Source organism: Argopecten irradians, chromosome 8 (assembly GCF_041381155.1).
Source record: "Argopecten irradians isolate NY chromosome 8, Ai_NY, whole genome shotgun sequence".
In the NCBI taxonomy this organism is placed as follows: Eukaryota; Metazoa; Mollusca; class Bivalvia; order Pectinida; family Pectinidae; genus Argopecten; species Argopecten irradians.
The window spans coordinates 16,722,688-16,841,209 of record NC_091141.1 but is presented as its reverse complement, the minus strand read 5'-3'; the positions used below and the strand labels follow the sequence as shown (position 1 = coordinate 16,841,209).

The window sequence follows — 118,522 nt, the reverse complement described above, 5'->3', positions numbered from 1 at the left end:
TTTGGCTTTTATTTAAAAAAAAAAAATGTCAAAAAGTTTGAGTAAAGTGTAAAGTAGATCTATTTTATTGTCATCTTTAATACCCCAGGGGTTACTTTCACTGAAACTATCTTATGGTAAAACTGAAGACAGTCAAGGAGAAGAAGAAAAACTGATCAATTAGGCCTGCAGGAGACTTCTTTTGAAAAATACAGAGAGAGCGATACCGAACTAAAAGTCACACAATGTACTGTTATTAGATTATATTGATGCACGTGTACATTACAGGACCAAACTACCTGCTCATCAATATTGTCATACAGCCCGTCTAATGACAGTGGTATTTAATCCCGGGAATACAGAGGGTGTTTTCAATCCCGAATAAGGATAAATGTTAATTCACTGCTGGCATGGAATTCCAAGTCATTTCTTATCCAATCATGTACATGCATCGACATCCTCCTGTAACGGTTCATTGGAATCGGACTTGGCGCCTGTGTAGCCTACACCGCGCGGTACATGAGGTAATCGATATAGTATCCGGCAAGTGATCGGATGTCCCGTGTTCGAATTGGCCGTGCATTTTACAGCATCTGATGATTGTTTCAAATTAGATGAATACACGGGAAGAGGATACAAAAATCGAGGCAAAGACTTGAGGGCATATAATCGGGTTGATCAGCGGCAACGAGGTACAGCTCATTTTATTTCCGAACATCCAGCTAGTCTTCGAAGTGTCGGGTTAGAAGCCCGGTATGCCCTTGTACTACACTTATGTACTAGTGTCGTCTTTAAACTATAACGTACCGAAGTCGGGTCCGAACTAAGGGAGTGGTGCACCACAACTTTCCTTTCTTCCTCGTGACAAGAAACGCATATATTCATGATCACCAACTGGTACCGTGCACATTGTGCTTCTCGTGCTGTCAAGGGCACCTTAATATGATGCCAGATTTGGGATCCGTTCCCTACCTTCAAAGCCTCTCGTCGACAGTCTTCGTCCCAACTCGTCACACGTTCTTTCCCGCGACAAGAAACGCACATAGTCACCAACTGGTACCAGGAACTTTGTGCTTCCCATGCTGTTCGAGGGCACACTGAAGGATGTCAGATTTGAGATCTGTTCGCTACCACCAAATGTAACCAAATGCCGAGAAAGAACCTGAACCAACGGCACGCTGACCAGTCACCATTCCAAGCTGTACTCGACGTTAACTTCGGTCAAGAGCAGGCTGTGCTCGACGTTGTATCCACAAAGCTACAAAAGCTATCTGTAGGACATCCTTATGTGTGTACTTCCCGATTATACAGTTATTTTCTTTTACATTTTATATTAGCTTTCGGTCAGATTGGCGGGTCGCCTGCGAAAAGCTTTCCGCGTGAGTATTGTAGTTAGTTCTTTGCATGTCTAGGTCGCCATGGTCGAAATTAGCTACAGTGTGTACCTGCCTTACCTTACCAGATTTCGTCACTCTCTGATTATGGTACTGCTGTTCTACAATTTTGCATATAGGTCATACATTTTAAGAACATAGCAATAAAAGATGGTCAACAAGAATAGTTATGCTTGGGGAAAGTTCCTACTATCATCAAAGGTGAAAACAAGACTACCATTGAACTTTACCCTTGACAAAACACATGCCTATTGTAGTACTAGGATAGAGAACCTGTACGATACACACGAGATACTCTAAAGCTTCAGACTTTTCGTCAAATCCTTCTATGACTTAATCGGCTGGGTCTGACTATAGGATGTTCCTGGCAGGTCCTTTTAATTAGTGTTTACCTTGATAAAACAAAGGCGTTTCTGAATCTATAGATGGGTATGACAAGTGATCAAGATTGGCTGTGACCAGTCTGATGACCAATTCTGGGTTTTAGTATCCCCGATACTCCAGGGTTACTACTACTGACGTTATATCCACCCCTGGACTATTTCATAGTAAAACTGGGTGCGGTTCAGGAGAAAGAAAAACTGACCGATCACAGGTCTTCAGAGACTTCCTTTGAAGATCACAGGGAGAGCGACGCCCAACTTCAACGCAAAACAGTCAACCACACAATTCCTTTGGTGTGCATCAAAGGTACTATGAGATAGTCCGGGAGTGGATATAACGTCAATGATAGTAACCTCTGGAGTAACGAGGATGTTATAACATCTATGATAGTAACCCCTGGAGTATCGAGGATGGGGTATCAGTCAATGAGATTAAGGTCCTTGCTGTATATTATAGGCTCTTTCGTAACGATTGCTCTTTTAGGACGTATTGTCCTTTTTCGTTGTAAAGTCATGTCATCTCCATTGTAATGGACTGTTTTCCCTGGATCCTATGGTGACGGTACATTCTGTACGATTTCTAACCGTGAACAGTCGATCGTTTGCTCAATTACATTACAAGTACATATATGACCCATCGTTTTCTCAAATAATAGCCAAACCTTGATATTTCGATAGTCCTAGAAATGAGTTATTTTTTATCGAGACCATTCCTTCGCATACACAAATAATGTTTTCTGTGCTTTTGTAAAATTTACAATACCTGGAGCATATTTATTATATAATGGATTCACAGTAGGCCTACTATAGGTATATTTGTGCATAATAAAGTCTGCGATGTTCACATACAATTTACAAGTATTTTACGGTAAAAGAATGCCAAATGATGTTGTTGCTTCGATTTTCTTTTGCACTTTGAAACGAAAATGTTATACTGTAAGCATAGCATCGTAACTGTCTAAGCGAAACAACCTTTGTCCTCAGGGCTGTAAAAAACCGAGTCAATTACAAATCTCAACACAATATTCATTGCCATTATGTGGTTCTAAATACTTGAAACATATATCAAACCTATCTTCTTGCAATTATTGTCCATTGTCTTGGATTAAGTGACAGTAACCTGGAATAACAACTAACTATTATTGCAGACACATTGGCGATATTTTTTTTTTTGATAACTGGTGCGTCACTCTATGTATTTATACAGAGATTTTGAAATACTTATCTAAATTCTGATATAAATGAAGATAATTCATTTTAATTTTAATGTATATTAAAATCTAAATGGTAATATTAAGTAGTTTCATAAGAATCAAATTTGTCTAACAATGGGAAAGAAACCAGGACGTGATGTTTGCCTCTAACAATCACTGGCCGCCAGCAGGTATATCAGCCTACGCAGTATAGTTCGTTTCGTTTTGTGCCGGTACAGTTTGGATCTGTAATTTCAACGTAACCAATCTGATGTACAGTGCACTGATTACAAGCAGTGAAAAGTTGTAAACATTGGGAACGTACATGGATGTTTTTACTGTGAAATGAGAGCCTGTGTGTTTTTAAGATGCGAAAATGAAGATTTTGGTGGCAGTGGTATTACTATGCACCACTTTTAAAGGTAAGTGTCTCAAAGACTCTTGAGTTTCTCCGCATGCAGACTTTATTTTCAGAATACACACGATGGAAAGTATCAGAGAGTTCAATGCACGATAAGTTTTGAGGCCACCGATTTCTTGAATTAGACAAAGCCGCCGGTACCTACCAGACATATATGCCTTCATGAGTGTTATGACATCTAGATATATAACAGTAATAAGCAGTTGCTGACAAATTAATGAATTAATAATTTGCAAAATTAGAAAATGGTAATGCTTCATCTACAACAGTACAATACACAACTTTGGGTATTGCACATCTAGAGAGGTTATTCCATGTTGAGATGCTAATGCCAATATCTACATGAAATTGGTATTCAAAGGAAATTTGTGCTTTTTGATGAGGATAATTTTATTCGCAGTATAAGACAATATTTGATAATTAAAGAGTATATAAAAATAATCTTGGTAACTGAATGTTAATTTAAATTAATGCAATATTTACAGCATGCTAATTAAGAAGTTACTTAATAGATCAATATAACAAATTTGAATTAAAAAGTGTGTGATATTTTTTTTCCATTTCAACAAGCTTAATATTAACTATTATATAAAGGAAATTTATTTCAAATTAAAAAAATATATCATGCAAGAATAGTTATTGTACCATTATATAAGTATTTTAGATAGGAAAGAGACACAAATTCAATTAAGTGACAACTCTTTTTAAACACTTGGGTCACAGATTTGCTATTGTGCGACCTTATTATAAGAATTAATTCACTATCTTAGTTCAATTTTTAATTTCGATGTTACTAATTTTATTTCCTTCATGTCTGAATGTCATGTAATTGAAATGCTCTAAAACTAATCAATATTTGAGTATGTCGTTTGCAGTCATATAATTAAAAATTCAGATGTCATAATACCATATATATGAGTATTTTTCTGACATGCTTAAGTGTACTCAATAATATGTCACAATTCATATCCTAAGTATATTTTGGTAAACAGATTTAAGTTATAAGAGCTGTATAATCCCTGTGTGTATGCTCGGTGATGTCACTCATCCAAAAATGACACGCTCTATCAGTTTACTCAAGAGTATTGACCAATATGGAACTAGGCTTTGTGTTTATAAGGCTTAGTTATTACCGTGACTTACATGACACGAGTCAATATCCACCGAATCTCATGTGGAATCAATTTGAAGTACAGATACACGAGAGCCTTAATGTGTGATATGCATTTTACAACTTTACATTCAATGTCCCAGAGGTACATCATTATCAATGATATAATAGTGTTCAGTCTTCTGAAATGGTAATCAGAATAAAATGCAACAAATTCCAGCATAATATATATCTTAAATTAAACAATACTTTTTATAAGTGGATACCGTATTCGACCCAATAAGCGCCCAGGGCGCTTAAAAAAATGATAAGAATGAAAAGGTGCTAATAAGTCGAAATTAATGCAAATCTATACCGTTTTATGTAATTTTGGTCCTTATTTATGCATGGTCAATTGAAATTGAGGCCTCAAAAAGGGGGAGGGGCGCTTATAGGGACATGGGCGCTTATTGGGTCGAATACGGTAATTCATTTATTGTACATTGTATGAATAGAAACGACACAATACCAACATAATTGTATCATGATATTTTGATGGTTTGTAAATATGCTGTGCAATTTGATGTTTAAAATTTTAATTCTGCAATGCATCTGTACGCTATATAGCTCATTTGTTATAATAGTATAGAGTCATCCATTGAATTATATTCCTTTTTTCATGATGACTTTATTTGCTCAATATGCAAATAATTTTGATGCTACAAAACTAATAATTTAAATAAGAGGAAGTCATAGATTTACGTATGATAAAGGTGTATAGAGTTGAATAAGATCGCTTCTCTCGTATATAACAATAATGTCAAAATTTTATTGTACTTAATATGTGGAACAGATTCTTGTATAGATAGAGGGGAGAAGCTTCATGTATCATATTCAGATCTTTATAAAGTTTACCAGGGGTTCAACCAGTGCATCTGTATTGAAGCATACCAAAGTTGAAGCCATAGACCATGTGCTTTTCCTGGTCAGGATGACAAGAGTGTTTTGTTAATAGCTGGGCCGAATGCATGTGACCATGCAATGACCAGAATACATGTGGAGATGTATGGTACTTTATCAATAGTGTTTCTTGTAAATCAATGTTGGAAATTATAGAAATTGGTTTGTTGTCATGAAACAGACAAGACTTAGAAGCATATTGTCTATGATTTAATTACTAGTAAAATCGTGTGTGTAATAGCTGTGTTATTTGTGAGTTATTGTACTGTTTGATATATATTGTGAGTTATTGTACTGTTTGATATATCCCCCTGATACACAAGGATAGCTTAGCTTTATAATTGTTCATACATCATAGTCCCTTTAATAGGTATATATATATAGCTAATGTATCATATGTTTTCTGCAACCGTGTACTTCAACAGTTTTTGTTATTATTTCTCAAATGCTGCAAATTAATCTGTTTTATTACAAAAAAAGACACAAGGCATCAAAACAAATGGTCATTTATACAATATAAACTATCCTTATAAAAATAATTTATGTGAGGGTGCAAATAATTATTAATTATCTCATGCAATTTTCTGTTAGTTATATTTATATAGTATATATAATTATTAAGCAATGTGTTATCAGAGTTTTGATTTATTGAAATAGTTAAACTTTTCATTTGAAGAGCTGAATTGAAAAACATTAATTTTTTTTTTCTCTTTAAATTTGACTGATCATTAAGATCATTTAATGAATACTGGCAATGGTACATAGAAGTATATATGTTTTCTCTCTGGCAGTGTGTCACAAATCAAATTGAGGTTCTCGTGTCTCAATCATATCTATTTCAAACTACCTCTGTTTTTTTTTTGCTGACTCTCTCTGACTCAGGAAAAAACTGAATTTATTAGATATTACTTTCAGTAATTTGGAATGCTAGAATTTACTATATATTGAACCAAGCCTTTAAATTCACTGTTATAATTGTTGCCAGCCCATTTAGATCTACAGGTTGTACTTTTTAAATCTTATCTGATGAATGGTTGGTGCGTAGTGAACACTACCAGTTACACTCCCCCATTTAGATAATGAGGGGGGCATGCCACGATTCAAGTTACAACTTTCACCTTGTGGATGGCATTCTCAATTTGTTGTGGGGGACAAAATGTTGATAGCTTGTCAGTGTCAAATTTTTGTGTATCTGATTCCCTCGACCAGAGCAATCCTGATTAGGGGGAGTTGTCAGTTATGGCCGAGCTCAGTGATTAAAGATTTAGGGTAAGGCCTGCCTGTTGGGATCTTGACAGAATGTAAACTAAAGTATTGACCTTGGTTTAAATTGGTCATATTTCTTTTCCTCTTCTCATTGTCAACTTGAATACCCTGTGAATTTTGATAATGAATTCATGAATATATATATTGATATTTGTCAAAACAGAAATGCTGTGTAAACAGGAATACTGCCTTAACAGAAGTTTGTGCTATAGGTTGTTCCTTATCTATAACTGCATGTAGATGCAACACTTGTATTATACTTTCCTAGCGAATAACTTCTGAAAATATTTCTCGTCTAGAGCTATTGATAGACTAAAGAGTTTTACACAGATCAAATTTTATCAGAAACTCTGATCCCTTCAATAGATAAAGCACATACTGGTACACACATGCATGCTGTTGTACCCTCTGTTCAGTATTCCAAAATTAGCCAGCTTTAATTCAAAGACATTATTCTTGCCTCCTGTTGATTTCAAATTTAAACAATATGGGGGATATGTCAAGTTGTTGAATCTTTTTCAAAACATGCAAGTATGTGTACATCAAAAGTCGGTGGTTAGATAGAGGGGTTGATAGACAAGGAGCGCTGCAGGAATTTCATCTTGAGTGAAACATACATGTAAAAAACATAAAGATCATGCACCTGCTTGATTTCATTGTCTTCTGCTGGTGTTTCAGTTTCGATCACCTAAACACAAGTGTTAAAAATGAAGTGAAGAAAAAAATTTACAAAAAGGTTTCAGCAATGAAAGAAAACATGCTTGTACACATTAATTTATTTATAGTTCAACCTCGTTAATTGAAGATTCTATTTAAATCAAAGTTTTTAGTTGGTCATAACCAATATTTTCATTGTACTTTAAAAATAACCAGAATTACTTGTGTAACTCTAGTGTCCTTCTGCCTGCCAGTTTAAACAAAGTTTGACTTTATTGGTAATTGTCATATTTTATATTCTATTATTCTATAAAATGAACATAAATTGTATTGTTGTTATCAGAGAAACAGTTAGCTTCAATAACCAATGCAATGAATTAAGTGAAGACTAGCTCGTGTGAAGAATTACTGTTCTTTTCCACACAGCATTGCTCTTTACAAATTTTGTAAGAGCGACATGGTCACAAACACGTTCCTAGTGAGGTGTGTGTACTTTTTAGGCGCAGTAAATCAACAAAATTTAAACTGACACACTGGGGAAAATGTCCACCCATATTAAAAGATAAGATTCCTATGTAACCAAATTTATGTAATTAATTACTATCATTAAACATTATCACGGTAGATACAAGGTACAGTTATCGTATATGGTATATTATTAGCTGAGAACTGATTTAATGCACGATAGAGGCAATAAAACCTGTGTACAGTAATAATATGCATAAGAAATGATGAAAAATACATCAAAATTAACTCGTTACACTGGGTAAACATATGTAGATTGTAAGGACAGATTAACATTCTCACTAGTCAGTAGAGGGTTCTACCATCAGGGACATAACATCAATTGGATGCTTCTATCAAGGACAGGTTCTAACAGTCAGTAGAGGGTTCTACCATCAGGATAACATTATATTGGATGCTTCTATCAAGGACAGGTTCTCACTTGTCAGTAGAGGGTTATACCATCAGGGATATAACATTATATTGGATGTTCTATCAAGACAGGTTCTAACTAGTCAGTAGAGGGTTGATCTACCATCATCAGACAGGTCAATCAGTGAGGTTCTACCATCAGATATAACATTATATTGGATGCTTCTATCAAAGACAGGTTCCACTGTCAGTAGAGGGTTCTACCATCAGGGATATAACATTATATGATGCTTCTATCATAAACAGGTTCATCATTTCAGTCAATAGAGGGTTTACCATCAACCATTCTGACTGATCATGACATAGAGGATCTCACATATCAGACACAGTCATAGAGGTTCTACCATCAAACATCATATCTGACATGATCATAGAGGATCTACAACAAGACACGAGTCAATAGAGGATTCACCATCAAACATCATATCTGACATGATCATGACTCAATAGAGGATTCTACCATCAAACATCATATCAGACACGACTCAATAGAGGATTCTACCATCAAACTTCATATCTGACACAACTCAATAGAGGATTCTACCATCAAACATCATATCTGACATGACTCAATAGAGGATTCTACCATCAAACTTCATATATCTGACACATGACTCAATAGAGGATTCTACCATCAAACATCATATCTGACACGACTCAATAGAGGATTCTACCATCAAACATCATATCTGACACGACTCAATAGAGGATTCTACCATCAAACTTCATATCTGACACGACTCAATAGAGGATTCTACCATCAAACATCATATCTGACATGATCATATCAGACACGAGTCAATAGAGGATTCTACCATCAAACATCATATCAGACACGAGTCAATAGAGGATTCTACCATCAAACATCATATATCTGACATGATCATGACTCAATAGAGGATTCTACCATCAAACATCATATCAGACACGAGTCAATAGAGGATTCTACCATCAAACATCATATATCTGACATGATCATGACTCAATAGAGGATTCTACCATCAAACTTCATATCTGACACGACTCAATAGAGGATTCTACCATCAAACATCATATCTGACACGACTCAATAGAGGATTCTACCATCAAACATCATATCTGACACGACTCAATAGAGGATTCTACCATCAAACATCATATCTGACACGACTCAATAGAGGGTTCTACCACCAAACATCATATCTGACACGACTCAATAGAGGATTCTACCATCAAACTTCATATCTGACACGACTCAATAGAGGATTCTACCATCAAACATCATATCAGACACGACTCAGTTGAAGGTTTTTGGTAACCATCAAATATCCTATCGAACAATGAATTGTTGAAAAGAAGAATATAACCCCATCTTTCTATTAAGGAGAGATAATTGAGTATGAAATATATGTTCTACACATATATTTCTTGTTAAAATCTCCAGCGTAGTTGTGTTGGTTTTGTTATGAAATACAAAAGTACAAAAACTGGCAAGGATAAACACATGGTTATCAGAAGTGTTAATGCTTGAATGACCGTTGTACCAATAAAAGTTAGGAGCATCGAAACACTGATCAGTTACCCATGGTATACACAGGCTATAATACCCTATTACTGTCCATCAGGGCTCCAGGGGTACCATCTGTTACTGTAATACCATAGAGATTAGGCTACTTGTAGACTGGCCACCAGCTAAAACATTATGGGGTAAAAATTCCCAATGGATTCTAATATTAGGTTATCTCCCCTTGATGGAAACATTCTCTCTCAAAATCGGTGGGATGAATTATATTGCATTTCTATAATGTTGATATTTTAGTACTTTCAGTACTTTGATATTTACTGCTAGTGTTATTTAGTAATGTTCACAGTTTTTGAGAATGAGGAAAGTTATAGCAGTACCCACTATCCACAGAAGACAACTGACCTGAAAGTATCTGGCAACTTCTCTCTTGCTTTTGCAACCTAGAAATGGATGGCTATAGCTATAGTCTAGTGAGGACCTATCAGTACATTGTGACCAGTAAACTGGAACTAAACATTGGTTGACTGGTTAACTGTTGAATTCATCGGTGAAGCAGAAGTAAAACCACTCAAACAAACAAATAAACAAACCTGATTAGTGCTAATTATTCCAGGAGCTGTTGTACTATGCTGTGGGTGGGTGTGGGCAAGGCATGATTAGTGTTTAGTGTAGACTGGCCAGCCAAAACCCAGAGATTCTAATACTAGGTTATCTCCCCTAGTTTGAAAACTTAAATCAGACATATAACTATATTGAAGAGACAAAAACTATTTGTGATGATTTAATATTTTAGAGACTGGCGGCGAGTCTGTGTATTGCTATACAGAGCATAGCTGTCCTTGTTACGATATATATATCACTGAACAAATCTTCCTACATTATAATATGCTATTTAATCTTACTTACTGTTTGAATTATGATTAATTGGTTATACATACATTATCAAGTTTTAATTTCAAAATGTTTTGTCTGTTTAAAATGCAGATTTGCTGAGTCAGAAGGTCTCACTCAGACATCAAGGAATCTTAATGAAATAGATACATCACTTTCTTGATCATAGTAATCAGTGTTCACAGTCAATTGTGACACTAGTACTCATCTGCACTTTTCAATGAGGCGCTGTTGTGTCTGTATGCAAATTCACTATCATCCAATTAAACAAGAGTCTTGTCATGGCAAGAAGACGTAAACTTTATCTGTTTCTCACTTGTATTGATCCCTTGATATTTATTTTAGCCATACCATACTTGACACAACAAGCACATGTACAGTGCCCCTGTCCCCTTCACCCTTTATGAGGGTTCATTTTCACTTCCCTTGAATTAGATTTAGACTGAAACTATGAATGCTGTAGGTCTCTGTAATTTCTTTTACACACTGATAAATGGCTTAATTACTCTGTGGAATAATTTTGTGGAATATTAGTCCAAATATGGTCTTATTTTTAGCACCATGTGCACTTATTGGATCAAATACTGTAAGAAAAAAGTCCATTTGAAGTCACAAAAATGGTCAGAGCTTATAGAGTTATGTATTTATTTTCAATTTCGCAGGAAGCAGAATCTCATTGAAATAATTGATAAATTACATCTTTTTTGCTTCTTCTTACATAAGCAATGCATTTATGCCAGCTGTTATTATTATAATGTAAGAAATGTGTGTAAAACATATAAGTAACTGTGCCCTTGTCTCCATACGAAACCAGGAAAGGATGGGAAGGATGATACAAGATAGATAAGACTATCTTTAAACCCTTCTCCATTCCAAGGCAAATGCATATAAAAATGTAAATTGTGACAATAGTTCTGCAAGGTATTACGGTATATAATGCTATGTGCATTGTCTGCATTATGTCAGATACACTAAGTGTAGTTAGTACTATATATAACGGGATGTATCCTTTCTAATTTAACCCTCAGACCATATAATTCCCTTTAGAGTACAGTAACAATGTCCATTAAGGTTGATAAGGTTATTATCCAGAGGAGTTGCACCATGTAAAACTTTATATAAATTGAGTCTACATCACATCCTGACTCTATGCAGTTATTCCTATCTCATATGGGGCAGCGGTGGCCGAGTTTATGTCCTGACATATTGCCACAAGTCCTCCACCTTTGGTTTATAATTACGAGTTTGAATCATATGTGGAGCAGTTGCCATGTACTACCTGCTGGTCAGTGCTTTTTCTCTGGGTACTCTGGCTTTCCTCTACCATCTAAACCTGGCACGTCCTTAAATGACCCTGGATATTAAACTAATAAAAGATTTTAACCTATATATCTGAAGGTACATAAATCAAGAAGATATTGGCATATTCCTCAGACCTACAGGTATCCCTTCCTACATTATGTCGTTAAAAAAATAGTTATTAGCTAGGCCTATAGGTTTTATAACTATATGGAGTTAATCAACCATCTATCTGAATGGAATGGCTAATAAATTAAGCTCAAGAATTTTTCAAAGTTGCTTTCTGAATTTAAGCCTTTTCTACATTTGTCTGATCATACAAGTAATTCTGAAGAACATTGTAAGCTAACTTCATTACCAAAGTAGCTTGAGTTACATTTGTTCAATAAGTGACCAGTCGTTGTATGCTAGAAATGTGATAGTAAAAAGAAAGACTCCTGTTTTACAATCCAAGAACCCTTTTTTGCAACCCAAAAACATAAAGGAAACATTTCACTTAAAACCTGCTTGTTCACAAAAAAAGTTTTCCTAATGTTATAGTGAGCAAGATGGAAGCCATTAAATTATAACAAGAAGGGCATAAAATTATATGAAATATGGTTGATCTTCAGATCCCATTTCGCATTTAAACTATGTCTGCAATTCTGCCCCTATGAAGGCGAAATGAACTCACACTGGTCATTGATCTGGCCTAGTTTATGTTTGTATGAGGGGGGTATGAGGATGATGTATGTGACCTTGTGACTGCAGTGTACTAGGTGTAGTAGAAGGAATGCCAGACACAGAACATCTGGTCTGTACATCTGGTCCTGAGGATGTGATGTTACTTTTCATTATGTATCCCTGTCAGTTAAAAGAGTACTTCATATTGTATAGCTCTCTAACTATGTGTTTGAGGTGCAATTCCTAACACTCTCTGATTGTCCATGAGGGTCTTTAGTTTGGACAAATGGGGTTCTGCCTGATGGGTGAGGGGTCTAGGTTAACTTCATATACACCTTCACCTTCTGATTTCATTCATAAACCATGGCCAGAAGACTTTAGGATGGTATGGCATACCTTTATACATTAGCCCATGCTTTACATTTGATTGGGTTTCTAGTTTAAATGTGGAGGAGTATGGGACAAATGTGAAATTCTGAATATATAGGTTGATGTCTATTCTCCATCTCATAAAACTTGTATGTCCTAATTAAAATGACCCTACAATTCATTGTGACTTTGTCTATCGATATCTTCTAATTAAATGTGCTTGACTTGATTTTGATTCAAGATAAGATTTTTTATATTTTCAACTTCAGTTCACAAATGTGCACAACAAAAGTTCATTACAGAATTGCAATAATTCTGTACATATACATGCAGTGGTAGTATCAGCAAGTATAACCAATTAGTATAGTAAAGAAGTCTTCCCTTTCACTTTCTGATTCATTCATCAGCCAGCATGACCAAAGTACTATTGTAGCGTAACTGGTACTGTGTAGCGTAATTGGTACAGTATATTTTTCTGATCATTATTTTGTTTCTTGTAAACAAATCTTCGCCCTCACTTTCTGATTTCATTTAAACACAAAATGTGACTTAGATTTTTTTTACATTACATTCAAGCAAATTGTAAATAGGTTGCTTTTCAAACTAGAGTCCATTTGATGAAACCTGGGTAATCTATTGCCTGTCAGTTTATTTAAGTTAGCCTTGTGATGGCAAATTTAAATGGAGTCTTTTTTTTTTTTTTATTTCAGACCTCCGTTTCAAATTGGGCCTAATTCCTATACATTTGTACTGATTGTGCCAGAACTCAGGGTCTCTATGCTTTTACGATACGTTGTTACATTAGAGTGATTCAATTCTGATTAAAGTTGCAGGAGACATTTCACTGTAGATTTACAGGGAAATTATCTTGTTACGTTGAACAAATTTGTGTCCATGAAGCAAAATGACGACAAATTTTATGTAATTGTTGCTGATAAGGGTGAAAAATTAACTTAAAAGGGTCTGAAAGTATCCGTGAGGGCTGACAGAGATGATTTTGTTAACCTTCTGATAAGACCTCAAGGTGAATTTCTTAAGTGAATAGAGAAACTAAAGAAGAACAATTTAAATCCCTGTCATAGAATAATGGAACTGGCCATTCTTTGATCTGGATGGATTTAAAATGTCTTGAAGGGGGTGACAATTGTAAACTATTTGTAGAAAAATTCCACACCATTATTAAAAAATGCTATTTATTTTAATCTTGTTAGGGATATGACAGTAGGAGGTATACAATTACCTGGTAAATGAACCAATTAAGAGCTCTTGGATAAAATCTAAGTATTTTAATTGAAGTTTTATGGTAAACGTATAGGTAAGTCTGCACTTAATTGACACTGTATTTAGAATATTAAATTAACTTAATTATCTTAATTATGATATGGGATAAAGCCCTTTCTTATTCATGAAAATACTGCAAGAATGTGCAGTGAAAGGCACTTTATATGGTTTATATGTGAGACTTCCAGGTGAAGTTGTATCCTTGAGGGTATATAGCACTTTAAAATTTGTGGAACAGTCTCCTGAGAAAAACTAATTTATAACGACATTATCTTTTACTACAGTAAAATATTAACTAGTTTACCTACAGTTTGTATAAGATGACTTGAATCGATGGTTCAGTGAGGTATCACTATAAAGCCGACATTCTGGGACAAATATTTCTTCAGAAAATCAAAACCTGGAATCATCTCTTTTGATATTTGACATTGAGAGCATACAATTTGGACGATAAATACCAGTCTGACAATCGAGAAGAAAAAAATTACTTGTCCATCATGTGATCAAATTGCATGATAGAGTATGTTTTGTTTATAATTGAAGGAAACGTACATCTGTGTGAGAGAGCGATTGTTACAGGGTAATCCTAGCTACATTGTCAGGCATCTCAGCTGAGGTGGCATTCTTGGAATGATTCCATGCATACAAAACACGGGTAAACATTGATTCCTCTGGTGGAGTTCACCAAAAGTAGCAGACTGTAATGGTAAAGGCAGAGGATCCATACACCAACTGGTACAGCTGTACAAATTCTCATGTAACAATCTTCAGGGTTAAATCTGCAATTCAGATATAGACACATAAACATGTAAGAATTATAAAAAGAATGTACATTATGACAGGTGCATATGCTTCTCATCAAAAATGACTGATTTGTCTATCTAAATGATTTATGTGGACAGAAATTGAGGAATATTTTTTATTCTATTTTTATCAAAAGATATATCTATCAGGTAATTGCTTTATGTCATCATATATCTTTTTTATAAAAACAATCTGCTCAGAGAATTTAACCAATTCTTCTCACGGGGCCAAGGACACTGAGGTACTGAACGTTAGTCAGTTGTTTTTCTCCAGGTACTCCAGCTTCCATTCCGCTATAAACCTGGCACGTCGTTAAGTGACCCTGCCAAACCAAATTAACAAATTCTGTACCACCTCACAATTATAACTTTTCCTGAAATAGACAATCCCTCATGACAGAAATTAGATTTAGTAATATCAGATGGTGGAGCAAGGTTCAAAAATCTGATTTGACGTCCTTTGGATACAGTAAAAGTTTAGTGATTTCCCATGCGGCATTCATCAGAACATATATGCCACAAAAGTTAATTGTTATTTTATTTGACAACTTCTGGACACAGGCAATGAAATGTGACCATTCGTGTTAACACTCCTGAATAAGTATGTGGAATTTACAGCAAGTTTAGTAGAATGGAGGTAATTTAGAGTTCCTTGATAGTATTCAAAATCACAAAGTTATTTTTATAAGCTGTAATTATACTGCATATATTCTCCTTGCCATGGGAACTGGTCCATTGGCCTTGACATTCTAATCGGAAAATAACGACAGAATTTTATATGTTTCCTATCTCTCATTCAGTCCCGATTCTATATAAAACTTGCCAAGAGTATATTTACAAAAAAATAATGTCAATGTATAGTATAGTATGATATAGAAGTATATGTTTGGACCTTGGAATTTGTTGTGATGCCAATATCCAAAACATTTCTGTACAGCTGTATAGAGCTGTTAATGTCCAATTAATGCTGATATTTCTACCTTTCATTTTCAATATATTCTTTTAGAAGTCTTTTTGATACATGCCCCAATGAAAAGTTTACATTTCTTCTTTTGATTTTCAAGATGTTCTCTTAAATTCTTCTAAGTATGTCTCAAGCCATCAAAAGTAAAGACTGTTTGAAAGCTGTCTCCAAAGACATATAAAAACCGTGTAAAAGTTGAGCTCGATTTAACACAGGAGATGAAAACGGTGTAAAGTTTAGCTGGATTTATCACAGGACTTCTGTGAATCCCCATTGATATTTGTTTGTGTTTGTTAATGTTGTTTACTGTATCATATAGACCTGACCCACAATCATTACCCCCCAGGTAAGTCTATTGTACTTTTTGGTGACCTCACCTGCCCATCAACATTCCTTGCCATTCCTAACCTTATGTCATATTTTATTATATAAATGTCCTATATATTTGACAAAATGTTCCATCATCAGAAATGTGTGGTATATCTAGATTTGGATTGTCACTGATTGCTCATGTTGTGCTGACTGAACGTGAAGCAAAGATTTTTTGCCAACTGGATGGCAATATTTGATCTTTAAAATAATTGAATTTGATAACTTTCAATCAAACCGCATGTGACTTTGCATTTTGTATTGTGTATGTTACAACATAATTCCCAACATTGCATGGAAGCGTGCATTTGTGCGTGTGCAAGCACAAGTCGTGACTACATGCATACATATTACTGCCTGGTGATCAGTCAATGATTTCAAAAGTGCTTTATTGAATTCAAAACACATAAAAGGAGACATGCATGTGTACATACAGTTTAAGATTCCTTTACAAAAATCCTGTATCATACATAGAATATCTATATATTAATCGTCTACCACTCATGTGTTACACAGAACTATCAGCTAGCTTTCACACTGAAATATATAAATAGTACCTGCATGTCAAAGTATTCTGACACCTGTGCTATGAAATATTTGCACAGTAGATTAAATCATCAAATGTGGTTTTATCAGAAGATTGCATAGCTTACTATAAATACTATATCTCTGCTATCTTTCATATATCTGATAAAGTCTTTGATTGCATTTTGATATGTCCATCAAATGATTCAAATCTGTCACAATTTAGATGTAAGGTATTTGTACCAGGAATTTCTGGCAGGATTTAATTGATCATCTTAAAGCACTCAAATTTAAAACATGTGAATATATGTTATCTAAACCCTGATTATACCACAGGCTCTCAAAAATGTATTTGCTCATCATTATCATGCACCCACCTGTTTTACAGACAAATGACATTTTGTGTTGGAGGAACAGTCTTTATGAAATAAATATTAATCATTGATTGTTTTATAAATGCATCAAGCAGTAAAAAGCATTACACCTATGCATTTTACAGCACATTTTCTGGAGTTCTGGTCTCCTTTTTATAATCATTGCAAGAGAGTCGGCTTTATTTAATTTCATCTTGGATGCATAGCTACATCTCTAAATTTCAACACAATTTGACCTAGTGCATAAATTCCACTTGCCTAAAAAAGGCCACTGGGTGGTCTTCATTGTCAAGTTTGACTGTAATGTGACTAGCGATGTATTGCTATACACACATTTATCTTAAAGCACTGTTGGCGTGGGGGGCGTGTGCTTATGAAAAAAACTGTTATTACAGCATGACCTCTCAAATAATCTTACATATATCACCCGTACCACTATGGCCATATCATGAGCGTTATGTGGAAAGACAAGTTTTATTTCTTCACTATCGGCTCGTGTTTGTAGTCGTTCTAGCCCAAAAATGTTTGACTGTCCTTTCTCGTGCGGTGTGTTGTGATAGCTAAAAAAAACTTCACAAATTATCAACAACATCTTACACTTGTTAGATGACTTTTTAGTTATTGAACCTACTACACCACCAATGCTATACAGCAACTATGGAACGCTTTATGTCTGTTTTTCAAGAATCTTAATATTCCTATCGCGGCGCACAAGACAGTAGGTCCGTGCACGTCACTTGAATACCTTGGTGTCTACTTAGACTCCATCGTTCTTGTGAAAATCACGCCTTCCGTACGAAAAAATTCAACGTATCATCGAATTTGTTGATGATTTCAAACACAAGAAATCTTGTACTAAACGTGAAACTTTTTAAGTCTTTTAGGTCACATGAATTTTGCGTGTCGTCGTTGTATCAACCCCGCACGCCCACCTCCGCCCGGTCGAATCATTCGTTTCTCTCATCTCATTACTGCTTTCTACAACTGTGCGTGAATTACACTTCCGTGTGAAACTTAACATTGATATGTCGATCCGATTTACACATGTGGTCTCAATTTCTTCTCAAAGGATGGAATGGCGTATCCTTTCTTTCTGGACGATCATATCACTACAGCCGCCGATCTTCATCTGTATACAGACGCTACTCCGTGAGGCATTTGGTGGGATTTATGTAAATAAGTGGTTTTCAGGGTATTTTCCCGTGACCGAGCTAAAAGCAGGGGACACGTCTATGGGCCACTTTTCGAAACTTTACCCTATTGTAATGGCATGTGTGTTATGGGGTCATCATGGGGTCAAAAGCGCATTCTCTTTCATTGTGATAATGAGGCTACTGTAGAAATTATCACCAAAGGGAGGTCTAAAGTGTGTAGCATCATGAGACTTGTTCGTAAACTTACTTTCCATGCTGCTTTACATAACTTTGTGCTTCATGCTGTTCATATACCTGGTAAAAGTAATAATATCGCGGATGCTATCTCTCGCTTCCAGATGTCCAGATTCCGGAGGCTGGCTCCACAGGCAGATATACTTCCGGTTCCATGTCTACCAGCTACGTCCCTGATGATGAACTAATCGGTGCAGTGGATTGTCTGTGGGAGGCTGCTCTAAGTGACAAGACTCAGGCTACGTATAAGTCTGGTTTAAACTGTTTTTTAACATTCGTGTTGATGCGAGGTATTCAGTGTGCCTCGAATTCCCTACCTGATATCAACGAAGATCTCCTTATCTTATTCGTGACTCACTGTCATCAGGCCTTGCAGTTAAAGTTTGACACTATTAAAGCTTATCTTGCAGGCATTCGGTATCACTATATCAAGAACAATCTCGGTGATCCACTTGGTAATACGCTTAGATTACATTACATTTTGCGAGGGATCAAGAAAACACAGGCTACTGTAACTATTAAGAGACTACCTATCACTTTTAAACTGCTGCAGCACATGTGTTTTACCCTTACCAGTCCTCTAGGAGTCTTTACTCCCATGTTAGATTTAATGTTAAGTTCTATTTTTCTTACCGCTTTTTACGGTTTTCTGCGATGTGGAGAGTTCACCTGTAGACAGACTAGCGATTCACATTTTATACGTTTGTGTGACATTAATGTGTTCAAAGATTTGTCTCAATTTACGTTGTTTTTACGTATATCTAAAACAGATCCATTTGGTAAGGGTGTGTATATAAACATTTTTGCGAACAACTTGCTATACCCTGTGAGAACTATGGTTCAATATTTAGAAATGCGTCGCTCTCAAGGGGCTACTTCTATGTCCCCCTTATTTGTTAATGATTTTGTTTCTTACAAACCTTTGATGCGTCACACTTTTATTGGTTTTCTTAAAGACCTCTTGTCTCGCATAGGTTTGAATAATCTAGACTACAATGGTCATTCTTTCAGGATTGGAGCGGCGACTTCAGCAGCGGCTGCTGGTGTTCAAGACCATGTGATTCAAACTTTGGGTCGATGGTCTTCTGACTGTTTTACTAGATATATACATACTGATCCTAAAACCATTCATACGGCACAATTAGACATGTCCGTTTAAATTTATCTATATATATATCTTGCTATATCTTTTTATATTGGGGGCACTCACTCGCAATAATCTTACTCATTCCTTTTTGGCTTTAAATTCTCGGGGAATTTTCCCCCAATAGAATTTTTATTCTCTTATATATACTTTTTTATATGATTTATACTGAAAAAACAAATTTTAGTTTGTTTTGTATATATATGTAGCTTTATAAGAGGTTAAACTTCTCCTGCACAAGTCAAAGCGCTTCTCATGAGTGACTGTCATTTTAACTCAGAGTCAAGGGCTTTCTTTAGCTGCTTTTGGGAGTCAAGTTTGTCCTGGTCAAACTTCTTCATGTTGAGTCAAGTCGCTTCTCATGATTCGCTTCGATTCAGAGTCAAGGGTCTTCTCAGCAACTTACAGAAGTCAAGTTTGCTCCAAAAATTTAGCCACCAGCTACTAAATTCTTAAGGCTTGTCTGCTTCTCTTTCCTACTGAGTCAAGCGGTTCTTGTATGTCGTTCTGCTTCTCTTTTCCTACAGAGTCAAGCAGTTTTGTGTATATTGTTAGTTGTGAGTGAGTAGCCCCTGTTACGCCAAAGATTTGTTTTATGGTTTCTGATAACCATTCAATCCATCAATAAACAGTCAACATCCTTTCCTGTTTTGAGTTATGTATAAAATGATAATTTAATGTGTAAGATTAAATTTTGGTTTATACATAACGTTTGTTTAGCTCTGTCATCTACAATATATAATCTTTTAAGTATGTGTGCATGTATCTATGCGTGTATTTCGTTTTATATTTAGTTTTTGTACGTTCGGTATGAAGAGCGATCAGGTCTTTGTTTTGATTTATTTATATGCTAATGAGTCTAGAGTATTTATGTTGACCAATCAGCATTAGGCTCTAGAGGGGGATGTGAGTATTGGATGACGTCATTCAGATTTTTGCCTCCAGCTCTTGTGGTCAGTCTGATCTATCGTCGTACCCACCCTCCGTCCCCAGCTACACCTGTTGTTTTTATTTGTACTAGTTTATTATTTTGTTTGTTTTAGTTTGATCTGTATATATGTTGCTTTAATATAGTGTTAATTGCTATTATTGTTTTCTTTTCAGTTTAATTGGGCTACTCACTTACTGATTAGGTATACTCATCACTAGGCTTAAGGCTTTAAATTCTCGGGGAATTTTCCCCCAATAGAATTTTTATTCTCTTATATATACTTTTTTATATGATTTATACTGAAAAAACAAATTTTAGTTTGTTTTGTATATATATGTAGCTTTATAAGAGGTTAAACTTCTCCTGCACAAGTCAAAGCGCTTCTCATGAGTGACTGTCATTTTAACTCAGAGTCAAGGGCTTTCTTTAGCTGCTTTTGGGAGTCAAGTTTGTCCTGGTCAAACTTCTTCATGTTGAGTCAAGTCGCTTCTCATGATTCGCTTCGATTCAGAGTCAAGGGTCTTCTCAGCAACTTACAGAAGTCAAGTTTGCTCCAAAAATTTAGCCACCAGCTACTAAATTCTTAAGGCTTGTCTGCTTCTCTTTCCTACTGAGTCAAGCGGTTCTTGTATGTCGTTCTGCTTCTCTTTTCCTACAGAGTCAAGCAGTTTTGTGTATATTGTTAGTTGTGAGTGAGTAGCCCCTGTTACGCCAAAGATTTGTTTTATGGTTTCTGATAACCATTCAATCCATCAATAAACAGTCAACATCCTTTCCTGTTTTGAGTTATGTATAAACTGTATATAAGAGTTAGGTAAAGTTAATTGGATAAGGCTTACATTTATTTAATTACTACACAGAACCATGACAATCACTTAACAGCCTAACTGTACATCTACAGGCAGGGTACAATTAACCTTTTCTGATCTAAAGTTTGGACATAAATTCAAATGTAAGCAGACATTCATTTTGCCCAAAGGACAGTCAGTAAGTGCTCTGAATGTGTGGGGTATGAGAATCTGTCTTACCGTCAACATAGCCGAGGCCGTCCTTTTCCTTCAGAAACTCTTCCTTGTTCTGTCCTCGTAAGTCAGATCTATAAATAGCACTTGGTCCCTCCCTATTACTCCAGTACACGATCTGCAAATTAAGGGAAAAAAACCACCTCTATTAAGTATCAATGGCGATTAAAGAGCGCTGATGGAAGGTCTCCGTTTTTTTAATTGTTCATTGCTAAAAGTGAAGCAATCACATCTGTTTTTTATCTATCATTTTATAGTTATATCCACATATTTACATCCACTTGTCACTATATGAACTAATCAAGTCAATGTGATGTCTGTAGTGATATAATTAACATCCAAAACATGACCATTACCATGCCATCAACGTCAACTGATCACTGTCAAAATCACTATTCCATCTTAAGTAATAACTCGTTGTTGACAATAAGAGCCCCCCCCCCCCCCCCCCTCTCTAAATGAGTAAATATTAGCAATACACTATCAATGGTAAATAATATAGATGCCAGAATTTGGAAGACAATCAATTCATAATATGTGTGCCAGTTACCTGGTGAGTTAAAGCTTCAATACTCTATATGTCATCTGATGAGGACCCAGAGAACTACTTAAAAGGTCAGTCCTTTTTCTTACCAGGATTTACTCAATTATAATGTATTTGAAAATAGATTAAACGTCGCAACAAAAAATTCAGAATAAAACTTTGTAACTGTGCCTTCATACAATAGTTTTACCTTTAATGCTTCAAATAGCAATGCCATTAAATTTCCCACCACAAATCAACACTATATCAATAGGGGATCCAATTTTATAGAGGATACGGGTCACCAAGGAAACTACCAGCATCACTGTAGGTCTACATTAGCAGGGAAAAAAGGCAATTTCTATGGTTGCCATAGCAACATTAACACATTTAAGATTACTAAAGTACTAATAACAAAAGTATGTCTGTTTCATTGTTTAAATTCCCAGTAAAATTTGTAATGGACTGTCTGTGATTATATCAATTCATGTTTACAAATGGTGTATTATATGATAGCTATGATGGCGCTTCATTATTGACAAAAACTCCTGGTAACACGAAATGAATTATAGAATTTGGTTTGTACTTCCTGGTCTGGGCATTATAATGCTATACTGATCAAGAATTTGATGTTTTTAAAAAACATCTATGGTGCAACCTTGGCAACATTAAGAAAGAGTTAATAATTCTAAGAATGTAATATTAGAGCTTTAATGTCAAAAATATTTACATGTTACTGCAGTAAAACCTGCCTTAGTGACCACCTCTGTATAAAGACCACCTGGCTATAAGGCCACTTTTTCTCTGTCCCCTGGGTGGTCTTTGTAGACAGTTTTAAATGTATTATCATACATTTTTTGCAACACATGTAAATAGAAGTGTAACTATTATTTATCCTTTTTGACTTTACTCTGGCCCCGGACATGTATACACACGTATATTCTACCCGAGGGTCACAAAATGTAGTAAACCCCTAGGTTTGCCGAGGGTTTTGCAACATTTTGTGATCCCGAGGGTAGAATATCCCTATCCTTCATATCCACTTATGAAAGAGTATTTTTCTTTCATACCTCGACATTTTATTGCAATTTTACAACTATAATATCCCGCCATTTTGAAATAAACTCGAAGAAATCCACGGCTGAAAGTCAATTTTTCATACATGAAAATTTACGTGATATTTTCAACAAAAATTTCGTTGTTTGCATCTTTTATTGTAAAACCAGTTAAGTTTGTGAAAAAAAATGTTAAATTTTTACTGAGGAAATAGAAATTTTGTTGATGCCGTGACGTCACGAGGCTTTATTGCATGGGTAGCCATGCAATACAGCCTCAGGCGGCATGAGTGTATTGCCCTAGACCAGCCAGTATTACACCCGTAGGTATGAAAGAAAACAGAGTTCGGACTGTGACTCTGGCCCCAAACATGTATACACACCTGTTGTAGAGGGTCATATGTAACAGAGTTTGGACCGTGACTCTGGCTCCAAACATGTATACACACCTGTTGTAGAGGGTCATATGGGGTCATATGTGACGGAGTTCGGACTGTGACTCTGGCCCCAAACATGTATACACACCTGTTGTAGAGGGTCGTATGTCACAGAGTTTGGACCGTGACTCTGGCCCCAAACATGTATACACACCTGTTGTAGAGGGTCATATGTAACAGAGTTTGGACCGTGACTCTGGCCCCAAACATGTATACACACCTGTTGTAGAGGGTCATATGTAACAGAGTTTGGACCGTGACTCTGGCCCCAAACATGTATACACACCTGTTGTAGAGGGTCATATGTAACAGAGTTAGGACTGTGACTCTGGCCCAGAATGTTCGTCTGTGGAATGTCGGAGATGGCTGGGTTAATAAATCCTATGTCCCCCAAAGCTTGGAATGTATACAACAACAATTCATCTGGTTCTGGAAATAAAAGTGAAGTTCTTTTTTTAACACAAACTCAAACTGTTTCCATGTGCCAAAAGAATGGCCAAGAGGCCAAGAATTATTGAACAGAAACAGCCAAAAATGCTGTTTTTCGTTATTCAAAGGGCCATAACTCAGCCAAATAGGGTATAATCAAAGTCCCGTTGGAATTTGACCAAAACCCAGAGACATTAAACCATGTTACCAAGTTTCGAGAAAATTCAGAATATTTGCGAGAGGTTTTGAACTGAAACAGACAAAATAGTGTTTTTCGTTAATTAAAGGGACATAACTCCCAACAAATAGGGTCCGATGAAAGTGACAAGCGAACTCATATGAGCACTTGCCACATCAAACCATGTGACCAAATTACAAAAACATCACTTAAGATTTGTGGCAGTTATTGCATGGAAACCAAGCACTACAGATGGATGGACAGACAGACGGACAAACACAAGTTAACATCCCCCTTCTTGGTGAGAGCGGGGGATGATAAAAAGTATACCAAAAGTTTTATGATTATTACATACAATACTCAAAACTTAAAATTCTCAATATTAATATATAATGCTTTCCTATGGAAAATTTTAAATTATAAGGGATTCCTTGAATTTAAGTAATGTTCATGAAACTGTGCCCTGAACACCTACCAGAGCATGAAGCTTTGTCCAAATCGAGGGCGAGTCCAGAGAAGGATGGACAGCTACAGTCGTAGGCGGTGCCCCATCCTGATGGTAGACAGAGGTGGGAACACCCGCCTCGATCTCTGTGACCACAGGGTGGTGGTTATCTACAACACATTGGCAAAACCTTATTACTGTCTACAGTTACAATTATACTGTTACTCAATGTCTCAGATGTGAAGGGTACTCCCTGCAAAGAAGGAGAATGAGACACACCAAGTCTATAAAAATAGTTCTGTAGTCGCCGAGAGCGCTTAAATAATTGTAATAATGGGGGAGCATATTAATGAAACAAAATGTGGTAGGATCCTAATATACAATGTTGATATAATAAAAGTCCAAGTTGTCGGGGAAACATTTCTTATGTAAAAGACCAAAGGGCCAGTTGTAAGGGGAGACAATTCTAGTAAGCAGTTAAAAATCAGATATTCTGAATAGCATACAATATGCAGCTGAGCCGTAAAATAGTCTGAAGTGATACCCCTCCTTTGATGTGGAAATACAAACAATAACTGAGAAAAACTTGATCAAGCCCACTCACAGGGACCTGGCACGATTTTTTTAAACTAACAGTATACATATATATATATTATAGTATCAAGGGTATGAACTCGGCGATCGAGAAAAACGGACCTATTTTTTTAAAACCGTGATTATTTTAATAAATGGGTTATATACAACATTGACGGATATCTTGCCTTAAAGAGAAATAATTTATCTTTCCATTGAGTGCTTGATGAACAACATTGGCCAAGTATTGACAAAGTTATGACTTGATGAATCGGGAAATTTACGAAAAATATGCTAGGTAGACATTTCCCTGTCCGGTCAAAATTTCGTCTCGGCTCTAATGGGCACCTCAAAAACCAAGCCAAAATCACAAACTCTACGCTTGTGGTGGTAAACAGTACCCATAATTGTGTTCTTCTACAATCTCCGTTGGAGGTGTCATAACCCGTACTTTGTAGAAACTCCATTTAAACATCGTGTAGCTCACTTACTTTAACCGTCACCGCTATGCTATTTGTTCTTCGGAACGCTTCTCGAGTTTACACATAAGCACAACATAACATAATTTGCATAATGTAGGCACGATATATATGTAAAGTCGAGAAGCGTTCCGAGAGAGAAAAATGAACATGGCGGTGACGGTTAAAGTAAGTGAGCTACACGATGTTTAAATGGAGTTTCTACAAAGTACGGGTCATGACACCTCCAACGGAGATTGTGGATGAACAAAGTTATGGGTACTGTTTACCACCACAAGCGTAGATTTTGTAGTTTTGGCGTGGTTTTTGAGGTACCCATTAGAGCCGAGACGACATTTCGTCAGGACAGGGAAATGTCTACCTAGCATATTTTTCGTAAATTTCTCCATTCATCAAGCCATAACTTCGTCAGGACAGGGAAATGTCTACCTAGCATATTTTTCGTAAATTTCTCCATTCATCAAGCCATAACTTCGTCAATACTTGGCCAATTTTGTTCCTCAAGCACTCAATGGAAAGATAAATTATTTCTCTTTAAGTTAAGATATCCGTCAATGTCGTATAGAACCCATTTATTAAAATAATCACGGTTTTAAAAAAAATAGGTCCGTTTTTCTCGACCGCCGAGTTCATACCCTTGATACTATAATATATATCACTGGTAACCCAAAATGTGTTAATTCTTGCCGAAACTTGTTAGAATAACGGCAGAATACTTAATTTTTAACAAGTTTCGGCAGGATTAGCATATGTGCTTTTTTTATTCAGTATTAACCCTTTATATTAAGACTTTTCCTCAGAATTCCAATTCGATTAATAAAATTAAGTATTTCTGCCGTAAAATTAAGTATTTTTCTGTCCGCCGTGGGTCGTGACGGCTGACGGCCGAATAACAGAGGTTATCAGTCACAATTACCCAACTTCGTTACGTGCACGGCTATTTATTGCTACATTGTCGGAGGTTGGGAATCGCCAAACTTTTCCGATGCGACGGTGAAATTAACAGATTCGGCGATAGAATTAAGAGTTTCTGCGTTTATATTCAGTGTTTCTGCGTTTATATTCAATGTTTCTTCGCTAATATTAACACATTTCGTCGCTTACATCGAGCGGGGCGCGCCGAGCCGTGACGGCCGAGCACACGGCTTACACAGGTAAACTTTACCTTGTGAAACGAGACTTACAGCCGTCAGCCGATTGTACCTGTAAAATAATTATGTTTACAATTCTCTTTTCCCCTTTAAAAATACATATATCCTCATTATTCTATTCTCCTATCTTGTGTTGTTTTCTTTCCCGCGTCTCGTCATTTGAGCTATGCATTTTGCACCTTTTTTCGGAAGAGTTCCGATACGAGCAGTAACAAATGAATAACTGTCAAACGGTAACAAATGAATAACTGTCTAGGTTATGTGTAAAATATGTGTATATACACAGGGATTAACTATGACAAACAAATTATGTGTTTGATTATGTGCAATTACATGTATGTATATTTCTTCTCACAAATTTGAATTGTTGACGATATCAAAATAAGATCGTTTTCCATAAAATAAATAAATATTTGTTATTTACAGACGTTTTGAAAGCTATTTTGCTGTTGCCTTTAATTGTAAAATGCTGATTAAGTGTTATATATAATGATCTGCTTTTCAGTTTTGCTGAATTGATTTTATATACATAAAACGACTGATATCATATTCTGGTAATATTTGATGTACTTTGTTGCATGTAAATTCCAGTATTTATTTATTTCTGCGTTTATATTCAATGTTTCTCCGTTTATATTCAATGTTTCTGCGTTTATATTAACACATTTCGTCGCTTACATCGAGCGGGCGCGCCCGAGCCGTGACGCAAGGTAAGCCTAGTACTATACATGTATACAGCATATATAGGTATACGTAAGATCTACAATTTGAGTTTTTCGAGTAAATGGTTATTCTAGCTTTATGATGTAGATATTTTCAGTTTCAAAACATTCCATTTACACCACTTCAAAAATTCAAACAAGCATATATTTAACTTTAGATTAGATAATCAGTCCAATTTGATAGCGATATCAAAATGATGTTCGGATCAGTCTGGACTGAGATTTAGATAGCATATGATGTAAAGTTCAGTGTAATAAAAAACAGTATAATGTAACACTATCTTTTTACGAGTAAAATCCCAAAATTTAGCATGAATATATCTAGAATCCGTGTTTTTATTTCATTCAAACTTCTGCTATAACGATATGATGCAAACACGGCACCGTTTTTGAGTAAAAATAGAATGTGGACGGTTATCAGTTATGTGATATTGGAGTTACAGTACCGAACTTATACCGAAAATAATATGTATATCTATATTGTTGCCTTTGAAACTTTATCCATAACGTTTACTAAAAAGCAGAAATACATCAATGGTATTTCTGATATATGTTCCTATATTACAGTTTAAGTGTAGATTTAAATTCATTATTTCAAAATTATACTAAATCCTTAATAGTATACTCATTGTCGACCGTTTTGTATATCATACCGAGATTTAATAGTATGATATATGAACATTTATCGTATAATCCAAAAAGTAACCACATACAGTGTTCAAATGAAAATTGAAATTATTCGTATACAGGCATTAAAAATAGATATAATATCTTGTACCTTTTTAAAAATATACTAAGTGATATTTAAATAAGTATATTTAGTGTGATAATGTTGTAACCCTTCTTGTATGACTATACATGTACATTAAGATTCGAAACGGTGAAAATACATGCTTAGAATTTTTACTAATACCTTAGAAATTACTGGAGATTGCTATATGCCACAATTCCGTAATTACAGTCTAGACTGGAATGATTTTTAAGGTTAAACCTTTAGTTGAACTAGTTCTTAGAACCATTTTTGTTTCTGAATAAGTCACCTTCCATTTTTGTTTTACCTGCGTACGACATATATATATGTGTGTATGTAATATGTATTCCTAGGTATGATCAAGTATATTTTATTTCCATTTGCTTTTACATCTTCATTCTAAAAATGGAGGTGACAATAAAAAAACCTAGAGCATAGATGTACGGGGTTTCCATAATTCAAAAATCGCAATCCAATTAACGGATGTCATAACCTGATTGACAGTAAGACAATAGCAAATACCCGATATAGTCCACCGAATAGCAAATTGCCCGCGGCCAGGTAATTACAGGTGAGTTCGATGAACGGCGTTGTGTACAGGTAAATAACATCCTGGTCAAGGTATTACATAACCATCAAACCAAAGGCATGGCTAATTATATATCTATAATGTCGGTGTATCTACTAGTATATCGATTAAAACTTGAAAGCGACCGCACGGTCTGAAAAAATAGTTTGTTTTGCTTAATATCTCAATATTTAGATCTTTTATAATATCGAAAGTAAATTCTTTCTACCACATGTTGAAACGTTTTTTACGGTATTGTAATAAATGTATCTTGATTTATTCGGTTAGCAACACACAACGCAATGTTTGTAATGATAAATCATCGGTGTGTACGTATGTCAAGCGTCATATCCTTGATGCATTAATCAAGAATTTCTTCAATTGTTACGTACAATTTCATTCTACAGTCACAAACTTTGCAATTCACAATGTATCAAAGATACAGACTACAGGAAAATATTATTTAATTAAAGCGTATTCGTTGCTGAACTCCTCGACAAAAAATCGGAAACTTTTATTTCTGTGTGGATACCTGCTATTAGAGCACAAATTAGAGTATTTGAAACATGGAATTTCACTCTTTTAGTTATTTATATTCGAGACAAAGTTATTGTACGATTAACTTCACTCAAAAGTAATCATAAAAAAAATCTTTGATCTGCTTTTCCTGTGACCGTCGATGTAAGTGATAGCACATCAGTTAAAGTACAGCAATAAGCCACGGACTATTGTGACGTCACACGGTTTAGGGCTAGAAAATATGCATAATCGGGCGGGTCAGAAAATTTGACCTCGATATCGGCGGTTTACAGGTTATTCCGGTCGCGCGCGGCACGGAGAGGTTTCTACACGGTCTAATAAAGCCATTTCCAGCATAAACTGAAATTATCATTTTTGACTGCACAAATCCTTTAAATATATCATGGAATTATAAATGCTTATAAATCCTTATAAATCCTTGTATATATGTAATCGTGTTTCGTATTTTATGAACACTTTTTTAACTTGATTTAGGCCTAATAGTTATCGGACTAACGCACCATTTTATCATAATAAAAATGTAAATGTGTACAGATTACCGAGTACCCGGATGTACTGTTACGTGAATCTCCTAAAATTGCTGACTTGCAATATGGCGTGTGTGTCAATGAATATATATATAAAGTCAAGTGAATGTATTATATATGCCAATTCATAAATACTTGGTACTGAAACCACCCCCATTTTGTATCCCAACATCGTCAAGGATTTATAAGTAAGTAGAACTGTCTCTTTACCCTACTAAACACCACGCATAACGCTAGACGAACCGGGAAATCGAGTCCAACGAAACACCAATGTAAAGTTAATAAAATTTCACAACGTTTAGTACTTGCTTTAAGGACGGAAGATTTAGAAGATATGTCTTAAATTTTTGTTAAAAAATACGACAACTCACGAAATGACGCTTCAGAAAGTAAGACGGTAACCCTCGCACCCACAAGCTACATCAAAGGCTGCGCCGGCGGATATCAACGGAAAATCAGTCGTCGCCCAACGTCACGGTCAGTACACAAACGCAAAAGCTCCTACGTCGTACTTGTCCAAAACCCAGCGTGACTTATTCACCTCACATACGTCCTTGGTATCATCAAGGATGTATTTTAGACAAAAATCCTTAGTATCATATTATCATCTTATTACAAGGATTTATAAGTATACGTCCTTGTCTTATTATAAGCGACCGCGGTGTGAAAAAGTGCTCACAGAAATTAGACATACACTACATATGAAACTATATATTGCTATGGTCTCATTAAATTATTAGGTAGCTGTATGACTGTGTTTCTGGTGTTAAAAATCATACACATATGATCGCATTGAAAAAGTGTATACAACTATCGTCGGCCATTTTTCTCACTTCGAGCTCCCCAAAATTCATACGCATCCCCTTCGTAACCCGCGCAGGGTACCGCTAGCTAGCTCCTACCCGTGGTGTCCAGGATGGCCCCAATAGGGCAAGCAATATAGCTAAATTTGTCCACGGCGTCCGTTTTCTGTGGAGTTAATTAGTCGGATGACACGTGTGCGGTACACAGTACACCTGAGAGGTGTATATATGGCGACAACATATAAGTAAATGTACAGGTAATATAATTCACCTGACAGAGAGAGAAGAACATATACTGGCAATAAGTTTTTGCTTGTAAAAGACTTAATATCTTGCGCATGCTTAAACACAAAATTGACAGGAAATCGTTGGAATCTTTATATCTCTCTTTCATCCGCCCCATCTTAGAATATGCCTCTTCTGTGTGGGATAACTGTAATATTGGAGACGAAAAACTTCTTGAATCTGTCCAAATTGATGCAATAAAAATTATTACTGGCCTCAGAAGTGGAACGTCTCATCAAATATTATATTATGAATCTGGGTTTGAAAAATTAAAAGAGAGACGTAATAGACATAAACTCATTTTAATGTACAAAATAATAAATCACTTAACGGCTGACTATCTATATCACACTATTGAACCCTATATTAATAATAATGTTACTCACCGACTTCGCACTAATAGATTCTTTAATATTCCTCCATCCAGAACATGCACCTATGACCGTAGTTTCTTTCCCGATACAATGCGCCTATGGAATAATCTTGACCATTCTATTACCTCATCCCCTACTCTTAGTACTTTTAAAAAAGAATTTAAATAAAACTCAAACACACTCTAATAGTAATGCTGTTAACTTCACCTCCTGTAATCCAAGAAAACTTAATATAATACTATGTCAATTACGTAATAATGCGAGCAATCTAAACTTTGACAAATATAAAGACCACCTTATTGATGACCCTGCTTGTTCCTGTGGCGCTGCTTGTGAAAAATGCTGATCACTATTTTTTCTTCTGTCCTCTTTTTACTGACTCCAGACACTTTATTACTAACATTGCTAATCATTTCAATCATATCTCTTCTAAACTATTAACATCTGGTGATATCCAATTATCTATTGAAGAGAAACAATTCATCCTTTCTAATGTGACTAATTATATCTCTGCCACTAACAGATTCAATTAATCCTAGCTATCCTGTTAAATTTGTTATTTAGTCATATACTTACTATAAATATACTTATTTATGAATATCATATGCTAATCTTCTTGATGTAAGTTTAATCTTATATCTTTAATCGATGAATCTGAGTAAAGCTACACTATGTGTGTATGTGTGTGAGAGAGGGGTATGTATGTGATTGTTTATATGTATATATTCACTTACATTAATCCTGTAATATTGTCTATTTATGTATGTAAATATGTATGCAATGTAACCTCCGGGACGGGAGATGACTTATATAGGCTTGCCTGTTGTCAGATCCCTTTAATATTTGTTATTAATAAAATATGTTGAAATGAAGAGCTCCCCAAAATGCATACGCATCCCCTTCGTAACCCCGCAGGGTACCGCTAGCTAGCTCCTACCCGTGGTGTCAGGATGGCCCCAATAGGGCAAGCAATATAGCTAAATTTGTCCACGGCGTCCGTTATCTGTGGAGTTAATTAGTCGGATGACACGTGTGCGGTACACAGTACACCTGAGAGGTGTATCTATGGTGACAACATATAAGTAAATGTACAGGTAATATAATTCACCTGACAGAGAGAGCAGAACATATACTGGCAATAAATTGTTTTTTTTTTGTAAAGTTCATTCTTTGTAAACCCCCATTAAAGTGTACTGGGTTAAAAGGGTCTTCCCGAACTTCACTGACAATCTAGTCTCTGTCTTTCGTTGATTAGCATTTTGAGTATATAATTTTTAACAAATGTATAGCACAGTGATCGTTCATATGATATTTTATGTTTATCATAGTGACGTTGTGTATCGATTACGTCACGCACTAAATATAGCCTTGAAAAAATTGCTAGCCGTTGGTCGGTTTGTGTTGACACAATATTCCATGTTAATGTGTATTTTATGGTGTAATAAATAACATGCCAGCTATGATAACTCCCAGTAACTGGGTTTCGAAAGGTGTGCTCTTAAACTGAAAATTGTATGAAAATTCTGTTATTATGTGACCTTCTTATTAGTGCTTTATTCGATTCGTGCCATGACGGTTCATCAGGATATTTATTCAAACCAATATTATTTTCACTTTTGTGTCTCTTTTTTAGAAATAAGATATGATGATTAATACAGACACCGGTATATCCCGATGTCATTTCCTATAACGAGTTGTACATAGATCTAACAAATATCCCCAGCTAACCAGTTGCTTTTAAAGACGTTTTTAATATTGTCCAGTGATAGTAATATTAGGAAAAAACCCTTTTAAAGATATTTTTAGGTGTAACGACGTCACGAGTATAAAAAATGCATACTGAATCAGAAACGTATAAAAAATTAATGTATGTCGTTAAGTTTCAGATTCAATAAGTTAATCGACAAAGAAATAATAATTTTAAAAAATTCGTTGAAACCTCACTACCATTATGTGTAAACTGGAATATGAAGAAATATACACGTTTTATCATTTAACCAATCGATGTATACAGCTCCCTTTACTACTCTCCTTATGGTCGTATCCAGAGTACCTCTCTTTGACGACACAAAAGAAATCATACATGACCAAGCTAAGTTCGCTTCGTTGTAATAACATAGGCCTGGGCATGGCCTCGTAATTAGGGTAGTAGTAAAAACCTTTACCATAACACTGACTAATTAGCAAAGACAGTATATCACCATTGTTTATTTAAGTCAAACATGTAATTTTATTAAAATTATGTAATATCAAATAAAAAAAACAATTGTGAGAAAGAGTGATCTTTTTAATGCACCAATCTAATTATTTTCCTATAAAGCTATTGCCAAGATAGTCAGATGACCGTTAAGGCCCTTGGGCCTCTTGTTAATTCCGTCTTTGTACTAGGCCTAAATTGTGGATACAAAACCTGTTGTTGTTTTTTTTAAAAGATGCTACAATGAGGAATTCCACATTAAAATATTTTTAGATATTTCAATGTGAATACAGATTTTATAGAAGATTGTTAAAAAATTAGAAAAAAAATAATGTGCTTTTGAAGAAAACCTTGTAAGCAGTATGTAATCAGCTGAATAGAAGAGATATATGTGTGGTGGTGATCTAGGTTCGTGAGTATAAAATGTGTTACAACAACTCTATGATATACTGGATGGGTATATCCTTCTATAAATCACAGCACAAATTGTAGGGAATGTGAAATAAACAACCAAGTGAATCGTTCAATTAGTGGCATAAGTTATCCTCTATTACTAAAACATGTGCATTACATGATAAACCTATGAGAAAAATAATGCAAAGACTGGTCATTAACGTTCTTATCTATAAGTAATAGACTTGGAAATGCACTCCCTTTCCCTGTGTTAGAGTCATAGATTCAGATAACGTTGGAATTTCTATGTTAAGGATATGTATAAAATCCATTTATCAACAAGAATATAACAAATTCTTTTCTGTGATTAACCAGCCTTTTAGTAATCTATGATGTGATGATTCAATTTGATGGTAGATGCAAATCCTTATTTGTGTCGTGGAAGAATTTAAATTTGATGGACGACCTCGTAATGGACGGGTGCCATGGTATGATAGACTTAAAACAGCAGCTTGATCTAATTACAGTAGATTGCTCTATAGGAAATACCCAACAAAGATTGCCTGGATATTCAGATGTATGGATACAATGTGATTATGATACATTCTTTTTGTATATTAAAAAATGAACTAGAAATCATACATACATGGTTTAAAATGCCAGCATAATAGAAGTCTTGAAAATTATCTCATATATTTGATACTTACTAAACAAAGTTTTGTTTCTTAGAATCTCTATCAAGACAAAAAAGTCTGATCATTAATTGCTATCATGCCATGTAAATTGACCTATATCTGTCTCTGTCCATCTGTCTGTCTGTCTGTCCGTCTGGCTGTCTTGCTCTGAGCATTGATTGGGCAATTTGTTCATTATATGTATGCACTCTGTTGATTATGATAATCAATGTGTGTATAAGTATTGTCAGTGGTTTGTTCGATCAGTTGTGCTCTTGCATTTGGTACCAATTACATGTACACGGTAGTCACTTCGAGAGCATTTCATTGTGTTGAAAGATGTGGAGAACAAAATAGAATATGCAAGTGTTGTTTATACATACAATGCTCCAACAACGGCACAGATTGTGTAATAAATGGCCAAACGACAATACAGTGTCAATTATCCAGTTATGTGTGGAACAATGCAACACAAAACGATAATTAGAAGTAACGCTACAAGTTGAGCTAATCTCTAAACAAATTAGTCGGACAAACTTCGTCAGTCGCAATGCTGTCTACATCTAAGGGGAATAACTCATCATCATTAACACTGTCTACATCTAAGGGGAATAAAGGGGAATAACTCATCATGATTCATATGTTTATGAGACCCAGTAGATCCTAAGGAATACTTTAGGTCCTTTATTGCTCAGACTCCCCTCTCCATGCTGCTGAGAATCCCACCTGTGTGTCAGCACATGATGGTACAGCTGTATTGTTTTCACAGATTCATGTTGTCGATCTTTGCCCATGAGAATTAACCCTTTTCTGATAATGTACATGGGAGAAGAAAGAAGCTGGGACCAGTGATAATATTTCCATACAATAACATGGAATATTGATTCATGGCATTGATTTCTGTTGTTACACTCTTGATTTTTGGACTCCAGAGCTTACTAGAAAATCAATGGCATGTTTTCATGTATTACTTAAAACCATGTGTTAATTGAATGGAGTGACTTTGGCTATGGCCATAAATAAGAAGGAAATTGAGGGAAAGGGAAGCTTTTTAGCTGTCTTTGTGAGAATCGCCATGTTAAAAAAACCAACTTTGTCTAAAAGAGTTTCCATTAGCTTCAATTCAAAACAATTAGTTTTAATTGCATAAGAAAGCAATGCTATCTCTACATTTACATTCACAGCTTGGCAAACTATATATAGACCAAAATGTGTATTCATGCAATCAGATGATTGGTTACAGTGTTTAACCATATTACCTCTATAGCCCTGGTCTTATTCATTGTAGTGACTGCAAACCCATGTGGGGTAATGTACATTAGGAACTGATGGTAAGTTAGTGGTTTTTCTCTGGGTACTCCTGCTGTTCTCTATCTTAACCTGGCATATATTATCCTGGCTGTTAATTCTGTATTTGCATATTACGGACTTATCTTCCCTTGCTGAATAATATGCAAAGATGGATTAGAATGTGAAACTTGAATTAAAATAAACAACTTATCAGGAGTTTACGTTCAATTGAGGATCCTTTCCAGGGCTTCCGTTTCAAACACTACATACACGCTTATACACATCACATACAATTGGGAGGCCGTCCTTACATGACCCTGGCTGTTAATAGGACGTTAATATAATCAAACAAACAAAGAAGCTTCTGTTGCGAGGTTAATACAGTTGTTTTGACACGATTAGTTTTAATTCCAATTTTTGTTGCACCCTCAAAGAGTTTGTTCTTGTATATGATAGGGTAGTAGATTGGTTAATCAATACCAATGCTGAAATCTTTTTTAAATAGACACATAGCTTTGCTTTTATTAGCCCACTTTTCATTATTTTATTCAAATTAAAAAGAAATAAAATCTAACATTGAAGGTCTAATGGTACCATAATGTGCCAAAATAAAAAGTCTGACGCAATCTTGTCTGCCAATTCACTACCAGTTTGATATGGTTACATCGACACAGCAGGAAACTCTAAATCAACTGTTAGCCCAAAAAGTAATTTTAATGCAGAAAAGCCTCAGCAACATATGACAATGTGATAACATATACATCAGCATTCAGTTCCTTGTAAATGGGAGGGAAAAATAGGTCAAAATGGCAACTAAGGGTGTTAAACTCTGATATTTGAAATTTAAAGTTCATCTATACTTTTACAGCAGTTATGAATAATCATTGCCAAAGTCATGATCTGAAGGAGAAAGGAAAAGTGGATTCAAAACCTTAACAACCAATATAATTCTGTTCACTCTAAAATTGTATGTATTGTGGAAAGTCATAGTCCTAAAACCTGTATGAATCTGGTCTTAAACTCAAGTTTCTCCCTAGAGATTTGTCAGATCAATGTTCTACTGGAAGCATTATAACACTCAAGTCATTCATTGCTATACAAATTTTCTGAATGTTCCAAGGGCTGAGGTTACAGAAAAAAAGTTTATCACCCACATCTGATTTCTCATTCCTATCAGACAAATATAATGTTCCCTGTAGCCAAGCTCAAGTGAAAACATGACTTCTATCTTGTCGTTTCTATTTATTTTCTAGTTAAAGCAAATCCAGGGGATTTATGTAGGAATAAACATATCTTTCTGGAGAATTGGTTAGGCTAATTATAATTCCTGTTTTTATCCATTCAATAACAGGGTGAAAAAATGCGACTTGTATAGCCATAGTGATTTATAGTGTTCTTGTATCCCCTCCCTCATCAAATGTACCGATCCAATGTTCTATTAGAGTACTAGTTCTATTCATGTTATTCTGGATTCAAAGGTGAGACTCCAAAGATTGTAATAAAATGGGTATAAAAGAAAAGTCCTCCTGTTGAGCGTGGCATGATCTCCCAGGGAATGGACCAGCGAGTTTGGGGAGGGATTCAGAAAATATAATTAGATTTTCATATGAGACAGAGGTTGGTATTTAAGACAGTGATTTATTTGGAAAGGAGTAGCTTTATGGAACTATTAGTCAGATTCATGGTTGTTTTTTCCATAAAGACTTACATTTGTTGGAGTTGGATTTACGTGGGATGATATCACCTTGAATGGTGTATGAATGTTTTCCAGTTCTATACGAAAACACACCCACTGTTTTCATCTAGTATATCATTTTACATCCATTTCTAAAATTGGATGAACCTTTTAATCGAGAGAAAAACAACAAGGGCCATTAGAAAAGATCTAAAACTTGGCAGGTTTTCATATTATCCTAAGAAATGATGTAGTTATTTTTAAAGAACATTCTCAAATTTCATTGGTCCTCAGTATACTCGACTACAATATTAATGTTCTTCAATAGTAAGTCATTTTGACCTCTTAGATAGCTTTGGCATGCATATGCTGCAAAGTCTTATTAAATTTTCAGTTGAATTTTGCCTCAAAATGATCAAAAGGAAAGCACTACAGTTTAAATGAAATAGCATTGTATTAATTGCTACTGTTCGTGATAAACAGGTACTCTCAAACTCACAATTTGTTTATACTATAGCTTGATAACCATCAATTGTCCACCACCATAATCGTTCATGAAAATCTCATTTTAAAGGATTTCTGTTTCTCTAAAGTACATCAAAGTAAATATTTTAGTCTTTTTCCAATTAATGGAGTTTTTGAGGTATATAGAGTCTAACCTGTGTTCTTAATATAGAGGTGTAGGGTTGTTTTAGTCAGATGTTGGAATACAAGTTTAGCGTTTGAGGTAAAAGACCTCACAGAATCCATCATTAGTCTGTCTCATAGCACATTATGGCAGCTTAAGTAGTGGTCATTATCATAGAAAGACAACCTCAAGTACAAATTACAACATTCTATAGTCTGTGTATATGTTTTGCATTCAACCTTTAAATTTTATGGAGCAGATAATGTTCAGTTATTTGAAATATAAGACATGTTTTTAGTTGAACATGATACAGCTTTGATGTTTTGAGGCTCGTAGGGAGATAATACTGCTCCTTGGAATACCTCAACCTCACCTAGGCTTATCAAGTATCACAGCACAGGGACCTGGCGACCACCTCAACCTCACCTAGGGTGATCAAGTATCACAGCACAGGGACTTGGTAACCATCTCAACCTCACCTAGGGTGATCAAGTATCACAGCACAGGGACTTGGTAACCATCTCAACCTCACCTAGGGTGATCAAGTATCACAGCACAGGGACTTGGTAACCATCTCAACCTCACCTAGGCTGATCAAGTATCACAGCACAGGGTCTTGGTAACCATCTCAACCTCACCTAGGCTGATCAAATATCAAAGTACATGGACTTGAAAACCATTTTAACCCTATCTAGGCAAATCAAATATCACAGCACTGAGGGACCTGGAAAACCTCTTAACCTCATACAGGGACCTGAGTACCATCTCAACCTTATCTAGGCCAATCAAGTATCACATCACAGGGACATGGAAACCACCTCAATCTCACCTAGGCTTATTAAGTATCCAAGCACAGGGACCTGGACACCATACAAAAGGAATACCTCAACCTCACTTAGGCTTATAAAGTATCAACGCACAGGGACCTTGAAACCTTCTCAACCTCACCTATGCTAATCAAGTATCACAGCACAGGGACCTAAAAAAACCATCCCAAAGGAATCCCTCAACCTCACCCTAGAGAAGATAACCAGAGAAGATTGAATGAAGCTTTTGAAATCATAAGACATTACCACAGGTATATACAACTGTAAGAACTAGCAATGCTGATTCAATATAATCCCCATCTTAAGTGTGTATTACCTGTATAAGATAATGTTTGAGTGACAAGGTCAAGTGGAACCTGTGGTCTGTTGGCTAACTATTGATCATTCTATGTATTTGTACAAGGTAAATATTTTAACAGAGGCTGAAAACTAAGTGTGTATGTGGACAGATCGTTCTGTAAGGTCTATAAGATAATCCTCTATATATATTGTTATGGATTTGTAGGGGACGTCTAGATCTGCTTTTACACCGATGGCCCATTAGTTTCTATTTTGAAGAAAATACCAGTCTGAAACTCTTATCACAGCATTAGGAAACCTCACTTAGGAAGGAAAGATCATCTAAAAGAATATCTTGTCTAGCAGAGTTCTTTGCTAGGATTACATTGAGATACTTTGAGTAGAGTGCAATACCTTGTTCTATGTATACATATATTGTCTGCAGTTGCAAATAACTACTTCAATTTACATTTGTAATGCACGATGTGCCTATAGTTGTAGTGTTACATTTATATTTGGAAGTACATGTACCACTATATTTGGAAGTACCACCATACATATGCAATTCAAACTCCTACAACAGAAGCTGTGGTATTAATCTGGTACAAAATCTTATGGATAACGGTAAAACTGAAACGAAAATAGAATAATTTGATTATTTGCTTCAAGTACACATGAAAATGATGATAGTGAAACAACATTTAATATATTGATAAACAAGGTCAAGGAAGGAGGTTCAACTGTATCACCTTTAGAAAACTGTAGAATTGACTCTTACATGTTCTGACTTCCTCATTCGTACGTCTGACGAAGTCTTTGGATACATTTATTCTTCACCAAAATGTTACGATCAACAGAAAACACATTGCCTTTTCTTGTTGACAGGTTATTTTATGAAAACTGACATGATACTAATATCTCTCGACATTTTTGAAACATATTTTTTGCCACATAATGCATTTTAATGAAGTTTTTACATTTACTCTGACTGACTATAGTAGTAGAAATCCCAAACAAGATATAGCTGGCTTGTTGCCCAGAGGACAAACCTGGTAAACAATCTGTATGTTTTTAATCTGGGGTGTATTATCTGTAACCCCCAGCCATTAACTAAACAAAGTCTATTGGAAAAGGATTTGTAAACATGAACAAGCTTTCAAAGTGTGAGATGGAAATGACATATGACTTAAATAATACATTTATATGTTATGGCTTATCTCCCTTTAAGATAAGCAATACGTTAGAGGCTAAATTGGGACAAGGAAAGGACTTTTGGATTGGATGGATTTTATCTAAAGTTGTTTTTAAAAAGCTGAAATAAACTGTGGATATTTGCTAAACATATTGGTAATCAAGTGATAATAGCAAATTTTCAGGATATTTGTAAATTTTGATATATTATGTACATTTTTTGAACACTTGATAACTAGGACTAAAAGCCTTTAAAGGTGTTTAAGTTGATAGAAACAATGGTGGCCAACAATTGATATAGAATAGACATATGTTATATACTTGGTAATTTTGCTGGAAGATCGTTTAATGAGCACTTTTAAACAGCTGATCCGCCCATATCATGCAACAGAGTCGCTCCAGCTATGACAACATCAACAAGTTGTATCTTAAAAGACTGTGACTTGCTGCTTTATATTCATGTTGAGGGTTGTAAATTCAACAAGAAAACATTTCATTTCAATTTTTTTTTTCGTAGATGAAAATCACATTTTATTTCATTTTTTTTTTATAATAAATGAAAACCATTAATAAGTTCAATCTGATCTAAGCAGACCTATTATGATCAAAAACTTAATGGTATAATAATTACCTCGGACTACGCAAACAGTCAATTCCATTTTTAAATATCCGTAGTTATTAATGTCAGCAATTTTTTCAAATGAACAGTTGATCAAAGCCAGCAGCTAATGGCTTCTTAATGAAAACATGAAAGTGAGTTTGTCGCATGTAAATATTTGTTATTTACATTTTAGAACACTTTTCATCATATATATACACTTAATTACTAAATTCTAGAAACCTATTTGTGCTTGAACATAGAGAAAAAATGATACCAGAAAATTCGTTCTGAAATGTGCTGTTGTGTGCTGTGGTTAAACCACCCATATCTAAAGGAGACACATTAAACTTATGTCTATAAAACACGGATGTTAGTGTTGATGTATTTGATCAAATAATATAAAAGCCAAATATGATCCTGGTTAAATTGAAGTTCTCTGATACCCATTGATGGAATAGGTGCCAGAGTAGTTGAATATATCACAACACTAATCAACACCTCTGGGTGTGAGATCGAATCCCATGTAAAGCATGTGCAGTTGTCAGGTACTGACTGCTTGTCATGGCTTTTCTTCCTATGTACTCGTGCTTACTTCCTCCACCTAAATTAAAGATGGCCTTAAATGTCCATGGCTGTTAATAGGACAGTAAAACAAACCAGAATCCATTTTCTATTTACCCAGTTTTCATTATGATGGCAGTGGATGCATGGCTGCATCGGTTGAAGAAGTGTCTACACAAGCAAATATGGATGTTTTGGTGCATGTTTGATATTGTGTCTACACAAACAAATATGGATGTTTGGATGCATGTTTGATATTGTGTCTACACAAACAAATATGGATGTTTGGATGCATGTTTGATATTGTGTCTACACAAACAAATATGGATGTTTGGATGCATGTTTGATATTGTGTCTACACAAACAAGTATGGATACGTTAGGTGTCTACAAACAAATGAGTTGGTGCATGTTTGATATTGTGTCTACACAAACAAATATGGATGCGTATGCATGTTTGATATTGTGTCTACACAAACAAATGTATGCGTGGGTGCATGTTTGATATTGTGTCTACACAAACAAATATGTATGTTTGGGTGCATGTTTGATATTGTGTCTACACAAACAAATATGGATGTTTGGGTGCATGTTTGATATTGTGTCTACACAAACAAATATGGATGTTTGGGTGCATGTTTGATATTGTGTCTACACAAACAAATATGGATGCGTGGGTGCATGTTTGATATTGTGTCTACACAAACAAATATGGATGCGTGGGTGCATGTTTGATATTGTGTCTACACAAACAAATATGGATGCGTGGGTGCATGTTTGATATTGTGTCTACACAAACAAATATGGATGTGTGGATGCATGGTGCATGTTTGATATTGTGTCTACACAAACAAATATGGATTTGTGGATGCATGTTTGTTATTGTGTCTACACAAACAAATATGGATACGTGGGTGCATGTTTGATATTGCGTCTACACAAACAAATATGGATGCGTGAGAGCATGTTTGATATTGTGTCTACACAAACAAGTATGGATATATTGGTGATATTGTGTCTACACAAACAAGTATGGATACGTTAGTGATATTGTGTCTACACAAACATGTATGGATAAGTTGGTTATATTGTGTCTACACAAACAAGTATGGATGCGTGGGTGCATGTTTGATGAGTGTTTAAGTCAGGGTGTTATAATGACTGCTGCTAGGCACTCTCAGTTCTGATTATGATTGGCTGACAGGTGACAAATAACAAATGATGCCAAATATGGTAACGACAGAATTATTACCATTGCTGTCAAAGACAGCGATCAATAACCTTTTGGGCTTGGTATTCGTAATCAATTACTCACAAAATACAAAGTCATCGTCTACTTTCGCTACAAAAGGGTTATAATTTTCAGTTTAGATTAAATTTCAGATGGATGAGAAAGAACAGAAAAGATTGATTATAAGGTAATGATAGAAAGACATTTGAATCATTGGAATTTCGTAGTTATGCAATGATATCTTCTATCTTTGTGTTGAACAGCCTCTCTATCGCCACAACAAATTCATCAGATTTATTATAATCGTGAGTGAAAATTTGATACTTTAATTTGAATTCACACAAGGTTGTGTAAATGATTCTGATTTTTGGAGTCAATTGGAAGATTGTCTAGTGTGAAGGTTTATCATTGTAATGGGAAGTGTGGACTAGCCGACGGTACTGATCATGATCAGTGATACATCGTCACAGAATTACTGTCTATTACCTTGTCTGTACTGTGTGAAACTGGGACAGTTCCATTTGACCGGGTGTGGTAAATGACCTTGAATGTAACATTCTTTTAAAGGGCCAGCATTGCTATGTTATAACGAGGAGTTATGAAGTAGATTCAGTTTTGAAATTTTCTCTTTGAAATCAATACCTGTGTCTAAAATGTCCCTTTAACACAATATATGGAATTTGCCTATATACTGTTAAGACTTGGTTATATAGATGTTGGAGGGATAGTGGTAAAATGTCGGAGATATCTTAATGGATTTAAATTTAAGTGAGTTGAATATTTAATTAGGAGTTTGACCTAGCTAAAGCATAAAGTGAAATATTTTAAAAGAGGTTTTACTTGTAAACAATATCAAATTGCAGACCTTTTTGCTTAGGGAATGATATTTCAAATTCTCAAACAATACAATATTCTTTTGGAAATTCACTTCTGAAGTACTAATTTTCTTCCCAAATGAAGTAATTGAAAACTTATAAGAAATTTTCTAATGAATTTAAAGTGAGTTGACAATCTCTGGAAACAATTATGTACAGGTATATAAATTAGAGGATATCGATACTGGCAGCTATCCACTTTTTGATTTTATACATCATAGTCAACCATCTGATGCAATATTCATTCTTGTTAGCAAAAAAAAAGATAAAAGAAAAATCTGTCAATATAATCATTAAGGCTATTTGTATGTGAGCTGCATGTGTATGGTATGAAGACAGGGAAAGCTTAAAGCATTTGTAATGTTAAATATCTCAGGTCACCAAGCTGCTAGGGTCATGTTTATTTTCATTTTGGAGACTAAATGTGTGTAAACACCTGAGATAAAGTTCACTGAAATTGAAGAATGTTTACTTTCCCCTAGAATGACATAAGCTGTTACGTCAATGTATCAACAGGTGCCCCTTTAGAAGATCCAGCTCCCAAATGTCTTTTGTAATGCTATACGACTGGTGTAGTAATATGTCCACCTGATGCTGTAAGCCACAGACTGTGGAGGAATGTTCCTGATAACCCCACTACTCCCCACTCATACCTCTCTACCATATATTGTGAGGTAACAGGATTATCCGAGGGTCATAGTTCAACAAGAGGTCGTGACCTTACCTAGATAATCTGTTAGTGTTATGCTGTGTTAGGCCTCTTTGCTTGTTTAGATTGACCTTAATTTATTTTTAATCTCACCTGTTTACCCATATCATCCCCAATTTGACTTCCATTCACAAGTTTAAACTTCTTGTCATTTCTAAATTTCTGAAATCCTTTCACCGTGCTTCATGCCTTTGATGATTTACATGATAAAATCTAATAAGAATATTATCAAAGTGTATGTATTTTTTGAGTTTATTGCCTTATTAGAAGCTGGTGTGATAACAATACAGCATTTCCATAACACTAGATTGGTGGCTAATAAACCTATAACTTGGTCTATCCATGCAGAGCAATAAGGGAAATATCTTACTTAGATAAATACAACATTCCAATGAGACAACTTAGACAAATATGACAGTGAAGACTGTTTCTTGGTTTCAATTTTTCAATATAGAAAATTTAAAACATGATGTCTTTTCAGGATTACTGAAACAGCTGATAGATTTCGCTTTCAGTAAGGTGTGACCTTGCATGGTAACATACCATGTAGTTTTTTGTTACAATTTCATGCAATAGAGCACACTGCAATGCTTGTTATGTATACATGTACACCTTGTGATGTTGACATGTCGTTAGGCATTGTATATTGTAGTAAAGCCGTTAGATTACAGTAGAAAATGAGAATAATGCTTCCAATTAGTAGAAGGACATGTGTATTGACAAAAATACTTGCACATGTATACCAGGCATGCCATGTACATATAGACTGCATGTATAGGAGGCATAGCTGTGGTGATAAGTACAGGGTGTACGTAAACTCTACCAGTCAAGGTTGAAAGTAACTCAGCTCATCACAATAAACCGTTATTCTATTAGTATTATTTGTCAAATAGATTAAGGTATAAAAGAACAAAATGGCTAAACTGCAGGAATACGAAAATCTGAAAGGCCTGAGGATTTTGAAATGTTGGCAATAATCGAATATTAACTGTTAGGAAGGACTTAACATTTTATTATAGGAAGCTTAAGGGAAGCAATCTGAAGAATTAAGAATGTTTGCAAAAAACTAAAAGTAAAAGGGAAGCAATCTGAGGAGTTTGAAATGCTGGCACTAGGTTAGTAAGACTAGGGACTAGAAATGTTGGCACTAGGTTAGTAAGACTACGGACTAGAAATGTTGGCACTAGGTTAGTAAGACAACGGACTAGAAACGTTGGCACTAGGTTAGTAAGACTATGGACTAGAAATGTTGGCACTAGGTTAGTTAGACTAGGGACTAGAAATGTTGGCACTAGGTTAGTAAGACTAAGGACTAGAAATGTTGGCACTAGGTTAGTAAGACAAGGGACTAGAAATGTTGGCACTAGGTTAGTAAGACTAGGGACTAGAAATGTTGGCACTAGGTTAGTAAGACTAGGGACTAGAAATGTTGGCACTAGGTTAGTAAGACTAGGGACTAGAAATGTTGGCACTAGGTTAGTAAGACTAGGGAATAGAAACGTTGGCACAAGGTTAGTAAGACAAGGGACTAGAAAAGTTGGCACTAGGTAAGTAAGACTACGGACTAGAAATGTTGGCACTAGGTTAGTAAGACAAGGGACTAAACATGTTAGCACTAGGTTAGTAAGACTTAGGGACTATATAGAAATGTTGGCACTAGGTTAGTAACACTAGGGACTGAAACAAAAAGTATAACACAGGTCTGGAAGAATAAACAATGTGTTCTTGGTATTTATGTGATGTTTGACATTAATACTGATTGAGGCCTGGTGATGTATGAACCAAGTAAAACTTTCAATCCTACCCTTGTTATGTCTAGCTATTTCTGGGTCTTTTTGTAGCTTTTTTGATTTATGTTCCTAGTTTTGTAATAATGTGTACATGTACTTTAGAATGCATTATATCAATTCTAAAAAATTCTATCTCCGATGCTTTTCTTTATGGAGATTCTAAGGAACCATTACAGAAGTTCTTCATTACGAAATGTGAATTGCTGCAATAACCTTCTAAGACTAGAATGTTTTTCTCCCCTTATGCAGAGTTATCTACCCTGTTTTGCATGGAAGGTAGCATAAGCAGGGGTTTCAATATCAGGCAGTACCCAGTACTTTTTGCCGGTTAAACCTAGTTGACCTGTGGTATGACCCGGGTATTATTTTACCAGGTTCTAATATTTTGGGTGTGTGGAAATATTCAGAATTATGACCAAGTTTTCTAAATCTGATTTCACTTCTTACTTTCATTCCATATGTAGGATCAGGGTTAATGTTTGTCTTATCAAAAAGGTGGACTTTTAAAATTATTTGCTGAACTGAATGGGGTAAAGAATGATCACAGGTGTAAATTAGTCCTAATGTACATCTTTATGTTGTGTAAGAAAACAACATTTTTCTCAAAATTCATTTATTTTCTTTTGTAAACAAATGATCATGACATCGTTACTATCATTACTCTCAAAAGAGAATATTAGCTTTGGACAACAAATGATTCTGTGATTGCACTCAAGCAATTGGGCATTAAACTAGAATAAAACACTGACAATAATGATATCCAAGTTGTAGGCAGATCGAGAGATTCAATGCCAGAATCAGGGTAAAAATGAAGGGTTTTATCTTGGCAATTTTAATCTTACTGAGTATCCCACAGTGAAAAGTACATAATCGTTTCAGCTATGTAGTTGATTTATAAAGGTAAAGATGATGACAGCTATAAAATTAGTCCTAAGTGTGATACATTAGAGTACTGAAAGTGTTAACAATAAATTTTGTCTGTCACTTCGGAGATATCCTGCTGTCATTTTGTTTGTCGAGTTAACGATGCGTATCCTCTAATGAGATATGACATTAGTTACTACCTTGTGTGGCTGTTTACTTGTTTACATGACCATTCCTGTTGATGTTATAAAAGTATATAATTATTAATCAACACCCAACATTACAACGTTTTTGTAACATTAAGAATTTTCTTTTTATATAAATGCAAATCATTTTTCTCTAGAGGTCAGAGGTGTAGTTTACATGATGTTGTCTTTATTACTTGCCAAATTGGAATAAAAAATTTACAGGTTTTTCAAGACTTTAAAAAACTTTTGATGATTTTTAGATGGTCTGAGGTCACTGATGGATAGCCTCCCCTGTATGCCACAGTCTCCCAAAATAAACAGAAATGGATTGATATATCATATAGCTCACACAAATAAAATTGTAAAAAAAAACAATTGTGAAAAAATAACTCTATTTGTTAATTGAAATGAATCCTTAAAAGAGAATAATTATAATACAGATAGAAAGGTATGAAGTACTGTCAGATTTGAATATGTCAAGTGTGATGTTATTGTCATGATCTGATAGAAATATACCCAAAGAAGATTATAGCACTAAATTAAGTCATAATCTACCCAAATACAAGTCATTTATACAGCAAGTTCTTATTTACACCTAACAAAACAGTTATTAGTTCTCATAAATGATAATTGAAGTAAGATGTCAAATTTAAAATCCATCATTCATATAGACCATCGGTATGTTTATAATAACGTTCATAGAGAGATCACTTAATGTCAGATGGTAGAGCTATACTCACATTAGAAATTATCCATTTGTAATGAGCTGTCAATTTCAAAGTGAAGTTACTGAAGAAAAGTTAATATATAGGTGAGAAATTGAGGGTAATATGTACATAAAGCGTAACAGCTCTCTCACTGTTGTTAAATGTCTTTACTTGTTTCTCCTAGGCCATGTGTCAGCAATAATTGAATAAAAGCTCCTTCCAAAGTGGTGGCAAGGTGACTCTCACTTAGATGTTGTGTAGGTGTTTAATCGGACTTGTTTTTTGTCTTTTCACTTAAAACAATTGGTCCAACCTTGTCAGGTTTAGAGTATGGTTGGTATTCATTGAGGAAGACAAAAAAGTATATTTAATTATTCTCGTAAATCAACTGGAGTTAATTATATAATGCATTCAGTCAATATACCCTTCCCAGAGCCACGTGTTACACAGAATGTTGATTGCAAAAAATTGTAATTAGTTAATTCTTACATAGAGTTATTGTCCACATCAGCTGTCATAACTTATTGTTAATATCCAGTTGAACAACAAACAGTTGAACAACATTAAAAACAACAACAGCAAAAAGCATCATCTAAACCGATCAAATTACTTTGAAACAAAAAAACAGTGTTTAGTCTGATCTATTTTATGATCTATAAGTTTGTATTGGAAAAATATGTGCAGGTTCTGGAGCTGCTGAGAGCCAATGTGTGATATCCGTGTGCTTTAAAACTTGAGAAAACTTGGAAACTGAGAAGTAAGGCAGATATATTTGCTTGTTACATATAGATCAAGTGCAGGTGTCCTGGTAATATGATTTATGGAACTTACAAATAAATTTTGTACACTGATCTAATGCAGATCAGTGCAAAATACAAGTATATATGAATTTGAATAAATTATTTTAAAAGTCTAAAAAAAAAAATCAGCAATTTCATTTTTATGCTAAATCACAACTGGAGGAATATGTGCAGTCATTTTAAGAATTTTTGTGAATAATTACAATTCAAATAGAATTGTCACAGGTAGTGCTGGTAATATTATAAATTGTATAAAGTTGGCTTGTTATACCTTATTTATGGTTATGTTTGGATTGACAAATTGACTTTAACAAAAGGAACACTCCATTTTTGGGTTTTTTGCAAGATAATAATATAATTAGACTACAATTTGGAGTTCCCTGTTCTAATTTCATGACATCTTTTGTTATAAAATGTATAGTAATTTCCTTCTCAGACTCAAATAAGTTCAAGAGATAATTGTGTCTTGCGTGATACGTTCATTAACACTAGATGATATATCAAATGTTAGCCACATTACACATTGTGTTTAATAACAGGCCAGGTGCATCATTCTTAATTAGGTTAATTATATAGATAATATTTAATTTCTCCTGACAGCCTAACAAGGTAATATCACTCATTAAATGTCTTATTTCATCATCCTTATAATAGATTTTAAAGTTGATCATGTTTACGTTCGTGGAAAATTGCATTTGCGGAAAATCGTCATGCTACACATTCATTCTTTGGTGGCAATCGTCGATCCAGTTAGTGGAAATTAAAATATTAACCCTTGAGTATAAAAACTACCAGTAATTTCTATTTGTGATTTATGTTATGATATGGGGGGAACCTTATAGTTAAAGAGTTTCATCAAGATATCACTAGCTTCTTTATCCTTATTATTTCTTCAATTATTCAAGATATATGTACTAGTTATTTTCAGCAATGCTGGCTTTGGCAAAAAATAATATTTTTCATGATATGTATACATGTATATTTGTTTCATTTTAGAAAATCATGTAATTCTATCATATACTTGAATGAATTGACAAACACTGCCTCAAGTCAAGACAAATTGATTTTTCCAGGGCAGAGCTTTGTTGATTTAACATGAACATGCAAAAGCGTCATGATTTATAAACGCTTGCCATTTTATGAATATCCCTGATGGATTTTAGTAGAATTAAAAGTCATGCTGACTTGTAGTACATGTGAATAAGCTGTCCAATAAATTCCAAAAATCAGGCCATTAATTTGAATTGATAATAACCCCAAAGTTACATCTTTATAAAAATAAAAAGAAACTAGCACATATGCAACATCCTTATTAGTTGGAATCAGTAATTTCTTTCCATTTTTTCATTACATTCCTTATGTATTTTATCCACCTATAACATCTTGTTGCCACAAATTGCAACAAAACAAGTTGTAAGACACACAGGTGAAAAGCTGATGAAATTTTGTCAAAATTAAATTATAATTTTGTGCCATCTTTCTGATCTTATTGCTGTCTAGTAATAGGGATAAAATGGAAATGAGGTCTTGCTTGCATATCAAAGTCTATGGATAGGAAAATAAGTTGAAGATTTTATCATGTTTTATGTGTGAGCTAGGTTGCAGGCAGATGTGTGCTGGTCTCTATACATAGTAAAACTACAATGTCAGATTTATAAGATCTATGCAAAACATTCTTGTCAATGAAAGAATAAAAAACAGTCACCTTATTGGAATATGTATAAAAAAACTCGGCAATATACCTTTACATGTAGGTGAGAAATTGAGTTGAGGTATTCAATTCATGGTACAGGTGTGTCGATAGGTCATCGTTAACTCTCTGATCCACGAACACCTGCGATTGCATTGATTTTTCTGTCATTCACCTGTACACTTACAGTACAAAAGTTCAAATTGGATGTTTGATTCAAATTTTTCAGCGACTTGTACTGTTCCCTTTGTTACCTGTTAAAGGGGCTAAGAGCAATTTCACTAAAACACCTGTCGGAATCAAAGAGCGAGATCAGGGGAGGTCTAAAAGTGTGTTAATAAAAACTGGGTATTTGGTCCCGTTCTGTTGATATTAAGTCTTTCTTATTGAATAACGGTCTCTAGATTTATGGTAGTGCCTGTCATTAATTGATCAATCAGCTCAGAATACATGTATACAGATGTGTAAGGACTTCTATATGATATACACAGGTAAATTGAGTATTTGATTAAAAAATTTCCGACAGGTATATATGCACAAGGATAATGGTCATTAAGAATTTTCTCCTGTGCTAATTAAGATGATATAAACTGAGTGCGTGCATGCAAGGCCTTTATTTTAATTGCTACCTGTAAACTGAGGATTATTATTTCCTCGCCGGGAAATATTTATGACCCAATTATCAAAATATTTCTTATTTATAATGCTTCTATTTTGGTCTATAATGAGATTTCTGTCAAAACTTTGTATTAAATAGCTTGATCTATGGCAAAATGGGGAATAAAACTCAAGACAATTTCATGTAAGGAAGTACCCTAATGTAATTATACTTATGTGTAAAGCAGGTAACAGAGAAATATTAGACTACATATATAGTGTAGATGTACATATTAATTACTAGTGGTATAATCATATTCCAGTGCTTTTCGTGAAAGAAATACTGCATTAAAATATAGTTGCACTAAATTGTATTTTCTGTATAGTCATTATGGTGATTGGATGGGCAAATTCATCATTACGCTACCTGTTCAAGATCCTGTTCAAGCTATTTTTTTATTATTCAATAATGATTACATTACGTTATGTCCTGTAAAACATAAAAGTCTTTGTACAACAAAAATAAGCTTTCAATAAAAACCAGCTGCAATAATTGAGTCTTCACTGACTGAAATTCTCCATGGATTGAAATAGATTACAATAATGCATATGGTTAATTATCTGTCCTGTCCATGCATGGAGTGCCCCATCCTGCCCAATTTCATCTCGGAGATACACCTACTTTCTACATACATCATATTTTATTTTATTTGTATAATGCTTGTGTATATCCTTGATAATTGCTATGTATCTGCATAATAACTAAATTGAAACACAAACTAACGTTTAATTAAGAGAGACAAATATAGATATGAAAAATGTTAAGTTTTACAGAGACTACATAAAAAGTCAGAAAGAGGACCAGGGGCTCCAGAAGTGAAAGCTTCTGTTAAAGTACTTTCCATACAAATCTAGGTAAAATAAAAGATTACCATGTAGTTCACAATCAATGATAATGACAGATCTAAAAGAGCCTCAGAATTAACTCATTGACAATATATGGTACTTAAACCTTTCTTTAAAAGTTTCCTTACAGCTACATGTACTCTGTAAGGCTGATTCATTTATAGATCAGAAGAATCCATGATTTGATGTTTCCATCAGGATAATACTTGTTAAAAGAAATCTGCTTAATATCTGAAAATAATACCTAGATACATGCATAAGATGCTTTTAAAGGATTAATCCTGACCATGTATTATTAAACTTCTTTGGTAGTAAAACATGGTTGAGAAAATGCTGAATATCATATTACAGGATCATGCTAAATAGCTTTACACATAAAGAGTATTTTACAGAAAACTATCATCCATGAGTCACTTCATAGTTGGGAAATTTAAATTAGGACATTTTATGTAAAAAAACATCCATAATATTATAGTTATGTAAAGATAATGATGTGGGCTGCAGCCACATGCATCCATATTTATCTGGGGGCAGGTGCTCCATCTCTGTAATGGCCAGTGGTATTATATAAAGCTGAAGGGTTACCATTGTGGACAGAGGCTGGTGTTATCCTGTGTACATCTCCAGACTCATCTGTCATCCATCCCTGTCTCCGACTTATCGATGCTATTCCCTGGGAATTCCAATAATCTCCAATCGGTTGGTCAGCTCTGTATAACAAACTAAACAATGGTTTTATCACAGCCATGCCGATCTTCACTGTGCATTGTCCCCATAGAAATTTCATGGATGAATAAATATTGCTACCAGCATTATATGTGTTTTTCCAAGAACAACAAAATTAACAATAAAAAACAAAGACATTTTATTGGGACATCAAAAGTATAATTTACTTAATCAAATGGAAAGAGTAATTGAAAAACAGCATTGCAAGACAAATGATATAATCGGCATTAGTAATTAATGTTAAAGATTGATGATTTTGATTTCATCCTGTGAACATAAAAAGGTGACAATGCATTGTTTCAGCTATTAATGCAGTCCAATGATTTGAAAGGGGTCAATTTATCATTTTCTCAGATTATATGGTAATGCTGGGATCTGAAATCTGGGAAATAAAAAGTTGTATTGATACAGTACTTCAAATTAAAAGGAAGTGCTAGTAAATTTCATTAAATTTGCTGTTGTCCAGTTGGAATTCATCCTGCCATAATTGCCAACTGAATGCAGCTCAATGCTTAAGTGAAATATTACTTTGAATGTCTTGTCCATTCCTGTTGCTGACTCGAAACTCCTTGTGGTACATGTATGAGGGGGTGTTTTTACAGATAGCTGTCTCCCCCTCCTTCACACCGTCCCTAGGTTTATGTTCTGTTAATCATTTGATTAGGTGATTTGAGTTGTACAGCTCCAGTTAGCTGGGGTTATACAGTGTGATATATGTGATCTTTAAGGAGTCTCGTGATCCCAGCCACATTAAGATGTTTTCTGACACCTACACTCATGATCAGATTCCAAAGTTTTCATGGAGCTGAGTGATACAATGAAGTTAAATTGCTAATGATCTTTTGTTGGTAGTGACAGTACAGTGATACAAACAAACTTTTTACAACTTTAGTTACTCAGTGGATCTTGTGATTTAGCAGTACGTACCTGATAAACATTTTATAGAGTTATTTGGATGTTGAAGGATATGCATGTTTTAAGAATATTTCTTCATCGGTCATATTTATGTTATGGAATTCTTTACAAAGCAGTATTTAATTATGATGATTATGTCACTAGGTAAAGCTAGATTGATGAATAATAATGGAGGCACAGCTGAGTGCCTACCTCCTAAGTAAGCTGGTCAAAATGATTTGACATTAAAAGATCATTGGTTTTCAGTTTTTCGACTTGATGAAATCCGCAATTTGACAGTAAACGGGGACTCGGAGATCCTACAGGGTATAATACAGGCCACTTGTGGATTACTTTACAATAATGGTTTGACACTAAGTAACAGCACAAGTCCCACCGTGTGGTCCGGTCAAGTTGTCAGGCAGCTGACCAATGTCATTCAAAGTTAGGATTACAGGTTGGATCGTGTCATTTTAGTCAATTTCACCTGACTGGGATCGATTGTGGAGGGGAAGTACATGTACATCTGTGTGTTCAATAAGAAAATCTCCGATCATCAATCAAGTGTTACTGTAACAAGGTCACGAACCCAGTTGGGGCTTATCCACAGAACCAAATGTCCATTGCAACAGGCACCTTAACTTTAATAGTAAGGGCACGTTCCATTTGAATTGACTTTGATTTGGGAAACATTACCAGGTATATTAAACTATGACATAACTATGTATGGAATTAAATGCAAAATCAGTATCCTATATTATAAATCTGAAACAAAAATTTAATATATGGTTTATTAATTATATAAACATACCTGCTATAAAGGACACCTGTCTATAAAGGACAGATTCATCAACCTGATCTGGTACAATTGACTTTATCTTTAACTCTATATAATAAAGGACACCTGTCTATAAAGGACAGATTCATCAACCTGATCTGGTACAATTTCCTATATCTTTACCTCTATATTAAGGACATCTGTCTATAAAGGACAGACTCATCAAACTGATCTGGTACCATTGACTTTATTTTTTACCTCTTTATAAAGGACACCTGTCTATAAAGGACAGATTCATCAACCTGATCTGGTACAATTGACTTTATCTTTACCTCGAAGGACACCTGTCTATAAAGGACAGATTCATCAACCTGATCTGGTACAATTTCCTATATCTTTACCTCTATATAAAGGACACCTGTCTATAAAGGACAGATTCATCAACCTGATCTGGTACAATTTCCTATATCTTTACCTCTATATAAAGGACACCTGTCTATAAAGGACAGATTCATCAACCTGATCTGGTACAATTTCCTATATCTTTACCTCTATATAAAGGACACCTGTCTATAAAGGACAGATTCATCAACCTGATCTGGTACAATTTCCTATATCTTTACCTCTATATAAAGGACACCTGTCTATAAAGGACAGATTCATCAACCTGATCTGGTACAATTTCCTATATCTTTACCTCTATATAAAGGACACCTGTCTATAAAGGACAGATTCATCAACCTGATCTGGTACAATTTCCTATATCTTTACCTCTATATTAAGGACACCTGTCTATAAAGGACAGATTCATCAACCTGATCTGGTACAATTTCCTATATCTTTACCTCTATATAAAGGACACCTGTCTATAAAGGACAGATTCATCAACCTGATCTGGTACAATTGCCTTTAGCTTTACCTCGAAGGACACCTGTCTATAAAGGACAGATTCATCAACCTGATCTGGTACAATTTCCTATATCTTTACCTCTATATAAAGGACACCTGTCTATAAAGGACAGATTCATCAACCTGATCTGGTACAATTGCCTTTATCTTTACCTCTATATAATAAAGGACACCTGTCTATAAAGGACAGATTCATCAACCTGATCTGGTACAATTGCCTTTATTTTTACCTCTATATTAAGGACATCTGTCTATAAAGGACAGACTCATCAAACTGATCTGGTACAATTGACTTTATTTTTACCTCTATATTAAGGACATCTGTCTATAAAGGACAGACTCATCAAACTGATCTGGTACAATTGACTTTATTTTTTACCTCTTTATAAAGGACATCTGTCTATAAAGGACAGACTCATCAAACTGATCTGGTACAATTGACTTTATTTTTTACCTCTTTATAAAGGACACCTGTCTATAAAGGACAGATTCATCAACCTAATTTGATACAATTGCCTTTATCTTTACCTCGAAGGACACCTGTCTATAAAGGACAGATTCATCAACCTGATCTGGTACAATTGACTTTGTCTTTACCTCGAAGGACACCTGTCTATAAAGGACAGATTCATCAACCTGATCTGGTACAATTGCCTTTATCTTTACCTCTATATAATAAAGGACACCTGTCTATAAAGGACAGATTCATCAACCTGATCTGGTACAATTAACTTTATCTTTACCTCGAAGGACACCTGTCTATAAAGGACAGATTCATCAACATGATCTGGTACAATTGACTTTGTCTTTACCTCGAAGGACACCTGTCTATAAAGGACAGATTCATCAACCTGATCTGGTACAATTGCCTTTATCTTTACCTCGAAGGACACCTGTCTATAAAGGACAGATTCATCAACCTGATCTGGTACAATTGCCTTTATTTTTACCTCTATATTAAGGACATCTGTCTATAAAGGACAGATTCATCAACCTAATTTGGTACAATTGCCTTTATCTTTACCTCTATATTAAGGACACCTGTCTATAAAGGACAGATTCATCAACCTGATCTGGTACAATTGCCTTTATCTTTACCTCGAAGGACACCTGTCTATAAAGGACAGATTCATCAACCTGATCTGGTACAATTGCCTTTATCTTTACCTCGAAGGACACCTGTCTATAAAGGACAGATTCATCAACCTGATCTGGTACAATTGCCTTTATTTTTACCTCTATATTAAGGACATCTGTCTATAAAGGACAGATTCATCAACCTGATTTGGTACCATTGCCTTTATCTTTACCTCTATATTAAGGACACCTGTCTATAAAGGACAGATTCATCAACCTGATCTGGTACAATTGACTTTGTCTTTACCTCGAAGGACACCTGTCTATAAAGGACAGATTCATCAACCTGATCTGGTACAATTGCCTTTATCTTTACCTCTATATTAAGGACATCTGTCTATAAAGGACAGATTCATCAACCTAATTTGGTACAATTGCCTTTATCTTTACCTCTATATTAAGGACACCTGTCTATAAAGGACAGATTCATCAGCCTGATTTGGTACAATTGCCTTTATTTTTACCTCTATATTAAGGACACCTGTCTATAAAGGACAGATTCATCAACCTAATCTGGTACACATGCCTTTATCTTTACCTCTATATTAAGGACACCTGTCTATAAAGGACAGATTCATCAACCTGATCTGGTACAAATGCCTTTATCTTTACCTCTATATTAAGGACACCTGTCTATAAAGGACAGATTCATCAACCTGATCTGGTACAATTGCCTTTATCTTTACCTCTATATTAAGGACACCTGTCTATAAAGGACAGATTCATCAACCTGATCTGGTACAATTGCCTTTATCTTTACCTCGAAGGACACCTGTCTATAAAGGACAGATTCATCAACCTGATCTGGTACAATTGCCTTTAGCTTTACCTCGAAGGACACCTGTCTATAAAGGACAGATTCATCAGCCTAATTTGGTACAATTGACTTTATCTTTACCTCTATATTAAGGACACCTGTCTATAAAGAACAGATTCATCAACCTGATCTGGTACAATTGACTTTGTCTTTACCTCGAAGGACACCTGTCTATAAAGGACAGATTCATCATCCTGATCTGGTACAATTGCCTTTATTTTAACCTCTATATTAAGGACATCTGTCTATAAAGGACAGATTCATCAACCTGATCTGGTACAATTGCCTTTATCTTTACCTCTATATAATAAAGGGACACCTGTCTATAAAGGACAGACTCATCAACCTGATCTGGTACAATTGCCTTTATCTTTACCTCTATATTAAGGACACCTGTCTATAAAGGACAGATTCATCAACCTGATTTGGTACAATTGCCTTTATCTTTACCTCTATATTAAGGACACCTGTCTATAAAGGACAGACTCATCAACCTGATCTGGTACAATTTCCTATATCTTTACCTCTATATTAAGGACACCTGTCTATAAAGGACAGATTCATCAACCTGATCTGGTACAATTGCCTTTATCTTTACCTCTATATTAAGGACACCTGTCTATAAAGGACAGATTCATCAACCTGATCTGGTACAATTGACTTTGTCTTTACCTCGAAGGACACCTGTCTATAAAGGACAGATTCATCAACCTGATCTGGTACAATTGCCTTTATCTTTACCTCGAAGGACACCTGTCTATAAAGGACAGATTCATCAACCTGATCTGGTACAATTGCCTTTATTTTTACCTCTATATTAAGGACATCTGTCTATAAAGGACAGATTCATCAACCTGATTTGGTACAATTGCCTTTATTTTTACCTCTATATTAAGAACATCTGTCTATAAAGGACAGATTCATCAACCTGATCTGGTACAATTGCCTTTATCTTTACCTCTATATAAAGGACACCTGTTTTTAAAGGACAGATTCATCAACCTGATCTGGTACAATTGCCTTTAGCTTTACCTCGAAGGACACCTGTCTATAAAGGACAGATTCATCAACCTGATCTGGTACAATTGCCTTTATTTTTACCTCTATATTAAGGACATCTGTCTATAAAGGACAGATTCATCAACCTGATTTGGTACAATTGCCTTTATTTTTACCTCTATATTAAGGACATCTGTCTATAAAGGACAGATTCATCAACCTGATCTGGTACAATTGACTTTGTCTTTACCTCGAAGAACACCTGTCTATAAAGGACAGATTCATCAACCTGATCTGGTACAATTGCCTTTATCTTTACCTCTATATAATAAAGGACACCTGTCTATAAAGGACAGATTCATCAACCTGATCTGGTACAATTGACTTTGTCTTTACCTCGAAGGACACCTGTCTATAAAGGACAGATTCATCAACCTGATCTGGTACAATTGCCTTTATTTTTACCTCTATATTAAGGACATCTGTCTATAAAGGACAGATTCATCAACCTGATCTGGTACAATTGACTTTGTCTTTACCTCGAAGGACACCTGTCTATAAAGGACAGATTCATCAACATGATCTGGTACAATTGCCTTTATCTTTACCTCTATATAATAAAGGACACCTGTCTATAAAGGACAGATTCATCAACCTGATCTGGTACAATTGACTTATCTTTAACTCTATATACCAAAGGACACCTGTCTATAAAGGACAGATTCATCAACCTGATCTGGTACAATTGCCTTTATTTTTACCTCTATATTAAGGACACCTGTCTATAAAGGACAGATTCATCAACCTGATCTGGTACAATTGACTTTATCTTTACCTCTATATTAAGGACACCTGTCTATAAAGGACAGATTCATCAACCTGATCTGGTACAATTGCCTTTATTTTTACCTCTATATTAAGGACATCTGTCTATAAAGGACAGATTCATCAACCTGATCTGGTACAATTGACTTTATCTTTACCTCTATATTAAGGACATCTGTCTATAAAGGACAGATTCATCAACCTGATCTGGTACAATTGCCTTTATCTTTACCTCGAAGGACACCTGTCTATAAAGGACAGATTCATCAACCTAATTTGGTGCAAATTAATATCAGTATATCTCCCATTCCCATCAGATTTTAAATAGAAGCTATAGGACATTTATGTCTAAAATTATGTATATTTTAGGACAAAGATAAAAAAGGTTCTTTTTAATGCAGATTTATAGAGGATCTTACATGAGTGGCTATTCAATATGAATTTTCAAACAAATTTAATAATTTGCCATGAGCCTTAAGGCTTATTGTGGCATATCAAATCATTGAACAAGTTATATGAACTTTATATTACAAATATAGGAGTGCAAGATTCCATTAATCACATAACTTTTGGCAGTAGAAATGTCAGTAAAACTTTTAATTTTGTCTCAAAAAGATCCAAATCTGGCACGGATGTGACATTTCTATCTACTGAGACAATCATCCAACGTCTTATATAGATTATGCCATCAAAACTACCTGTGACATCATAATAGTGCTGTTACATGTATGTCTTGCAATATTCATGACATGGCCAATGACATGGTTGGACAGTCCCGTTATGTGATAAATATATTTTAGCAATGTTTGGATTGAATTGCATTCAGCAGACTTTAGATAGGGACAATTGGCTAAATAGATCAACTCAAAGATTTAAAACTCTGAATCAATGACTTGAGAATCCTATATAGTCTCACTATAGTCTCGATCATTATAGTCTCATTAAAAAGGTGTTTTGAAGTTGAGAAGAAATGCAAACACTAATTAGGTCACTCTGTATTGGTGTGATAATTAGCTGACTACTGTGCGTCAGGCGACATAATTATATGTAAACTATTAGGAATTCCTCTGATATCAGTTATAAAGGTGTTTTAGATGTGTAGACATGACAGTGTGGGTCCCCTGTAACACACACTACCAGGTACCTCCAGTTGTTTTAATCGTTTGGGGTGGTCCAGGTGTGATTTACTCTCTCTTTGTTACATTGTGTCTGATTACAATTAGCTACAATTATTTATGCCCTCCCACTGGACATTAAGTAGGGGGAAATTGTGCTAATGTTGAGTATATATACCTGTGTATGTATCAAGTAAGGGGTAGGATATACACATAACTTGTGATGTAAACACTTAAACACCTGGTCTCCTCATACATCATCTACCTGTATTACAGTAAATGTTCTATATACAACATCACATTCCTGTATTACCGTAAATGTTCTACAGATACAATATCACATTCCTGTATTACCGTAAATGTTCTGCAGATACAACATCACATACCTATATTTATTATTAACGCAAATGTTATACAGATACAACATCACCTAGCTGTATTACCGCAAATGCTCTAGTTATATTACAGCACCACATACCTGTATCACCTGTGGTTCCATAAATGTGTTAGATACAGCATCATATACTAATGTTACCGTAAATGTTCTACAAATTTGACATCATGTACAGACCTGTATTACCTTAAATGTTCTACAGATTCGACATCATGTACAGACCTTATTACCATAAATGTTCTACAGGTACAAATTGGTTTGGCTAAAATGACATCATGAACATACCATTTATTAAATAATCTAAATAAATTTCCATGTAGTAGTTGATAGCTACTTCACTAACATTGAAAGGTCATCTGGTGTCTCATGCAATCCATGAAAATTAAGAGATAATCAAATGTATTTGATGAATGAGTCTTCCACATCAGTGTAGACCGTTCTGTTTCTCAGCTTGTGACAATGAACAAATGACCATAATAGTGCAGATCAATCAATTACCATTTTCAAAATAAAAAACCTATGAAAATGATAGTAATTGTCCATCAAATTTAATTGAGTCATGATGCTTACGATACTGACACCCACTGATCTGTATGTTTTGCAGTTTTCCCGTAATTAGGTGTGCATGGTTTGATTGTAACTGATCCCAGATGTATCATGTAGTATCCTACTGCAGTATCGTATTGATGTACCTGTTGTAAATACCTGTGGCCTCGTTACAGGTGTAAGTACAGGTGTGAATAACAGCATCCCATGGCACATAAGTCGGCAGTAGAACAGGATAGGATGACAAAATGATTCTTATAAACACAAGATTTTATTTCAAACACGTGGCATTTGTAAAGTGAAGAATTGTTACATTGTAACATGGATGTAATTAAGCCAGATGAAATGTTGTATCTAGTGTCTGTCTGTAGCCTGGTGTAACGTACTACCTGTCGGGATACTGTTTCTTACATGTGTAGAATTTCTTACATAGAGTATACAGGTTAAGTACATGCCATTCAGGATTCATACTTAGAGTTTATATTTACACTCTGTACTTCATAAGAATGTGATACAGAATCTTATCATTCACCAGCACCTGTTTCTTACATCAAATTTCACACTTTTCACTTCTCTATTTTTCTTTTCCTCATATTTCCTTATCAAAATGTATATTTGTAAAAGGTTGGCATGTGCATATATGTATAATGGGAATGGATGCCTTGGAGTTGTAATACAATTCAATGTTGAAGGAATCTGATTATACATATATAGTCTTTTATGATGTGAGGAAAGTTTCAAAACAGGATTACGGGGGAAAAAAAGACATAAAAAATGATACTGAAAATGAATTCCAATCATTTTTAAACACTTTTCATTTCTTGGGACAAGGTCATGATTAAGAGGTCAAGGTCAGATGAGGTCAAGGTCAAATATGGTCAAGGTCAAATAAGGTCAAGGTCACATGATAGAAGCAAAGTATTTTTAAGAAATGCCCAGTGATGAAATGTAAGTCTTTTTGTGATTGTGCCTCTGACTTAATCTTTGAGCATCATTAGTAAAAAGTGGAATGAAAACTATAATGATGAAATGTGAGTAGTTGGTGGCCCCCATAGTCTATTTTCCATAAAATTAATAAAATATCTGCAAGTTCGATAAAACACTTGTTAATACATGATATGATGTGTGTATAATATAACAGTTGATGTTTGTTTTTGTTTTGTATTCTATAAATAAAGCTTAAAATTCCTTACATTATTTAGCAACACCTTCGATGCACTAATTAATTATAATCTGTGGCCAAAGCTGTCAAAGATTCTTTCTAATTAAAGCATATTTACACATAGCTAGCACATAGAAGTGTGATTTATAGTATCTTGTTGAAATTAATAGCCTTGATTATACAGTTTCCACATATCTTTGTGATGAATTAACGACCTTTAGATTGTTTGTTGTGCAGCAGGTTTAACCATTAATTGGTCATCAGTCTCCCATGTACAGACATGGTGTACAGCCCATCACACGTTTTTACATGTTACCAGTTATTCCACTGCCAAAAACAATATGTAACCCGCCAACACAAAACTTCTTGTATGACAAGCATTCATGAAGCTTTTCACCACAAACGCTTATACAAACAGATTACACTGTTTTTAGTGAAGTCAAATGTGTTATCAGAAACACTTTCAAACAATTGCAATGGATTGTTTCGGAGCACATCATAGCACCGCTGAGAGATCTGAGGGGTCGCAATAGTTATCACATATCTGCAGATGTGCATCCATTCAGTCTCGTTTAATATTGATGGAATCTCAGGTTTCTACTCTACAAAGGACACATACTGTTTCCATATTTTCTCTGCATTGACATGGAATTTAGAATTTTTAAGTTTCTTTCAGTAGATATATATAGAGTTACTCTGAAAACGAAGGCTTCATGTTCCGCCATAATTGGAATGGCTGGAAGGAAGAAATAATGCCACAGGATTTCTATAGCCTTCTGTGCATAGTGCCCTGGTTTATATGTTAGTGTATAGTACTATATGTCATTGATGTGTGGTACTCCACATTAATTTCTCTGTAATCAATGATAGTATTAGCTTCAATTATTTTAATGTCCCGTAATTGATCTGCTGCCTAAATGGCATGGACATATAATTGCTGTACTCTCTAGGAATATTGATTTGTAATTTTGTGATTCTCTACCCAATGCATTTTTGCTGTAGGAGAATGCTTAAATATATCCTGTTGATCCCATTGGCTAATCTTCAGTAAGTGAATACTCAAAATCATTTGCCCCACTCTCAGTCTGCTACCTCCATCATCTACTATTTACTTATATAAAGCTGGTGTTTGGCTATTGTTTTATCTTATTTGTACACTATTGTTATGGTCATCCTTCATTATTTTCTTGTTTAGGAAGATTTAGTAAGGAGGCCAGCATCATTGCTTGTACTTGGTTAGCAGTTAAAACCTAAGTACTGAACGTTAACTGTGTTGTATGATAAATTGATTAAAATTCAGGATAAACACTAACTTTGTTCCCTTAGATTTATTTCATTCTATCTTAGCAGCACTATTGTCAATGTTGATTTTTTCATTACTGTTGAAAAAAACCACCTAAATGTATAACTATCATTTGAACTGATAAGGAAGACTGCCAGTGTGGTAAAGCGTAGGCAGAAAAGGGAGTAAAGATCTCTACGTAATTAAAGTGTATCTTCGTAATTACTCTGGTCTTCACTGAAACATTTAAATAAATTTTTATAACGGGAAATTTGCCAATGTATTATCTCAATGCACAGTGAGGATATTGCATTGGGCATTATCTCCCTTGGCTTGGTTCAGTGGTCTCATGAAATATGAGCCGGCAGGTCATGTTTGTGTTTGTGGATGCACAGTTCATGGTTTTTGATGTCTTTTACATGAGGACTGAAGTCGGGCATCAACTTGCCTTTGGTGGAACACGATGGGCTCGAAGCCATAACAATTCTGCCAACCTGGAAGTTTTAATTGTCCTCAATATTACCCATTATCAAACACTCCCCTGACCAAATCTTTTGGGAGTTAGAGACCAGAAACATTTAAACATTGGCTTGTGTTTTATTTAAAATCAAATACCAAAATAATTACTGGTAGTTAAATGTACATTGTGTTCAAATCTTTGAAGCAAACTGGAGATTAATTGCTTATGACTTTGGGTTGCATTTCAAATTGCAGTGATCTTTCAAACTTGTATACTTGTATTTGTAAATTTAGTCATTTGAATTTTGATAAAAATAAAATGTTTCAGATCATTCAACAACAAAAAAGTTACAGACAATTAATGCTTGGAAATATGACATACTTCTGATGTGAATATACTATTTTTGACATATAACAAAAACAAAATCAGAAACAATTACATATTTAATTTACTTAAGATCTACTGTAACAGTAAAACACGTTTATATACAACATCTGCAATATGTTTATAACAAACTATGTTTATAAAGAAGTGGTTTTGAAGGACTCTAGAGGTTTATTTGTTATAACTGTGTTATATTGTATCTAATGTTGTCATTGACAAATTATTTATAAGTTTCTGTTTGTTGTTTCTCCAGAGATCCAAGGTTTTCCGTGTACCTGTCCACCCCACCTATTCTCCTGTGGAAACTGCATCTGTATCCCGGAGAGATGGGCCTGTGATGGGGACAACGATTGCCAGAACAACTTTGATGAGGAACATTGTGGTAGGTACACGATCCCTCTCTCTGTCAGGTAAATGTTAACTATTACAAGGAGATGATCCATACCAGGTCTTAATCAAATGCATTGAGAAAGCCAGAATTCCTAAAAAACAGCAACTTAGGCAAATTACTCTTTTTGCGTCATTAAGTGAAACTTCAGTGCTATTGATCTATTATACTACCAAAGTACTTTCTTTGCTTTGATGTTGAAGACAGGTCTGAAATTCAACATGTTGCACTGCAATGAATGCTTTAGCATGTAGCAATAGACTGCAATGACTGCTTCAGTATGTGAAATTACTGCAATGAATGCTTCAACATGTAACAATACTGCAATGAATGCTTCAACATGTTACAATACTGCAATAAATGCTTCAATATGCTAGACTGTAAAGAATACTTTCTGGATTCGAAAATAAAACAATGTTACAAAGAGATTTTCCGAGTTCATGGATGATGACATATATTCCTATATATATATAGATGGTGACTTCATCATCATTTCATTGTTGTTTTACAGCATTACGATGTGTGGAGTATAGGTTCCTTTATGTAAATTAAGGATGAAGGTATTGAGGCCCAACAACTAGATAATCATATGATATACTACAATATCAAAGAAACTGTCAGACTTTAGCTAATAAAACTGCAATGTCACCATGGTGAAATTCAAGATCCACTTTAAAGGAGCCGTATCCACCTTTTTTTTTTCTCTGTAAAATTGTTGTATTTAACACAGGAAAGCTTTTGAAATGTGACACATGAACATAGAAACATTTCATAATACATTAAACAAAGTTAGACTTTATAAAAAAGAGCTTTGATTTGTCAAATCGACTCCAGTATCACCAATGTAATTGACTGATGGAGTTTTAAACTTGAATTTAAAGCTTAGGATATGAACACTTAAAAACAAAATTATCAGATTATTTACAGATATTTCTCAGTGGTTTATTTCTGTTTTGTAGCTTTATGTAGCTATATTAGAGTCTTACCTACAGAAAGCACGTCAACCATACTGTCATGTTTATGTTAAAAAATATATCTCTGAAATTAGTCTTATTTAAATATCCTGCAAAAACGTTTTATGTGCACATGTTTTTATAAGATTGTTCATTGTATTCATGTTTATTTTAGTTGAATTTAATTACATTTAAATTATTTCATGTGTGATGTCATCTGTAAACGATTAACACTTTAGTTTTTATCATGCCATGCTTGTTCCTGAATAGTAGGTAGCATTTCACTGGTTTTACACTTTATAATGCGTAGTTATTATTCAGATTCAGCCTAATTTGTCGGCCCAACCCAAAATGTTTGTGTTGTTTAATGAGAGGGTAGTATTGACTGTAATAAAGAGGTTGGGTCTGAGGCCACGCTGTTTGATCCCGATCACCAAACAGTTTGAAAACTTAATACTTGTTTGATGTGAAGTGAGCTTTATGACATTGATGGCTGTCTTTGATATGAAATACTGTGTAGTTTTATTGTGGGATGAAAATATAAGGCAATCTCTATTTCCTATTAGTGGTTAATTAGCGAAAACATCCATTGAAATTTGGATTCATTTTATGAATGGGTAAGGTATAGGCATTGTACTATAGTACACCTGGTACCGAGGGGTTAAAATCACACAAGATCGATAAGATATCTGGAAGGATTAAAGATAATCATCTACTTATATCATAATTGAATAGTCCACAGAGTAAATAAAATTCATAGAAGATAAAATGAGTTGATTGTTTTCATACAAGCTTTGAATTTTAGATGTAATAAGCTAAGGTAGTCAATGGATTGGGAAGATCTCTTAAACCTGTAACTGAGGGATCAGGGGAGACAACTCATGATAGATTAAGAGAGAGAACCTAATAGTAGATTATTAGCAGGTTATATCTAAACAGACAGAAATCATACTGATGACTTTTCGTCCGTCGTATGTCCGTAAACAATTTACATTTTCAACTTCTCCACTCACAGATGTGATGGAATCAAATACTCCTCACAGATAGAAAGGTCTAAAGGTCCTCTACAAAAATTGTGAATTATATGACCCTAGGGTCTCAGGTTTCCCCTTGGAGAGGAGGTTAAGTTTACTATAGTTTATATAGGGAAAACACATTTTTGAGCATTATTTGGTCATTTGTAAAAGGAAATGAGTCAAATGTTGTCAGAATTTTCCCTATGAAATGGCCATTGAATCCTATTTATAAATTTTCCATAACTGACTTCCAGGGTCCTTACGGGTGGGGCCAAAAGCTAAAACTTCAAAAATCTTCTTCTGAAATTCTGGAACTGGTAGAATCAAATACTCTTCATAGATGGAAAGGTCTTAAGGTCCTTTACAAAAATTGTGAATTATATGACCCTGGGGTCTCATGTTTCCCTCTGGGGAGGGGTGTCAAGTTTACTATAGTTTATATAGGAAAAACACATTTACGAATGTTATCTGCTAATTTTTCATAGGAAATAGTCAAACTGGGTTAGAATTATTAGCCTGAGATAGCATTTTATCGTCATATCCATATTGGTCCTGGCTGACCCCTAGGGGCCTTAGGGGCGGGACCAAAAAGGGTCAAATAGGCTAAAACTTCAAAAATCTTCTTCTGAATTCACAGATTTGATGGTACCAAATACTCTTCATAGATTGGAAGGTCTTAATTAAGGCCCTTTACAAAAATTGTGAATTTCATGGCCCTGGGATCTCAGATTTTCCCCAGGGGAGGGGGTCAAATTTACTATAGTCTACATAGGAAAAACACATTTATGAACATTATTTGCTTAGTTTTAATAGGAAATGAGTCAAACTGGGTTAGAATTATTAGCCTGAAATAGCATTTTAACACCATATCCATATTAGTCCTGGCTGACCGGCCCCCAGTGACCAGAGGGGTGGGGCCAAAATGGGTCAAAATGGCTAAAATTTCAAAAATCTTCTTCTGAATTCACAGGTTTGATGGAACCAAATAATCTCCATAGATTAAAAAGTGAAATTTATAAAATCACTGACTGACTTCTAGTTTGGTTTTGTTGTTTAACGTTAGCAAAGCGAATTGGAATTTTAAGCATAAGGTTTGGTAACATAATACACTAACTATCAAAATGAAAAACAAAAAATAAAAATTCTAATATGAAAGTTCAACTTTAAAGTTTATTTTAATTCGTAAATAAATTTTAACAGATTTGAACCAACTTTGCAATGCTCTTTCTGTAGCAGCACTCTGGTGACTGTCAAGGCCTCTTGGGCCTCTTGTTTATATCAGATATTGATGTACACTGTATCATCGATACCAGACGTTGGCTTGTAGTACAAATATAAGAAGCTTGATATATGTTCAGTTTTGTTCATTTTTGTGATTATCATCTTCTTGAATGTTCAGATTAAAACCTTCTTCCGGTTTTGCTCTGTGATAATGAAACAAAACATCAACCTGAAACAAATTCAGGCTGTTTTTTTAGAATGAAACAGGTATATCGTGCATCTTTCTTGCCAATATCTCAAAACAAAATGTTTTGGATGTCTATACATTTAAGATTAAATATTTTTTCTCATCATCATGCCACAGTAAAGAAGCAAAAGTAGATCTACCATGGTTTTCAGAAAGCAACCATTTACATATTAAATTAAAAAGCAAATTAATTCTTCAGAGATATAAATCATAAATGAAAGAACAAAATATTTACTTTAGTTTTGTGATAATATGAATTCGGACAGCATATAGACTGGCTACAAAATTAATTTTATTTTTACAATTCACAATTTGATTTCTTAGTTCAATTCAGATAACTCTTCTCCCCTTAAATTTTAAACACCAAAAGTAGTGCTTGGTTAGTTCAATTCAGATAACTCTTCTCCCCTTAAATTTTAAACACCAAAAGTAGTGCTTGGTTTTTTATTTTACATAACAAGATATATACAACATCATCTCAATTGGAATTCTGTTTGATAATTCATTTCTAAGTAAAAGAGTAAAATAGTTAGTTCTATCTGTGAACCACAAACGTTTCTACTCATTACAATGATTTGGAGAACCCAAACCATGAAAAAATGTACCCACAAATATTTCATGTTAAATAGTGAGTAGCAGATTGTGGATGGAGTGAGACGTCCATAGCTTTAACGAAATTTATACCACATTTTGGTAGAATTTATGGATATGTGGGTATGAAAGGTCAAGGTCATTTTGTGACCTTAGACATGTTGGTCGTTAAGATATCTATATAGCTCTCATATTTCTGCCCATTAGTGCTTAATTCCCTTAGATCTGAAAAACAATGAGTTATTTAGCTAGTTGTTTTATTTATAATGTGCCTTCTTATCTCGGTAACAGTGCTTCATGCTTCTTTTATGATGTATGAAACTATACCCAAAAATGTTAGAATTTTACACTAACTGACGTTGGAATTTTCTTCTTTTTCATTCTACTGTCAACTTCAGCATTTTTAGCCAGCTCATGTGAGATGTTCCCATCATTAGCCATCTTTCATTGGGTCATTCATGGCTGTTTTTAAATCTGACTTCCTGGCACAACTTGCTTGGTGCCTGGTTTTATTGAGGAATTCCCTTTAAAAAACCTGAAAGATATACAAGTTGCTATAGCTAGGTATCGGAAGAAAAAGCTTAAGTAATTTGTCCATCTTCATAAACACATTTTTATACACTCATGTCCGATTTTCATTACTTAAGATTGAAATTGGTTTTAAATTGCCTATTTACTTTGTTTAAAAGTTTCATGATAAGTTTTAAAAGTTTCAAACTGTTTTAAAATCATGAAAAAAAACATATTCCTTGACCCTATGCTTGTTTCTGCTGGCAATTGCTTGCATCCTGTTGTGCAATATGCAGGTAAGAGAAGCAAGGATGTCACAAACAAGAAATGGAATATTAACTCAGTAAGCTTGAAAAAATTATTCTTTAATATTACACGGCTTCATTTTTAACTCATTTCAGGCATTATCGTAATTGGACTAGAAGATAAGCGTTTTATCAATGTCTAAATATCTCCTTGATTTAATGTTTCATTAGTTTCTAACGTCAAGTGTTTCAATATGATAAGTTACATCTCAAAAGAAACAAAACCCAAAAACATTCCTGGAAGATTTATAGAGAATACATGGTTAGTATCTTACAATACAAGGTTTATTTTGGTGCGAGACTTAGGAAAGCCGAGATGACGAGGCTTTGCCGAGTCATCTCGGCTTTCCGTGTCGAGCACCAAAATAAAACTTGTATTGTAAGATACTAACCGTGTATTCTGTTTATCCTGCAACCATTATGGCATTCAAACCGAAAGCAAATTGACAGTTATTTACTTGGTTTTGCCCGAAGCGAGAAGCTTCCAGTAGATCTTTGATGCGGAGGTAAAGATTCATTCACTATGTACCGAATGAGAGTGTACTCTGTTTACTGCCGTGGGAAATAATAAGCGCATTCACAAATAGTATCCGTAATTTTATTCAGTATGATACATCGCTCAAACAAAATAAAAACACTCAAAAAAACCCAATAAATACCTATTAAAGAATTATTTTGCAATACATACCTTTGCCATGAGCAAGAAAAAGACGACACGCCATCGAGATTTTCGATAGCGTAAAAATGACATTCCATTCACCGGAAGGTTCTAGTTCTGGGTCAAGTTAGAAAAAGTTCCGTCAGATATGGAACAAATTCACGTGATCGTATGACGGATAAAGCATTCGTATTGACGGATAAAGCACAAGTTTATCCGGCAGTAGTTATCGGTCAGTATGTGGGACAGTTGCAGGATAAAGAATCATTTTGTACTACCGACGCTACTTCTTTTCTCATGATAGATATTCTGTCTTTGCATACTACAGAGTTACCTCCCTTGCAGGTATGTATCCACATTATTTTGTAAAAGAAAAACACATCATTTTTCACTGAAAAATATGATGTCTCTATCAATATACCATTTCCCACAAGGGCAGATAACTCTGAAATATGCAAATATGGAATGGAGAAATGTTGTTACCAGAGTCCATAGCCAGAAACCATGTGGGTATATAACTATATTTAAACAGTATGTTGGATGATCATGACACTCAAATAAGGGAAACTTTCCTTAATTTTGTGATAGTTTTTCTGATAAACACACATTTTTTCTTTAGTCTGAAAATAAAAACGATAGGAAGGAAAGAGTATCGGAATCCAATCTCTGAGTCATAATAAAGCCTTTCATAAAGTAAAAAATCATTCAGCTGAGTTATTTTTACTTGTAACCCTCATTACTGATACATGTTTACATCAGAACACACTCAGGTACATTCCAATTTAAAGCCGTTTTGTTCTTTGTGTAGGCTCCAACTCTATATGACTTTATATCTATATGAAGTTTGTTGAAGTCTGTCATGGATATTTAAAGCGCCTCCCTTCTCTGTGTTGATAGAAAGATTATTTCTGTGGAGCCCTGGGTAGGGCCCTGGACAGATTGGCCATCTCTTTGTCGGAGGGCGGGTGCCACAAATAGACAAGTTTTCTGCTCTATTGGGAAGGGTGGAGCTATTTTACAAGTCATCTGTCATCGTACTGCCAACAATGATCCAATGCCACCAGCCTTTTTGTACATGGAAATGTCTACACTTTGATAAAGTGTCAGAGGATGGGGTCTAGTCATGGCTTTATTTAACAGTACATTATAGATATGTATTTCAGATACCACCTTTATGAATCAGTTGTGTGAAATAATTGAAATAAAACATTTCATTGATGGGAGAATGTTTTTCTTGTCAAGCATAATCTCTCATCTCCAGTCTTGATGTTTAGTTATAGCACAGACATGTAAATAGTTTCTATGGCTAATAACTAATAGCTTGTACAAAAACTTTGGCTCACAATGATTTGAGTGTAAGGAAAATAGCTTGATCAAAACTCCCAAATGACCTTCAATAGATCTCAGTGACAGCCTTCTTAAACCCAAATGAGCTTGATCAGAACTCACACATGACTTTGATCAGAACTCTCAAATGACCTTGATCAGAACTCTCAAATGTCCTTGATCAGAGCTCTCAAATGTCCTTGATCAGAGCTCTCAAATGACTTTGATCAGAACTCTCAAATGACCTTGATCAGAACTCTCATATTAGCTTGATCAGAACTCAACTCTCAAATGACCTTGATCAGAACTCTCAAATGACCTGGATCAGAACTCACAAATAGCCTTCATCAGAACTCTCAAATGATTTTCATACCTCCTCACTGAAGTCCAAGACCTTTCATAACCCATGCTTACCTTCAAATTAACTTCCAATTAGTCTCTAGTCCTTAGTGTATAGTTTTATGTATTAAATGAAATCCAAAAAATTCCTTTTTGACTTTCATCAAAGCTCGATCCAAGCAACCTTCTTCATAAATCATACTGACATTCATCAGAACCAATAGATAATTTGTTAGGTCTCATACAAATGTCTGTCAGAGCCCCTGTATAACTTATAAATAACAAAGACTTTCACTGAAGTTTATCATCCGTAGTATCTACCATCATTGATACTTTAAGGACTTGTGATTAACCTGTAAAATTGTGGATGGAAGCCAGCATATCCACAACTGTGTGACCTTGAAGGCCAGACCAAACTCCCACCTGACTTGGATACAGTAATGATTGCCTGCCTGTTTAAACCCAGTTTATTGGTTGGCTGGACAGCTAAGTCAGAACCCTTTGATCAGGGTCCGTGCCCTAAAATTGGCCACATGATTAAGCCTGGCCTATATAGTCTTCAAGTGGTGGTTGGCCTGCTCAAATTGAAGGTTATAGTACTGTAAAGGTACCCCTATAACTGGGCAGATGAAAAACACCCATTAACACTAATTACATAGAGTCATAAAGGGGACGAAAAAAGGTATTAACAAGGTATTTATTCTGCTGTCGGCAATCAGCTATACCAGATAGGCATCTCCTACAACCAATGGCTTGTTGACGAATACTCAGATAATGAATGGCTAAAATCATGGCTGATGAAGTGAAAAGTGTCATTGCTGGAAATGTCAGAATAGGTTTCACATCAGATAGGAACTCAAGCTAAAAGTTTTTAAATTTGAGTTGTCAGTGGGTATTGTACTGATTGTGATCTGGACACTAACTCCCCAGAACACCTGTTATTGTTTTGTTTTTTACCTACTGGAGTAGTCTCCCCTGTTGGTTTCATGTTTTGGAAACATTAAGTAGTTTACATTCCCCATGGACCATGTACTGTTAAACAGCTTTTCTGATTGACTACTTTTGTTTTTTAGCCCTCCTTTGTAAATTCCATTAAATGTTGTATTCTGGGATTTGGCCTGTTGATAAGACATGTAGTATACCATCAAGTCTGTAACCGACATCAAAGTCTTCCTCTCATGCTGGGTATGGATCTAGAGCAGAACATACCCCCAAAACACTCTTCCAGCATTGATTGTCTACATGATGATTATCATTGTCAATAATCTTATACAGTAAAACATGTTTATAAGGAACACACTTACAATGAATTCAGGATTATTACATAACAATTCCCTGTTACAGTTCATGTAAGATGCTTGTAATATACGTAAAACAAATCATGCTTATACCAAAGTGATTTTGTTGACCCCTAGAGGTTTGTTATAACCATGTTTTACCATGTTTCAAGATTCATTTTGATCATATCTTGTATGAAATGAAAGAAAGGGAGATTATGTTGTCTTTGGTGTTCCATTTGCTCCTGTAATATCACCTCCTGTCCTTTCCTCCTATCTGTCACATTAACTCATTCTTATCCTTTCTACTTGTCTGTCACCACCTATCTCAGTCTAATCCTTTCCTCTTGTCTGTCACCACCTATCTCAGTCTAATCCTTTCCTCTTGTCTGTCACCACCTATCTCAGTCTAATCCTTTCCTCCTATCTGTCACATCATATCTCAGTCTAATCCTTTCCTCCTATCTGTCACATCGTATCTCAGTCTTATACTTTCCTCTTGTCTGTCACCACCTATTTCAGTCTAATCCTTTCCTCTTGTCTGTCACATCCTATCTCAGTCTTATCCTTTCCTTATCTCTGTCACTTCCTATCTCAGTCTTATCCTTTCCTTATCTCTGTCACATCCTATCTCTGTCACATCCTATCTCAGTCTTATCCTTTCCTCCTCTCTGTCACATCCTATCTCAGTCTTATCCTTTCCTCCTCTCTGTCACATCCTATATCAGTCTTATCCTTTCCTCCTCTCTGTCACATCCTATATCAGTCTTATCCTTTCCTCCTCTCTGTCACATCCTATACCAGTCTTATCCTTTCCTCCTCTCTGTCACATCGTATCTCAGTCTTGTCATTTCCTCCTCTCTGTCACATCCTATATCAGTCTTATCCTTTCCTCCTCTCTGCCACATCCTATAACAGTCTTATCCTTTCCTCCTATCTGTCACATCCTATCTCAGTCTTATCCTTTCCTCCTCTCTGTCACATCCTATATCAGTCTTATCCTTTCCTCCTCTCTGTCACAATCCTATATCAGTCTTATCCTTTCCTCCTCTCTGTCACATCCTATATCAGTCTTATCCTTTCCTCCTCTCTGTCACATCCTATTCAGTCTTATCCTTTCCTCCTCTCTGTCACATCCTATACCAGTCTTATCCTTTCCTCCTCTCTGTCACATTCGTATCTCAGTCTTATCCTTTCCTCCTCTCTGTCACATCCTATATCAGTCTTATCCTTTCCTCCTATCTGTCACATTCTATCTCAGTCTTGTCATTTCCTCCTCTCTATCACATCCTATATCAGTCTTATCCTTTCCTCCTCTCTGTCACATCCTATCTCAGTCTTATCCTTTCCTCCTCTCTGTCACATCCTATACCAGTCTTATCCTTTCCTCCTCTCTGTCACATCCTATATCAGTCTTATCCTTTCCTCCTCTCTGTCACATCCTATATCAGTCTTATCCTTTCCTCCTCTCTGTCACATCCTATCTCAGTCTTATCCTTTCCTCCTCTCTGTCACATCCTATCTCAGTCTTATCCTTTCCTCCTCTCTGTCACATCCTATCTCAGTCTTATCCTTTCCTCCTCTCTGTCACATCCTATCTCAGTCTTATCCTTTCCTCCTCTCTGTCACATCCTATATCAGTCTTATCCTTTCCTCCTCTCTGTCACATCCTATATCAGTCTTATCCTTTCCTCCTATCTGTCACATTCTATCTCAGTCTTGTCATTTCCTCCTCTCTGTCACATCCTATATCAGTCTTATCCTTTCCTCCTATCTGTCACATTCTATCTCAGTCTTGTCATTTCCTCCTCTCTGTCACATCCTATATCAGTCTTATCCTTTCCTCCTCTCTGTCACATCCTATCTCAGTCTTATCCTTTCCTCTTGTCTGTCACATCACTTCCTGTCCCCTTTTTTCCACTACATCACCTCCTCACCCAGAGGAACATTTATGACATTTTTAGTTCAAGTTACACATTCCATAAGCTTTTGAGAAATGTATTGTCTGTACTGATGCGGTTTATATGTGCAATTTACAAGCCTCTTTACAATAGATGCATATGACAGGCCTTCTATTTGTTGTTTTATAAAGTAGCAACCAGCTAGTTCAAAACTATCTGGTACCAATATAGCCTTGGATTTTTCTTTGGGACATTTAAAATAAGTTTTCTGTATGACTGATATAGCGAATGTTGACTAGGAGGGTGAGTAGGTTGGACTACTGATGTGTGTGTTCCTGTGTGTCTGCTTGCCAGTGCACGTCAGCCACACTGATAGGTAAAGATATATAAAACAATCTGAACTCACATCAAATACGTGCCAATGTCAACCAACAAGCCCACCAAACTTTCGCTAGGCTTGTAAAACATTTTCATACAAATAACTTCTAATTGGCCAAAAGTTAAAAAACACCATCATAACTATCTTTCAGAACCGAAATATAAAGTCATCACCTGAATGCGCACTCTAATTCTCCACAGCTGCTTAGCTCGGCCAGGGTTCCAATCAGAATTTAAAAAGATTTCAAGGATATTTTTGCGTGAATATCAGTGGCCGTTGATGAAAAACTCTTGTTATCAGTTTGTGAGACATGTGCCCATGTGTTGGAGCTGATAGTATTCCTGATAGGGAGACTGAATGTGGTGTAATTTGTTGATAGTTGGCTCTAAAACACTGAAATATCAAATCTTTAACATTTCATTTTTTAACAGAGGCAAAAAAATAAAATATTATTTCAGAGATGGAACAGATGCTGGTTATAATTGACAGTTATAGTGGATATTTACTATTTTAAATATTACGTTGATTGAGAGATTGTTCAGTGAAAGTTAACTTTCATAAAAAAGGGATGTGTGCATTTAGAACACAGATATAGCATGCTGAGGCTGCAGGGCTCTCATTAATTTTAACACCCTTCTGTGGTTACAGTCAAGATATTGGCCAAGTTAAAACTTATTCAATGTATTAATTTTGAAGCTTTTTCAATTTGTTTTGTTTATTAATTTCTATGCCCTATGCATAAATTGAGGTGTAATAGGGAGGGGTGAGGGGAAGAAGACAGGGAGAGAGGAGATGAGGAAAGGGGAGAAGGAGATGGGGAGAGGAGAAGGAGATGGGGTGAGGATAGAAGGAAATGGAGAGAGGGGAGGAGATGGGGAGAGGAAAGAAGGAATGGGGAGGAGGAGATGGGAGGAGGAGATGGGGGAGAGGAGAAAGAGATGGGAAAGAGGGGAGAGGGGAGAGAGAGAAGGAGAGATGGGAGAGGGGAGGGAGGGAGAAAAGAGATGGGGAGAGGGAGAAAGAAGGGGAGATGGGGAGAGGGAGGGAGATGGGAAAGAAAAGATGGGGAGAGGGAGAGAAGGAGATGGGGAGGAGGAGAAAGAGATGGGGAGAGGAGAGAAGGAGATGGGGAGGGAGGTGAAAGAGATGGGGAGAGGGGAGAAGGAGATGGGGAGGGAGGAGAAAGAGATGGGGAGAGGGAAGAAGGAGATGGGGAGAGAGGAGAAAAGAGATGGGGAGAGGGGAGAAACAGATGGGGAGAAAGGAGAAGGAGAAGAGAGAAGGAGATGGGGAGAAGGAGATGAGGAGAAGGAGATGGGGAGAGGAGGGAAGGAGATGAGGAGAGGGGAGAAGGAGATGGGGAGAGGGAAGAACGAGACGGGGGAGAGGAGAGGGCATTAACAGACTGTTACTGCCTGTGTTGTCTTGTCCAACTTTGAGGATTTCTAGTTGTGACAACACCATTTCAGATTGATTTATAATCATTGTAATTACTCTTTATATATAGTATAACTTGATGAAATGGACCCTTATCTTATTTAGATCCCTGTCTATTTCACCTAAACTGTATCGCTTTTTCCTTCGTGATTTATAGTATTAAAAACCTGTATAATCCATAAACCTGGCTATACTGACCATATATGGTTGTCCAGGTGACATCCAGTTGAGACATGATAGTGATAATACATATCAAAGAATTTCCCATCTGAAGCATCATTCAGAATCATAAGCGTGGAGAATTAATTTTTAGCCCACCATCATCAGATGGTGTGCTTTCGTCCCTGGTCTGTTGTCTGTTGTCCATCAGATGGTGTGCTTTCGTCCCTGGTCTGTTGTCCGTCTGTCCTTCTATCCATCTGCCATTACCGCTATTTCTCAGAAAGCACTGAAGGGATCTTTCTCAAATTTCATATGTAGGTTCCCCTAGGACCCAAGTTATGCATATTGCATTTTTGGACCGATCGGTCAACAAAATGGCCGACCGGTGGCCATCTTGGATTTTGATAGTTAAAGTTTGTTACCGCTATTTATCAGAAAGTGCTGGAGGGACTTTTCTCAAATTTCATATGTAGGTTCCCCTAGGGCCCTAGTTTTACATATTGCATTTTGGGACCGATCGGTCAACAAAATGGCCAACAGGAGGCTATCTTGGATTTTGATAGTTAAAGATTGTTATTGCTATTTCTTAGAAAGTACTGGAGGGATCTTTCTAAAATTTCATCTGTAGGTTCCCCTAGGGCCCTAGTTTTGCACATTGCATTTGGTAACTGATTGATCAACAAGATGGCTGACCGGCCGCCATCTTGGATTTTGAAAGTTAATCGCTATTTGTCAGAAATTACTGAAGGGATATCTCTCAAATTCCATGCGTATGATCCCCTTGGGCCCTAGTTGTGCATAATACCTTTGGGACTGATCGGTCAGCAAGATGGCCAACCGGCAGCCATCTTGGATTTCACCGCTGTAATGAAGCGATCTGTCTTAAATTTCATATGTAGTATGTTTGAAAAAGTTTGAAAAGCAGGGAAAAAATTCCTCTTTCCATTGTCAGACATATATCATTCTTTGGTGGGCGCCAAGATCCCTCTGGGATCTCTTGTCTTGGACCGATTCATGTTCATTGTCGCATTGAGAATGCTTGTATTGATATTACTATTTAAGGTTTTCTTTTGTATGTGGGAGAAAAATAATCATTATATACCTTGAGGGTGTTATACGCTAATCACAGTTCCCTAGGGAAACATGTGATTGTCCAACACTCGGCAAGTCTTGGGTTTCATGAATTACCCTTCGAGTTATAATTTCATTTTTACATTCTCAAGGTAGAGAAAGATGCTATTGATCTCAAGGCTAAAACCGCGGATGATAAATCAGTGAATGGTGGATGAAAATCCGAGTTTATTATTACATAATCACCATATACTTACAGCCAATGTTACTGGTCAAATGTTGAAAAAAATTACATCTGATTCAGCGTCTTTTCTAATGATGGCAGTGATTCAGAATTATACCAACATTATAAGGTTATTTAGTAGATTAAATACTAATGATAGACTGTTTTCCAGTGACAGGGACGACACCCACCTGCCCTGCCAATCACTCGCCCTGTGACAACGACAGATGTGTAAGTAACGACTGGATATGTGATGGCGACAATGATTGTGGGGATAACAGCGACGAACTCAAGTGTTGTAAGTTCTAATTTTAAAATCTAAAAAAAGAAAAAAAAATCACAATTAAGATTTAATTTTATTTTATATTCCTAGCAAAAAATTAGACTACATACAGAACAGTTTAAGTTTATATTACCTTGTTCATGAATGATATGGGTGTAAGAGTTATCTCCCATATAAGACCAATTATGAATAAGGATGCAGTTTATTAAAGAGTTACTTCCCTTTTAAAAATTGCAAAACTTTGGCAATGTGCTCAATAAAAATTATATATTTAAGATTATGTCATCTTAAAAATCATATAGAAATTGATAGTTAAATGAGAACAACGTCATTTTGAGTTTCACTTTATGTTACAGCTGTTTCAACAGGAAGTTGCGATGAGAATGAATTTCGTTGCGACAACGGTCAGTGTGTGCCGACAGGATGGAGATGTGACCATGACAATGACTGTGGTGACAACTCCGATGAAAAATGTCGTAAGTGATCATATAAGTTAGGATAGCAGCTCATTGTGAATGTTGACATTGAGTACCAGAGATTCAAAATTTTCAAATTTGTTTGACAGACATTTCACTTTATTGCAATGCTTTAACAAACTTATAGAAGACATTAGAAAGCTACAGTATAAGTTCCAGGTATCCTTGTCTCTACAGAATTCTACTAACATAAACTAGTACCATTTTATCATGTCTGAAATAAAATGCTTGCATGCATGGTCAAGTGGCTGAAATCTATAGAGGTTTATTTCATCACTTTTGACATTACCATTATAACCAGTAAGAAGATATTATAATGGGAATACAAAATTTCAAAATCTCTCCTTATTTTGTTTTAGCCTTGAAAACTCTCGCGATATATTTTAAACCTTGAGGCTTGAATCCTGACATTGAATTTAGTATAATTTGATCAGCTTAGACATATACAACAGGAAACTAGGAAATTTGGTTTTTCTCTCCAATTTGTGTCAGGGTTTTCTGTGGTTTTGTTGAGTTCCAAGGCCTCTCTGATTCCTAATCCTGTCCTGGGCTATCCACTTTGGGTTCTGTTGATGATGTAATACAGACACTGATTGTTTTTTTTTTTTTTTTTGATAGCTACTCGGCTGTTTTCAATTTATCACCTTGACTGTACAAGTTGAACTCTTGTTGTGCAGTAATATTTCATTTCAGTTTTTAAGTAGATGATATATAGTGGTTAACTCCAGCGCGGCAGTAAATATATGTCAGAATTACATAACTCTACTTGTAATAAAAGTTGAGAATAATTGATATGGATAGGCTGATAAGATTCTGCAGAGTTTTAATTCCACGTTTTCCCCAGTAAGCCACCCTTGGTGAAGTAATTGTAAGTTCTGTTCCATCAGTTTTCAGAGTAACATTGTCAGATTCCACATCACTGCCACGATGCACACAAATGATAATGTCATGTTTTTATAGATTTCACATAAACATCACTAGTTTAAAGATATAGCTCCAAGCGCAGTGCTAAAATATTGACAAAATTTTTGAAATTTTCCATGTTGAGATTAACATTTAGTTGTGTCAGTGATGTAACTAAACAGCTCACTTTGTTCTAATGTAGTTCCCTGAGATCCATTATAGTTATCTATAGCACCCAAGACTTATTTATAATCTGAATGAGTATCTATTACAAAAATGTGAAGATGTACAGGCAAGCATTTCTTCAACAACAAAAAATTGTTGTGTTTGTCAGAGAAACAAGGAAACTGATAATTAGAATATATCACGCTCATCATGGCAAATATCAAGAGAATCAGATGCAGAGAGAATATGTCAGTCGGAGAATAGTTTTGTTTTAACATGACAAGGCACATGAATGGCTTAGTTTTTATTCTTGAATGCAGAATCAGATTAAAGGTAAAAACTGCACTGTGAGATTGTGTAGCGATAATTGATGTGAAGTTATAAATCGCCGATAGGGTCTGTCATGGTACATGTTAATCTTGTCAGTGGAATTTATGTAGCTTTGTTTTTATGTTTGATTATGTGTACTGGTGATGGTGTTTAATTTCAAAGCCAACTTTAGGTACCAGCAGAATTATGTGATAATTGTCTGCATGAAATCAAGACAAACTCTTGAGATTTTTTTCTTGTTTCTGCTGCCAATGATAACACACAACAAACTGCTTCCTTCCAACAAGACATTTTATATGGCTGCCAAAAGGAGTGGAAGGGGAGGGGGGGGGGGCTGAAAAAATTGAGAAATTGGCTGTTTTTGTTTTAGATTACTGTTGTTTGTCTTTCGTACATCTTTTTTCCTTAAATAAAGTAAATGTCTGTGTCTGAAAACAAAAGCATATGATAATTCAGTGCAAATTTAATGAATTAACAACCATTATTTCCTAGTAGTAGTAAAACTTAGTTAGGACTTTGAAATATTGCTTATTTCCTTGTAGTAAGTGTAGTGATGACCTTGAACCATTGTTTATTTCCTTGTAGTAAGTGTAGTGATGACCTTGAACCATTGCTTATTTCCTTGTAGTAAGTGTAGTGATGACCTTGGACCATGCTTATTTCCTTGTAGTAAGTGTAGTGATGACCTTGGACCATGCTTATTTCCTTGTAGTAAGTGTAGTGATGACCTTGGACCATGCTTATTTCCTTGTAGTAAGTGTAGTGATGACCTTGAACCATTGTTTATTTCCTTGTAGTAAGTGTAGTGATGACCTTGAACCATTGCTTATTTCCTTGTAGTAAGTGTAGTGATGACCTTGAACCATTGCTTATTTCCTTGTAGTAAGTGTAGTGATGGCCTTGGACCATGCTTATTTCCTTGTAGTAAGTGTAGTGATGACCTTGAACCATTGCTTATTTCCTTGTAGTAAGTGTAGTGATGACCTTGAACCATTGCTTATTTCCTTGTAGTAAGTGTAGTGATGACTTTGAAATATTGCTTATTTCCTTGTAGTAAGTGTAGTGATGACCTTGAACCATGCTTATTCCATTGTAGTAAGTGTAGTGATGACCTTGAACCATTGCTTATTTCCTTGTAGTAAGTGTAGTGATACCTTGAACCAATATTGCTTATTTCCTTGTAGTAAGCGTAGTGATGACCTTGAACCATTGCTTATTTCCTTGTAGTAAGTGTAGTGATGACCTTGAACCATTGCTTATTTCCTTGTAGTAAGTGTAGTGATGACCTTGAACCATTGCTTATTTCCTTGTAGTAAATGTAGTGATGACATTGAACCATTGCTTATTTCCTTGTAGTAAGCGTAGTGATGACTTTGAACCATTGCTTATTTCCTTGTAGTAAGTGTAGTGATGACCTTGAACCATTGTTTATTTCCTTGTAGTAAGTGTAGTGATGACCTTGAACTATGCTTATTTCAGTGACAGAGGTAATGATGTGCAGTAGTAAACAGTTTGCGTGTGGCGATGGCTCCTGTATTCCTCAGTCGTGGCGATGTGACCGAGATCCTGACTGTACAGATGGAGCGGATGAGAAGAAATGCAGTATGTGATATTGACTTAACTCAAAACATTTTATTTCCCTGGCTCAATATGCCTCAATTAAAATTTTTAATACAAGGTATCTATTTCATTTCCAATTCAGTTGTTCAGAGTAGATGACAGCAAGCAACTTATAATTATATGATGTTTCTTACTTTAGCATAAAGATTATATACTGTTTCTTAAGTTGCAGTTGGCAAATGAAATGTTTCAATTGCTATATTTCTATCAAATTAAAACTTAAAATAAGAAATGGTTTTCGTATCACTATTATACAGACAAGGAGAAGCTGTTCTGTGGGAAGGACGAGTTCAAATGTCTACATTCCTTTACCTGTATCCCCAAACGATTGAAGTGTGACCTCAACAACGACTGTGGGAACTGGGAGGATGAGGCGGATTGTGGTAGGTTGGAGGGGTAAAATTCTATGAAGCATTTCAACTGTGACGGTAGGCTATGTCTTTTAATGCAAAAAAAAAAAAACTTGAAAAAGATTATCAGTTATCTTGTGTATTCACAAATTTATCTTGGCATAGCTCTAAGTCCTGTCAATAGGGCAAAGCCCCACAGTCAAACAGTCTCATAGGTGTCATCATGTATCAGGTTATACCAATATGGAACTATCCCAAAACTGATACATCAACAAAGTTGATAAAATGAATAAAGAACTACTCTTATATATCTAAACAAGTATTAAGGTTGAATGATAAATTATGCAATGTCTGAAGATTGATTCTGATATTAGCAAAGTTAAAAATGTTGGTCAAGGTCACAAAAGATAAATTGTATTATTCATTGTGTGTGTGCTGAAAAATAATTTTGTTAGATCTAGTGTCTATTTAAAATTATTTTATGATATTTATGAGAGAATCTCTAAAATCAATATGAGTTGTACAGTTTAGCTAGGTTAGATTGTCACTGACACAGTAGCAATGTACACTCCAGCGTGATCACAATTACATTCTGCTCCACTTTTGCAATTTTCATTTATTTTTGTGACAACGCAATTTATGATATCATATTTCTCTGAGGTTTGTAATCATTTAACCAGAAGTAATATTTCACTACTAATATCAAAGTTAATCATTGGTTATGCCATTTCATCTCGGGAGTATTGAAGTTACCAACACTAAATCGGAAAGTAAGCCTTACTCATTAATGGAAACTTTTATGACTTAGATATTTTACATTTATATAGTCAAATTAATTTTGTGTTTGATGATCTGAAATACTGTATTTGAACCCGATAAGCGCCCAGGGTACTTAAAATATTGAAGCAAATCAGGAGCCTCTTAAAAGAAACCAACTTCCCTTTCATCAAATTATTCTACATTTTCAGTCTGCATTTAATTCAAAGTAAGTGAAATTGAAGTCTAAAAAATGGGGAAGGGTGCTAATCGGGATGGGGCACTAATTAGGTAGAGTATGGTATCTCCCATTTATTAACTTGTCTTAAAATAAGCATGAACTTTGATATACAAAATTAAATGCTATGTTTTATACTCAATATTTATTATAATAGCTGCAGTCATGTTACCTATATAGAGAAATGTTTTACTGCATTCCTGTTTTATATAACTATTGAAAGGATGATTACCATCAAAACTTGTGTAATATTTGCACTTTTTTTGGCTAAAAATAAAGGTTGATGTTGGGGATGAGAAATTGCAGATAAATTGTTACGGAAGACTTCATTCTAAGAAACTGTTTAAGCTAGTTTACACATCATTTCGATATAAACATTTTACATTTGTTGTAGAAATGGAATTCAAATAAAAAAAATAGTCTTTGTTTTCTTTGTATGAAAACTGAATCACTTAAATTATGGAATTAATGAAAGTGGAGATAACTCTTATTAAGTAATGGACATTTATTAACTCTATGAAACCCGTTGAACTGATAGTGCATATTGAAATAAATTATTGTTACCCAGGAAGACCCCTTTAAGGTGACAAGATTGTCTCTGTCAGATTTCAGTCCTGCGTCACTGTAAGTTGTTTCCCTTTTTACATTTCAGTCCTGTGTCACTATGAGTGGTTTCCCTTGTTACATTTCAGTCCTGTGTCACTGTGAGTTGTCTCCCTTGTTACATTTCAGTCCTGTGTCATTATGAGTTGTTTCCCTTTTTACATTTCAGCCTTGTTTTCTGAGTGTAAGGATGAAGAGTTCCGTTGTAACGATACGATGTGTATCAACAAAGAATGGCGATGTGATGGTGATATAGACTGTGATGATCGCTCCGACGAAGAAAACTGTAGTCTGTGTAGGTATTAGGTCAAAATGTACATTATGTACAATCTCTATATAGATATGTGCAGATATAAACACTTGAATGTAATTAAACATTGGACACCCAGAGTATTTTTGTTTTTAATTTGTTTAAGGGTTCTAGAAAATAAGGTCAATAGTCAGTATCAAGCTGAATGCAAGATTTCAGTTTGTTTTATCATACAGAAATAAATGTTTAATGATTGTTTGTCTTTAAATGATAAAATCAAAATACAATGCATTCACCAATTGTAACCTCAAAATGATTTAACTTAGACACCTACCAGCCCCAAGTAGTTTAATTAAACATGTATGTAGAATTAATTTGAATTTGACAACATTCAGGTAACTGAATTAAAACATCTAGATATTTTAAGTGTTGTCATTGTTTCTTCAACTTTGATATAAAGGATGAAAAGACTTGTGTTATATAATCAGACTGTGTTTCCTTTCCGTTGATAGCAACTGTGTGTGCGACAGAAGAGTTCCGCTGTGATACAGGCCTGTGTATAGAGAAGAAGTTCCACTGTGATGGCTACTATGACTGTCCTGACAATAGTGACGAGCGAGGATGTGGTAAGTACAACATTGCTCTGGTTTTCAGGACTCCTCAATAAAACAGGGTACGACATATAGTGTTAACTATGTCTATCTTGTCTTACCGCCCTATCCATGTATGGAAGAAGTGACTTTGTTGTCATATAGATATTTCACTCAATAGCAACATTAGCTCTGCTATGTTTTGCTCTTTTTTCATGGTAATATTTCATGAGTGATTGTTTTGGAGGTGTGAATTCTGGGAAAGATATGGTTTAGCATAATACATATTTCTGAAGAACCTGCTATGGGCACCTCATAGCATTCCATAAGTCAGTGACAACCCCTTACACATCATTGGCATAAAAAGTCTGTCTTAAATGTAATGGTGGTGCTATGTTTTGAAATGGATTTGTTTATCCTCACCTTGAACTTGACAGGTGAGGGTTTATTGAATTACCCCTGTCATTCTAGTCCTGTCACATTCATACAAACTTTACTAGTTTTGTTTCATAAACATTTCTGTTTTTATGTCACATTTGACTTGTTGAGATTTAAGTCTCGGAATATAAGTCGCTAACCCATGATTTATTTGATGTACAGCTAACAGTAAGGAGTGTGGGAAGAAACAGTTCCAGTGTCGAAACCACAACTGTATCGACAACAAGCTGGTGTGTAACGGTGTCGACGACTGTGACGACAAATCCGACGAACGTAACTGTAACAATGGCAAAAGTAAACTGTCAATTCTTATACACTGTGTACTTTATCTTCGGGTTAATCTTATTTTAAAGGATTTGTGCAGCCAAAATTTTTTTTTGATAATACGTCAGGAAATTGCTTTGGATGAATGAAAAATCAAGTCCCACCCAAAGAATCGCCTAGCTTTTAGCGCTATCGGTTGGTTTTGGTCGTGATTTACGGGTAGTGTCGACTACGGTTCAGAGATAATGAGCTAGGCGGTCACGTGGTCTTGTGATGTCAGAGTAGTCCGCGGCTACACAAGGTAAGCCTAGTACTATACATTTATACAGCATATATACGTATATGTTAGATCTACAATTTGAGTTTTTCGAGTAAATAGTTATTCTAGCTTTATGATGTAGATATTTTCAGTTTCAAAACATTCCATTTACACCATTTCAAACATTCAAACAAGTATATAACTAACTTTAGATTAGATAATCAGTCCACTTTGATAACGATATCAAAATGATGTTCGGATCAGTCTGGACTGAGATTTAGATAGAATATTAATATTATGTAAATTTCTGTGTAATAAAAAATAGTATAATGTAACACTATCTTTTTACGAGTAAAATCACAAAAATAAGCATGAATACATATCTATAATGCGTGTTTTTATTTCAAACTTCTGCTATAATGATGCAAACACGGCATAGTTTTTGAGTAAAAAATAAAATGTGGACGGTTGTCAGTTACATGTATGTGATATTGGAGAAACAGTACCGATCTTATATCGAAAATAATATGTATATCTATATTGTTGCCTTTGAAACTTTATCCATAACGTTTACTAAAAAGCAGACATACAACAATGATATTTCTGATATATGATTTTAGATACAGTATAAGTGTAGATTTAAAAAAAAAATCATTATCTAAAAATTATACTAATCCTTAAAATAGCATATTCATTGTCGATCCTTTTGTATATCATACCGAGATTTTAATAGTGTGATATATGAACATACTTAGTGATATTTAAATAAGTATATTTAGTGTGGTAATGCTGTAACCCTTCTTGTATGACTATACATGTAGATTCGAAACGGTGCAAATACATGCTTAGAATTCTTACTTATACCTTAGAAATTACGAAGATTGCTATATGCCACAATTACGTTATTACAGTACTTGACTGGAATAATTTTTAAGGTTAAACCTTTAGTTGAAATAGTTCTTAGAACCATTTTTGTTTCTGAATAAGTCAACTTCCATTATTATTTTATCTGTGTACGACATATATATATATGTGTGTGTGTGTGTGTGTAATATATATTCCTAGGTACGATCAGGGATATTTTATTTCCATTTGCTTTTACATCTTCATTTTAAAAATGGAGGTGACAATAAAATACCTAGAGCATTGATGTACGGGGTTTCCATAATTCAAATCACAATCCAATTAACGGATGTCCTAACCTGATTGACAGTAAGACAATACCAAATACCCGATATAGTCCACCGAATAGCAAATTGCCCGCGGCCAGGTAACTACAGGTGAGTTCGATGAATGGCGTTGCATACAGGTAAACAACATCCTGGTCCTGGTAGGCCTATTACATAATTATCAAACCAAAGACATGGCTAATTATATATCTATATCGGTGTATCTATTCGTATATCGATTAAAAATTGAACACGACCGTACTGTCTTAAAAAAATAGTTTGTTTTGCTTAATATTTCAATATTTTGATCTTTTATAATATCAAAAATAAATTCTTTCTACCACATGTTGAAACGTATTACTGTATTGTAATAAATATATCTCAATTTATTCGGTTAGAAACACACAACACAATGTTTGTAATGATAAATTAGAGTATTTGAAACATCGAATTTCACTCTTTTAGTTATTTACATTCGAGCCAAAGTTATTGAACGATTAACTTCACTCAAAAGTCATCATAAAAAATCGTTGATCGGCTTTTCCTGTGACCGTCGATATAAGTGATAGCACATCAGTTATAGTACAGCTATAAGCCACGGACTATTGTGACGTCACACGCTTTAGAGCTAGAAAATATGCAAAATCGGGTGGTCAGAAAATTTGACCCCGATATCGACGGCTTACGGGTTATTCCGGTCGCGCGCGGTACGGAGAGGTTTCTACACGTGCTAATAAAGCCATTTCCAGCATAAACTGAAATTATCATTTTTGACTGCACAAATCCTTTAAAGCAGATTGCATTTTCCTTATATTATTAATGTTATAAACAGCCATAGTGGGGATAAATACATGAATAAATTACTGTGCTTACCGCTACTTGTTCAAAATTAATTTTTCTTAAAATATTGATTATGCTGAAATAATTGAAGAACAAAATCCTTGATAAGCAGTTACTCTGTCTGACTCAGTGAATCGGATTTACATCATAAACCTGTATGAGTATGGATTCTTTCAGGCTGTATATTGAGATCTTGCTTTATTCCTTACCTCTTTTGACAGCTGGAGCCTGTGGGATTGCCCAGTTTCTATGTAAGAATAAACAGTGTATTGGGAACAAGAAGGTGTGTAATTTTGTGGATGACTGTGGTGACAACTCAGACGAGGAGGATTGTGGTAAGTCGTGACCTTCATGAAGGTCATGTGTCCCATTTACATTATAAGTAGGGTCCAACATAATGCCAGATGATATAAATTTGTTATACATTAACGTAGAAATAAAAAAAAAAGCATTTTCTTTATATAAAGAAATTAAGTTTATATTATAACAATGATGCAAAACTTATTAGAAGTGGATTACTCACTTCAATTTATAGATTTTATGCAAATTGTTAACTTAAAAAGTTCTAAATGAGAGAACAAATATTAAACCAATAAACTTTATGTAAGAAGAAAGGAATACCACCTGCGTTTGTTAAACCTATTATACTTCAATGTCATTAGTAAGAGTTATCTCCCTTTACTTATTAGCTTAAAGCATGTTTTTGTGACTACTTTCCCCCTTCTCTATAACAGATAAAATTGAAATTATCCTCATTATTATACAAACTTAAAAAGGTGAATGTAAAGAAGTTTTATTACAGATTTAGCACTATGGAATTTTGGAAATTTGACATGTTGCTTTGAATTTGAAACCAGGTAAAAAATGTACATAAATATACACCTGTATCCTTTGTAAAATAATTTACAAATTTTCCACACAGAATTCCCTGGTGACTGTTATGTAAACAATGGTGACTGTGAACAGTTCTGTACAAGTACACCTAAAGGAGCACACTGCTCCTGTAAGCTTGGGTTCCAGCTTAGAGAAGACCGTAAAACGTGTGAGGACTTAAACGAATGTAGCTGGGAGGGAACCTGTAGCCAGATTTGTCAGAACCAGCCAGGCTCCTATAGCTGTCAATGTGTCGAGGGATATAAACTCAAACCAGACAAGAGGGGTTGTAAGGCTAGAGGTAAGATACAGAGTAGTCTCCCCTGTCAGTGTGTTGAGGGATATAAATTCAAACCAGACAAGAGACACTGTAAGGCTAGAGGTAAGATAAAGAGTTATCTCCCCTGTCAGTGAGTTGAACCAGATAAATTAGATTATGTATAATTATTTTTACCATTAGATCAAAAAAAGACTAATTCTTCTATCAATGTTTTACAACTCATTGTCAAGTCTAGGAAATATGTCTGGTGTTCAGAGACTGATTTACTCTATCAACTGTTACAGGAGGTAAGGCCTACCTGATATTTGCTAACCGAGTTGACATCCGAAAGCTACTGCCAGACCAATCAGAATTTGACTCTATATTGGAGGGCCTGCCTAATGCTATCGCTCTTGACTTCCATCATGAAAAAGGCCTGGTGTTTTGGTCAGACATTGCCCTTGACAAGATCAAACGAGCTTATATCAATGGTAGTCAGATCCGCGACGTGGTGAAGTACGGATTGGAGAGTCCAGGTAACATCCTGTATACATAATTATCTCCCTTCTACTGGAATTTTATTTGATTTTGATGTGAGGACATTCCCTATAATTTCATTCACCACTGAAATTTCAGAAAGGACTGTTCTAGTTCTTGAGTTAGGAGACCTCACAAGATTTAAACAGAAATTGTTATAATAAATATTCCATTTACAAGAACCTACTAGTTATAAACAAAAATAGCAGTTTAACAAATGAATGACAAGTATGGCTTCATGTGAATAAGACACGAGTAGTTAGTATATCTATCTATCTAAATAAAAATAAAAATAACCTATATACAGTTTAACTATTATGTTCCTTCTGACTATACATTATGTTGTAGGAGGTATCGCCGTAGATTGGGAACATAACCTTTTGTTCTGGGCCGACTCTGGAACGTCTACTATTGAAGTAACAGATTTGGAGGGGAAGTACCGCAAGGTTCTCTTCTGGAACCAGATGGAAAAGCCACGAGCTATAGTAGTGCATCCCGGTCAGGGGTAAGTTAGAAAATAAGGGGAATATAAAGTACATCCCTGTCAGGGGTAAGTTAGAAAATAAGGGGAATATAATGTACATCCCGGTCAGGGGTAAGTTAGAAAATAAGGGGAATATAAAGTACATCCCGGTCAGGGGTAAGTTAGAAAATAATGGGAATATAAAGTACATCCCGGTCAGGGGTATGTTAGAAAATAAGGGGAATATACAGTGCATCCCTGTCAGGGGTATGTTAGAAAATAAGGGGAATATAAAGTGCATCCCAATCAGGGGTAAGTTAGAAAAGTAGAAAACAATGGGAATATAATGTACATCTGGTCAGGGGTAAGTTAGAAAATAAGGGGAATATAAAGTACATCCCGGTCAGGGGTAAGTTAGAAAATAAAGGGAATATAAAGTGCATCCCGGTCAGGGGTAAGTTAGAAATAAGGGGAATATAAAGTACATCCCGGTCAGGGGTAAGTTAGAAAATAAAGGGAATATAAAGTGCATCCCGGTCAGGGGTAAGTTAGAAAATAAGGGGAATATAAAGTACATCCCGGTCAGGGGTAAGTTAGAAAATAAGGGGAATATAATGTGCATCCTGGTCAGGGGTAAGTTAGAAAATAAGGGGAATATAAAGTACATCCCGGTCAGGGGTAAGTTAGAAAATAAGGGGAATATAAAGTACATCCCGGTCAGGGGTAAGTTAGAAAATAATGGGAATATAAAGTGCATCCCGGTCAGGGGTAAGTTAGAAAATAAGGGGAATATAAAGTGCATCCCGGTCAGGGGTAAGTTAGAAAATAAGGGGAATATAAAGTACATCCCGGTCAGGGGTAAGTTAGAAAATAACGGGAATATAAAGTGCATCCCAGTCAGGGGTAAGTTAGAAAATAAGGGGAATATAAAGTACATCCCGGTCAGGGGTAAGTTAGAAAATAAGGTGAATATAATGTACATCCTGGTCAGGGGTAAGTTAGAAAATAACGGGAATGTAAAATGCATCCCGGTCAGGGGTAAGTTAGAAAATAAGGGGAAAATAAAGTACAGCATCCTTCTCTCCAACAATCCTACAAAATATTTTCTTTTAAATGGTTTTTTTTTTGTATTCAAGATAGAAGATGATTTGGCCTGTGGTGTGCTCAGATATCAATTACCTTGATTAAAACCTTTCTATAATTAATGAACTTCACCTACACTTACAGGCTGGGGAAACTTTTGCTGAAATCTTAATATTCAGAGATATGTGTAAGCAATACAGGTCTGTCGGACCTCTTTGTTTTAATGACTTATGTCAAATCTGGTATTTTGTGTCTACAGCTCCATATTTTGGACAGACTGGGGGAGTGTCCCAAAGATAGAACGTGGAAATATGGATGGGAGTGGGAGATTAGTATTAGCCAATACATCACTATTCTGGCCGAATGGTCTCACACTCGACTACGCTACAGACAAGCTGTATTGGGCAGACGCCAAACACCATGTCATAGAATGTTCAGATCTTTTTGGCAAAAACAGACGCACAGTCATTGATAGAGGTAAGAGGTGTCTTATGTAACTAAAAATTTTGAAAGTTGAGATTGCCAAGAAATATTTACCATACTCAATGCATATATGTATAGATATCTGATATATTCAGGAAAGTATAGCTAAATATGCATTCCAGAAAGATAAACTTATTCTGTGATAATATGATTTGTCAGCTCTAGCTTTACCTATGTAATGTCTGTCTATATACAGGTCTGCCCCATCCCTTCGCCCTGACCTTATTTGAGGATGAACTTTATTGGACAGACTGGCACACCAAGAGTATTAATAAGGCTAACAAGTTTACTGGAAATGACGTGGAAACGATCCGGAATCGTCTCCACTTTCCTATGGACATCCACACCTTCCATCCTCAGAGACAACCCATGTGTAAGTACACATATTTTACAAATACCTTTATATGTATCATCCTGTTTAACGAAACAATGAATTAAATGATACACAAATAAACAAGTTCGTTACACTGTTCAAAATTAGCTTGTGTTAATGTCTATAGAAAAATGTCACTCCAGACATAAGAATCCTATAGATATCGAAAATAAAATGGATTGAAGAAAAATATCATCAGGTAAATCAACAAAGTATTTGAAAATACATTTATCAAATATCAATCCTATGTCACACTTCACACAAGGGAGATCATCCTACATTTATCAAATATCAATCCTATGTCACACTTCACACAAGGGAGATCATCCTTAAATGACGTTAGCCTAACCAACCATCCAGCTTATCGTATGTTTTTGTTGTAGTTGATAACCATTGTGGAGGAAACAATGGAGGATGTAGTCACCTGTGTCTACCAAACCGTCATGATTACTCGTGTTCCTGTCCTACCGGCCAACACCTGTCAGAGGATAGACACACCTGTATACAAGGTGTGTGTTCTCAGCGTGTGATAAGTATAATAGTAAAAAGTAATAATAAGTAATAATAGTTAACTTACATTATATATATATAATAATAATAATAAAAATACTGTAAGAGGTTTCTTCATAATTCCAATTGTTCTGAAATCAGAACGATTTTTTAAGTGTTCCAGCAAAATTAATGTAGTGTAACTTACTTACTTTTGGAGAAAATCGACTTTTTGTGTCCCTATTTCCCTGATCCAGATATTCACTTTTGCCATACTTGGAAGGTCTTTATCACTACGGTGTTTATTCCCATTGAAAACAAGCGTTCTGACGCCCTTCGCGGGTTAAGTTCATCTTACAAATTTAAAGTCAACAAAAGAAGCGGAACAATATCAAGAAACAATGCATTTTCAGCACTAATATCGACATTAGTCGGGCACAGAACTCGATACCGGATTATAAGAATTTCCTGTAATAGTTGCAATAGGAAAATATTACGATGTCAGTAAATACATGTCTAATTTCTTTCGTTTAATTCAATTTCTAAATTTGATGACTTGATCCCGAACATTCCAGTGACGTCACTTTTAGTAGGAGTGAATGAAACGGCAGTCAGTCCCGCCAAACAGTGACGTCACAATCACCGGAATGACGTCGCTTACATATTTCCCCACGGTAGTCAAAAGGAGTACACACTCATTAGGTTTAGTGAATGCATATTTTCTTGATCATCAAAGAAGCGTTTCGCTTTGAGTGAAATCGTGTAAATAACAGGCAATTTGCTTCGTTTTGAATACCATCTTCTGTATATATAATGAATAAGTTGCAGGATAAACAGATGCACCAGTGGCGTAGGAAGATGAAACGTAATGGGGGGCAAAGGTCCTCAATATTTTGTAACCCAAAATATTGTAATTAAGAAGGGCTGAGATGAGTTTTATAATGAATTTTGATGATTTTGTGTGGGCCCGAAAGCGCGAGATTTTGGTGTTTGGGGGTTCCAAAGGCCTCCCCAGAAAAAAATTACGATTTTGAATGGCTTAGATGAGTTTTACGATGCATTTTGATGAATTTGCAAGCGCCCAAAGGCACGATAATTTGGTGTTAGGGGGTCCGAGGGTCTCCATCGGGAAAAAAAAAATACGATTTAGAATGGCTGAGATGAGTTTTTACGATGTATTTTAATGTTTATAAAAGCGTTCTTAACATTGAAATTTTTCGATTTAAAGCTACCTGCATTTAGAAATGATAATTGTGTCGTCATAACATTATGCAACCCTACTCGATCTGAATACACCGGCTTCACACCATCGGCACATTGTTGTGTATCATAAAAAATGAATAAATTGTCTCGCTAAGACATAAACAGATTGATCTTTTAAGAGACATTTTTTAAATAGTACATAGAATCCCTTGATGGACATTTTTAGTCTAGTTCGTGTGTATTTGAATTTTTACTATTTAAGGTTAAACAATATGTGCTTGAACGTTTTAGGAAATGCGCCGCGCAGCGGAAAATTTTCTAGAATGAAGTACGAAAAATGTGCAGGAGGACCCTTTTTTCTTTCAAATAAGCATTTTTGGAAAATTTCAGTCGGCGAAAATGAGGGGGCAAAAAGACATGTTTGCCCCCCGTCCTGGGAAATGGGGGGAGCAGTTGCCCCCCCCCCTGCCCCCGCTTTCTACGCCCCTGTACACAGTCACTATCTTACAATACAAGTTTTATTTTGGTGTCGACAGGGAAAACCGAGATGACTCGGCAAAACCTCCTCATCTCATCTCCTCGCATAAAACGATAGCAGCATCGATATCAATTTTAGCAAAATAAAAATGTCCAACGTTGGAAATATTGCAAGAACATTCATTATTTACATAAACCAGTAATAAAAATAAACATTTATTTCATCTAGACTAAATAATTTGCAAATCCCATACACCGCCTGCAAGGAGATGTCCTGGCCTATCGCTACCCACGATGCTCTCGATCGTGGTCTTATATATTATGTAACTTTTAATGGGATATTAAATCTAGATATATCTGTTTTCAACAGTTAAATTTCTATGAACATGTGTGTAAAACAAGCAGTCTGAACTGCTATTCCGAGACCGTAAAATGCAATCTTGGTCACCTCAGCCAAAACACAGGGGCACGCAAATTATAAAACTCGGTTAGCTTTTTTATTGTCATTATTGTACACTGTATGTGATTTTTAAACGAAAACATATATTTTACCTAAGAAGCCAATGATATATATAATGTAAGTATCGGTAAGCTTGTTAGTATATAATAATAAGTATATTATGATAAGTCGTAATAAGTATGTAATAGCATTGGTAATAAGTATATTATGATAAGTCGTAATAAGTATGTAAATAGCATTGGTAATAAGTATATTTTGATAAGTCGTAATAAGTATATAATAATAAGTGGTAATAAGTATATTATGATAAGTCGTAATAAGTATGTAAATAGCATTGGTAATAAGTATGTAATAGCATTGGTAATAAGTATATTTTGATAAGTATAATAAGTATATAATAATAAGTGGTAATAAGTATATAATGATAAGTAGTAATAAGTATATAATAAATAAGTGGTAATAAGTATATAATAATAAGTCGTATATAATAATAGTATAAGTAATGTAAGTAGTAATAAGTATATAATAATAAGTGGTAATAAGTATATAATGATAAGTGGTAATAAGTATATAATAATAAGTGGTAATAAGTATATATAATAATAAGACGTAATAAGTATATAATAATAAGTGGTAATAAGTATATAATAATAAGTGGTAATAAGTATATAATGATAAGTAGTAATAAGTATATATAATGATAAGTCGTAATAAGTATATAATGATAAAGTAGTAATAAGTATATAATAATAAGTAAGTAATAAGTAAGATATAATAATAAGACGTAATAAGTATATAATAATAAGACGTAATAAGTATATAATAATAAGTAAAGAAAACTCAATGACACATTCTTTGAACCTTTTCGTCATATCAAGACGGCGCTTCAGAATGTGACGTAATGTTTCCTTTATATTACATATTTTTTCCATACGTAAGGAACATTTTAAATTTATTATCATTAGTAATAAGTATATATAGTAATAAGTCATCATGAAGCATAGATTTACTGTATATGTGATGCTATCTATGTTTGTAAGTTAGAGAGCACCACATTTTAGCTTCAGAAATCCTTTTTAGGGAACAGTAATAGATTTATACTTTGCCATTTCTTTCCCAGCCATGGAGAATTTCCTGGTGTTTTCTACAAGGTCTGACCTTCGCCGCATCAGTATGGACACTCCGGACAAGACCGATGTGGTCATTCCTCTGGTCAATGTGGTCAGTGCTGTAGGAGTGGACTTTGATGCCTCACTGGACATGATCTACTGGACAGACACTGGGACAGACACCATTAGTAGGGCTCACTGGGATGGATCTCAGGAAGAGGTAAGTCTGGGGATCAGTAGGGCTCACTGGGACGGATCTCAGGAGGAGGTAAGTCTGGGGATCAGTAGGGCTCACCGGGACGGGTCTCAGCAGGAGGTAAGTCTGGGGATCAGTAGAGCTCACCGGGATGGGTCTCAGCAGGAGGTAAGTCTGGGGATCAGTAGAGCTCACCGGGATGGGTCTCAGCAGGAGGTAAGTCTGGGGATCAGTAGGGCTCACTGGGACAGGTCTCAGGAGGAGGCAAGACTGGGGATCAGTAGGGCTCACCAGGACGGGTCTCAGCAGGAGGTAAGTCTGGGGATCAGTAGAGCTCACCGGGACGGGTCTCAAGAGGAGGTAAGACTGTGGATCAGTAGGGCTCACTGGGACAGATCTCAGGAGGAGGTAAGACTAGGGATCAGTAGGGCTCACTGGGACAGATCTAAGGAGGAGGTAAGTCTGGGGATCAGTAGGGCTCACTGGGATGGGTCTCAGGAAGAGGTTAATCTGGGGATCAGTAGGGCTCACTGGGACGGGTCTCAGAAGGAGGTACAATAAGTCTGGTGATCAGTAGGGCTCACTAGGACAGATCTCAGGAGGAGGTACAATAAGTCTGGTGATCAGTAGGGCTCACTAGGACAGATCTCAGGAGGAGGTAAGACTGGGGATCAGTAGGGCTCACTGGGACAGATCTCAGGAGGAGGTAAGTCTGGGGATCAGTAGGGCTCACCAGGACGGGTCTCAGCAGGAGGTAAGTCTGGGGATCAGTAGAGCTCACCGGGATGGGTCTCAGCAGGAGGTAAGTCTGGGGATCAGTAGGGCTCACTGGGACAGATCTCAGCAGGAGGTAAGTCTGGTGATCAGTAGGGCTCACCGGGAGGGGTCTCAGGAGGAGGTAAGACTGGGGATCAGTAAGGCTCACTGAGATGAATCTCAGGAGGAGGTAAGTCTGGGAATTAGTAGGCCTCACTGGGACAGATTGGCTGGGCATCAGTAGTGCAATCAACCAAATCATCACTTTAAGTAAAAAGAAAATATGAAAGAAAACTATTGCAATTGATTTGATGCAAAAAACATAAAAAAAAAAATTAAATATAAAATCATCTATGAATAATATGAGCTTTTCTTGCCCTGTTTATCAGGTGGTTGTGGGTAACTGCCTCGAGTTTCCTACTGGACTGGCTGTTGACTGGCTAGGACGGAAAATGTACTGGACTGACTCGGAACTTGATGTTATTGAGGTGTCAAACCTCAATGGAACTGTCCGTAGCATCCTTATATGGGAGCGTCTTGACCAACCACGAGACATTATAGTAGATCCTAACAGAGGGTATGTACTTTATAAAAGAATTATCAATTTGATAATGATAAATCTATGATTTCTGTATAGACATTTCAATGAGTTTTAATAACATTTAGATGTATGCCATCAATTTGAATGTAAAAAGAATATTTATTATCCTTTCACATAAAGCAGAACTGTGTGTTGTATTTAAGGTGATTTTTTTGTGGGATAAATACTGTTACAGATTTTATCTTTAAAGCTTTGCTTATTAAAGTACACTCTTACAGCATTACAGCACTTCTTATACTAGTCTATGTATTTTGTTAAGGTATACATGTATGTACATGAATACAAAATGTTTAAACTTAATATATAAAAAATGGTGGTGGTAAAATGAATATTTTAAAAAAGGTAAAACTTTTACATAATATAATTTACATTTACATTTATTGTGTGATGACATTTGTTGTTAAAGGTACATGTACTGGACGGACTGGGGAAAGAATGCTAAGATCGAGAAAGCAGGTATGGATGGTAAAGGGCGTCACGCTCTGATTAGCACCAACCTGACATGGCCCAACGGCTTAGCGCTGGACCAAAAGAGGAATAGAATCTACTGGACTGACGCTGGACGAAAAATGATTGAATCAGCGACAACAGAAGGATTAGAACGACAGGTAAATCAGAATTAGTTAACTGATTTTGGAAGATGATTCAAATAAATTTTTTTACTATTTCTGACATAAAACGAAACAACAGCATGTGTTGTGCATGATCAATTTTTATCAGATATACATGAAAATATATATGTGAGGAGTGGTGTCGTTACCATGTAATTTATCCATATTAAAAAATACGATTGGCTACTGACAATTAGATCTCTCAATAGTTCAATCACCATCATAAATTAAAACCTAATTTAATTACTATTATTTACCTAAATGATAAAGCATAAAAGCAATAACCTCTATATCTTTCTGAACTGAGAAACCTTAACTGTCTATTGGAACCTGAATATTGTAAGTAATTTCACATTCTCTTCACCCTCTAGGTGATTATTTCCGTGGACTTACCTCGCCCCTTCGGTCTTGCACTGCACAATAACCAGATTTTCTGGACTGACTGGATTGACAAGGGAATCCACATGGCTAGCAAATTTGATGGATCAAGTCGCCAGACACTAAGAAGTAATTTAGGGCATGTTATGGATGTTCGTATGTTCCACAAACCCAAACAAAAAAGTAAGTCAATATTGTTCTTCATTATAGACTCCTTATAGTCCAAGATAAAAAAAATAATTATCAGGTTTAATAAAGTTATGTTTTGATCAGCTATTTTTTTGTGTCTAAAAAGTAAAAAGTTATCAATCATAAGATTGAGAAAGATAATATTTCTTTTTTTTCTGCAAAAATTAAATTCTAGAAATTATTGAAAATATCAGTTAAAGCATTTTCTATTATAACTCAAGTTAAAACTTTTAAATCAACAATGAAATAGTGTAAACCAACTTTCTACTGAGGCTACTAATTTTTGCGATTTCCATTCCAAAACAAATTCGCGAATAAAACATTAGCGGATTTGAAATTAAGTGGAAATTCATACCAAAATAAATACTGTAGATATTAATTCGCGGAGATAAACTTTTGCAAAAATACTTTGATTGCAAAATTTGAGAAATTTAAAAGCATGCGAAAGAAAGTTGGTTTACAGTAAAACTAGAAACTTTGATACATATTTTGAAAAAAATAAACAATAATAGTTTTAAATGTGAACAGGACAGACGCCGTGCCAGGTAAACAATGGAGGATGCAGCCATCTTTGTCTGAACAATGCCGAGCCAGCGCGTTATAGTTGTGCCTGTCCGACTGGAGTGGTGATGAAATCCGACGGGAAAACTTGTGAAGATGGTAAAGTGACTTAACTGAGATGTAACATTCGTTTCTTTTTAGCTTCTCCTTTCTAAATTGATATACAGCTAAGTGACCACCTCTGTATAAAATCCATATGCTTAATAAGATCACTTTCTCAGAATTCAAAATGGTCAATTTCAACAAAATTTGCTCTGTGTATGAAGACCTCTTTGCTATATAGACCTCTTTTCCTTTGTTCCTTGGGTGGTCTTTATAGACAGGATTAACTGTACATTGTGTATATACTGAAATAATATTTTGGCAGTTATAACTCATATAAAATTTTATGTAGCAGGTGCAAAAAATGTCTGATTGTTTAATATTTTCATAGTTTTCAACAAAAACTGGTACCTTCCCTGTATTGTATTTTGCTTGATTTTTACAGATATGACAAATTTCTTGATATTTGCACGTCGTACCGACATTAGAAAAATTTCTCTGGAAGTGGAATACTTTGCTGATGTTGTGATTCCACTTGGAGAATTAAGAAACGCCATCGCAGTAGACGTGGATTCTGTCCGAGGTGGGTAATTCATATCTAGGTTATCCAATATATTAGCAGCCTTGGATAATATCAGCTGTCCTCACAAAATAACTTAATTGATCTCATCCATCTGTTTTAAACACTTGTATGATTTCACTCAGTATATAGTACTGTAAGATGAGCTCTCCGTTGAACAAATATGATTGAAATTCAAAATCAGAAATTCAAAAACTCCAAACAAAATTTTTTGTTTAAATCTAACGAATGATGCCTGTGAACCTCCAGGTAAACTCTACTGGACAGACACGGTTCTGGACAAGGTGATGCGGGCCAACCTTGATGGATCACAGGTCGAGGAGGTCATACGTAACGGCCTTGACACGCCTGATGGTCTGGCAGTGGATGAGGTCGGAGGGAAGATTTACTGGACAGATACAGGCCTCAACAGGATTGAGGTTGCAGACATTGACGGTACCATGAGGAAGGTTCTGTTCTGGAGGGACATCGACAAGCCACGCGCTATCACACTCCACTATGAGGCTGGGTTAGTTTGGCAAATATTTACCATGTGTTTATTGTTTTTTAAATAAACATTTTCACTCCATGTTGTTTTCAGGAAATGTGATGTTTTTGAAATGTAATGATTTTAAATTAACAGTTTAAGAAATTACAGCTGAAACTTTGGGCCTGTTGATTACATATTTATAATATTGTTGAAATATTTAAACTATTAAATATTTCGCTGTTTCTTTTGTAGGTTCCTGTACTGGACAGACTGGGGTAAGAACCCAAAGATTGAGAGAGCTGATATGGATGGTCAGAACAGGGTAACGGTCATCCAGGACAATCTCGGCTGGCCAAACGGTCTTGTGATTGACCGACCGACAGGACGACTGATCTGGGCTGATGCCAGGATGGAGGTAGGTTTATATATCAATCTAACTCATTCACCCCTGAAATTCCATAATGAGACTGGTCCAATTGTTGTCTTAGATGAGCCTAAATGTGTCTTTAGGTGTGAATGTGTTAAGTGTGATGTTATATATCGTCTGGACCCTTAAAAGAATTCTAATATTAAATATTAACCATAGATCCTCTCTGTTATGGCATGCAACTATCCTATGTAATTTTCTCATCTGATATTGCATTTAAAAAACTTGAGTCTGCATTATTTTGTGTTTGAATGTATCCCGTTTAACCTGCTATAGCCACCACCTCTATATAAAGACTACCGGCTTAATAATACTACTTTTTAGGGTTTCCCAATGACAAATTTCAACACCAATTGCCCTTTATGTAAATACCACTTGGCTATAAAGACAATGTTTTGTCCTTTAGATAGTCTTTATACACAGATATGCCTGTAATATTAAGTTTGGTTGGAACCTATAGAATACATAACATACTCCACAGATCCTTTATGATTCTATTAACATACATATTTTATTAATCATATTTGAGTGCATTTTGTGTTTAAAATTTCGTGCTAAGATCTGATTCCTCTTATTGCATCATTGTGCTTACTTGTTCAAAATAGAAAAAAAAAACTTATTTGATTTAATTTTAACATTAACAAAGTGAAACTGAAGATAATATGTGCCTTTACTTTATCAGGTTATAGAAAGTACTGACCTACATGGCCAGAATAGGAGAGTCCTGGTGTCCAAGATTAACCACCCATATGGACTGACCGTAGCCGGGAACCATCTGTACTGGACGGACTGGCTAAAGATGGCCATATTCCAGGCCGACAAGGACAGTGGTCAGAACCAGACCATACGCCGTCGTAATATGTCTGGTCTGATGGACATCCATGCTGTCAAACTCCAGAGAGAAGGTAGAAAATCTTATTTATATAGCAATAGGTTATAGGTCAAGAAGGTAGAAAAGATCATTTACAGGTAAAGGTAAAGGTCAAAAATGTAGAAAACCTTATTGATAGAGCAAAAGGGTAAAGGTCATGAATATATGGAAAACCTTATTCATATAGCAAGAGCGTAAAGGCTAAATTGGTTAGATAGTATCTTCATACTAGAGGAGATAAGAAACTGCATGAATAAAGAGTAAAGGTTTTTATTTTGACTTGTGAACATGCATGGCAGGTATTAAATCATTATTCTGTATTGATAGGGAAGAAGTGGTTTTGAATTTAACTTCTGCTCTGCTTACATTACTATAAGCCAACTTCATTTCTTGGTGAGTTCAGTTAATTTTTTCAAACACCTGTCACCGACATACAAGAAATTTAATCGCTCAAGAAAATAAGATGGTTTATAGTTACTCAAAATTAAAATGAAACACGACAAACTCCTGTCAGCAGAGCTAATTATATACGGTTTGACACTTGTAAATTTGTAATATCAATTTTACTGATGTTTTGATCTTAAAGGAACTGCTGTGGTGAACAAATGTGGGAGAAACAATGGTGGTTGTAGCCATCTTTGTCTGCCCAATCCCCGAGGCTATTCCTGTGTCTGTCCAACTGGCCTTCTCATGACGGAGGATAAAAAGACATGTAATGAAAGTAGGTATCATCCTAGTTATCTCCCTTACTTCACAGGGATATTTTGTGGTTGCTAGGGAAAAGATAACTCTATCTTACACAGGGTGGGGGGGGGGTAAGACTGCTCACACGCCCTAGACAATAATGTGACGTCATCAGTACATGCGGTGTAGCGGCTTGCATTGTCTATGACATCATCAATTTTGAAGCATAACGAGGTTCCTGTGATCATGACAAGATAAAAAAGCTGGAAAGCAACAATAATTTCATATATTTCCAATGAGTATGGGAGAAAAAGAATCAAACATGGGTCTTTCAAGTGGACGGGGATATCTCAACCCTCTCGAACGATTTTGGCCGTCAACCCTCGGCAAGCCTCAGGTTGACAGCCAAAATCTTTCACTCTAGTTTAGATATCCCTGTCCATTTGATAGGCCCATGTAAGATTCTATTAATCTGTATATCTCTGTTACAAACTGCCATTTTCGATATTCCACCCAAGAAGCACCTAGGGGCTTACAAATTTTAACAAATGAGGGGTCGAATATGGTTACTATTTATATGTATTACAGTACGATGTCAGTAGGATTTACATTTGTCAGAGTTTATGCTGGATGTTCCATTAATGAGGCTTTGCTCCAATAAAATGGGGTCCCCTTATGTTATTGGAATGGACTTTTAAGGAAAAATAAGTGGGATCATATTCGTTTTGGATGCTTAAAAGGATACATGGATAGGGTAAATACAAACCCTGTACATATATAATACTTACATTCTTTGATCATATTCCAGTTTACCAAATACCAATGCCAGAAATATTATGTATGTTTCTGAATTTGGAATGGACTCTGACTGGGATAATGAAGTTACCCCCCTTGTAACAAAATTGGGAATGTTAGATTTAGATTTTCATCTGTCATTACATGTATTATGGAGACAGCATTTATCTCAATTTGTAATCTTAATTGGGATGCATTAACTCCTGCACCCCTGAAGACACATTTAAACTCTTCCAATTTAATGGCTAGAAGGGATCATTATGAATTTTTAGAGACCAATGAATTAAGGAACCATTCTTTAATTTAAGTTCAGTTATTTATGGCAGTTATGCCCCTTCTCCTATATTTGGTTATTACATATTTTTGTAGAGAAATATATTTATTTAATGATATTTAATGACAGATTTCTGGTACAGGATATATATTCTCTACACCAGACTCAAATTTTGTACATACTTTATGAATACAGTTATTAATTGTAATACCTGGTATCACCTCAGGTTGTCAATTAGCCTTGAAATCATAAAATAGATCAATATTTTTCCAATATCTATCCAGTTCATTTTTAAAACAATTTAAGTTTTTAGCACAAACAACACTCTCTGGTAAGTTATTCCACACCGCTGCAGTACGTAGTGAAAAACTGGTTTTTCTCTTTACAGTGCTACATTGTTGAGGGTATACTTTAAAAGAATTTCTTCTATTTCCGGACCGCGACGAAACATCTTTCCACATTTTCAAAAATCCAGTAACTTCACGATCGTACATTCCACTGCTTATTTTGTAAATCTCTATCATATCTCCTCGTTGTCTCCAATATAACAAAGCATTTCCTTGTGTAGAATGAATAATCATTACCTGCCTCCACTCCATTCTCCATCTGTCAGAAATCTGCTGTTCTTCGTTCAGAGCTTCGTCATTGCAGCTATATCTTGTTGTGTGCATGTTTTTCTATACTGTAATCTGTTTGTTTCAGTGCCAAGTAAGTACCTGTTGTTTGCAAGTCGTGGTAGTATTCGACACATCTCCTTGGATACCAATGATCTGACTGATGTTTTTCTACCTATGAATGATCTTCACAATGTCATAGCTTTGGACTACGACAAACGTGACAACAAGATGTACTACACCGACGTACACCTGGACGTTATCAGGTACGGTATACAATTAACTGTCAATAAGGTGGAGGTTAACTTAGCTATTACAATAAATAACAGCTATTGTAGTTCTTATTGGAATCTTTTGCACCTTAAATATAAATTCACTACAATCCAACCTGTCCATAAAGACCACCCAATGACGAAGGGAAAAGTACTCTCTATAGCCAAGTGGTCTTTATACACAGGACAAATTGTGTTATAAATGATCGTTTAGGACCCTATGTGGTCTTAATGAGCAGGTGGTCTTTATACAGAGGTGGTCCCTAAGGCAGGTATCATTGTATTTATATAAGAAAGAGATAATCCAAGACTTTTATAACTCAAGAAACTGATAATTCTGTTTTATCACACATAATTATTAGCCACCTGTTGGATCAGTTTACATTAAGAAGTAATATACATAAAATAAAAGATAAATATTGTTCTTTGTAACATCAAAGATCAATTACTGTTAATTTTCTGTCCCTCAGCAAAGTGATATGATGATAAAAATGTTGTGATTGGAATTATTTCAGACGTTCAAACCTAGATGGAACAGAGCCAGAGACAATTGTCTCCAAGAATCTTGAGACGACGGATGGACTAGCAGTTGATTGGATTGGACGCAATCTTTTCTGGACAGATACAGGTAAATATACATAACCCTCCCACAACCTGTATAACAGTACATTTGGTAGGGAGTTGATATATATAACAAAATCCTCTGACAACTTGTTTTTGAAAGTTAATTCATTATTATTTTTGCTGTTTACTATTCCAGGCCGAGATGTAATAGAAGTGGCTTGGCTGGATGGTTCCTACAGGAAGAGGTTGATATATGAAAATCTAGATGAGCCTCGTGCTATAGCACTGTTCCCAAGTAAAGGGTAAGATCTATTAACTGGGATTTGCTTCTACTGTAGACCACTTCATATTTGTAAGATACAAATTTTTATGTAATTCTGTATAAGATCTTGAACCCAAATTTAAATGGGTCTCCCACACACTGGAACCTTGTACATTGTTGTATATTCTTCTTGTTTGTCATTGCAACAGTAGAAAGTAAATACTGGATTGGAAGTCCAATGATATGTTTATATCTAGTTATGTTGCACCTTTCGATAATTTCTGGACAGGCTGATCTACTGGACTGACTGGGGAGCAGAACCAAAGATAGAGAAGGCCTTTATGGACGGCACCAACAGATCGGTCATCATACGGACCAGTTTAGGTAGGTATTTCTCTTTATCTCAATGTATGATGATAGGTTATGACATCATTAGTTTGTGAACACAAATTACATTATTTTCTCAGAAAAAAATGACGTTAAATATACGCTCACAAGTACATGATGTAACAATCAAAGTACCAGCATTGAAGATAGCTCTGTAACTTACAAAAGAAAGGTGATGTTCCCCTAGGCCAACTTTCTATATAACTCACCTTAAAGTGATGTTTTAGTGTTGCTGGTTTATCGATTGTTTATTATACTTGGTCACAGGTTTCCCCAATGGATTGTCCATTGATTACTCCGCTAATCGGCTTTATTGGGTGGACGCCAAACTGGACAAGATTGAGACTTCAGACCTGGCAGGAGAAAACCGAGTGACCCTGATACAGCATATCTCCCATCCTTTTGGTCTAGTTGTGGTAAGTTATAATTAAAGTCAAACATAACTTTATATATAATGTAGTACAATAATGATGTTTTATGTACTGTTGTAAATAGGGAATATTGTAAAGACTTTGTTTTGTTGCCTATTTCTAATGTCAATCCAAGATCAGCAATCAAAATATTTTAAAATGAAAGTCTTACTTTGATATCCAGCCATCATGTGATTTTAATCAAGCCATCACATTTGCCATTTAACTCTGTATCAAGGAAAATTCCTATTGCCACAGAGCAACCGCCTATATGAAGTCTAATGACTTGAATATTTAACGACAATTTTGTTCTTGTTGTTTTATTTATGACTTTTTCAACATATTTGTATGATTTTACAGTATGGAGACCATATATACTGGACTGACTGGCAGACAGAGCTGATTGAGAAGGCAAGCAAGTACACAGGCAAGGACCGTGAGGTTATACAACAGAGTTTGGAGGGTCTGATGGACATAGAGGTGGTGGCAGACGACAGACAGACAGGTAAATACTGTGGGAATCAGACGGATGTAGATTGGTGGTGGGGGTGGGAGAGGTCTGATGGACATAGAGGTGGTGGCAGACGACAGACAGACAGGTTAGTAGTGTAGGAATCAGAGGGATGTAGATTGGTGGTGGGAGTGGGGGAAGGTCTGATGGACATACAGGTGGTGGCAGACGACAGACAGACAGGTTAGTAGTGTGGGAATCAGTGGGATGTAGATTGGTAATGGGGGTGGGGGAAGGTCTGATGGACATAGGGGTGGTGGCAGACGACAGACGGACAGGTAAATAGTGTGGGTCGGAATCAGAGGGATGTAAAGTGGGGGTGGGGGAAGGTCTGATTGATAGGGAGGTGGTGGCAGACGACAGACAGACAGACAGACAGGTAAATAGTGTGGGAATCAGACGTATGTAGATTGGTGGTGGGGGTGGGGGAAGGTCTGATGGATAGGGAGGTGGTGGCAGACAGACAGGTAAGTAGTGTGGGAATCAGACGGATGTAGATTGGTGGTGGGGGTGGGGGAAGGTCTGATGGATAGGGAGGTGGTGGCAGACAGACAGGTAAATAGTGTGGGAATCAGAGGGATGTAGATTGGTGGTGGGGGTGGGGGAAGGTCTGATGGATATAGAGGTGGTGGCAGACGACAGACAGACAGACAGGTAAATAGTGTGGGAATCAGACGGATGTAGATTGGTGGTGGGGGTGGGGGAAGGTCTGATGGATAGGGAGGTGGTGGCAGACAGACAGGTAAGTAGTGTGGGAATCAGATGGATTAAGATTGGTGATGGAGTCGGGGAAAGGTCTGATAGACATAGAGTTGGTGGCAGACGACAGAAAGACAGGTAAATAGTGTGGGAATCAGAGGGATGTAGATTGGTGGTGGGGGTGGGGGAAGGTCTGATGGATAGGGAGGTGGTGGCAGACAGACAGGTAAGTAGTGTGGGAATCAGAGGGATGTAGATTGGTGGTAGGGGGGGGGGAGGTCTGATAGACATAGGGGTTACCGCTATTTCTCAGAAAGTACTGAAGGGATCTTTCTCAACTTTCTCAAATTTCATATGTAGGTTCCCCTGGGGCCCTAGTTGTGCATATTGTATTTTGGGACCAATCAGTCAACAAAATGCGGCCATCTTGGATTTTGAGAGTTAAAGTTTGTTACCGCTATTTCGCAGAAAGTACTGAAGGGATCTCTCTCAAATTTCACATGTAGGTTCCCCTAGGGGTCTAGTTGTGCATATTGCATTTTGGGATCAATCAGTCAACAAGATGGCCAAGAGGCCGCCATCTTGGATTTAGACAATTGAAGTTTGTTACCACTATTTCTTAGAAAGCACTGAAGGTAGCTGTATCAAATTTCATGTGCATGGTCCCCTAGTTCCCTGGTTATGCATTATGCATTTTGGGACCAATCGATGAACAAAATGGCCGACAGGACGCCATCTTGGATTTTGACAATTGATGTTTGTTACCACTTTATCTCAGAAAGTACTTCAGGGATCTGTGTCAAATTGCATGTGCAGGTTTCCCTTGGGGTCTAGCTGAGCATATCACATTTTAGGACCGATCGGTGAACAAGATGGCCGACAGCCCGCCATCTTGGATTTTGATGGTTGAAGCTTGTTACCACTATTTCTCAGAAAGTACTGATGGGATCTGTCTCAAATTGCATGTCCATGTTCCCCTAGGGGTCTAGTTGTGCATGTTGCATTTTTAGACCGATTGATGAACAAGATGGCCGACAGGCCTCCATCTTGGATTTTGTTAGTTTAAGCTTGTTACCACTATTTCTCAAAAAGTAATGAAGGGATCTGTCTCCAATTTTTTTTGCAGGTTCCCCTACTGGTCTAGTTGTGCATGTTGAATTTTAGGACCAATCGGTCAACAAGATGGCCAACAGGCCACCATCTTGGAATTTTATAATTGATATTTGTTACCGTTATATATCTCAGATAGTTCTCAAAGGATCTTTCTCAAATTTCATATGTAGTAAAAGTTTGAAAAGCAGAGAAAAGATCCCTCTTTGGTTTGTCAGACATAGATCATTCTTTGTAGGGCGCCAAGATCCCTCTGGGATCTCTTGTTAACTTGAAGTAAAATCAGAAGCTCAGACTTTTCAATGGTGGTAATGGTGTAAAGTAAGTAACTTTTGTAACTGAAGAAAAATACTAAATCGTCTGCTCCTGTTTTTAATAGTGAAAAAAATACCATTTGTCAGCGGTGGAGCATCTTTAATGTAAACATTTATTTCCAGGTGAGAATGGCTGTTCTGTAAACAATGGCGGATGTACACACCTGTGTTTGGCTAACCCTTATGGATACACATGTGCCTGCCCAGACAAGCGCGACAGCATCGCCTGTCATGTGTGTAAGTAATATACATGTGTACAGAAACTGCAAACTTTAAAGTATTGAAATTGGATTATATTTATTTGATAGATTTGATTTATTTGTCTTAATTTCCAAAAGTTATATTTTACATTTCTGTTTGTGAACTTCATTCCATGTGCTTAATAGATATAGAACACATTTGGATTCATTCATTTGTTCTTTCTTCTACCCTGTAAACAGTTAATCACTTTTTCTGCACGGGAAGAAGCAAAATGAAAAATGTAGTTCATTTAAAAAAAAAAAAACTTTTATCAATGTTCTCCTTAAATACAGCTCCTATAACCTAGAATTATGCACCACAATATTAATGTGTGTTTATTATTTCCTACAGATCCGGTGAACATCCATCTAATGCCGGATACAGACCACCATCTCACCAGACAACCTCATCAGTGAGTGTATAGAATACAGAAACTACTGTCAACCAACTCTCCTTTATGTGCGATTTACTTTCACAAATTTGGTGATACAAATAAATTTGTGAAAGTTTATCTCTATGAATTGCCATCTTCATCATATTTATTGATAGGAATTTCCATTCAAGTTTTCAATCCGTGAATTTTTAAATTTGATAGAGATGGTTTACAGTTTGTGTGGTACAGGTAAACTATGAGTTACACTGACTTGATGTGAAAGGAGAATACCATGCTTTATTATTTGTAGCCTCCTCCTAAAATGTTTCAATGTAATGTATTTACATTTTGCCACAGAGACTCCCATCACTCCCAAGATCTGCATTTTGAGTGAATACATGCAGCCTAGACTTGGTGTAGTAATACCTAGATACATGAATGGGAGTGCTGTTTACTGACACTTAAGTTAATTTCGAAAAATTAACACTGTTGTTAAATAAACCACTTACCGTAACTTATGAAATTATAAACAAAATTAAATATATATATTTTTAAAAAGAAATTGGAAAAAAAAGTTCTTACAAAAGTAACGAGTTTTTGTTGGAAGATAATCATAGTGCCCTATTCTATTTATCTACCACCCAGATTGCATTGATATCTCTAATAATTGCAATCAATAATTGTAACAAATCATTGATTGTACAGTAAAAGGTATACTGATGGAATATGCTAATTCGGTTTTACAGTCCCTGCTCTGCTGAAGATGAAATACAAGGACTTTGTGAACAAACACCAATGGTGGAGTCAACCAGTCCAGGTACATTTCTTCTATTTAATTGGTTTGATTAGCCTAATGTCCTGTTAACAGCCAGGGTCATTTAAGGATATGCCAGGTTTATTGGTGGAGGATATAATTAAGCCAGAGTACCCGATGAAAAACCACCATCTAGCAGTCAATACATAACAATTGCCCATGGTGGGATTTGAACTTGCGACCCAGAGATGTAGGGATTGTGATGATATGTCTGGACGGACATCTTAATCACTCTGCCACCGCAGTCCCCTTACATGTTTAATATTTAGGTTAACTATGCTAATAATGATATAATATGGAAATCACTAGATATAATATGGAAATTACTAGATATAATGTGGAAATCACTAGATATAATGTGGAAATCACTAGATATAATGTTGAAATCACTAGATATAATGTGGAAATCACTTGATATAATATGGAAATTACTAGATATAATGTGGAAATCACTAGATATATTATGGAAATTAATAGATATAAAGTGAAAATCACTAGATATAATGTGGAAATCACTTGATATAATATGGAAATTACTAGATATAATATGGAAATCACTAGATATAATGTGAAAATCACTAGATATAATATGGAAATCACTAGAAATAATGTGGAAATCACTAGATATAATGTGGAAATTACTAGATATAATATGGAAATCACTAGATATAATATGGAAACCACTAGATATATTGTGGAAATCACTAGATCTAATATTAAAACCACTAGATATAATATGGAAATCACTAGTTATAATGTGGAAATCACTAGATATAATATAAAAATCACTTGATATAATGTGGAAATCACTAGATGTAATATGGAAATCACTAGATATAATGTAGAAATCACTAGATATAATATGGAAACCACTAGATTTAATATGAGAAATCACTGTAATGTGAAAATCACATGATTTAATATGGAAATCACTAGATATAATATGGAAACCACTAGATATAATATGAAAATCAATAGATATAATGTGGAAATCACTAGACACAATATGGAAATCAATAGATATAATGTGGAAATCACAAAATAAAATATGGAAATCACTTGATATAATGTGGAAAACACAAGATATAATAATGAAATCACTTGATATAATGTGGAAATCACTAGATATAATGTGGAAATCACTAGATATAATATGGAAACCACTAGATATAATGTGTAATTCACTAGATATAATGTTGAAATCACTTGATATAATATGGAAATCACTAGATATAATGTGGAAAAAACTTGATGTAATATGGAAACCCCAAGATATAATATGGAAATCACTAGATATGATATGGAAATCACTTGATATGATATGGAAATCACTAGATATAATGTGGAAATCACTAAATATAATGTGGAAATCACTAGATATAATGTGGAAACCACAAGATATAATATAGAAATCATTAGATATAATATGGAAATCACTAGATATGATATGGAAATCTCAATCTCTAGATATTTTATGGAAACCACAAGATATAATATGGAAATCACTAGATATAATGTGTAAATCACTAGATATAATATGGAAATCACTTGATATCATATGGAAATCACTAGATATAATATGAAAACCCCAAGATATAATATGGAAATCACTAGATATAATATGGAAACCACTAGATATAATATGAAAATCAATAGATGTAATGTGGAAATCACTAGATATAATGTGGAAATCAATAGATATATTGTGGAAATCACAAAATATTATATGGAAATCACTTGATATAATGTGGAAATTACAAGATATAATGAAATCACTTGATATAATGTGGAAATCACTAGATATGATGTGGAAAACACTTGATATAATATGGAAACCATAAGATAAAATATGGAAATCACTAGATATAATGTGTAATTCACTAGATATAATGTTGAAATCACTTGATATAATATGGAAATCACTAGATATGATATGGAAATCTCTAGATATTATATGGAAACCACAAGATATAATATGGAAATCACTAGATGTTATATGGAAATCACTAGATATAATGTTGAAATCACTTGATATAATATGGAAATCACTAGATATAATGTGGAAATAACTTGATGTAATATGGAACCCCCAAGATATAATATGGAAATCACTAGATATGATATGGAAATCACTTGATATGATATGGAAATCATTAGATATAATATGGAAATCACTAGATATGATATGGAAATCTCAATCTCTAGATATTTTATGGAAACCACAAGATATAATATGGAAATCACTAGATATAATGTGTAAATCACTAGAAATAATATGGAAATCACTTGATATCATATGGAAATCACTAGATATAATATGAAAATCACTTGATATAATATGGAAACCCAAAGATCTAATATGGAAATCACTTGATATAATATGGAAACCCCAAGATATAATATGGAAATCACTAGATATAATAGGGAAACCACTAGATATAATATGAAAATCAATAGATGTAATGTGGAAATCACTAGATATAATGTGGAAATCAATAGATATAATGTGGAAATCACAAAATATTATATGGAAATCACTTGATATAATGTGGAAATTACAAGATATAATGAAATCACTTGATATAATGTGGAAATCACTAAATATAATGTGGAAAACACTTGATATAATATGGAAACCATAAGATAAAATATGGAAATCACTAGATATAATGTGTAATTCACTAGATATAATGTTGAAATCACTTGATATAATATGGAAATCACTAGATATGATATGGAAATCTCTAGATATTATATGGAAACCACAAGATATAATATGGAAATCACTAGATGTAATATGGAAATCACTTGATATAATGTGTAAATCACTAGATATAATATGGAAATCACTTGATATAATATGGAAATCACTAGATATAATATGGAATTCACTTGATATAATATGGAAACCCCAAGATATAATATGGAAATCACTTGATATAATATGGAAACCCCAAGATATAATATGGAAATCACTAGATATAATATGGAAATCACTTGATATAATGTGTAAATCACTAGACATTATGGAAATCACTAGATATAATGTGGAAATAACTAGATATGATATAGAAATCACTAGATATAATGTGGAAATCACTAGATGTAATATGGAAATTACTAGATTTAATATGAGAAATCATTGTAATATGGAAATCACATGATACAATATGGAAATCACTAGATATAATATGGAAACCACTGGATATTATATGAAAATCAATAGATATAATATGGAAATCACTAGATATAATATGGAAACCACTGGATATAATATGAAAACCAATAGATATAATATGGAAATCAATAGATATAATGTAGAAATCCCTAGATATAATGTTGAAATCACTAGATATAATGTGGAAATCACTAGATATAATGTGGAAATCATTAGATATAATATGAAAATTACTAGATATTATGTGGAAATCACTAGATATAATATGGAAATCACTTGATATAATGTGGAAATCACTTGATATAATATGGAAATCACTTGATATTATGTGTAAATCACTAGATATAATATGGAAATCACTCGATATAATGTGGATATCACTAGATATAATATGGAAATTACTAGATATATTGTGGAAATCACTAGATATTATTTCGAAATCACTAGATATTATGTGGAAATCACTAGATATAATATGGAAATCACTAGATATAATGTGAAATCACTTGATATAATATGGAAATCACTTGATATAATGTGTAAATCACTAGATATAATATCGAAATCAATAGATATAATGTGGAAATCACTAGATATTATAAGGAAATTACTAGAATAAGGTGAAAATCACTAGATATAATATGGAAATCACTTGATACAATATGGGAAAATTACTAGATATAATGTGGAAATCACTAGATATAATATGGAAATCACTAGATATAATTTGGGAAAATCACTAGATATGATGTGGAAATCACTAGATATAGTTTGGAAATCACTTGATATAATATGGAAATAACTAGATATAATATGAAAATTACTAGATATAATGTGGAAAACCCTAGATATAATATGAAAATCACTAGATATAATGTGAAAATCACTTGATATAATGTGTAAATCACTAGATATAATATGGAAATCACTAGATATAATATGGAAACATCAAGATATAATATGGAAATCACTAGATATAATATGGAAATCACTTGATATAATGTGTAAATCACTAGATATTATGGAAATCACTAGATATAATGTGTAAATAACTAAATATGTTATGGAAATCACTAGATATAATGTGGAAATCACTAGATGTAATATGGAAATTACTAGATTTAATATGAGAAATCATTGTAATATGGAAATCACATGATACAATATGGAAATCACTAGATATAATATGGAAACCACTGGATATTATATGAAAATCAATAGATATAATATGGAAATCACTAGATATAAGGTAGAAGTCATTAGATATAATATGGAAATCAATAGATATAATGTAGAAATCCCTAGATATAATGTTGAAATCACTAGATATAATGTGGAAATCACTAGATATAATGTGGAAATCATTAGATATAATATGAAAATTACTAGATATTATGTGGAAATCACTAGATATAATATGGAAATAATTTGATATAATATGGAAATCACTTGATATTATGTGTAAATCACTAGATATAATATCGAAATCACTAGATATAATGTGGATATCACTAGATATAATATGGAAATTACTAGATATAATGTGGAAATCACTAGATATAATTTCAAAATCACTAGATATTATGTGGAAATCACTAGATATAATATGGAAATCACTAGATATAATGTGAAATCACTTGATATAATATGGAAATCACTTGATATCATGTGTAAATCACTAGATATAATATCGAAATCACTAGATATAATGTGGATATCACTAGATATAAGAAGGAAATTACTAGAATAATGTGAAAATCACTAGATATAATATGGAAATCACTTGATACAATATGGGAAAATCACTAGATATAATGTGGAAATCACTAGCTATAGTATGGAAATCACTTGATATAATATGGAAATAACTAGATATAATATGGAAATTACTAGATATAATGTGAAAATCACTAGATATTATATGGAAATCACTAGATATAATATGGAAATCACTAGATATAATATAGAAATCACTAGATAAAATACAGAAATCAATGCTGATTGTTGTAGTTCTATACACATGTCTAAAATGTCTTCTAACCAGCGGTGGGTGAGTGGTTATGGTGTCTCGACATAGCACCATAAGCCCTCCACCTCTGGATCACGAGTTCAAATCCCATGTGGGTCATTTGCCAGGTACAATTTGCTGGTTGGTGATTTTTCTCTAGGTACTCTGTTTTCCTTCATCAGCAAACCTAGCACATCCTTACATGACCCTGGCTCTTAATCGGACGTAAAGCTAAACGAACTAAACTAACATATTAACCAAACCTGACAAAATTCATTTGGATTAACAATAGTGAGGTACAAAATTGTAAATGATGTGATAGTAACCATGTCTGTTGACTTTGTTACAGTGAATGTCAATTGGATGCTGCTTGTCGTATCGCTGGTCATCCTTCTAGTTATCGTAGTGGTCAGTGTGGTGGCCTGTCGTATTTATAAAAGGTATGTAATGGTCAAAGAAAAACTGACCACAGATTGTGTGGTAGGTAGCCTGTCTTATCTATATTAAGTGTTTGGTCAAACAAAAACTGACCAGTTTGTTAATGATACTAAACCACACACAGGATGGTTGGTGTTTATTAATGTATATCTGACATTTGGATTGTAGCATACTTGGGTGAATGACTACCAGCTTTGTTCACATTCAAGGTCGCAGGCATCACCTATTCTGAATTCTTTAGACTTGTTAACAGGCTGTACCTGATATAAAGTCTGTAGCATACATCTGTTATCATTCATCTTAGGGATGATGTGTCTTCTTGTTCAGATTATAAAGACAAGACTTTGTTCTTACTTCCAGGCGTAGAAGACAAGCTTATGATGTAGATAATGGAGAATTCTTGGCTCTAAACTTTGCCAATCCAACATATCAAAAAACAAGTACAGAAACAATCAACTCTGTATCATCTACTTCCTCCAAACTCTGGAAAATTTTTCGTTTTAATAAAAATCGTGTAAGTATTTGTTATTTGCTCTTTATAAATTTCTAAGAAACTAATGGGAATAGAGAAATAAACTGATTTTAAGGGAAATTGGTTTTATACGATACTTGATTTTAAGCAAAATACGAAAATAAAAATAATATGATTTTTCTTGGATATGATGATAAAATGTGAGTTAAAATTATATTTCTGTGATGTGTATTTCACTCAATTCAATGTAACTGAGACATATATCTTTTTGTTCCAGGATCAGGTTCAATTTTTGGAATCATCACAAGAAAATGGACTCAATAATTCTGAGACTTGTATTTTAGTTCGACATAGAGATGGCGGTGGCCATGTGTCGCAGCCGCTGTCTATGTCAGTAAACAAAAACTTATTTAAAGCTAAGACTGCTAATCAATCTAAAGAACAAAAAGCCAGTGTTCCATATCGCCCTGTGGATACGTGAGATCAGTAGCACCATGCGACAGCGTGCTCGTGTGGTGCAAACAACTTAGGCTTCTCTCAGGGCCACAAACAGCATATACCTTTGAATGTGTGTGTCTGTGAAATATAGGCTGAATTACGGCCAAATAAACCAAGTGATATGGGCATCACTGGACAAGGCGCTGCTTCATGACCGGACAAATTACCATGTGGTATATATGGTACCCATGGATACAAGCTGCATTCATGACCAGAATTAATATCCTTTGGTGTATGTAACAAATGATGCAAGCTTCTTGAAGACCAGAAAAGTTCTATCATGCTCTATGCTGGTTATGGTAACATGATCAGTTCTGACCTTGTGATGTTTTGTGACCTTATGACCTTGTGATGTATGTAACCATGGATACTAGGCTTTGTGAGCTGGAGGTTTGTGTAACTATGGATAAAAGTCTTAATCATGCTGATACAGTATAAATTCAGGGCTCCATAATGTGTGTAAGCTCTCAGGATGATAGGTCAGGGTAACCATGGTGTCATTGGACCTTTGGAGACACGGCATTCATACATGTGGTGTGCTTCCATGGATTGACCACTCCGTCATGCCAAAGTGATATGGACAGACAAATATTTTTGTTAAGCGGTTCCCATGGATTCAGGGTACTGTAGGGTCAGAAGGTATTGCTACATATTTAAGGAACTAAGTCTGAACCTTCAAACCATTGATTCAAAAAGTTTTCATAAGGAATGTGGTGAAAATGTTTCCAATGGACGATAATTGCTAGCTGAGTTTGCAAGGTATAAGTTTGCAAACCAATGTGTGAGATGGACATATATGTACATTGTAAAAGGTTCAGAAATCAACTAAATGGCAGTTATATGAGTTGTGTATGTGTTACCATGGTGTTTAAGGAATATTTATGTTTGAATGATCGAGCTAAACATTTCCATTAAAATACAAATGTATAATGATTTCCTAAAACAGGTGCTACTCTAAGCCTATAGTGTTACATTATTAACTTTTGAAAACCAATTTATATTTGTGTTTGATATCAGATTTGATATGACAGTATTTATTTCCCACCAAACATGACAGAATTTTACCTATATCAACAGACTCCCACCGCCAACAGCATTATTTCTATAATCCTCTGTGTACTGTGTTACTGACATTTGTTATATATATGTCATCTCTTTAAAGATGCTACACCACTGCCAAATGGTTTTCAGTTACAAAAGTTACCTACTTTACACCATTACCACCATGGAAGAGTTCGAGCTTTAGGGGCCGCGGTGGCCGAGTGGTTAAGATGTCCCGACATATTACCACAAGCCCTCCACCTCTGGGATGCGGGTTCGAATCCCATGTGGGGCAGTTGCCAGGTACTGACCGCTGGTCGGTGGTTTTTCTCCGGGTACTCCGGCTTTCCTCCACCAACAAACCTGGCACGTCCTTACATGACCCTGGCTGTTAATAGGACGTAAAAATAAATAAACCAAATCGAGCTTCTAATTTTACTTCAAGATAAAAATATTAATAAGTAATTAATTGCATCCCGAAAAAATTCCGGGGCACTATGTCCTATATGAAATGAAGTACTGGTTGTGCATGCACCAAAAGTCAAGCAAAAGATTTCATATAATTTTTTGTGTTAATTAGACATATGTATTATACACAATTAAACACCAAATATTGTTTAAATGATGAGTATAACATTTGCTCTGTCGGCGGTGGAGCATCTTTAACTATTTCAGTGTTTTTATTTCTAAATTGAAGGGTTAAAATTTCCTGCGGAATCGGATTCTTCATTCATCAATAATAGTAATTGTGGTGCTAAAGGAATTAACATAGTCTGCTTGATATCCAGTG

General features: G+C 35.2%; 1 protein-coding gene and 1 long non-coding RNA gene across 2 annotated transcripts; one reads left to right on the top strand and one right to left on the bottom strand.

Annotated features, from left to right (window-relative positions):
- Window positions 1-3,203: 3,203 nt before the first annotated feature.
- Window positions 3,204-118,094, top strand: LOC138329515 (low-density lipoprotein receptor-related protein 4-like). Its single transcript, XM_069276552.1, has 38 exons — window positions 3,204-3,371; window positions 65,000-65,128; window positions 78,923-79,048; window positions 79,390-79,509; window positions 82,387-82,509; window positions 82,785-82,910; window positions 84,644-84,769; window positions 85,237-85,350; window positions 85,915-86,046; window positions 88,506-88,619; window positions 89,207-89,458; window positions 89,722-89,952; window positions 90,302-90,458; window positions 91,759-91,976; window positions 92,179-92,355; window positions 92,739-92,864; window positions 96,105-96,313; window positions 97,435-97,622; window positions 98,053-98,254; window positions 98,629-98,818; window positions 99,353-99,484; window positions 99,873-100,010; window positions 100,257-100,515; window positions 100,729-100,891; window positions 101,586-101,808; window positions 102,361-102,495; window positions 104,230-104,407; window positions 104,929-105,041; window positions 105,174-105,279; window positions 105,529-105,623; window positions 105,894-106,042; window positions 106,397-106,541; window positions 108,794-108,907; window positions 109,262-109,322; window positions 110,030-110,100; window positions 115,633-115,723; window positions 116,082-116,235; window positions 116,471-118,094. Exons 1-38 carry the CDS (start codon window positions 3,326-3,328, stop codon window positions 116,672-116,674), a joined length of 5,637 nt encoding a protein of 1,878 aa, XP_069132653.1. The 5' UTR covers window positions 3,204-3,325; the 3' UTR covers window positions 116,675-118,094.
- On the bottom strand, window positions 21,811-25,029 carry LOC138329514 (uncharacterized). The gene is made up of 3 exons (XR_011209461.1): window positions 24,904-25,029; window positions 24,108-24,250; window positions 21,811-21,924 (listed from the first exon to the last, which is right to left on the bottom strand). It is a non-coding gene; the product is annotated as an uncharacterized lncRNA (long non-coding RNA).
- Window positions 118,095-118,522: the final 428 nt, after the last annotated feature.

Bases quoted from the DNA above. Each gene is read 5' to 3' on its own strand.
- LOC138329515 (XM_069276552.1), top strand. From the start codon at position 3,326: ATGAAGATTTTGGTGGCAGTGGTATTACTATGCACCACTTTTAAAG. The intron at 82,510-82,784 runs GTATGTGATATT...ACTATTATACAG, and splicing joins AGCGGATGAGAAGAAATGCA to ACAAGGAGAAGCTGTTCTGT. The intron at 99,485-99,872 runs GTAAAGTGACTT...TGATTTTTACAG, and splicing joins CGGGAAAACTTGTGAAGATG to ATATGACAAATTTCTTGATA.